At 39.9% G+C, this 144,179-nt stretch overlaps 2 protein-coding genes across 6 annotated transcripts; one reads left to right on the plus strand and one right to left on the minus strand.

The window, feature by feature from the left end:
- Positions 1-32,255: 32,255 nt before the first annotated feature.
- LOC138717699 (arg8-vasotocin receptor-like) lies at positions 32,256-51,230 on the minus strand. 2 transcript variants are annotated; one of them, XM_069851385.1, is made up of 4 exons: positions 51,208-51,230; positions 37,891-39,434; positions 36,619-36,818; positions 32,256-35,317 (listed from the first exon to the last, which is right to left on the minus strand). In XM_069851385.1, exons 2-3 carry the CDS (start codon positions 38,804-38,806, stop codon positions 36,619-36,621), a joined length of 1,116 nt encoding a protein of 371 aa, XP_069707486.1. In that variant the 5' UTR covers positions 38,807-39,434; positions 51,208-51,230; the 3' UTR covers positions 32,256-35,317. The 2 variants fall into 2 exon arrangements, with proteins under 2 accessions (XP_069707486.1, XP_069707475.1); XM_069851374.1 differs by having other exon boundaries at positions 32,256-36,818.
- Positions 51,231-56,621: 5,391 nt separating this feature from the next.
- On the plus strand, positions 56,622-96,896 carry PNPLA8 (patatin like phospholipase domain containing 8). 4 transcript variants are annotated; one of them, XM_069851412.1, is made up of 10 exons: positions 56,622-56,725; positions 57,721-58,937; positions 59,778-59,927; positions 60,908-61,059; positions 62,756-62,850; positions 68,215-68,386; positions 73,859-73,916; positions 75,911-76,105; positions 93,361-93,556; positions 96,047-96,896. In XM_069851412.1, the coding sequence occupies exons 2-10, from the start codon at positions 57,813-57,815 to the stop codon at positions 96,319-96,321; spliced, it is 2,418 nt and encodes an 805-aa protein (XP_069707513.1). In that variant the 5' UTR covers positions 56,622-56,725; positions 57,721-57,812; the 3' UTR covers positions 96,322-96,896. The 4 variants fall into 4 exon arrangements, with proteins under 4 accessions (XP_069707513.1, XP_069707502.1, XP_069707532.1 ...); XM_069851401.1 differs by lacking the exon at positions 56,622-56,725 and adding an exon at positions 56,966-57,001; XM_069851431.1 differs by lacking the exon at positions 56,622-56,725 and having other exon boundaries at positions 57,721-57,793; positions 58,081-58,937.
- Positions 96,897-144,179: the final 47,283 nt, after the last annotated feature.

A 144,179-nucleotide genomic window follows, 5' to 3' on the forward strand; every position in this document is an offset into this window, starting at 1 on the left:
GTCAGGTGATTAAACCAAATTATGCTCTTTGCAGTCTTAGATCTCTAAACCTCTAGAGGCAAATCGAGAACCACATTCAGAGGCCATGTGGATTCTCCCACTGAACAGGGTTTTGACAAGATACTGCTCAAGATACTGTCCTTAGGCAGCACCTATTGAGTGCTAGCACAGGGACAGGACTCTGTGTCAGATAGGAAGTTAAGATAGTAATGCCTCGTGCTCTGACTTTCTGTTTGACAATTTGTCATCAAGCGAATTGCTGCAAATACCGTAAAAGCATGTTATATATAAAAGCATTTGAACAGATCTGTATCCAGGCAACAGCTATAAGCTTCTAGATAAATTGCCTGTTACTCATTGCTTGTAAATTAGCTGCAGCTAATTTCCCTGAGCAAATAAAGTCTGCGTAGGCCTGATAAAGGGAAGTGATTAAAGTGTGTTTTAGGAAAGCCAACAATGTAAGTATTGTTCTACCAGTCTCTGGTCCTACATTTCCTGTGGGTTAGAACTCCGAGAAAGATCTCAATGTGATTCTTAGCAGCGTCACATGCATATGCAAATCTGACAATTGCAAAGTTGCTGACAAGGCTGCGTGTTTCTTTTCTGTAGATGGAAATGCTGCCTATTATTTGAACTCCTATGGATGTTAGTGATAATATAAACAAAGCATAAGCTAGTTGGAAATGCATCCCGATAGAAAGAGGTAAGTGCAGTCTCCTGTGGCTACAGGAAGGTGCACCAGTGACCCCAAAACCAGCCACAGGCAGGTAATGGTATAGTTCATGTTTTTGTCATAAACTGACCGTAGTCTCTGGCTACAAGACCTTATTTGTGGCAAATACATTGAGAAGTAAATATAGCCCACAGCAGTTTAGGAAACACTGCTCTGCTACAGACTAGCTGCTGAACTTTGTGGTCACATCTATATTGGTAAGTAAAATGGAGAGGGAGCTGAACCTTGGTTCCAAAACAAACATAGCATACAGCAGGTGTACAGCTAAAGCCCTTTGACTCCTCTAAACAAAGCTGCTATAGTAGCATTATATAAAGAGTAATATTAATATATCATAATATACACATAAAATTTAATATATTACTGTGGTTATGTGGGAATCATCTCTGGCTTGTGATAACCATCCCAGTCCCAGAGTCTGTTTGGGAAGTACTAACTGATCGAGACAAGAACTGGGCCAAAGTCTGTGCAAACATTTTAGCAGATGGTGAGGACATAGCAGAGCTCAGCCCCAGTCCTGTCAATGTACTAATGCACACAAATCCTATAATGCCTTCAGACTTAGACAAATGCCTCATAAAAGGCAGACCCTCAGTTTAATCCTGTTGGATTGCTGTGGCTTTCAGGACACCAGCGACTGCTAGAGGAAGAGGCATTTCCTGGATGTGTGGGTCTGGAAAGGGAGGAAGTCTTTTCCAAGTCACCCAATATAGCAGCTGGGGGGTACAAATGGCATGAACAGTGCCAGGGGTGAAGCGTGATACCTCTCCTGTGTCTCCTACCTAGGAAAAGCAAAGGTGAGGATGTCCACTGCACAACTAAGTGTGAAATACAATCACTGCCTTATTTGCAGAGAGCAGATCAGCCCACTCAGGCAAACAGCCTGTCTTGAAGACCTGCCACAATTAAGTTTTTTAAAGGAAGGTGCAGAGAGCCACATAGCAGGCAGACAAAAGCTTGAAATCAGAATCCTATCGTCTGGGGCTGGTGAATGTACATTTGATGCTATTAGAATTTCAAAATACCCAAGAAGGAGCAACATAGTGCTTCTGGATGTGTTCAGACTTCTTTTTACTTTGTGTTTAGATGCTTTCAAATATAAGCTCCCTAGAAATGCTTTTTTTAATATTGAAAAAAGGTAATTTGAAGAAACTTTTGATGAAAACAAACTCCATGACACATTAAAATGAACTCACAAAGGATGGCAAGAATAAGAGTCTTTAAAGCACTGAGATTCTATTAATCTCTTTGCTTCCCTCTTGAATTAATATGCATTAATATTCACAATGTAATCTAACAGTGCATAACTTCTCTGTCTGCAAACATTTGCCCATTGCAATTATTCAGGTATAATTCATTTAGATATAATATGAACTTATAAACCCAGATATAAACTGTAACACAAGAACTGTGAAGTTTATAGTAAACTGTTAAGATATGTAAAAAGTATTCACTCACACACGTACAGTGTCCCACAATAGCTCTGAATGTAATTAAGGCCTTTTAGTGGTTAATGAGAGCAATCTGATTTTTAAAAGCCTTCTTTTTCTTTCAGCTTTTCAAGGTTTTACATCTTTCTTTGTTGGCTTCTAGTAGTTTTGTACAGGACTGCAATAGAAAAATGTCCTGACTTTTACAAAGGCCCTTATAAATATATACCAGGTCTTGTTCCTATATGTGTGTTGATTTCTACATTCTCTTCCAAGCCACCCTTGCACCAAGTCCTTCAGTCAGAAGTATTTCCAGTGGCTTTAGTAGGATTTGAATCAAGCTTTGAGTAAGAAAACAGGAATAAATTTTCTATATAACACATGTGAACACATGCCTAACAGAAACAATTCACCTGTCTCCTTCCTTGATAACACTGATGGCTAATATGCACAAGAATGTCATTGAGCCATTGCTCATGGGAAACAAGATTCTAGAGAGGGATACTCTCAACACAAGCCAGAAGGGAGACCTAGATTTCGAAAAACAACATGCATAATTTATCTCCTTAATGGGTGACAAAACAATGTCACATTTCTTGAAGCTTCCAAAAGCCAAAGCAAAACCCTCTTCCTAATTTCTTCCATCAATTTTAACAGGACAAGACTCTTACGCAGCTGCAGACTACTATTTCAAAGCTACTCTGGATATTTTTGTAGTTTGAATTGATAGATTAGAAATAATGCTTCTAATTTTTTTACTTGCTACCTCTCCCAGCCAGTGAAAACTGGTTTCCTGTTACATATTTTAAGGAAGGTAATGCACGTGCGAGGACATCTTTATGAGAAATGTTGAGTCAGTTGATTAACTTACCAGCTATCACTGCTTACTATGAATGTTCAACTTCCTGCATTTGGATATCTATCCTGAGAGACAGATTTGCCAAACAAGAGAGAAAAAGTGAAAATAGATTTGCCAGGCAAGGGAAGAAAAGTGATAATAATTGCTTGGTTAAATAAGCTATAATAGCTGTTTAACAAAATAAGATCTATCATGCTTAGAAAGAAAAACATTTCCTGCTCTAACATTTTTATCTTTCAGTTCTTTCCACTCTGCTTAGATATGCATCTATCAGATGTGTTTTCTTCCTTTGTTATAGGTTATTTCTGTTTACATCATTAGTTTGCCCTTCTATCTTGTAGTGTATCTGTAGGGCTTTTATGGCAGCCATTAGAAAAGCCCCTCCCTTAAGCCTCTTCACAAAAATATGAGAAGTTATATATATGGAACCTGAGATTTCCCCTCAAATTTTATTTGGAAGACAAAAAAGCCACTTTCGTCTTTATCTCAATAGCCAAGGCAAGAAACAAGAGGGGCAATTATAGGTGTAATCTCCACGTATCAAACCACTCACCACAGAACAGTCAAGGCGGTTGCTTTCACTTGCACAAAAGACGTATTTTTGCTACAAAGTTCTTATCCCTGAATCTGTCGATATACATCAAAGGAGCATTTTGTTTGGTTTTGAGACAGATTAAAAGTGGCAGGATTTGAGGAGGAGGTGAGGAAGCTGAGGATGAATGTTAGGATAGTCAACCTTGAAATTCACAGTTCAGGATTTTCAGAGACTCACTCCTCACTTCCACCTATTAAGTGTGACATTCTAACCTCCTTTAGGCATTCTTCTTTTTTTCCCTTCTCTCAGCATACACACAGAGAAACACCTCTACTAAAATGTTATATCCAATCTCTACAGCTTTTATGACAGTCTAGCAATGAATAACATGTTAAAGCCCAGGCTGCTATATTTAAACATCGGATTAGAACCTCAGGTAAGATTCTAGTTCTCATATTTTCAGCAAAAAGCTTGATAAAATGACTCAGTCATGGACTAAATATTTAAAGCAAAGACAGATAAGCCCATCCGCCAACATATATTTGTTTGCTGGCTTAAAATCATTCTTTATTGCCTTAGAAGAACCTGTGATTCTGTTAGTGTTTTAAGCTGGCAGCAATATGACTGCTACACTTCTACAAACAATGAAGTAAATCAGTAGCAAAAAATGACTGAAGCAGCCCCTTCAGCAGTATATAACAATATGTTCTTTTGTAGCTGGCCATAAGCCTTGTGTAGAACTAGCACATTCCCTAGGCTTACAGGGAGAGGCAGAAGGAAATATCAAAGCCAAAGTTTGGCTCTTCATCATGTATGAAGAAAATTCTGGAAGACTTTTGGTCTTATCACAGATTTGGGACATGGTTATGGGTGTGTAAGCAGCTGTTCAACCACATCAAGCTTGGCTTTGAAGTTCTTGGTCATGAAGATATGAAGAAGAAATGAGTACTGGAAGCTAGCTGAATAGGAGGCCTGTTTATTATTATTTTCTTAGCCAGACTACAGCATCTGTCTCCTTAGGGATGGCAGGGAAAATGCATCATGAGTGAGTAGTCCTAATCTTCTGTTTGTGTTGAGTCACAGACAACCTTTTCCTTATGGTTTTGAACGGGCGCTAGACCAAACAGGAAGCCTAGCCAGAAAGGAACTATGGAAGCTATTGCTTAAACAGAGAGGAGTTTCAGTGCATTTTGTAGAAGGAATTTTTCAGCAAGTTCTCACTAGACTGATACCCTTGCAAGTGTCCTGTCCTATCAAATGTGCTGTCCAGCCAACAGAAGAAATTCTTAAATATCTGAACAAATTTGAAACTAAATTTAACAAAACTGTTCTTGAATGCGTTCTTATTAAATTATTAAAATTGCCCAAGACAACATCCTGGGCTAGAGTTAAGTGAGTGATTGATTGTTAAATGTTATTATTTGTAAAGATTTAGCAGCAGCTATGGAGAGTTCATTATCACTACACTAAATTGATTTCACTTGGAAGACATCCTAATAAAACAGTGAACCTCAGTGAGCAGCTGTACCTCTAAAAGGCTCTTGCAGAAGCTATATGGGAGAGTTCAGGACACTAAATGAAGCATACTTCATGTTCAACCTTTGGCTTTTTCCTGATCTCTGAACTGATCTTTAGTGTTGAGTATATGATATAAGAAGAACAAACCCAAGATAATTCCCTAACTGGAAAGCAAGAACAAGTAAACTGCAGAAGTGAAGAATTATAGTACATTGAAAGCATTTAAAGAGGGCTTCAAGATACATTTTTAAAAAGAGACTGGAAAAATGACTGAGAAGCCAGCAACGTTTTAGCCAATCTTCATTCAGTCAGACAGAAGAAACTATACACTAATCCACCTTTATCCAAGTAGTTTGACACATGTAGCATTGTATGCCACAACAGTGGCTGGGTCTAGGCTAGGCTGATGTGGTACGTGGGTGGTCATCAATATTTATGTTAAACTCAGTACTTCACTAAAAACATAAGGCAAGGGACCATAGAGAACAAGATTCAGGATGTGCATTAGAGCACTTCTCCAGCAGCAGTCAAGGTGTTAATACAGCACAGAGTAAATTTGAAAAAGCCCTTATTTAGCCTTGAGTTGTGTTTCATTCCACTTGCCCTAAAGCAGAATCAGAAGACAAGATAAATAAGTTAATCTCTCATTAAATTGCAGAGTAATTCCCTTTTTTTTCCTTCAGTGGAATATTCTTGTGCCTTTAAGAGTGATGACCCACAGTTCTTTCACTGTACAAACATAGTACTGGTAATTGTACCACTTACTACCAGCATTCCTACTGTCACACTTCCCTGATTAAATAATATTAGCGTGCACACACACACACACGTTTGCATTATGAAAGAACCTTTGTGGACCTGCTTCTGACATCACCAGCCACTGCAGGAGAACCTTGAGTAAATTCACTAAAACTTCTGGCTGCAATAAATTGATCCTATTGTGCACATGGTCATTCTTCAATGCCATGTGATTTTTAAGTCTGAAGCCTCGCAGTCTGAACAGAAAACTGAATCTAAGTGTTCCTCTTCCCGGACAAATATTCTCACCATTGGACTGTAATTTCAGACCCAGACATCACTATTGATACATCAGATAAGCCAGCCCTTGGCATATTTAAAAAGGAAACAAACATAGTATTATCTCTGTTCAATTCTCTGGAGGAAAAAAAAAGGAAAAAAAAAAAAAAAGCAGGGAACCGTCTCCAGCAGAAGACTCAGCTTTGGAGATAAAATCACAGCTCAGAATTACTTTAGGTCTACCTCTTTCTTGAGTGTTTGCATGTTGTGTGAGTCTTGCCACCTGTCCTTTGCAGTCTGCTGGGTGTGTAGGCAAATAATATTGGTGCTCTAGGGTCCATGCTTCTTTCAAACACCTAACTCATGGCAAACTCCGCAAGGCCCCTTGATGGATTTTCCTTTTACTTCCTAACACCACCTGTTAAACTGAGTGGTCTTTTTGTGTATTCAGCCCACTATCTCTAGTGCACTTATACAGCCATAAAATAACTAGACAATGAAAATGTCAGTAATCCTTCCTGACATAAAGTACAGAAATGACATATCTGAACTTCCTGGAACCATTTAGTTATATATGAGTTCTTCCAGCAATCTTTCTGTATATTTGTCATGTCTTTCCTTTATTCCATCCACATTAAAACAGCATTTGTAACAGAAATTAATTATACTGTCTAGTCTCGATGATGAAAATCTTTTTAGATAAGAGCATTTGCTGTCTAATGGATACTAAAAGATCTAACTATGAGACAGTTGTTGTCGGAATGGCACCAAAGTTTACAAAGATTTGAAGCAAATGTGAAAACAAAATGATGTATGTTGTGCAGTTCAAATCCTTTGGTACCTGTGAATGAAGTCACATCTTTTTATCCATCCTGAGCAACAAGAGAAACAGGCAAATACAGATGAATTATTATGCCTAGAGTGCACTTCAGCAGGCAGGATCCCTACTGCATTTCTAAAGTTGACTTAAGCTTGTGCCTAGTCCAACTTGCCTCTCACCACAGTTTTTTTTGCCAAAGAGAGACCAGATGTACACTCATACTCACCTGCAGAGGGACAGGGGCAGATGCTACCCTCTTCTGAAATACAAGAAAACAAGTCAGCTCTCAAGGAGTGCTACTGAGGGTACACATTAGATTGAGTCTGCAAGTCCCTACTGAATCTAAACAGATTGTTCCAATAGGAAAGACTACATTTACATCCTTATTCATCACTTGTATTGTAAAAATGTCATCATGTCACTATATCCCTTCTAGAAAGACTCAATATTTCTTCAAGGATTGCGCATGGGATTTCTCAGCAAAGGAGATATATGTAGTTTAAATTTCTGGTAAACAAAGGTGTAAACTAATAAAAGAATATGCTAGTGATGACAAGCAGAATTCCTCTTCTAAAGAAATATATGGCATGATCAGAGATGAATTTTTAGTTGCACATCATGAAAGGAAGATATACCTCAGAAAGAAAAAGTAGCACATTTGAAATGGCACCAGGAGTTAAAAGGGAGACTATTTTAATACATTTCCACTAGTCTCTGCACACACATTATAAAATTGATATGTATCACTGGAAAGTCTCCACTGCCTATACTTGTCAAAATACTGCTCCCATGCTGTTCAATGTGGCATTGTGGAAAGCCACAAGAAGACTCAGTGATCTCATATCCAAGGCAAGAAAGAATTGTTGGTCTGTCCCATAGCCTCCTGTTGCATCCATGGAAAACTTCTCATAAACAGCTCTGATCCGGATTCAATATGGAGCACAACATCATTTTATTGTTGTCAGAGAGCTCTTAGAGTATGTCATTTGCACATATCTATGACAGAAGCTGTGGAGGAAAGTAGCTGGACATAAAAATCAAGCTGTGATATAGGTAATTTATTTTTATATCAGCAGTTTTGTCCTGGTATACCTTTAGCTGCCCTGAAGTACATACACTCTTGACTATTGTTCTGTATATCACTTTGAATATACCTGTTCCTAAGCCAGTATAATTAACTCACTAACAACCCCTCCACCCATTCTGTGTCAGGGTGCCTTTTCTTTTCCTTCCCTCCTTCCCTCTTTCCCTCCTTCCCTCCTTCCTCCCTTTTTCTTTCTTTTTCTTTCTTTCCTTCTTTCATTCCTTCTTTCCTCATTTTTCTTTTTTTCCCCCTCTTTCTTTAAAATCAGCAATTAGATTTTAAAAAAATGAAAAAAAAAGGTAGTTGCTCTGTGCTGACCCCTTGGGAAAACTCAGTTGCTCAATTAGGGGACTAACCAAATACTTGCAGGCTTTAGCTTCAGTATCTTGTTTATCAGAACTCATGTTTTAAGTTACTCCACAGTAACAATATTATCTTGCCACATCTGAGTACACTGTTGGAAATCAGCAAGGCTCTCTGGCTGACGCAAAAAGAACACATCCTACATAAAGTTTTTGCAATTGATGCTGCTGCTGATGGTGATGAGTAAGCAGGAGAGCTTCCAGTTTATTTTTACATTCTCTCTATCTTTAAAGAATTCATTCAGGCACATCTGCGTGTCTCTAAATGCACTATAATGTTGGATGACAAGCCTGTTGCTAGGCTACAAACAGCATAGCCCTTTACATGTCTAAAAATAGATTTCACTTCTGTATTTAATGATGATGCTTCCTCTGTATTCTAAAGCACACATAATTACTGCAGAGCACCTGGAGGCTTCATGAAGATGAATGTTTTATTCCCTGTTACACAGTCCTATTGTTAAGACTCTTAACAGAATCTAGGATGAGGCATGAGTGCTCCTGTTTCCTAATTCATATATGCTGTTCCTTTCTTGGCAATCATAAGAAATAGAGCAGGAAAGGACTTTAAAGGTCATAGTACTTATCTGTCTCTATAAGGCAGGATCAACTAAATAACTCCTGGCAGACGTTTGTTAAACAAGAGTTTGAAAGTTTCTAGTGACAGATATTCTTTGACCTCTCTAGGCAACCTAATCCCATGCCTAAATATACCCACTAGAAGGCATTTCCCCAATATCTAACCTAAATCTCTCTCATTGCTCTTTAAATTCATTGCTGCTTTTATGAAATGCAGTTCACAGGTGTTGCCTGACTAGACAGATTGAAAAAACACAGCCAGCAACAGGAACAGTAGGTACCAGGCCTTTTTCAGACTACAAAAAGACAATTATTTCCAATAAACAGAATAAAGGAAGCTGCTGGTTTGGGCTGACGTGCGAGTCTCTAAAAGATTTGAAAAGGGGAAACTTCTGTACAATCAGAATTCTGTAGCTGGTTTCTTCTTTTCCTGATGGAAAAACACACCATAGAAAAGATCTGATATGAGTCTGAGGGATTACTGGGGGAGGTCAACATGGAAGCTATACTGAAAACTTAGATGCAGCTTTATGTTTGTGCTTGCCCAGATCTCTCCAAATAAGCACAAGCGAGTGGAAGTGAACATACATTTAATTCTTTACAAAGTCAAGGCCTTGGCTGTTATGAACTGGAGAATTGAGTCCTTGATGATGGAAGCAGATGGTGGACAGGGTCGTACAGTCTTGTACGAGCAAAAGAGCAGATTTTCCCTGTCACCATAAGGAACTCTGCAACAACCTGCTTCAAAAGGACACTTGCATAAAAGCCACACACGCACAGTTTGATGATCTAATGATTTAATGCTGTCACTGTGAATAATGTATTTTGAGTAAATAATGGGTATTTTGGTCTAACTGCTGAACCAGAAGAGAAAAAGTTCAGAAAATGAAGCCAAAAATACACACATGGCAGTATCAATGAAGTCTGGTACCCTATTGATTTGTATCTGGAAGGTGATATAAGGCATGGATTCTCTATAGTCTATCCAATAGGTCATCAGGAGAATGTTTCTCCTCTGTCAAACTACTGACTTTCATGAAACATGGAAGACCAAATCATCCTTTCAGGTTTGGCCAATCAAAAGTTATTTCCATGACAGACACAGAGAGTTCACATGCTCTGATCAGGAAGGCCTCCAAAATTAGGTCAATGTTAAAAAAGTTATTGCTCTGAAGTTAACAATAAGCAGCATTTTTAAAATGTCACACTGAAATTGTATGACATTTTAAAAATGAGAATGATAACTACAGCCTCAGAACACACTGAGTCCTTATTTAAAAAAAAATCAAAATAAAAAGGAAATTACCAAGAAAATGGCACTGTCTAGCTCTTGGAAGACTGTCTGCCCTACCCTGAAAAATGATAAAAGAAGGAGAGAGCTTGTAGAGTACAAGAAAACACCAGAAAGAACAAAAAATGCCACAAAATAAACCAATGTGTTCAAAGATTTGAAGAGGTGAGCAGTCCTTTGATGTGACTTACTGGGGATTTTTTCCTTTTTAATAGGGGCTGAATGGAACCTGTGCTAGAAAAGGTTCAGGATTAATTGGGGTTTCTACTCAGAAAAGACAGCTCTTCCCAGGAAAAAAATATAAAAAAATCAAAGCAGTGACCTACTCCCTTTTTGCATAGTACAGATCTCTTCAGCTTCTCAGCACTCACACTCCCCCACAGCTACACTTCCCAGGAAGAATTAGCATAATCTGTAATAAACCAAAACCTCTTCTGTTTATTGCCCTTCATATAGCTATCTAAGCTAGAAAACTGCCTGCATTTTAGTACAAAAGCAGAGCCCTCCTACAAAATAGTGATTACCAGAAGCAGCAGAAATTGGAGCACTGGAAAGAAACAATTTTCTGTGTTTTTTCTGTGTATTCTTCAAGGCATTCATGTCAAAATCCTCTTCCAGGACAACTGATTTAATTCAGTAATAACAACTTCAGTAGCTTTAAAAAAAACTCCTCGCAGGCAGAGATGTGATTATCCCACTTAATATGTCAGGCTGCATCTGGGGTACTGTGCCCAGTTCTAGTCCCCACAATTCAAGAAAGATGCAGACAGGTGGAACAGGGTCCAAAGGAGGGCCGCAAAAATGATCCATGGCCTAGAGAACTTTCCCTGTGAGAAAAGACTGAAAGAGTTGGGTCTCTTCCCTGTAGACAAGAAGGCTCCAAGGGACCTCATTACAGCATTCCAGTACTGACAGGGTGTCTACAAAGAGGACAAAGGCTCCCTCTTCCCAAGGAGCCACATGGAGGCAAGGTGCAATGCATGTAGGTTGCACCAGGAGAGGTTTCATCTCAATACAAGAAGATGACTTTTACAGTGAGAACAATCATTCACCAGAAAACCTCCCAGGGGACATGTTAGAGCCCCCATCAATGGAGCTTTCCAAGATACAGTTGGACAGGGTGCTAGATAATCTCATCTAAGCTCCCTTTCCCATAGAAGGTTGATGATCTTCTGTGGTCTCTTCCAAGCTAGGCTATCCTATGATTCTGTGATTCTAGGAAAATATGTTTATGTTAGAATCCCTCTTATTACTTTGGCTTGAAGACACCAGATATCAATTGCAGCCTTTAGTTGTATGTTTGCATATGCAACAAAAAGGATGGTTTCACCACTCCTCCCCCTTGTGACAGAACTCAGGGAGGAGGGGAGCAGGCTGAGGACCATCAGGGAGTGTGAGAGAGAGATGGACCACTGAAACTACACGTTATGCTCCCTGTCTCAAACCCAACAGGCAGGCATGTCTCGTGCAACAGAAGACTCCCCACTCTCTCTCCATTCAGCTGAAGAGAGAAATTTAGGATACAAAGGAGAATGGCAAGAGCTTCCTGCCCCGGGCAGCAAGCCTGTCTCCCCTGTTTCAACCTCAGCCTCCCAGGTTCCCTTGCACAATAGAATCATAGAATAACCAGGTTGGACGAGACCCACTGGATCATCAAGTCCAACCATTCCTATCAAACACTAAACCATTCCCCTTAGCACCTCGTCCACCTGTCCCTTAAACACCTCCAGGGAAGGTGACTCAACCACCTCCCTGGGCAGCCTGTTCCAGTGCCCAATGACCCTTTCTGTGAAGAATTTTTTCCTAATGTCCAGCCTAAATCTCCCCTGGCGGAGCTTGAGGCCATTCCCTCTTGTCCTGTCCCCTGTCACTTGGGAGAAGAGGCCAGCACCCTCCTCTCTACAACCTCCTTTCAGGTAGTTATGAAGATAGATATAGATATGAAACTCTGCAAGTGAAAACAAATCTTAATGAGGATGATAGGTCTCATAGCCTAAAAATGTTCCCTAGGTTTAGACACCCTAAGCCATCCATCAAAACAGCTTCTGAAAAGAAGAAAAGAGGGGTCATTGTCATAAGGGACACCCTTCTGAAGCGAACAGAAGGCCAGATATGCAGACCAGACCCATTACATAGGGAAGTCTGCCGCCAACCTGGGGCCTCGGTTAGAGATATGAAAAGAAAACTTCCAACTTTTGTCAGGCCCATGGATTATTATCCTCTATTGATTTTCCAATGAAAACCCAACAAGAAATCTGAATGCAAAAGGAACTTCAGGACCTTGGGACAAATGATGAAGGGATTGGGTGCAGAAGTAGCATTTTCCTCTGTCATTCCTATTGCAGATAATGATGAGGGAAGGAGTAAGAAGAGGTGGGAAATAAATACATGTCACCAAACCCGGTGTGAGGAGCAAAACTTTGGGTTTGTTTACCATGAGTTGGCCTACACAACATCAGGCTTGCTGACAAAGGATAGGGTATGCTTGTCCCCAAGGGGCAAAAGGATGCTTACCAAGAAGCTGGCAGGGCACATCAATAGAAATCAAACTAGATGTGAAGGGGAAGGGGGGCAAAACTAGGCTTGATAGAAAAAAGCCTGGGAATGGCAATCCATTGTCTGAGGGATGCTGTGTCAGCAAGGCCCTTTGGTCTGCTACCTCAGGAGAAGAGGGGGATAGAACTTCAAGTGCCAGCAAAGATGAAAAAGTTATTGATGAGTTAGAAACTACAGCGAGTAGTCACTTAGGAATTAAGACTATTCCCCTCAGGAGCATAGTGGGATTAATAGCCCAACTGAAGTGCATCTACATCAATGCACGCAGCATGGGCAACAAACAGAAGGAACTATAAGTTAGTGTAGGGCAAGAAAAACACAATATACTGCTTTAAAATGTGTTGGTGGTGCCCAGTACGATTCTCTCCAAGGAGAAGAAATCATCTATGTGAAAGATATTCTGCATGCACTAAGTAGCACTAGATGCCCCAAAAGGTGCATTCAAAATAACTGTAAAGGCTAAATCTTTGTCACTGGTCCCTTTTATTCAGAGTGATTAAATTATTTTTTCTTGTGAACCAACAAATTTCCTCCTAATTTAATTCATTATCTAAGTTGTCATAATAATAAGTAACAAATTTTAGAAGAATATGGTAATCAGTGGTAATAGACCAGGCTTGTCAAAGCTGTAAATAATCAAGCAATCTAATCTGTTCAGCAATTACCATCATCAGATATGAATTTGAAAAGTATTTTTTTTTATATTTCTTGAACTTTTTTTGCTTTACAGAAATTAGATTAAGATCAGAGGCCTTCACACATAATGGTATTGACATGGATGATTATAGAATGAACTTATCAGAGGCCTGTGGGAATGCAAAATAGTGGTAGCCCAGAATCAAAATCTTGGATAAACTGCTTAAAATTTGGGTAGCTAAAACATTAATGTTAACTTTTCTGTGTCTAATTTTGGGGAGCTAAAATGAAATTGTCTCAGAGCCTGAGCATCAGGAACAGTTGGTGCAAATAAAAGCAGTTCTTATTCATACTGAGTCTGTAAAGTAACAGCAGCATCATTCATCTTTGGCTGTGCCTTCAAAAATCACTTGTGCAGACCACTGTGGCAATAATTTAGCTGAAGACAATGTGAGGCATAAACCTCTGAAGAACAACATCTCATTAGCATTTAATTTTCTTTAACTGCTGCTTTCCACAAATTATGGTCAATGCAGGCATATCTCAAAATACCTGGTCAGAAGTACAAACAACAACAGATTTCAGATGCAACAGAAGATAAGGCTGCATGAAAAAAAAATAAAGAAAAGATCAGAACCTGTGGTCTCTGGGATTAATGTCAACCCAACTTTACATGCATAAGTCTGAACTAGTTGTCCCAGGCTCACATTATAATCCTAGAATAACAGAAACTTCCAAATAGGGTTTTGCATAACCCATTATAGATTCTTACTTAACCATGAGATGAACTGCCTATTGGAGATGCCTATTTACTGGAAAATATAATCTACACATCACAGTGTTAAGCAAAGGAAAGGAGAATGTGTTCCTCCATCCATACTTAAAATAGACCCATTGTTGATGTTGGCTGCTTCTTTGTCTAAATATCGCCTTGTTGCCTGTGGCTGAGGCTCAGCCCTGTGCAAATGTCCAGGACTGCTTTGTTTGAAGACACATAACAGAGCACATTACCTCCATCAAAATCCTAATAGTTTCCAAAAAGAAGTCCTCCAAGGGACCTAGTCTTTTAAAAAAATGAAATAATACTATTTAAAGATAGTGTTTCCCATAACGCTGTCTCTCTCACTGGACAGTGCAAGCAAGTTTCGGAAGAAGGGCAAGAATGTTCCCAGTAGTTACAGCAGTTCACATGTAACCTTGTGTCTAACTGGCTTTTATTAGCAACCTGGAATCAGTTCCTGAAAAAAAGCTTGGATTTTCTGAATTGCTTCCCTAAATCAGATAGTCTTTTAGGACTGTGTAAAAACCCTTGTATTAGTGGGCCTTGTACTACACTCTGGAGGATGAAGTATCTCACATGTAGCAATTGCCACAACTGACTTGCAAGAACTTATGGGTGGGATCACAGGAGTTCTTTCAATTAAATTACAGCAATGTAAGAAGCAGGTGACCCCAGATACCCATTTCAGTCCTTGGACTCGATATTACGGCCTCTGCAGGAGGGTGCTGGGTTGGTGGGTGGATCTACCTTAGTGCACGCTCACTGAAATATATGTTTAGTTTGAATCACTTTCAGCAGTGAACTTAACATCACTGGAATAGATCAGGTATCTGTTGTTGTCTCTAATAAAGTCTTGTGCTAGTTGGGAAATATTTTCCAGCTGAAAAGACCTATTTCTGGAGCCAAAAGCTGCTTCAAGGGGTGCAGGTGAAGCCTGACAGACACGCAGCCTTGTAATACCACTTGGAGTGTGTGAACTACGCTTGGTAGGGCATATGATGAGCAGCACTACCAGATACCCATTGTCTCCAGTACCCCTCAGTAATAAACAGCATGAGTTTGGGAGAAAGATGCAATATTTTCAAATCCTACAGCTATTTCTAAAGTGATCATGCCTTTACTGTTGTAAAGAACATCAGTTTGGGCTTTAAAACTGTGAAGATCTACATTTAAGGAGCAACTTATCATTGAATGGCACAATGGCATAAATGATGTCAAGACAATTTCATATGCACAAAGGTTTATTAGAGTGGTTCATAGCTGGTGGCATTCATCAGTTATAAGAGCGTAAAATACTTCTCAAACTAAATAAAAACTAAAAGACAGAGAGAAAAATGGAAGAGGAGAGATAAAAGGAAAGGATGGAGAGCGGGCGTGGGAGAGAAAGGGAGTGAGGGAGAAATGGAGAGGGAGAGAAGCAAAGAGAGAGAGAGAAGGACGGGGAAAAGGAGGGAAGCCATCTCCCCTATCCAGTCAGGAAGAGCTGCAACAGCCCTCCTCTGGAGGCTATCTCTAGGTAGCAACACTGAAAATGTCAAGGGGGATTACTTCCATTATGCCTCTTCCCTCCCAGTATTTTCCATTGTGATTTGTTCAAAGTCCCTGGTACTTGTTTCAGTTTATGATGATTTCAGCACTGATTGAAATATATTAATTTAGTCTAAGTGCTGCTTATCTAAAGGCTGTTAAGTTCCTGTGCACAGATATCAGTGGGTACTATTTATCCCATATTTAAATGACTGCTATTTACCTTTCTTTGCTCTGTGTTTCCTTTTTCTCTGCTATAAGCTAAAATCTGCAAAACAAGAAGTGAAAGAAAGAGTGAGAAAAGAGTGTGATTCTCAGACTGGTAGTAGTTACCTCACATGAGCATGCACCCTAACAACAACACAGAGGTTTGCAGTCACAAAGTAAAGACGTAAGGCAGCAGAATAACACATGGGGAAAATACTGCCACAATGAATCTGGAGAAATAGTGCCATGGCAGTTAGAGGTGAGGATTGCATCAGTAAGATACAAAGTCACCTAGGGCACTATACAACAGCATTGTGATACTGACCATCTTCAATGCAGCAGAGAAATAATTGCTTTTCAAGTTCTTCTGCGAGAAAGTCTCACCTAATAGCATGAACACAATCCTGGGATACAAATATAAGGGCAGCAAACAGACCTGAACCAAGTTTTTTCTTCTCTGACGGAAAAAAAAACCAAAAACCACAAAAATCCCAAGCAAAAAGTAATAATAAATGAACTCATTGGCATACATCTGTGGAGTGATGCAAATTAAATAGTGTCTATGAGAAGCAATCATTAATATTTATAAAGAATCTCAGCAGCAGCTGCCAAACAATGAAGGGAATCTAAGAAATTTCAGACTTGCAATAAAACAAGTTAGGGTTATAAGAATGACAATTTTGCATATGAAAGCCAAATGCATCAATTTACTGAAGGTCCTATATTTATGTTCCTCCACGGTTCCGGTACTCCTACAATGAGAGACATTTTTTTAAATAAACTATTGCACTGAGATCTGACAGGTTTTGGTGACTTGGGAAATCAGTACCGGGAATCTTTAGTCAGGTCCTGCAAAATATATCAAGAAGTTCAACTAAAATGCAGTCAAAATGAGTACACAGACAAAGCTTTCAAAAGAAAAATCACTCTGGCAGTGAAAAAAAAATCTAAAAATATGTTCCGTCTCTCTTATAGACTGCTTCTTGTTACAGACACCATCACTGAGTGCTCAGCTGAGATTCCCACAAGATAAGCAGCAGAATGAATATGAATTGTTCCATGCAGTAAATTTTATATGTAGAAATTTTATAAACAGAAAGTGCCTGAAAGTTTTGCTGTGTGAAATGCAATGGAAAAAAAAATGTTCTGGTGTAAAAATCTGTTGAAGAGGAACAAAGGAAAACAGTTAACACCAAAGCTGAAGAACAAGTCACTTCTACTGCTAGCAGCAATGTGTATCCATGCTTGAGTCTCAGGGGTCCTTTTATTAAAAAGAAAATAATTTCTGTCTAAAAGGCTATCACTTGTCATATAGAAAACTTTCATTTCCATCTAAACAGGTCATAGTAATAACAAGTCACAAGTCATGCATAGGCTTTTCACCTTGGAAACAGACAACTGTGTATTTTATTTTATTTTAGTTACATATCTGACATTTTTTCTGCCTTACAAATTTGTCTACAACATGCTCATACTGTCTGCTTCAGGCAACCATATTTCTGTCAAAGAACCACAGTTTTCAATTTGCGTTATAGCCGTATTTTGCCCTGAGCATATCACCTCTCCAGATACATTTCTTGGGTTTCCCCCATTATGTGTCTTGGTCCAAAAGGGAGAATACTGCTAAGCATGTCAGAGGAAATTTCTCATTACCTTTCAAATGGTGATGAACACTATTAAAATACATGTCTGAGAGCAATAATACAGGACTCTTCTTAAATCATACTGTATTCAGAGCTGGGGTCAAGCAGAAGCCAAATTAAAGGGATTAACATTAGAAGTACTATTTCAATAATAAGGTGTTATTTCCTTCAGAGAGATTTCGAGCAAAAATAATTTTCATGTTTGGCTAAAATAACTGTTCTGGGCAATACACAGCTTATTTTATTTCTGAGATACCATGAACAATGCCTCAAATATCACAATAATAAACCGAGGCAGAAACAGAACAAATGTGCAGCTAAGAGACAGGAGTATAATTAAGCTATTGCCTACTCAAACAAATAGTAGAAGATAAATATTTTAATTACAGTAGTTTTAGATAGATGGGATTGATTTGTTTCCCTGTAAATGGTACACATTAAATACTTGAAAAAGAAAATATAATACCACTTTAGGTTTTCAAGGTCTTCAGCAAACAGCATTCAATGCACTGGCACCCAGATGGGTAAATGATTGCATTAAGGGCACATTAGTGACAGAAGCAAAGTAACATCTTAGACGTTGGCAGATGTAATGCCAGAAACCCATGGATATGCTGCTCCGTTCTTGACAGGCATGAATGTGGAAAGAAATACAACCAGTGAGGCATATGCCTCCTTCTTTACTGATATTAAGTTGTAATTTCATTCATTTAATTTCCCCCATCAATAGAAGACATTTTCAAATAAGATCCTGTAAACTCAGGTGTCTGTCCTGTCAGTATCAGTGAATATTTTACTGATAAATCCTACTGTGTCATGTGAGAACACATTCTCAGTGGCTTGGAATAGACCACATTTGAACAAAAAGAATATCTCCAAAAGAGGCTACAATAATTAATATGCCTATACACATGATCTGGTGACTTTTAATCTAGTGAGATGGAAACATGCTATGAAAATCTTTGCTACAGCAATAGAAATTGAACTAAATGTAAATAAAAGCTCCAGAGCTGATAAAAGAAAAGATTAAAAAAATAGACAAAATACAAACATTTCTAGAGGTAGACATTCAGGCTGTGAATGTTATCTTTAGAAGACTAAACCACATTTGGCCAGGGATTCTGGTAATGCCGAGGATAATGTTACAGCAAGTTGCAAAAATGCAAAAGATCTCATCTGCATATACTTACTTACGTACAATGACCTAAATTTTATTCCACTCTACAGATATACATACACAGATGAACACCTACAACAGACTACAACAATGTTAGGGCTTCAAAACTAAACTGTTAAATCTACTAGCATCAATCTTATGTTAATTTGGATAATCATTATGCACACCATGTAACATATGTCGATACGCTTGAGGGTAGGGAGGCTCTACAAAGTGCTCAGAATAGGCTGGATCGATGGACTGAGACCAATGGGATGAGATTTAACAAGGCCAAGTGCCAAGTCCGGCATTTAGGGCACAACAACTCCATGCAGCCCTACAGGCTTGGGAAAGAGTGGCTAGAAAGCTGACTGGCAGAGAAGGACCTGGGGGTGTTGGTTGGCAGCAGATGAATATGAGTCAGCAGTGTGCCCAGGTGGCCAAGAAGGTGAATGGTATGTCAGCCTCTGTCATAAACAGTGTGGCCAGCAGGACCAGGGAAGTGATTGTGCCCCTGTACTCAGCATTGGTGAGACTGCACCTCAAATACTGTGTTCAGTTTTGGGCCCCTCACTACAAGAAAGACATTGAGGTCCTGGAGCGTGTCCAGAAAAGAGCAATGAAGCTGGTGAAGGGGGCGGAGAACAAGTCTTGTAGGGTTGTTTAGCCTAGAGAAAAGAAGGCTGAAGGTAGACCTTATCACTGTCTACAACTACCTGAAAGGAGGTTGTAGAGAGGTGGGTGTTGGTCTTTTTGCACAAATGATAGGCAATACAATGAGAGGAAACAACTTCATGTTGCACCAGGGGAGGTTCAGATTGGACATTAGGAAAAATTTGTTTCCCGGAAGTTTTACTCAGCACTGGAACAGGCTTCCCAGGGAGGTGGTTGAGTCACCATCTCTGGAGTTATTTAAAAAATGGGTAGAAGAAGTGCTTCTAGGGATATGATTTAGTAGTGGACAGGTACAGTTGGACTTGATGATCTCAAAGTCTTTTCTAACCAAGTGATTCTATTATTCTATTCTATGATATATTGCTAAACAATGTAGAAGCTTTTATCTTCCCTGTGCCTATAATAGGGATTAAATTTAATGCTTGATTGCTGCTATTTTCCTGAGTTCTGTGTGTCTTTCAGAGTATAGACAGAGTTCAAAAATGTTCTCTTATTCTTTGATGATCAGCTTAAAGCTTTAGGTATCGCATGTCAATCATACTTTGCACTGAATATGGGATTTCCTCTTGGACTTCCTATATCCTATTTCTCTTTCCAATACTTCAATATTGCATGCATAAAAATGTATTTCACAGCATCCGGTAGATACAGTGGGTGTTATGAGCCCTGCTTTACAGATGTGGAACTGTAGCAAAGGAGGACAAGACTAGAAATAGACACTAATTTTCAGAACATGGTTTAGGATGCACATTGCCTGATTTTTTGGAGTATTTCTCATTATACAGAAATCTATACCTGTAAAACACACATCACACTTTTTTTTATGCTATAGCATAAAAAAAGCAAAAGGTATTTTTACCCTCAAGCTTTTGATGATATTTAAGACCATCTGGACTTAGACTTTCAAGTGCAATGAAATAAGAACTGTAAGCCTGAGCTCAGTTCTGGCAAGTTAGCATAAAGAACTGAAATCAGATCAGAACTGTCCGTAGTAGCCTATGTTGCTGAAGAACACATGGTCACAATGTGTACTATTTGAAGTTTCCTAACAGTTGTAACCATCTTGGCTAAATATATCCAAATATACTTTTCTCCTGTGTTTCCCACTGCGTTATTTTCTGGAATTGACTGAAAATAGACATAAGAATTGAAAGACTGCCAGACAGCTGTACTCTACTGCACTGTTTTCCTGCAGAACTTGAGTGAGAGATAAGTCTCATACATGGTATCACTGAGGTCTGGTGAGAAAGCAAGTTACATCTACAATGATGCGTATTCATGTGTTACATGAAGAACTGAAGCCTTGCATTTCACCTGATTTCCTATATCCCAATTAATCAGCTAAACAGAAAATCATCTAAAACAAATTGGAATATATCTGTTCAGTAGGTGGTTTTAATCATGATATTGAATTATTCAGGACAACCTAATAATAATAATGACAGTCAGTAATAGAATTATTTTTATTACTTTGAATGATTGACTGCAGAACTGTTATTATGCATGTAGGCCTCTCCACACTTTTTGAAACCAATCGTCACGGTGTAAAAAAGATTTACACGTGGTATCTTACTTGTACTATCAATGGCTTCTAATGAGATCTTTCTAATAAGGATTCTCAATCCTTTATACAAATAGACTTTAGTGTTCTTCATGTCAACACCTATCACACAAGCACTATCTTCAGATTATAACTGGAGCTGCACACTGATGTTAAATTCTGGAAAACTATATATCATATCCATGTTGGACATGTCAGTGTCATGGGATATTAAATGGTGTAATTTGGGGTGTTAATTGCTTTAGCCATGATAGAAGCATAGTCAAGCTTTAGTAATTTAGTTTCTAGTTAAACATAATAAATGAACCTTTTCAGTCACTCATGCAATAAATATTCATGAAATGCTTAGAGGAGGGCTTTTTCATATGTGCTGTCCATGGGAGCCATTTTGCTGGATATTCTGCTCAAAAACAAGGAAAAGCTGGTTGGGAATGACACAGCTGGGGGCAGATTTGACTACAGTGGCTGCAATGTGGACCCTGAGGGAAGTGAGAAAGCTAAGTAGCTGAGTACCCAGTGCAAGGGTATAGGGAAGATGAAGCCACACTCTTCCTGAAGGTGCTCAGTGATGGGATGAGCAGCAAGGGTCACAAGTTAAGGTAAATTCTGGGCAGAAGACAGATTTTTTCAAAACCTTGAAGGTAGACGAGTTGGCCCATGAATTGTGTGAAACCTCTGTCCTTGGTCCTGAGCAACCTGAGTTAGATTAGACCTACTCTGGGAGTAGGACTGGACCAGATGACCTCCAGAGGTCCCTTCCAACTTATTTTTTTCTAAAAACTATGACTAAAGACCTTGAATTTCAGGAAAGTAAAATTAGGCTTGTTCAACGAATTTAATTTTTAAAAGCATTTAAAGTAGCATATGCATATATACCTGTGTCTGTATTTGTTTCTACAATCTCTGGCTTTCAAAAAGAGCACACCTTTGCCTGAGTTGGACCTACTTGTACTGCTCTGTAGAATATCCCATAATCCATTTACAGAACAGTATGTATATGCAATATAATGTATATAATTTATATAATGTATATAATATATATTATATGTAATATACAAGCTGAACAGTTTATACTTACATATTTATCCAGACATTGGCCCTGTAAACTGCCCGGCTTGCTCGACTGACTAGATTTTCTAAATGTCATGGTCAGCTATTTTAATTTGTAGAACACCATGGGTTAAATTTTCCACACTGCTTTCTATACCAATGGTCCCCAGGAAATTCCCTCTTTTCAGGGTATTAATGTGCAAATTGCAGGCATAGGCACACTCCAGAATACACAGTCACCCATTACACACAGGCTTGGCCACTCCAACCTCTTCTCTGGCCATCCTAGAAACACTGGATGCCAAAGCTGCCCCCAGCCAGCCAGACTGTCCCTCACACATCTATGCATATATAGGAGACTTAAAGTAGACATGCACATAATAGAGTGCTTATCACGTTTTGGCTGTCAAATCACTCATTTCCCCCTTCCCTTCTAGTCAGATTGGTGGCATCTCATTCACAGATTCCATGGACACTCACAATTCCATCCAACAGCAGTTATTATTCAGGCCATCCTGCCAAGGGTGGACTGTGCAGTCACCCCTGGAAGTGCTGCTGACACAGGACCTGAGCTGCCAGATCATACTTGATGAAAGCATGACAACCTCATAATCAGCCTCAGGGAAAGTTCTGTGAAGATGTCAGTAAAATCTGTTGGAAGATACCTCATGTTCCCTGTGAAAACTGAGCCCCTGAGGCAGGCAAAGCAGTGCTCCACAACCTTAGTCCAAACATTGGGATGCTGGGATCCTACCCAGGGTGCCTGGTTGAACTCTTCATCACACAAGAGTTCACAACCCTGAGCAAAGAAGACAGAACTACCTGCTACGGCTGCAGTCACTTCCAACAGCTTCCTCAAGCAATAAACACAAAAGAAATCCACTGGTTTCTGCTTGCCTGTTGTTAAGATACGTGCAAATGTCAGCTGTCAAATTCATTGAGCTGTTTATTTCAAATATATCAAAAAGCTTTTTTTTTATTCCCAGACTTCACTGTAATCAGCCTTTGATGTTCTATGTAGCAGGTACAGTGGAAATTCTGTAAATAAATAGAAAGGCAGTTCAAAATGACTGTTGAAACATTACTGTCGAAATAAGTTCTAAAAGTTTCCTGTGTGTTGGTTGTTTTGGGGTTTTTTTTGAGTCCATAAAGTTATAATCTTCCTTTCCTTTCCTCCAAGCACTAGAAAAAGTAAATGGTGTAAAATGGCAATATCTTAGCACATAAGTCACTAATCCCATTAATATTTAATGCTTAAATCAAATAAAGGCTTAAAATATTTATCACACTTCCTTTGTTCACAAATCTCTCTCAAAGAAACAAGGACAAGGACAAGAAATAATCTGTCACCTCGTTGTCACAGGGATGTTAGCCATCTTACTCTATTTGTAAAAATCTAGCCTACTTGTCAGGCAATTAGAGACAAATGGTTCAGCCTCTGATGCTGTCTTCCCCACATTAAAGAAAAAAACATTCTGTCTATCTACCCAGTCATGACCTCTCTCACTGAATATCTAGTCTTATCCAAACAAGAAGGTCCTCCTATCTAAAGCTCAGTTTTATCACTCACACTTTCCACACCTGACACTTATGTGGACCTCTCAAGGTGCCATGCCTGCTAATCCCTTAACCACCTTGTAATTTCAGACATTTTTTTAGGCCCCTTTTCAAAGAATTATATCACTCTGTGCTTGTGGATCACAAAAGTAATCCAGGATGTAGTGTTAGATAACTAGATTAGTCAGCTAACCTGTGTAGCCTGTCTTGAGTTGTAAATAAAAGAGTAATTTCGCTGGATAAGGTCTCCAAACATTCAGAATAGGCCCCTGCTGTGATCTGCCCTATGTTGTCCCACCAGCTACACAGGAAACCTCCCAGCTAAGGCTCCTATTCTGTCTCTGCACAGGGCTGGTGCAACCTCACCAGCCTGATTCTCCAGCCACCTAGGCTGAGAAAGCACTGAAGGCCGGCATGGTGACTTCTATTTGCGAACATTATGGAGGCTGGAAGGGTGAGGAGAGTATGGTGTCTTCCTCCCACTGCCACATTGACATATGGCTGGGTTTGTACTGAACCAAACATTGAAACCAAAATCAAGCACTCCCAAGAGTAGAGCTATGGCCCAAATTAGATGCTGGCTTCCAAAGTACATACCAAGAGCGAGGCAACATGAACTTGTGCAGGTGAGGTTCAGACAATCAGACACAAAGGGTCACTGCAAGGAGTTGAGTGATCTGCTCACAGGATCCCTGTTCCAGCCGTGTTCTAGTGGCAAGTCAACACTAATGATAACTGGCTCTGAGACCGTATACAGACCAATCCCCCCATCCTGTTAAAATACTAGCTGCCAAAAATTAGAAATAAATAGAAGTAGCATAAATTGCAATCTGAGAACAACAACAAAAAAATCAGTATGTCTGAAGTTCTATAAAAGTTTTTCCACTACGTTGTCAGAACTTTGCAATATTCCAAAAATAGGCCACATAACTAGTTTAGTGCAAAAATCAAAATTAGGTCATGATGAAATACAGAACAGGAGACAACTTCTTGGCTATTTGTATATTGGCATAACCCAAGTATGCTTTGGAAATATAACATACAAGTATTACAGTCTTAGAAAACTGATCTTGAAGAATAGAATAAATGAGCTTCTCATCAGTAGATGAGAATCAGTAGATATTGCCTAGTTAAAACACAGGGCTTTGAGCCAAAAATAGAATTGATGAAGTTTGCAATCTATCCACATTCCCTTCTGGAGAAGCCCCTGTGCAACCTGAAGTGATTAGACCTGTTTTGAGAAGGGAGTTGGACTCCATTTCCTCCAGAGGTCCTTTCTAACCTAAATAATGTTATGACTTTAGGGTAACAATATCTAAACCTTTTTCATTTAGAATTAATCATCAGCACAAATTCTCAGTTTTTGATGGGTATGTTCTTCATGAAGGAACAGTGTAAAATGCTTGAACAAATTTCTGGAGGAAATGATTACATATAGCAATATAGGAGTGTGAGGTGCCTGTGCAATGAACTATACCATCTCTTACAGGATTCATTTCCTGTGGAAAGAACATCAGATCATTTTCTTTATTATACTGTCAAGTACCTGTGTGCTAGAAATTGCCAGAACCCTCAGTTCATATTGAACCCAACTTGAATGAAATTCTCCAGTCGTTTTTATTCTCTCAGGCAAAATCATCCAACAAAACCCATACTCATCTTCCCCTATGTGTCAACATGTCAAATGATTGTCAAATGAGGGATTGCCAGGTACTCCCATAAATTCCTTTATTATGATAGCTACAAACTATAAAAAAAAAAAAAAAGAAATACTTTGTACACATTTCTCTGGCAATGTTAAAGAAAAATTTGAAGCAATTCTTATCGCAAATCTGATGAATAACCCAGTATAGTGGATGGAAGACAGATGCCTTGGCATCACGAACGCTTACTCAAGCCTACCCATTTTCTTCAAGTAATCACGCGCTTGACCATAAATCCACAGCAAATATTCAGCCCTGCTGCGAGTGTTGTTTAGACCTGTCATCCTGACTCCATTTGTAGCCAAGCTCCACTGTGTCCACCTCCACAGTGCCTAGTGCCTGATCTGGCTTCTGATTTCCAGCACTGTTTCTTCTTCCCACTTGCAGTTGTCCTTTGATGGTTGAAGTGGGGCAAAAACCACTAGCAATCTGCTGCATTGCTACCAAACACAATCTAGCACAATCCCAACCACATGCAGGAATAAAACTACTTCTCATGCTTCGCTCTTTTCAAACACAGATCAGAGACATGCCCTCAATATTTAATTGGATCCTTATTAGTTTGAGTTTCTGTTGATTTGACATTCAATAAGATGAGTATGGCATGCTTAATGAAAATAGGGATGATATATTGGTACTTTTATTCAACACCCAGTTTCTTTGATATATGTTGGCTTGTTAGTGTATTAAAATTAGAACTGAGACAACCCTAAAAGCTTCGCACTCCTAAAACTTGCTGCAGTTCTTATTTAAGAGCACTTTATAAAAGAATTTGTGCTGTTGCCATATTACAGATTTCTCAGAATAAGACACCAACATGCTTTTCCAAATAGACATATACAAAAATAATGAGATTGACAAGAAAGCCTGTATCTGAAGCTATTAATTTAGGCTGAACTTCTGGTACTCACTGGTATCCTTGGTACCATTCCTGTTTATTCTCCATGATCATTGTATTCCCATCTTTATTTAAAGTAAACTTTTACTGTTCTAACTTCCTTCCCTCCACTTCATTTCTTACTTTTCTTACCCATTTCATTCCTGTTTCTTTCATATTTACAAAGACAAACTAAAGTAGCTCTAAGAATGAGTATATAGTATAACTGATTTTTACTTAAAATTATACCTGCAATTAATCTCTGTTCTTAAAAAAAAAAAAAGGCTGCTCTTTCAAATGCTTACACTTCAGAGGCTGCTTTTTCCTTAAATTGGGGTATCTTGATGGTTTTCTTTAATCACACAACCATAAGTATCATAAACACACATTGTACATCACACTGCACTGTGACTTAAAGGAAACCTTTGCAGTAGTATTTGTACCATGGGTAACTGATGAAGGCAGAAAGTGATGCACTCTCATTTACTTGCTAGCACTAATTCTTGGTGCCATGTTCCTCATTGTGAGTCATGTTTTGGTATCTGGGCTGAAACTCTTGAATGACAGGACAGGCTGGAAGCCTCTGTGTTCAACAGCTGATGCACAGAGTGAAAATAAAACAAACCATCCAAGGGAAATATTCTCACTTTCAGATTACTGTCTGACTGAAAAGGATCTACAGTTTCTATTCTTTGGCACCTAATATTGCTGCATTTAGTCTGTAATAAATTAGTGAATATTTCACACAAGGAATAGTTTATATAGCACTCAGTATAATCATCTTTAAAACATTGTGTTAAAGGTTTTTTTTTTTAATAGCCTAGATGATAAGGACATAATGAAAAGTATAACTTATTTATATAATATTCTCTCCCTTTCTGACAAAAAAAATCAGTTAAGGACCAGAAATCTGCTTATGTATCTGCATACATCTTGCCTAAGGTGTATAGAAAGAATAAAATCTACATCATCTCTTCCTCCAGATGTCATGTCAGGCATGCCAGAGACCAGGGCAGCCCCCAGGGACAGTTTGCAAAGGTTCTTCCAGATCCTTGTCCTATCTTGAATCTTTATATCTTCAGCTAGAACTAAGACTAGGAGCCCTAAAATCAGATTGTTTTCATCCACTAGATACTCATTGCCTCCAGGATTATGATTCAGTCATTGAAACTTTTGAAAAAAACTCTCTCAAACTTCAGGGAAAAATATAAGGCTTGGGAAGAAAGAGTTGACAGATTGTTTAAACGCAATCAACGTCAAACTGCAGACATTAAAAAAAAAAAAGAAGTCATATAAGCAGCTTAAGATTTGAACTGTTCTTCTGCCAAGGAACAAATCGCAAACTTTAATAGCTATTACTTAGTCTGTGGATGTTCTCAAGAGGATAGACAAAAATAGCACAAATTCTTCTGTAATTGTGTCATACAAATGGCATTGTTCACTGACCCTCAAACCTCTGGTACAATTTGTTGTTCCATCACGTATGTGCTGCAGAAAGCTTGCTTTGTAACTGCCTGTTTCTACTCTCTATGGTTCCTTAAATGTATTTGCTTGGTATTGAGGCAGGCTGCAAATGTGCCACTCAGTTACACAGCAACCCAACAACTGGCACCAAACACGACTACTGGGTTTGCATTGTGTAGCATAGAAACAGGTCATAAACATAGTTTTGTACGTGTCACATTATGGTGTTTGACAATATTGCCTTAAATCCTGCCCAGGGAGAAAAGTCCCATTTCCTCCAGAGGCCACAAAAGAAACCACAGGTTTTCACATGATGCAGCCTTTTGCTGCACTTTACTTTAAACCACATAGATGTAGTAAACTTGTTGACAGGGAGGTTGTAGGATTGGGCAATAATCACAATTGCGCTTCACTGGATTTCAAATGTGTCAGCAAATGGCCTGGTCCTAAATAGATGAGGACATGAAGAAGCTTTGTAAGTACCTTATCATCCAGTTTGCCTTTACATTAAATGCAGAGTGTTCCTGTATGGCTGAAGGTGGATACGTACTTGGTTTCAAACCTTGGTTTAGATAATATTTTGTTTGAACTAAGACATGTGATTCATTAAGCTCCTTCATCTCTGGGTGATCATTCACATTCTGAGTGTTCAGCACGCCTTGGGGAGCACACTGAAGTCTAAAAGTTTGTGCCACTAATGAACACTCATCTAAATGATTTTCATTACCTTATACACCAGAGGATGAGATATTTTGAAAAAAAATTTGAATTAATAAAACTAACTTATTAATTTTCAGAGTTCTGGGACATTCTGTGAAGAACATAATTTAAAGAAGCAGAGTTCAAAAGAATTTTCAGAGTAGAAAGTAGTACTTCCATTTCTATTTTCCTGTTCTCATTATTGCAAAGTCTATCATTATTTGATAAGAATGGGAAATTATACAGTTTTAATATATTAATGTTAAAGATAAAGGATATTCCTACACTACTATATTGTGACATTTTCTAGCTATATCACATACTCACAATATATTCCCCTAATGTTCAATGTTGACATTTCTAGGAAAAATAATGCTGTTTGCATAGTTCTTTCTCTTACAGATGCAGGAAAATGATGAACAAATTAAATGCAGTTCAGTTCTGAGGTTTTTGTCTGAATCAACTGCCCTTGCTTAAATTGCAAGTAAGATGAGCTTAACTGTCTCGTTCTCAGCAGAACAAAACCTCTATGAGAGGGTAACCACCTCCTCTTGCAGAATTATTGCAGAGTTTCTACAAAAGCTATCAGACTAGCATGATGTTGTGGCGAGAAATAAATCAAAATATAAGGACACTTATCCATTCATGTGTTTATTATGTTACAAAGATGCAACCACATGTCATCTCCTCCTTTTCAATCCATGGAATAATGAGGAGGTGGAGGCCGGAGGCGTGTTGAGCACAGCAATTCTGACTTCTGGGCTCCCGAAACAGCCAGTTGCACCATGGTAGGACTTGCCTGCACAGTCATCTCTATGCACTACACAATGATCATAGAATCATTTGGTTGGAAAAGAATTTTGAGATGATCGAGTCAAATCATACCTGTCCATATCTCTGAGCACTTCATCTACCCATCTTTTAAATACCTCCAGGGATGGTGACTCAACCACCTTCCTGGGAAGCCTGTGCCAGTAACTGATAACCCATTCAGTGAAGAAATTTTTACTGATGTCTGGTCTGAATCTCCCCTAGCACAACTTGAGGCCATTCCCTCTCGTCTTATCGCCTATCACTTATGAGAAGAGACCAACTGATCAACACCCACCTTGCTACAGCCTCCTTTCAAGTAGTTGTAGACAGTGATAAGGCCTCCCACCAGGCTCCTCTTCTCCAGACTAAACAACCCCAGTTCCCTCAGCCACTCCTCTTAACACTTGTTCTCCAGCCCCTTCACCAGCTTTGTTGCTCTTCTCTGGATGCACTCGAGCACCTAAATATCTTTCTTGAAGTGAGGGGCCCAAAACTGAACACAGTATTTGAGATGCAATCTCACCAGTGCCGAGTACAGGGGCACAATCACTTCCCTAGATCTACTGGCCACACTGTTTCTGCCAGAGACCGACATGCCATTCGCTTTCTTGGCCACCTGGGCACACTGCTGGCCTCATCCTTTAAGTGGGTCACCTTGTCATAGAAGGCAATCAGGTTAGTTTGGCAGGACCTGCCTTTCATAAACCCATGTTGACTGGGCCTGATCATCTGGTTATCATGTGTGTGCTGTATGATAGCACTCAAGATGACTCCATGACCTTCCCCAGCACTAAGGTCAGGCTGACAGGCCTGTAGTTTTCTGGATCCTCTCTCTGACCCTTCTTGTAAATGGGCATAAGATTTGCCAACCTCCAGTCAGTGGAACTTCCCCAGTGAGGCAGTACAGCTAGTAGATGATGGAAAGGGGTTTGGTGAACACCTCTGCCAGCTCCCTTAATACCCCTGGGTGGATCCCATCCATCCCCATGGACTTATGATTCTCTAGTTGAATAAGCAGGTCTTTAACTATTTCCGCTTGGGTGATTGGAGCTTTGTTCTGCTCTTTCTCACTGCCCTCTGGCTCTTGAGGCTGACTACCAGACGACATCTTACCTTACTATTAAAGACTGGGGTAAAGAAGGCATTAAGTAGTTCAGCCTTATCCTCATCCAGTGCCCTAGTCACTCACTTTATTTTGTTCAGGCCCAGCTGGATATTCAGTGCACTGTTTCATCAAAGAGAAAGCACAAGAAGGATCTAATAATACATTTGTGCTGTGCTAGTCCTCCAATAGGGACATCATCTAAGACACTTCTTGATCACTTTGCCAGTTTGTGTGCCTATGCACAGTGGCAGATAGCCCTGTTAATCATATATGTGGTCCAGTTCTGATCATTTGTTGTCATCACTGTTAGCAAACTAAACACAATATGCTTTAGCCATTCAGTATGCACTTTTCATGCATGTGCACTTTTCACGCATTCTGGGAGAGCTTTTATATGACATCTTACTCCTATTTATCTTCCACAACCTCATCAGGGAGACTTTGGCAGGGATATTTCCCAAAGACTGTGTATATACTGGGCATGCCTCATCCAGGACCTGAAGGAGCAGCAGCAGAGCATCCCTATGGCAACTGTCTGTCATTAACTAGTGTATTAAGCACATGCATACTGACATTCAGGCACTTTTGGAGCTCTAAGTGTCTGACTTTCTATCACATCATTCCTTTAATACAGTCTGCACGTAAGCGTCATACAATCCAGTATTACTCCTCTGTGTGAATGGAAACACAAATCAAGCCCAAATGCTACAGTGGAGTTTTTAATATTTTCTTACACAGCAAATGTGTTAAACTCCAAGATACCCAGGTGCTGAGGAGAAAATAAGAATTTCTCTCATGAAGTTTTGCCCACATATTTTGTGAACAGATAGTTACAGCTGAACACATACCATCTCAGAATATGAGATTGCATCAGTCTAGTCAATAGAGGATCAGGAATATGAATCACATTGCCAGCAGACTGGAATTTACATTAAACATATCAATAAGCAGCGTGTTCACATCATGACTGTTCTTGCCAGAAGGTCTGCATCCTCCTTGATGAAGTACAATTTTTCCTATGAGTAAATCAAAAGCTGGTGCCACTCAGCGTTAAATCATTTGAGGCTAGACATCAATTAACACATTTAGAAACACAGGCAAACATTTCCAATATACTGCGATAGCTACTGGATAATACATTCCCAGAACCTCTCCAAAGGTGGTGATAGAGTTAATAACTGAACTGAAGAATAAGCTAAAGAATACAAGGCCAGCTTCTTAAAGCAACAATTTTGGTTTAATATGTACATGACTAAACATATAAATATGAAACAATTTTTTAATGTTTTGTGCCAAAACTCATCTTTAGGCAGCTTCATGGAATTAAATGCACAGAACAATAATCCTAGAAACAAAGAACATATTTAAATCTTTTTAACTAAATAAAATAGCAACAATAGAGATGAATTTGAAATCATGCCTTTTATATTATTTCAGCTTCAGAACTGGTCTGTACGTGTTGTGCTGTGCCAAATTTATGTTTTGTTGTAAAACTTACTGTAGATTATATGCTGCTTTCATTTAAATAGTAATAACAATGATGATGATGACAATAACATCAAGTGTTTCCTGCATTTGGTTTTGATACCTGTTACTGCATCAATTCTCTTGAAATTGGTGGAAATTCAAGAAGGCTTTGGTTAGAATGTCATTACCTTCAAAGCTCATTATGGAGCTGTATGATGAAATAGGTTCATTACATTAGTTGCTATGACCTGCTGGTGAGCAACATATGCTTCGGTCTGATGTGTCAGCAAGAAAAGAAAGCAAGAGGGAATAGGTATGGCCTACTTAGTTTCACTCAAAGACTATTCTTTTTCGTTCTTGAAAAACACAAAGTAATGGAAATTTTATGAAGAGCTTGTAGAGATGCCCGGAATTTGCCTTCTTAATGACACTCAGAAAGTCCTTGAGTGGCAATAGCAGGAACATAATAGAATCATAGAATCACCAGGTTGGAAGAGACCCACTGGATCATCGAGTCCAACCGTTCCTATCAAACAGTAAACCATGCCCCTCAGTGCCTCGTCCACCCGTGCCTTAAACACCTCCAGGGAAGGTGACTCAACCACCTCCCTGGGCAGCCTGTTCCAGTGCCCAAGAAAAAGATACAGCTTCTATCCTTTAGTTTCAGAGAGGCAAAGTGAAGACAGCCTGGGGTATCTTCACAAGAGATTAGGATGGGTAGAGTTTGGGAACTGTATTGCAGATCATGAGGCTCTAACTGGGACTGTGAGAGCACAGAGGGTCCTGAGATTGGCACACATAGGACTGAAGAGGTTGTTTGGGGGATGGTAGTTGGAGGTTTGGTGTGGTAACATAAATTACATAAGGTTTTATTTCCAATTTTCTAACTGTGAGTTTCTTTCAGTTCAAATCTATATGGAACAGCTAATATAGCAGAAAATAAATAATTTGTGACTGCCTTACTGCAGTGCAATCCCCATGTGAATTGTTTTCCTTTGCAATCCTGTTTTGCTGCATGTATGAACCACCTGCTTCACAATCATGGATGTTTCTTATAGATACCCAGGGCATTCAGGGCCAAACACCTGCCTTATATGAAGACAACAGAAAGCTTGTTTGTTTTGGGGGCAAGGTTACGGGCCCGGGGGAATGTTGTGTTTCTCTTCAGGAAGCCAACCAAAATGGATTTGACTGAAAAAAACTGAGTAGCTGGATCATCTTAATTTGCCTTTGTCTGCTCATGATACTCTTCAGCCAAGAATAGCTAACATTTGCAAGCTCTTGAGGTGACTTTTATCCCAGCCATGTGTTTGGGAACTAGACAATACAGCCATGTCTGCATGCCATGTCTGCCTCACATAATAACTCTGTCAGTTCCAACTTGGGTCTCCACATTACTCTGCCAGTCTTCCTGCAACAATGCATTTCATTTCACATGATAACTTGTTGCTATTGTCAGAACTAAGGGACAAAAGTGGAATTGGCAAGACATTAGTTTGGCACCGTCTTTAAAATTTGTCAGTATCACTTCATTGGAAGATTAAAGAGAAGTACTATCACTCGAAACCTCTGGCTTCAGTATTTACCATTTAAAAGGTCCTGAAGTAGCACCAGCTATGAAAATACAGCAGCAGTCTGTAGAATAACAGAATTATCAATATCTGCTGTAAAGAATGCAAAACACATGTTGGATTTTCCTTTCATTCTTCTAGAGTTTGGGCTTTTTTTCCTGTAATAAATCTATGCAGAACTGATAGATCACAGTGCCTTTGATTCTTCTTATCTGTACTGCAAAAATAAACCAACAATTTTTAGGCAATAACCTAATTCCTCTTACTGCACTGTGCCTTTCTTAAGTGGTAATAAACCCCTGGAAAGGCAAAATAACCCCAAATCTAGATAACCAGAAACTATACTGCAGAGCCAGTATGAACAACATCACCATTCACTTCAAGAGTGCAAATTTGTATGCTATGTATTTTTCCTTTAAAAAATGATTTGTGTAAAAAAAGAATCATAATCTAGGCTTAGATGAGGAAGGCTTTCATTTCATAACTGGATTTTTTCATTTTCACGTGCTTTCACGGTGCTTCCAGGGACTTGTACATTCAGGCTTCTGATTCTCCCATAGAGATTAAATACCTCAGCCAGACTACAGTGATGTCTCACAGTCATCCCTCTAAATGAGACACTATAATGCCTACTGGAAATCAAAGTGACAGTGAAGGGGAAAAGATATAGTCCAGATAAAGAATTAAAATATAGAAGAAAACAGGGGCACAAGATGTTCAAACTACAACTCTCAAGAAAACTTACAGCCAAATCTACAGTGACAAATTTTATTATATACTTAAATGTCTTTTTCCTTTAAGAAATAAAAAGAAAATCCGTAAAGGACACTTTATTAGAAAAAAAAAAGAGTTATCAAAATGAATTCTCCATCATTTGAAAATGAGTTTTGATGGAAAATTGTGGAACAGAACAAATGCCCCATTTAACATATTTGTCAGGAGTCAGTACAGCCCACTGGGCAGGCAGGGCAGGCCATGTGAAATAGTGACTTGCATGTGGCAAATGCAGCCCAAGCCACTTCACTAGGAGAAAAACACAGGAACATCTGCATTTAAATACTTCCTGATGGAATGAAACTAAGCGTCCACAGCTTGTAGATTGACACCATAGTACAGTAACTTTTATTTTTCTTCTTTACAGCAGGACTGATCTCAGGGGAAAGAAAATGAGAAAATCAAAAAGCAAGCACTTGAGAGACAAAAATATAATTGTTTTGATCATTACAGACAGTGAGCATTCATTATTTCACTTACGAATCTCTAGGACTTCACTCATTATATGATCAAAAATATCTGAAATATGGACAGTTAATAATGCTCTCAGATTTTTATAGAACACAACAAGCCACTGTTATGTGAGAAATCAAGCTCTATCAGATTATTTGTAGAGCCAACAACAAATATATAAGCAATGCAAAAATGTAAGTATTAGAAATTATACTCCTAAAATACCAGAGACCAAATCACGTGGCATAAAATGGCACAACTCCACTGCGGTCTCTGAGCAGTACTTTACATCAGTTACTTAAATCAGTTCTGGATCTGAGTGACTATCTGCACTTAATTTGAATGCCTGTTTCCCTTATAAATGTACACCTTCAGACACTTTCAGTGTGCAAATTCAGTAGTAAAATGACACAGGTAATTCCTTGAAGCATTTCTATTTACAGTTCCTTCAACTCTGCATTCTTTATTATCATACTAACTGCAATCAAAGGAAGTAGAAAAACAAAAACATCCCCCATAAAGCATTGGATTAAGTCATAAGTGAGAGACTAACTGAGACTAATTTCAAAGTCTTAGAAAGCCAGTGGTTGAATACAACAAACGTCAACAGTATAGAGTATCAATTGCAATTATATAACAACAAGAGACTTCATACTAACTCTTCTCATTCCTGTCTGGCTCTGGTACTATCTTCATTCACCTTTCTCCTCTTCTTACTTGCTGGAGACTCATTATTCTTTTCAGCTGGACTGTGACACTAGCTTTTCTCATCACAAAGAATAGCAATATTGGCTCATACTCCTACTGGGTCTAACTATACAGGGAATAGAAATGACAGAATATTTAGTCATATCAGCACACATTAACCTGAAGTGCAACTATTCAGTGTACAGCAGCACTTCTCACAATTCAATCAGCATTTAGTTTAAATCAACATTTCTTTGCGTATAATTTAAAGACTATTAAAAAAACCACTTTTATAGCTTTTCCATTGAAATTCGAGATTGCTAGCAATCATAAAAATGAAATGTGAATAGCATTGATGAAACACAGTATAATGAAGGCAGATGATATGGAAGCATCACCAAGAATCTCTGTGAATGCAGCCTTGTTCTCAACTGGGCCTTGCTGATGTTCCTGCCATACTCCTCTGATTAGATAGCAGACACTGAAAGGGGAATAAATGGCTATCTGCATAAAATACCCACAAACTAGCTAGCAAATGCCATTTTGAGAGAAAGATATGCAGATTTATTTTTACCACTAAGGAGAAATAATTGAATTTGAACTTGAAGGGGTTTTAAGCACACTCTGACAATAAACTGCATGCCAGAAAAAAAAGAGGTGAATACAAAATCAAAGTGCATTCCTAGCATCCATTTTAATTTAAAGTATATATATGTATGCATGTGTTTCATTTAACTGCTTGTACCTCAGAAAATGCATGGAAAATGAAATCCCATGGTGTGAAGCTACAAATCTGGACTGCTACTATGCTGCTGATCTGCAACCCACAATAGCATTTGAAGTAGGTGTTCAGTGTCACAAGGACACAGAATTCTTTTTTTGAGAAATTATATTAAGCTGCTAGGTATTTTATAAAAGGTATATAAGGAGTTCATTTAAAACAGGTTTTAATAATAGCTGGCAATGGATTTTTCTGACTTTCTGCTGCTTTCTGAAGATTTATCTCTCTGTCCCCCAAACACACCAAAATGATGAACAATTTGTGGCTCAGTTTGAACACATATTCAAGTCTGTCAGATTCCTTTCCAGTTTTGTTGGACCAGTTACTTTTAAAATTTTATTACTTAGAAATCCAGAATCACAGACGAGAAAATACTGTAGGACACAAAATATCTAGTACATTTATATGTATCTTTGTCAGTCTTTACAAGAACTCATTCTGAAAACACAATGGTGATGGAAGGACTGAGTCACGCTTGTGCAACAGAGAAAATTCCTGTATATGCCACAGAACTGTGGAGAAATATATTTACACAACAAAAGACTGTTTTCCAGCTTCCTTATTCACAAAACAAGGGATGGTGGTAAAATACCAGTATGTCTTGCAAATATAGCAAACGTAACAAAATAACAAAAAGCATTCAGTACTTATGCAGATGTACTGTTTTCCTCAGGGTCTCTGTCTACAAGATGAACGCTCCCCGTGATCACCGATTCCTCTTGGGCTGAGGTGTCCTCCAGTTGCTTATTTGTACAATATGGAATGTGGCCACAAAAATACATGTAAATCCAAGGGTTGGTACAACTATTTAAATTTCCAAGGAGCATGATAATGGTGAAAGCTGAACCTAGAATGAAATAGTTAAAGGAATAACAGAGTAAATGAAGCACTCAAACAAATGAGTAAGATTTTCAGTCTGCTGCTTTCTAGTGTACCTGCTCAGATATTAAAGTTAATCTAATATTAGGAAACTTCTGTTTATTCAGTGCAATTTGTAATTGTTGAAGGTGTGAAGCACACTGTATTGCATCCATTTCAGAGTTAAATAATTCCATATAGTTCTTTTTTGATATACCTGCATTAAACTGAAAAGCAATTACTAACTTGCTATACAGATACAGATAAATACAGGTACAGATATTGATATAAACGTATGTAGAATATGCCTCAAATTCACACTAACAGGAAGAATTCTTAAAACAAAGACCAGAAGGCTTGGGGCTTTTTTATAAGGCAGAGTTATTATCCTTTCTTTCCGTCTGGTTTATGTCTTTGAGTTTAGAACAGATGAACTTACATAAGGCCATATATACAGTCTGCCTTTCACAAAGAGCCAATAGTATAAGTTTGATAAGATTAATTTTTTTCATATGGTGCTCTTTTATAATGCTCTCAGGCTTGTACTTTTTGCTCTATAAACAGCTGTTTCACAACTTTTAATTGCTTCACAGTGTACTACAGAGATTTCAATACAATTTCAATACTCAAAATCAGATGTCTTATAACACTACTGTTGTATCCAGTAAATAAGAAAGATTTATTTTATTACTTTGAATAGTTAATTACTCCTTTTCACCTCAAGAACCTGAAATACTGCTGCTAGTATATTTAAAAGCTCTAAATGTCTGAACCCTTGCTGGAGCAGATGATACTTTTCACCGTGCTGTTCACTAACCTTTAAACCATTCACCATGCAAAACATACACACAAGACACATTTATATGACATTTTGATCACATAACACATGAAGTTCTCTGTACCTAAATAAATGCAGTAGATAATCGAACCAGGAATTTCTTCTTAATCATACTCAAACTATCACATGTAACTTTTCCACAAAAGCTAAGTGCAACTATAAAGCAATATAGCAATGTATTAGCCTGGTATGAAGTTATGAATGAGAATGGAAAGTATCTTACCTTCGGTCACGACACTGGGGAACCATACAGACCACAGCTGTGCAATGAAGAAAGGTGACCAACAGAGAACGTATGCCACAACTGTCACCACTGTCATTTTTACAGTCTTGATCATAGCCTTTGAAATACAGTTCACACTGCTTGCTCGAGATGGCAGGACTTGTTTCTGATTCGTTATTTCATATTCGTTCTGTTTTTTCAAGTATATATTTCTTTTGATTATTTTGCAAATCTTAACCTGGCATGTGATAAGGATGGCTGAGGGAACGAAGAATATGACTACAAAAATCCAAGTCACATATGCCCTTGGGCCCCATGGCTGAATAAATTCACCCCAGCATTCAAAGATACCAGGAGATATTTCAGTCTTAGAAAAGATAAATACCTGTGGTAGGCTAAGAAGCAGTGATATAGACCAGCTGCTGCAAATGGGGATGTTCCAGAGAGCTCTCTTCTTCTGGAAAGTGACCATAGGGTAGCAAACCGCTTGATATCTGTCCACTGTCATGACCACTATCATATAAGTAGAGGCAAACATGCCCAGCAATTGTAGATACTTGATAATTCTGCACAAGAAATCTGGCCCTATGAAAACATCTGTAATATCCCATATGAGTTGAGGCAGCACTTGAAAAAAGGCTACCACTAAGTCAGCAATGCTGAGGTGAAGCATGAACACATACATCCTAGAGAGCTTCTTTCTTCTTCGCCACAGCACCAGTATGAGAACAAAATTGCCCACAGATGCTGTTAGAAATATGACCCCCAGTACAGCGATCTCTACTTGAGCTAATTGCTCATCTCTCTCTGGTCTTCCGACAGGATCTGACTGATTTGTCAAACTCAGGAATCTGTGAGGAGAAGGACTGTCGGTCTGATGTGTGTTATCCTGCACAGTAAATGAAAAATTCTTCATAGTGCACAGAAGCTACTTACAGTAGCTGCTACTAGCGACTCAGGTTGACAGCTGTGAAGTACTGGCTAGCAAACAAACCAGCCTGGGTTCAGGTTTCAGTATATCTTCAAGCAAATCTCTTCCTGCTTGTATGAACTAAAGCAGTGGGACCTGGATCTTGATAAAATTCTCTCTTGCTGGCGTGCAAAAAGGCTTTATATAGGCTCGAGGCAGACAGAGCCTTATGTAACTGCAGAGCCCTCGGGTAGGCTGCAGGGACCGCAGCCAATGGCAAATCGAGCTACACAATTGGGGGAAATATATAAATAAAAGGCAAACTTCAGAGGCTCAGTGTAATTCAATTACTCTCTTCAATCAAAACCTGAACTTGTAAATAGCTGTGGTCAAAATCATACTTAAAAGATCTTACTCAGGAGAGTTCTTGCAAACATTTGTTTACGCAAACCAGAAGTGCATGCTTAGGCTGAAGCAGGAGGAATGTTTATACGTGGATGGAAAGTTGGGCCCCTGCACTCATGAGCATCATAACTGCAATCCTCTAGGCTCCTGGGGCACGACCACATCCTAAATGCAGCAGAGACATTTTTCCACAGCGTTTTTTTCCTTCTCTTTTTTGAGTCACCTGATTCTAAAAAAAAAGAAAGAAAGAAAGAAAAAGAAAATATTTGAACTGCACTAAAACTAATTTTTTATTTCAAGACAGGGTCAAGACTTACAGGATTTTTCTCAGCAAAATGAAAAATAACACATGCGAAATAAATTACTTTTAATGGGACTGGGAGTCTACTGAGAATTTCACAGAAAAATAAGTGAAAATTCAGTGGGATATCCAACTGAGGAAAAGGTCTCTGCAATGAAGTAATTGCAAAGGGTTTTTATTCTACTATAGTGCTAAAGGCTGGGAGGCCATTTTTCAGCACCTAATCCTTTTTATTTTTGTAAATCAAGTTGTATCACGATCACAAGAATTTTATTGTACTTCAAACTTCTAACATGACTTGTCCACATTGTTAGGGGCAGCTAAGAATAGCAGTTTTGATTTAATGTCATTTGTTCTCCTTCGGTCTGCCCTATTAATCATAAAAGAGAAATGCAATACAATTAATTCATTTAATATGAAAGATTAGACATTTTTATGCAATCTTGTCTAAAGCTAGAGAACTTGTATCTTTATGCTTAGAGTTGGGGACTGGTAATTTGAGGTCTTTCTGAAAAGGAAACCAACCAGGTTCAAAGTATACCCATGCTGGGTGTATGGTACATAATACTGCACCTACACTGATTAATCACTTGACTATGCTATAAAACCAGCTCAGGAATCTCACATATTCTTTAGCACTAAATGTTTTCATGTATCAACAGACAGGGGAAGAATAAAATTCATAAACAGGATGCTGAGGTAGACTACAATGTTTTGTAGAAACAGTGCGATCCCCTTTCTCTCCCTCTTTTCCCCTTCCATTCCACCATGGGACTAATGCTAATACCTCAACTGAAGGTAAGACTATAAGAACAGACAACAGACAAGCTAAACATTCTCAGGAAAATCTGGCATTGACAGTAGCTCAGTATCCATAATCCAGATTTGGCTGAACACTGATGTAGTTGCCCGAGTCTACAATGGCTTTTCTCTAAGATCATGCGGCAAACAGTTTGAATCACAACACTTAATCTATTATACCTGATATTTTTTTCCCTAAATGGAAGTCTGTCTGTAGGAAATTTGGATTTCTGAGGCTATTTACTTCCAGTTCTACCTCAGTTAGCAGGAAACAGCATGGCAAGACTGTAAGAGATCAAATGGGTTTGCCTTTACCCTCACCCTCCCTTCTCCCAGAAACTTATGGAAAAGCAAATGAATTGGCCACAGATCATGAACCCCTGGCAATTCTGCTGATAGCAAACACTGCACCATAGAGCAGGCTGGTGCAGTTCTGCTTTTGGATGGAAACAAAATTTCAGGTGTGTGTTCAAAAATCATTTACCTTGACCATCCTCACTCCATGCATTAATAAAAAGCCAGGTGGGATCTTTATTCTTCTAGCAGGATACGCAGTAAACATGTCCATCTAGGCAGAGCTAGTACTAACTGGGTTGAAACAGGAATATGTTGAATAGAGAACTAAGCCCTGAGACGGGCGTACAAGGTAAAAATAAATCTACATTTCATGATCTGAAAGATGATCAAGGAATTATATGTAAAAAGACCAGGAAATGCAACACAAGTCGCTTCTGGGATACTATTGAAAGACTAACCAGAATATAATACCAGAAGCCTACATTTGTACAATTTTCTCAATGCATAATGTATGAGTAGACATGAATTTCAGTCATGTTTTATCACCTACACCTAGAACAGTTCAACAAGATCCTTGGGAACACACAAGTCCTCCTAGACTTACACACGTACACAGCACGCAGGGGTCAGTGCCAGCATGTGGACATACGTGAAAGGGCAAGAACACCATGCAATGAGTAGCCTTTGCCATCTTTATGAAAAGGGAGGTGGCTGTCCTTGTACATCATCCTTGTGATGCAAGAATATACTCCATCTTGCATATAATCAGTTCAATATATGTTCATGGTTTCATAAATTTATAATTGTGGCCTTTCCATCTTTTTCATACACACTAGCAAACATTCAGGATAATGTTATATTGAACTTGAATCCACTCTGGGAATATAACTTGCTGAGAAAAGAAAAACAGGATAACAGATGAAAATGTTTAAGCAGCCTTAGCTGTTCTTTTACTCCAATATTGTGCTTCTCCTGTTGTCCATCAGCTTTGCTTCATTCTGGTTTGTAGCTGTCCAAGTTAAATTCCTTTCCTAAATTATTTACATTCAGTAAGAAGTTAAGAATCTTTAACTTCTTATTCAGCAGAAGTTAATTCTTCATTAACTTCTGCTGAATTTCTCACTGTGAATTTCTCTGTGAATTTCTCATGTTAGATAGCAGGGAGGGATTCACAGATACTTAAATTTAGATGTCTGCTTAAAATTACAGAATCACACAGCTGTTCAAGGTAGGGACAATAGTGAATTCAGACCACTTGAGTTAGGGTTTGTCCACTCAGGTCTTGAAAACCTCCAAGAGCTTAGACCTCAAAACCTCCCTGAGTAACTGGTTGCAAACAATTATTTTCATTGTGAAAAAGCTTTCCTTCTGTGCTACCAGACCCTCCCTTGATTTTGACCACCTTCTCTTTTCTTGTTCTTCTGCCATGATCTCAGTAACACCCCTAGCTCAGACCTCTTGTCAGTCTCTCCATAGGTGCCAGCAGCACTGTTAAGCTCCTTGAAGCTGCCTCTTCTTAAGGCTGAACAAGCTGTATTAGGAGCCTTGTGGAAAATATTGTATTTGAGGAGTTAGTGACCTTGAACAGGACATGTCTGCTTCTACTCAGCCTTGTACGTAAAGCCTGTGTTGGTGCCGATGAATGTTATGACAGAGCTGACATCCCAGCCTGTCAGGCAAAGACATAAGATTGTTTGCTGCACAATATAAAAGGCTCCACAGCGTGGGAGGGTGGAGGAACCCCTCCACAGATGGCATCTGTGCAGTGTGCTGAGGAAAGATCCATCTGATCTCTATGCAATGCTGCACAAAACCAGGTTTCCAGTGTTGGAACGGACTGAAGATTGACTCACTATCTATATTTTGGGGTTTACTCTGTATTAGGAAAACAGCTATTTTACCACATCTTTTGTTGTTGTACCTGCCTCCCTGGTGCCGAGCACAAGACCAGCTCACTCAGCCTCCCAACCAGATTACATCTTCCAGCCCTCCAATCACCACCACAGCCCTATGCTGAGCTCAATGAACCATATCAACACCTTTCCTGCGCAGGGTATCCACAATCAGAGGCAGTATTCCAGATGTAGTCTAAGGAGGGCTGAGTAGAGAGGAATAACTGCTTCTTTTACCTGTGGATTACATGTGAGCTCTGCATGTCAAATCCCATCATATCCAAACAGAACCAAGATTTCAGTGCCTAAGCGTAGGTACAGAGTACTCTATGTTGTTGTGGGGTATGCTAAGATAGCCCAAGACTGATTTAGCATAGGCTTTATCCTACTATAGTGTTAGGACAGTGGAATAATTTAAACTTTCTAAAATCTTTCCTCAACATATTTTTTTTAATGTTATCTTGGAAGACAAGATATTGCCTGATTTGTTGTTATTGTTGCAATTTATAAAATTCCAATATTATCCACATAATAATTCCTTCCTCCTTCCTCTGGCATTAATACTTTAAATTTGTGGTACTGCCAAGCGGTCCATCTAAATTTACTGCGGCTATATATGATATAAATCAAGTAATCACTTTTTCTTTATTCATAGCTGGGTTATCGTTTCAAGTCACTTTGTTATTTAAGGAGGTATTTTCAAAGCTAGGACTTAGGCAAATCTCAGCCATAATTTCTCCTGTGGCAATAATACTGACTATTATAATACTGAGTAGCCGGAGCACCTTAGTCATAGAATCACTAAATCATAGATCTTGGCTGGAAGGGACATCTTAAGATCTACCGACCTGTCACCCTCACCCTGAAGCCAGCACGGCTTCACCAGGGGCAGGTCCTGTATGACCAACTTAGTGGCTTTCTATGGTGAGGCAACCACAGCAGTGGACAAGGGAAAACCAAAGGATGTGATCTATTGGGATTTCTGTAAAGCTTTTGACACGGTCCCCTACAACATCCTTCTCTCTAAATTGGAGAGAGATGGATTTGATGGGTGGACTGTTCGGTAGAAAGGAAACTGGTTGGATGGTCATATACAGAGTAGTGGTCAATGGCTCAAAGTTCAGATGGAGATCTGTGACTAGTGGCGTCCCTCAGGGGCCTGTACTGGGACCAATGCTGTTTAATATCTTCATCAATTATATAGACAGTAAGATCGAGTGCATCCTCAGCAAGTTTGCAGATGACACCAAGCTGAGTGGTGCAGTTGTCACACCAGAAGGATGGGATGTCATCCAGAGGGACCTGGACAGGGTGGAGAAGTGGGCCTGTAAGAACCTCAGGAGGTTCAACAAGGCCAAGTGCAAGGTCCTACACTGGGGTCAGGGCAATCCCCTATTTCAGTACAGGATGGAGGATGATGTGATTGAGAGCAGCCCTGCAGAGAAGGACTTGAGGGTGCTGATTGATGAGAAGCTCAACACAAGCCGGCAATGTGCGCTCACAGCCCATCCATATCCTGGGCTGCATCAAGAGAAGCGTGGCCAGCAGGTCGAGGGAGGTGATTCTGCCCCTCTATTTCTCTCTTGTGAGACCTCATCTAGAGTACTTTGTCCAGTTCTGGAATCCTCAACATAAGAAAGATACGGAACTGTTGGAACAGGTCCAGAGGAGGGCTACACAGATGATCAGAGGGCTGGAGCACCTCCCATATGAGGACAGGCTGAGAGAGTTGGGCTTGTTCAGCCTGGAGAAGAGAAGGCTCCGAGGAGATCTTATCGCAACCTTTGAGTACCTGATGAGGGCTTACAAGAAAGCGGGGGAGGGAGACTGTTTACAAAGACTTCTAGTGATAGGACTAGGGGCAACAGGTATAAACTGGAGAGGGGCAGATTTAGACTAGACATATGGAAGAATTTCTTAACTATGAGAGTGGTGAGGCACTGACACAGGTTGCTCAGCGAAGTTGTGGCTGCCCCACCCCTGGAGGTGTTCAAGGCCAGGCTGGATGGGGCCTTGGGCAGCCTGACCTGGTGGGAGGCATCCCTGCCCATGGCAGGGGAGTTGTAACTGGATGATCTTTAAGGTCCCTTCCAACCATAACTGTTCTATGATTCTATGATCTTCCTCCAAAGTGTAACTGCCCATTGAACTGGGACTATCACCATCACTAGATCAGGTCAGACTTAGCTTTGTCCAGCTGGGTCTTGAAATCCTTTAAATATGGGAATTCCATCTCTCTGGGCAGCCTGTTCCGGTGTTCTTTGTGAAGAATCGCTTCCTAATTCACCTTCAGAACCTCCCACAGTTGTCATTGCCTCCTATTAGATCACCTGCCACCACTGAGGATTTGGTTCCATCATCAACTCTGCAGCTGCCCTTAAAGTATTTATAGCCTGGTATTAGATTACTCCTTTGCCAAATGTTTGACAGACTAAACAATCTTGTCTTCCAACAACTGCATGAATCTCAGTGCATTGCACTTTTTCAGAAGTCAGGCAAGCAATATATGCTGAAACAGAAATATTTGCATTTTAATGTTAAAAGCCCTCCACCAACTTCTAAAAACCAGCAATTGTTTCATCTCATGAAAGCTATTATTAAATACAAATTGTGAAGATAAGAGGTTTGCACTCCTTTACTTTGGAACACATAAACAAGTTCTAAGATGTTCTTGTTTAAGAAAAGATCAAGTGGGAAATACTGCTGTCTGTTTCTGATTTTAGAAACCCAGGTCTGCCTCTTTCCTCTGTGAGATTCTGCAGATCTGAAGAGCTACTAGATTGTTGCTACTGCACTTGTTAAGCCATGAAAACCAATTAATTAAGGAAAGCAAATTTTCGTATGGTTGGCTGCATCTCTAGAGGATTTTAGAGAAATTAAAAGTTATTTCTTTATTAATGTGATTCTATCTCTTTTCAAACCTTAAAATTTAAAAACCAGCTACCATAGACCCTACAGGGTGGAAAGTAAAACATTCAGATATCAAGAAGATGGTAGAAACATTTACTTCTTAATGTATTTTTATATAAAGGATTTACCTATTAATATATTCTCAGGTAGATAAAAAGAGTTAACATAATATTGCACTGAAATTGCCCTAGAGATGGAGAAAACGTTCAAGAAGATGTAGTAAGTAATGTAAATACATACCAATAGCATGAAATGTAATGAGAACTCCTTTTTGAAGTAGTGTAATGGCTAGCACATGGATTCTTTCACATAGGAGATTAGCCAAAGTTATACCAAAGTACTGTTCAAAGACTTAGCCCACAGCATAGATGCGTTTACTTCTATTACAGAATCACAGAATAACCAGGTTGGAAGAGACCCACCGGATCATCGAGTCCAACGGTTCCCATCAAACACTAAACCATATCCCTCAGCACCTCATCCACCCGTGCCTTAAACACCTCCAGGGAAGGTGACTCAACCACCTCCCTGGGCAGCCTGTTCCAGTGCCCAGTGACCCTTTCTGTAAAGAATTTTTTCTTAACGTCTAGCCTAAACCTCCCCTGGCGGAGCTTGAGGCCATTCCCTCTTGTCCTGTCCCCTGTCACTTGGGAGAAGAGGCCAGCACCCTCCTCTCTACAATGTCCTTTCAGGTAGTTGTAGAGAGCAATGAGGTCTCCCCTCAGCCTCCTCTTCTCCAGGCTAAACAACCCCAGCTCTCTCAGCCGCTCCTCATAAGGCCTGTTATTAACACATAAGATTCTTTGGATCAGGCCCAATGATTCACTCCAAACCTATATAGTTAGAACATTACGAGACAGGGTCTGTGGAACTCAAGCAGCCTCAAGTGCAACAGCTAAAGCCAATGTGCCAACAAGAGATTGAGAAAAATGTACTGCAGACAGTATTGTAGATGGCATATATGCAATCATGCAATGTAGGCAGTTGTCGTCATGACATGGGAAGACACGAAATGATGAACAGTATCAAAAAACTCCATTCCTCGGAAAGAGTTAAGCTTTGATTTGGGCAAGAACACTTTTGGGAAGGAAGGAGAACTTAGGCAAGCCAAAAGGCCATTAGAAAATGTCAGGACCATCCCAAATCCCATCTATTTCCAGCCCAGATGCACTACAAACTACTCTTAACTTTTCAAATTAACATTATAATGAACAAGAGACAACGTTCTGTCCTGCTACCACTGTTTATATATCGAAAGTGAAATTTCAACACTTCAAAGTGAATCTACCTCTTAGTTGTGCACGTGCCAATTTTTTGTGTACATGTGTATGCGAGTGCAAATGCTGCTCCCCTGCACGCACGCACAATCTGTGTGCCTTTCACTTTCCATACAGCTATGTGCACTTCCCAGATATGTAAGTTAACTGTTTATTTAATAAAGATAGCTACTTTAGAAAGATTAAAAGCTACACAACAACAAATTCAGCTTCACAGCCTTAAAACGTAGGACTGCAACACATCAAACTACTATAATTACTGTTAGGCAACTTTTTGGACAAGACTTTCCTAAATTAAGCACATTCTTCAGAAGAATTAGCCACAGGCATTAAAGCCAGTGAAAAAACAACGGCTGTGGACCCCCTGGGACTTGTAACTAGGCAAGTCCCAGCTACTCACTGTAAAGCAGCACCACTAACTGCGTACATTACTACGTGCCTCTTTTTAATCCCTAAGGAGATTACGTCTATTGAATAAATTTTTAACCTATTTCAGTAAAAGGTTGATTATTCACCAGTCCTGACCTCATTCTTTGGGCATGTTTCTGATTTCACAGATGTTACTGACAGCACTGAGTGAGAGTCCCACTCAGCCCAAAGCCTGGAAACTGGTTTGCTTAATTTGTCTGTTTGAATTATGATGGTAGAATTATCTTCCACAGCTTGTAAATCATTCTCTAAATAACACCTCTTTCCCATTGCTGCTATAATATTTTGTGCAACTTTAATAAATAGTGTTTACCCGTACCAAACTGAGCCCTTAGTCATACTTCTACAACTTTCATCAGGCTACTTTAAGTTAAGACAGAAATAAATCATTACAAATCAGGTATACATGCTTCTGCCAAAACATGTATTTTTTCATTTGCAGCATTCCAGACAGTCTGGATTCTCTATTAGGACACTAAATAGCCTGCTAGCTTACCTGCCACCACAGCCATGGAAAACAACTGAGGAGCCTAACCAAGGCTGGTCAGAGCAAAGAAAAAGGAAGAAGTAATTTGTAGCTTCAGGAGAAGAAACTAAGATGGACTGGTTTTGAAGAAGGATAACAAAGTGCTTTTTGCACATATGAGAAGTTATAAACAGAGTTTTTTAATAAAGAGAAAAATGCTAAGATGGAATTTAGTATAATACGTTGAGATCTGGTGAAAGGCCAGACATATTTCAGTGTTTTAATTAAAAGACAAAGTAAATAGCAATGACTCAGTTTCTCTGACAATGCTGAATGAGCAACTGCAAACAATGTGGACAGTGAATTAATTCCAGTGGACCTAGAGAGACTGTGTGTTTTGATCTTCTTCCATTCATGCTAAGAACTTTTTCTGGCACTTCCACAATCACACTGTCAACCAGATGCTGCAGTAACAAAATTCACATCTATCAGTCCTTGAGTGCTGAAAGATAACACAATGACTACTATAGGTAATCATAGGGAGCTGAAAAGGAATTGTAATATGACCTCTAGTGTGAGTCTGAATTTCAAATTCAGTAATTAACTGCATTATTCATGACTACTATATAATTATTTGATTAGTACACTCTTGGGTTTAGCAGTTAGATTGCTAGAATGCACAAAAGTGCTGATCAAGGCCAGAGACCATTGACTATGAGCTGTGGAGGCACAGGAAATCAAGGCTAGCTGCATAAAGGACTTCAAGCACCAATTCACCAAGCAGAATCCAGAATCCTGATTTAGAGATCCAGGCTCCTCTACATTGTGTGGGAAGCAGGAAACTTCTTGAATTTAGCAAAGCAGAAAAAATTAACAGAGGGGGGCACAGCTATTATAAAGCCCAGATCCACTTTCTAATTGAGAGTTTTGACTGGAACAAGAGCCAGTTAGCTTTATCCATTCAAAATGCAGAGCCTATAATCCCAAAAGCATTTTACAACTATTCCTTCAAGAAAAATGTGGAGGCTTGCCCATTTCTTTCAAATGGAGTGAGAAAACAGAGATCTCTAGGCAGGGAGAGGAGGAACAGCAGGAATAGGAGGAAAGAGGAACAAAGAGAAGGTAATTGACAATATCTAGTATAACACCATTCTGAACAGAATATTTGCCTAGGTGATGAAAGAAAATAGGTTCACTGCTATTTTCAGCCTGAAAAAGTATAAATACACATTTCTGATTCCCTAAGAGATTTCCAATTTATTTTTAAGGCAGAGTGGAAAATGCTTTTTCCTTTTGTTGAAACTAGATGACTATGCAGAAATGAAAAGAAGATTCATGGAACCAAGACGAAAGCCCAGAAAAGGGACATAATGTTGTACCCTTATGACTGATGCACTCCCACAGGACAGGGAATGCCACAGTATGGTGTTTGCTCCTATTTATTCATTTTATACGAAAAGTTATTGCATAATAAGAATAATCTGAGGAACCAAGACCAAAAAGTATGGCCATCTTTATAGATGCCATAGCCATGAAGCAGAAAAGTCATATTTTGCACTTATCCTTCTTTTTGAGTACACTTACTTTTCCCATTTGGAATAACCCCAACAGGAAAGACACCATGAGAAAAACTTGGCTCTTTCTGATTATGGTTCATAAGGCCACCCACACTGCCCAATGTGGCACCGAAGACAGCCAGGCTGGCTTGGAGTCTGTACAGCCACAGTAGCAGCATACAGAGGAAAAGATCAGGTAGGATTTGATGGGCTAAAATATGGTTCTAGTACTGTATATGCACATCATGGTTTAATAGCAATGAAGTCTCTCACAATTATCAGACCCATAAATGCCTTACACATCTACACATAATAAGCAATGCAAAGCAGATTTTAGTACAGCAGTTCAAGGCTTTCTTGTTACCTAATAGCACCTTGTGCATGTGCAGAGAGCAAGTGCCTTGTCCCCAGTGCAGTCAGTTGTTCTAATCCTGCAAGCAGTCACAATAGTGTGGTGCTACAGCTTGATGAACTCCCATTTTAATGTGCAATTCAGAGTGGATGTACCCCTGAGGATTCTGACCCTCCTGCTATACTTCTTTTGGAAGATGCATCTGGGAGAGGAATGGGGTAACAACCCAAAATATTCACTAGCTGCTAAGTCAACTGATTACATAGTATTTAGTAAAACAATTTATGACATTCTATGAAAGTGAGTTGCCTTCTTAGCAAACAAGTTACTTCCATATTATTTTCTAAGATTTAATAACAATGAGGAGCAAACAGGACTAATTACTTTTGATAACTGATAAAAGACAAAGATACTTAGCAGTTGCAATACAAGTCTTGTACCACCTGCTTTTCGGATCTACAGAAGGCAATTTCACAACCATGCAACTACCAGGCGAGAACAGTTTCCTCTGAAAGTTTCTCTTCTATTTGAGTTGTTTATGCCTTTCTGAGGCCTTGAGAATTTTTAGTTATTCTTTAACAAAAGCAAAATATTGAAGGGAAGTAACAGAGATAAAAAAGCAATAAGAAAATAAGGTAGAAATGTTTTACTTGATTATTTGCAGTACTTGCGCCAAAACTACAACTAAATGAAATGCTGAAGAAACTATCCATGCTATCCTAACCATGATATTTTCTGCCTGTGTCCAATGCTCTTCATTCTTATTATTTTGAGAACTTTCAGCGAATTTCCATTCAAGTTGCAAACAAATTTCTCAATATTCTGCCTCTGCAAAGAAGGAAATGTTTTCCCACTTTTGTCTGCCATCTAGTGTTAAGAGGCAGAATACATGTGTTCTCCGTTTACAAAGCTTAAAATACTTGGGAGCACTACAGGGCTTCTGCCTACGTCATACTATGTTGAAAATAGAAAACAACATTTTCCCTGAAGTTTAACTTAAGATGTTAGATTTAAGCAATTATTACAGATATCATTATTAGCAGATTACTACCCTACCAATGCATGTTAATTTGCCATAATCCTTTGAAATATTTGGGGGCTTTAAATATGTTTGGGTCTCTTAGGGTGACAGTTCTGTGTTTCCAGGATACCATCCACAATCAATATGGCAAGTGAAAACAAAACCCCTGCCTGTATATACTCAACTGCTATTCATATAATATACTTGTATCAAACATACAGTGAAAGTATATGCAAAATTATTTTCTCAGAATTAATATCTCACCCCTGAAAGTTGCGGTATTTGGGTTTAATTCATGTAAGCTGATGTCACTGAACTCTGTAACTGGAATAGCAATAAAGAGTAAGACTTAATTTTATAAGGAGTTCCAGAATTAATTAATTTCAATGGGTTTGTGTCACTTTTTATAGTGAGGGAGAATGTAAGAAAATAGATCAAGACACAGAACTGTCATGACCCAGCCAGGACAGTCCAGGGCTTTCTAGGGTAAGACCGTGGATCTCCTGTAAAATTTATGGGTTCAGAACCCACAGGGCTAAATGAAGGCAAAATGATGCCAAACAATTGGTACAAAAAGGAATTTATTTGTACAGGCATTCTTAGGGATAAGATTAGCATCGGCTTGCTAAATCTGTGTTAAAGGAAAAGAAAGAAAGAGAGAAAGGGGGGAAAGGGAGAGAGAAAAGTGCAAGGACACCACCTGAACTCTGGTCCCTCTCTTCTCTCTCCCAGGACGGCAGGTGCACTGCTGCAAATGGCCCGTCTTCCAGAGCACTGTTTATAGTTTCTGGGGGACCTGCACAGCACTTCTAGGTAAGTGCTAGAACTGAGCTTGGGGGAGCTTAGGGGTCCGAAGAGAGTTCAAGGTATCATTCTGCCCCTGCTCTCCCTACTGGCAAGACTGCATTATGACCTCTCTGGGCAGCAAGCGCAGCTGGGCTGCTTGCAAGAGTAAGATAAGGTTGAAAGGCACTGCCTTTTCTGCAGTCGAAAACAAGTGGTTTAAGACAGTCAGAAAGAATCAGTCTCTTATAAGAACCCTAGAAAGACAAACTTTGGAGCAATTATTTCTAGTAAATGTCTAGTTTTCATCAAGCTGCCTCATAATGCATTATGTCTTTTTCTCCAAGAAGCAATACAACACAAATGTACAAATGTGAATGTTAGACATAATTAATGGCACTTAAAAGTATAGAATATATATAAATGAGCATAGTTAACTCACTTGTAGTATGAACATCACAATACTTTGCATATAACATGGCAAAAATCACGAACACCAAAAAACTCCCTCTCATTAAAGTAGTGCGATTTACCACAATTTCTGATACGCAACTTGATTTCCAAAATTTTGTACTTACTTACAAAAACATATAAACACGTACATTGAGAATACATTCTGAAAGTACTTGCTTTTTAAAATTAAGTTACAGGAACAGCTCTCATTAAAATCAAACTACCGTTAGTGTTGTCTTAAACTGGAAACGTATGTTTTAAGGGCCCAGTCTGACAGAGCCTGAGTGCTGGGTATACAATCTAACAGAGATCAGCAAAAACCCCATCAATAAGCACAAAGAATTCTTGCTGAAGACTTCCCATGGAAAGCACTGAAATGAAAGTATTTTTAAAACAATTCATTCCTATTGAAATTAAAATGTATCTCAAAATGTGATAAATGGGATCATTTTGATACTATGTGAAAACTACTGGAAATGGAGTTAGCCCCCTTCTGAATACTGCAGATGGATTGATATCTCTTACCTAAAAAGTAGGTGTTCAGTCAAATGCGAGGAATCAGCTCACCTTTGACTATTAAGAGAGCTTACAAAATAAACTTAGTTGAAGTGTCTATTTTTTAAATAAATAAATAAATTTGAGATAATTTCTTCTTAATGTCACAACCACAGTAAAGAGAAGACTAAATTGGCAAAATGTTTGAGAATGTGCAGATACAGAATTTGTGCCTGGGAATATATAAAAAAATCTTTTTTTCATCCAGTGCTTTTCAGTTCTTTTGGAGAGTTGCGTTGGTGTTTTGAGAAGCTTATGAATCATGGGCCTCTTAACATGTCAGATCAGATAGGTCTGTTTGTCCTCGGGGAGAGCCACACGGCAAGAACACACAGCCTTGGGATTAGACCTGAAATGTCAAATCCTTAATCTTTTCCTTAGCAAAGGTACGAATCAACATATGATTGCACATATCCCAGTGGTGAGACAAACACCTCAGCAGGCACAGAAGAGAATTTTACAATCAGATTATGGGAGAAAGAGTGACTGTTTAAGATGGAGCTATGTGCAGCAAGAAGGGATCAGCTGCTTCATTTGCCAGTCAAAAAGGCAGGATGTGCCCTGCCAGCATGAAGCTTAACACGGACAGACTTCCTTCTTTTTGAAGTTGTAGGTCTGGTTTTGCCTTAGTGTATGGTGCTGTAAGAATGCATGTTAGCCTGTTTAAAGCTAGCTCAGACTGTGACTTCAGATGGGCCACTGTTTCTTAAATCATCTGATGAGATCCAATTCAGTTCACCCTGTTGGCAATCAAACAATGATCCTGGGGCTTGCACAAAGGCAGACACAGCTGGGAAAGCTGCTTAAGTTAACACTGCTACCACAGTCTAAAACGTATCATTACTGTGTGGCTCTCATAACAGTAAGTGGAAGAAAGTACCTCAAGAAACTGATACAACAACGGGCAGCAAAACCTCCCTGCTTAGCTTCCTCTGGAACCTGGGGCAGACACCACTACTGCTTGAGTTATTTTGTTTAAAAATGAGCTTAACCATACATTATGAAATCTCAGTATAAATTAAAAAATAGCACAGAAATCATAAAAAACAGTTGCCAGGATTGTATTACCAGTAGATAATACAACTAGATGTGTAGTCATCTACAGACAAGGCAACCAGACTATACCTGCAGAACAGGCCATGCAGAAGGCAGCAACTGCAATAGCATCTAGATGGGAACAGAGGAGCACCTGGGTGTGAACCACCACTGTTGTGTGCAAAAAGGCCCAGAGATAACAGCTCATGAGCTATTTGTGGCCATTTAGTACTTAATTGAGGAATGAAATACTTCATTTATGCTATACTGGAATAAGGCCTTTATGTCTTGCCTTAATACTCCCTTAAGAGCATAAAAATGTCATTGCAGTGGGTTTACGTGACAAGGTTTTGATAGTGGGGCAGGTAGAGGGGTGGCTTCTTTCAGAAGATACCAAGATATTACCCCTATGTTGGAAGGAGGCAGTTCCAACCAGCTCCAAGATGGACACACCACTGGCCAAAACTGAGCCCATCAGTGACGGCTAGTAACGCATTTGTGATAACATATCTAAGAAGGGGAAGAAATTCTGAGCCACAGAAGCTGGAAGAGAGTAATGAGAATATGTGATTCTGCAGACAGCAAGGTCAGTGAAGAAGGAGGGGGAAGAGGTGCTCCCAGTGCTGGAACAGAGATTCCCCTGCAGCCTGGGAGGAAGACCACAGTGAGGCAGGCCATCCACTTGCAGTTCATGAAGGTCCACAGTGGAACAGACATCCACCTGCAGCCCATGGAGCACCCCATGCTGAAGCAGGTGGATGCCCAAAGTAGGCTGCAACCCCAAGGGCAGCCTAAGCTGGAGCAGGCTCCTGGCAGGACCTGTGGACCCATGGAGAGAGGAGCTCATGCTGTCTGCTCCTGAAGGACTGCATCCCATGGAAGGGATCCATGCTAGAGCAGTTCATGAAGAACTGCAGGCTACGGGAAGGACTCACATTGGAGAAGTTCATGGAAGACTGTCTCCCATGGGAGGGACCCCACACTGGAGGAGGGGAGGTGTGTGATGAGGAGGAAGGAGTGGTAGAGACAGCAGATGATGAACTGAACTGACCACAACCACCACTTCTTATCCTCCTGGGCTGCTGGTGGGTGGAGGGAGAGGTGTTGGGAGTGAAGTTGAGCTTTGGAAGAAGGCAGGGGTACGGGGGGAAGGTGGTTTTCAATTTGTTTTTATTTCTCACTGTCCTATTCTGTTATTAATTGACAATACATTTTAATCTCCCAAAGTTGAGTCTGTTTTGCCCATGACAGTCATTGGTAAGTGACCTCCCTGTCCCTGTTGTGATCCGTGAACTTTTCATTGTTGTTTGCTCCTATTGACAGAGGGGGAGTGATAGAGCAACTTGCCTGGCAACCAGCCAAGGTCAAGTCACCACATTGACAGGTGGCATAAAATGAACTTCAAATTATTCAGTTAATAATCATAAAATATTCAAGAGCTGAAGAATGTCTTGTAGGAAGTTCAATCTGTTCAGTTTCTAAAAAATACGTGATAATAATTACAACATGCACTGGATGTACATTTTTCTTTGGGGAAGAAACTACCAGGTAAGAAAATTAATTTTACTTTTTAATTTGTGAGACAGAACAGCAGCAGATGACAGGAATCACAGAATGGTTTCGGCAAGGACACCTGCCACTAGGTTATCCAACCTGACCTTGATAACCCCCAGGGAGGGCATCCACAACATCTCTGGGCAACCTGTTCCAGTGCCTCACCACTCTCACAGTAAAATACTTCTTCCTAATATCTAATCTAAATCTACCACCTTTCAGCTCAAAACTATTACTCCTTGTCCTATCACTGCACTTCCTCATAAAGAGTCCCTGCCTATCTTTCCTGTAGCTGCCTTTAAGTGCTGGAAGGCTGCAACAGGTTCTCCCCAAAGCTCTCTCTTCTCTAGCTAACAGTCTGAAACAACAAACAACACAGTGCCCTCCTAATACTCCGGGCAGGAAACTGCTGTTTAATATCTTCATCAATGATATAGACAGTGAGATCGAGTGCACCCTCAGCAAGTTTGCAGATGACACCAAGCTGAGTGGTGCAGTTGTCACACCAGAAGGATGGCATGTCATCCAGAGGGACCTGGACAGGGTGGAGAAATGGACCTGTAGGAACCTCATGAGGTTCAACAAGGCCAAGAGCAAGGTCCTACACTGGGGTCAGGGCAACCCCCGATTTCACTACAGGATGGGGGATGATGTGATTGAGAGCAGCCCTGCAGAGAAGGACTTGGGGGTGCTGATTGATGAGAAGCTCAACATGAGTTGGCAAAGTGCACTCGCAGCCCAGGCAGCCAACCGTATCCTGGGCTGCATCAAGAGAAGTGTGGCTGGCAGGTTGAGGGAGGTGATTCTGCCCCTCTATTCCTCTCTTGTGAGACCTCATCTAGAGTGCTTTGTCCAGTTCTGGAGTCCTCAATGTAAAAAGGATATGGAGTTGTTGAAATGGGTCCAGAGGAGGGCTACAAAGATGATCAGAGGGCTGGAGCACCTCCCATACGAGGACTGGCTGAGAGCTGTGCTTGTTCAGCCTGGAGAAGGCTCTGAGGAGACCTTATAGCCACCTTCCCATATGTGAAGGGGATACAACAAAGCTGGAGAGGGACTGTTTACAAAGGCTTGTAGTGATAGGATTAGGGGGAATGGGTATAAGCTCCACCAGGGGAGGTTCAGGCTTGACATCAGGAGAAAACTTTTCCACAGAAAGGGTCATCAGGCACTGGAACAGGCTGCCCACGGAGGTGGTTGAGTCACCATCCCTGGAGGTGTTTAAAAGACAGGTGGATGAGGTGCTGAGGGGCATGGTTTAGCGATTGATAAGAATGGTTGGACTCGATGATCGAGTGGGACTTTTCCAACCTAGTGATCCTCTGATTCTGTAAACTGAAGAGGAGCAGATTTAGGCTAGGCATCAGGAGGAATTCCTTCACCATGAGGGCGGTGAGGCGCCGGCACAGGTTGCCCAGGGAAGCTGTGGCCGCCCCATCCCTGGAGGTGCTCAAGGCCGGGTTGGACGGGGCCCTGGGTAGCCTGAGCCGGTGGGACGGGTTCCTGCCCATGGAAGGGGGTTGGAACTAGACGATCTTTACTACTCTCCGATTCTACGCTCCCTCCCCCGCAGAGGCCTCCCTCCCCCCTGCCCCGCCTCACGCCGCCCCGCCCGCAGCCGGCGCGCGGCTCAGCTGTTTCCGGCGCGCGGCGCAGGCGCAGTAGCGCGAGTCTCGCCGCTGCCGCTGTTGTCGGTGCCGCCGTCCCCCTGCCGCCCCCTCCGCCGCGGCGGCCCCGCGGCCCCTGCCGCCGTCCTTGCTCGCGGGGGGCGGGGGGAAAGGCCCTGCCTGGCGGCCTGGGGAGCGGGGGTAGGCGGGAGCCGTTGCCCGGCGAGGCAGGTACCCGCCGTCACCGGGGTGGGCCTGGCGGTGGGGGGCGGTGAGCGCGTGCCAGGCACGCGGGGCGCGCGACGCGGGGGCGGGACGGGACAGGACGGGACGAGACTGGACAGACGGGTGTTTACGCGGCCGCTTTCGAAACCGTTTCTGCGAAATGGCGCAAGGTAGAAGTAGAGCCAGCTCCCCCTCCCGGGGCAGGAGGCGCCCCCGTCCCTGTATATCTGCCCGTCCCCCGCCGTGGCCCGCAGCCCGGGCGCGCCGGCCACTGAGGGAACTGTGAGTAACGAGGCTGCTGTCGCCTCTGCTGTTACCTTGGCGCGGGCCCGCACGGGTGTCAGCCTGCCTGACTCCCTCTGGCACTTGCCCCAAGAGCTAGAGAAGCCTGAGCCTGCTCTAATGATGGAGCTGCCCCTGCGGTTTCAGCGCGACTCTTGCATAATGAGTAAAACTCTGTTCTGCCCCAGACACGTCTGTATTTTCCCTCGTAGAGCAGGGTTTCCGTACCACCCTTGGCTCGTGGGAGAGGAATGTTTTCTTGAGCTTGTGTTTTACGCTTAAACTTTGCTCAAAGAACTGGTGTCCTTTCTCCCCCTGGAGAAATTCGGCAAAGGAAGGGTAATATAATGACAGTTCAGTTTGAAACTTGATCTTTGTACAAGATTACTGAGTAAAGAGACACACGTTTCTCTTTGTTTGAAACACTGATGGGCAGTTTTACCTGTGGCAATTAATCCTTTCAACATGTGTTATATATTGCTCCAGATGGGTTTAAACTGATCTTTAAGGAATAACTTCTTGTAATTAAAATGTTGAAATGGTAGTACCAAATGTCCTAAGCAGTAGATATTCCCATGAGGTTATTTGATTTGAATGTTTATCTGTCTTTATTGAAAGAATAAAGAAACCGCATCTGCTTTAAGTAACTCTGTGATTTTAGTTTAACTTTTTCTGGTTTGGGGTTTTCATTGTTGGTTGTGTTTGTGTTTCTTTTTCAGGTTATACTGTGATATCGGACTTACTTATTGAAGTGTATTTTCTGGAATGAAGTAGACGAGCAACATAGAAAAGGTGTAATTATTTATAAGTAATGGTAGTTCATTTGTCTTTAGACGCATGTTTGTTCTTTGTGGTTAACCCAAAGAGTCTTTGGTGGAAGCAAAGAAGCAAATACCTGTGTTTGTGTAGACCTAAAGTCTGCTGGAGGATAAATCACACCATTCATCTGAGAGTTTTTCATACAAGTGAGCCTTGGTGTAAGTGGGCCAGAAGCAGAACGTTTTGGTATAACAAATATTCTTACAGCCATGATTTTTTATACTACAGAGTTTCTAAACTTTTAACTTCTTCTTCCAAAGGACTTACAAAAGTGAACAATCGCATGTCACGAATTAAGAACACTATAGAATCTGTTTCAAAGGCAGTGTCTGGCACTCACAGTGAACTGGTTTCACGGATAGCTCGATTGAAATCACACTCTGGTACCCTGGGAAAAGCAAATAAAAGTAATGCAAATGGAAATAACATCAATGCAAATCCAGAAAATGATAAACAAATCACAGATGGCAGCACTGAGGAGGATTGCAACAGAGGCCCAGCTGCGAAGAAATCCACTTGTGCAACTGAAAACTCAGCGTCTATGTTAGTAAGTTTAAGTGGCACTAGTCAAGATACTCCAGAAGATTCAGCACCTGCTAAAAACCACCTTTTTCATATAAGCTACTTTTCTACAAGTTTTGGAGAGACTTACAACTTTGTAGCTGATCATATCAACTGGTACTTTAACAATAATTCTGTAATGGATCAAGAGAAAAAAAAGAATGATTTATTACAGGACTCTAAAACTGAAGAAAGGAATAAGCTTGATTCATCAGAAAGTACTGTAACAAGTGAAGAAACGACAGTGGATTCAGCAGGTGCTGTAAGTCTTGAAGCAGAGGCTCTGGGTGCTGAAAAGACAAATACTGCTCTTCCAGTTTCCACTAAAAAAAGTATTGCAAACTTTCTTTCATACCCCAGTAACAGTGTACAAGCTTTTGTAGACAGTTACATTGGTGGGTTGGTTCCCAAGTTAAGATCCGATACAAAAGTTGTTTCACAAGAAAAGAGTAAACATCCAGAACAAGAAGTCTCTGAGAAAGATGAGGAGGACAAAGCAAAAGAGGCTAAGACTGCAGAAGAGAGGGAAAAACATCTGTCTCTTCAGAGAGAAAAGGCAAGTCATTCTGTAGTGTTGTTTCTTAAGATATTATTTCTATATATGTTTTATACAATTGTATGTGCACATTATGCACATGAATCTTCATATATATATATATACACACATCTACTCTTATATAAATAAATATGTACCCATGTAATTACATATAAATACCTCTATGGAATGTTTGAACTCGATGATCCGGTGGGTCTCTTCCAACCTGGTTATTCTATGATTCTACATGTATACATGTGTATTTATGGGTATGAACATAGAAGTTCAAATGTGCTTATATAAATAAGTATATATGTTTATAGTTTTTACATATGTGTATATGCATACGTGTGAGTTAAACTTACGTGTATGTACTTACAAATAATTATATGTATGTTTATAAAAATCTCTATATTTTATATAAGTGTATCTAAATCTGTATAAGCTTGTATGTAAGGTGTATAGTAAGTCTGTGTATGGTATATGCATGTATTTATTTATGTGCTCTCTCTACATATATATATATATGTATGCTTAGATCTAGGTTTTTTTTTGGTGTAGTTTATAATAGTCTTAGTGTGTTTTATGGTCCCAGTACTATGATTTCAGAGTTGCCTTGAAAATCCATGTGACTACATGCTGACAGGTTTGGTTGGTGTACTGTCTAAACAAAGTATCAAAAGGTTACCTATTTATGTTTAAGCAATGCTTACTTGGAACCCATAGCAGGTCTCTAGTAAAACATGCTGTCCATTACTTCAGAGAAATCTTAAAATAATGGTTTGGTATTAGTCTTTGCAAATCTTGCATGTTTCTTAGAGTAGTTCTGTGTTATTGGTATAACTTTATCTTTTTTTTTAGATTATTGCAAGAGTGAGTATTGATAACAGGACTCGAGCTTTAGTTCAGGCCCTACGAAGAACCTCTAATCGAAGAGTGTGTATCAGCAGGGTTGAAGAACTGACCTATCATCTTCTAGAATTTCCGGAGAGCAGAGGAGTTGCAATTAAGGTGCAAATAGTCTTTATGCTTAGGCAAAAAATAAATATCTGAAAGATGATTGACATATAATAACATTAAAGTTACTTTTGTGCTTTTTTTCCATTGATCATATTTTGTGTTTGTAAAGATTACAATGTGAATGTCTCTCTTTATAGCTATTTTTTTAGCTGGTTCAAGCAGATATGTATGATAACTATCAGTAGTTCAGCTGAAGGCTTTTAAGGTTGTGATGTTTAATTTAGAAGCATACAGCACTGTCATGTGGATAGATAGTAAAGCTTATTCCCATAGTAGATGAAGGTTGTACACTGTGTCCTCTGTTGCAGTTGTCCAGATGGGAATGTACAGAACAGTTGATCTGTATATGTACAACAGTTTTTATGCTTGTTTGCATGCTTCCTTCGAAGAGAGATGACAAGAGTGGAGTAGAACCGTCCAATAAGTTCATGTAATCTAGTCCTACTCATTCTCTTTCCTGCAGTGAGAGGACAGGAGGTGGGTGGTAGTCTGTTTTAGCAGTACTAGCCAAATCACAGCATTTGTCAGTCCCATATCTTTTCCCACAAGATGTAACAGATGCATTGCATAGATTGTAGAATGGCTGGAAAAAGTATCTTTGGGAATGGAGTGCAGGCCAGATGAATCATTGAGACAGGGTACATGTTGGGCATCCATATGAGTAGATGTGAATTACTTTATTATGAGTACATATACTACTCCCATTTTAATTATAATACTCTATGTCTTTGTGATTGTAATTGTAAATTTAAATTTAAAAATTACTCAATGTGAGGAAGAATTGTAATATTGGAGTCCCTTCTTTCCCTTGTTAGAAAGTAATATAGGTAAATACAGATTTAAAGATGTTTTCCACTAAGTTTACCTAATATATTTCTTTTGTAATTAAATGCCAAACTAGTGCATTTAAGCATGGATTATTTTGGAGTAAGCATATAGTTAGAATCAAATATCCTTGTATTTATCAATAGGAAAAAATAATCCCGTGCCTACTGCGACTGAGACAGGCAAATGATGAAAGTCTACAGGCTGCTGTTAGAGAGACTTTAGCTATAATTGGATATACAGACCCTGTGAAGGGATGGGGAATTCGAGTCCTTGCTATTGATGGAGGAGGAACAAGGTAAAACCTCTTTTTTGGTTTTTTTTTTTAATGTACTTTTAGCCTTTTTCTTACAGTAACTGGAAATAAAATTTCTGTTTCTCTTTGATAAGTTTGTGCCCAAAAATGCAGTTTATCATTTATAGTTGTTACATTTGTCTGTTCTAATGATGGATATTATTTTTATATGTATTTGTGCTTGAATTTCCTTGTATTAGTAGTCCTATGACACTGAAAGTACTTAACCATCTAAAGTTGACTACACGCTTGAGTTTTTTTTCTCCTTTTGGAAATAAATGGTTATTTGAGGTTGTCTGCTCACAAATCTAATCTCAGAAATACAGAGTTGTGAAATGCTAGAAGTGGTTTATACTCATGTGATTGTGTTGACTTAGCAGTACAAAAAAATGTTCATGTACGTGTCTGGAGGGTGACCTGCCTTAGCATTGCTTGCTTCATATGAAAGAACAAATAGGGTAGTGGTAAAAGCTATTCTAGCTGTGATGTTGATTTATACTTTCTTTATAATAGAAAGAACGCTTTTTTTTTTTAAAAAAAAAAAGTGTACTGCATGTTCTTAGCTACATGTGCCTTAGTTCTGTGTGAATTTATGCACCTACCACAATTTAAAGAGTAGTATCAGAAACATGTTCATTAAATTTAAAGTCTCATGTTTATTGAAAGCTATGCTTTTGGGCATATTTGAAGAAATGTTGTTGGCAAATATTATTTAAAAATTAAAAAATCTTTATTGGTAGAAAGTAACATATGAAGTCATTGCAGAAATACAGTTTCACAGAGTTTTTATTTCCCCATAGTATTTCTTTAATTTCGTCAAAAACTTTAACATTTGTGTTTTCAAAATTTCATCGTAAACCATAAGAACTTTACAGAGTAGAGGGGTGCTATATGTATGAATAAAGTGTGTTCATTTTCCTGTTAGATTTCTGGCATATTTCTTGTCTTTAGAAAGCAGAAGCTACATCTATAACACTAAATGAAACAGATGAGAGAGTGAGCCTGAGTACTGACTCCTGCTGTTGTGCTACTTAATTGGTGGTGGTCATCTGGTTATAGTTTTAGTCTGGCTTGATGACTGCTCTTCGGCACAAGCTGGGACAGATTTGAGGGCAGCATGCAGGAGAGTGTTTTGGCATGATAGTGCTTGGTTTGGTACTTCTTTTGCTGTTCACAGTTCTCTAGCTATATCCCAGCAGAGTTAGCACCTTTGCATGACAGGTGTTCTGTTTCATGCCATAAAAAGCACAAGTCTTGTGGGCTGGAATGCATCTCTCCTATTATTTCAGATGCATTGAATTGTAGGCAAAAGAGAAGCAGAGAGAAAAATACTACATGCTGAGGACCATTGTATAGCCCTGTTAAAACCAAAACTTAAGTACTGTATGTTGTGAATGCAGCTGAAGTCTGTCCTGAGTTTACATCCACAGAACATGACCAACCCCAATCCTACAAACCAGTATGGCTAGAAAACAATATGACTGTAGCTGTTGAGTACTATTTTTGGTATGCCTGCGTAGGTAACTTATATTTAGTATTCATCATTCCATTTTAATTGCGTTCTGCTACTCTTTCATTCCCTGGAATATTAATTCTTGCTGTTGTAGTTATTCAGTAATAGTTATCATTAAGTAAAGGTGGGCTTAGATCTATGTAAGATAAAACTACCATTGTATGAAATGGGTTTTTTGTGTTTCAGGGGTTTAGTTGCACTTCAGACACTACGGAAACTAGAAGAACTAACTGGAAAGCCGGTTCATCAACTTTTCGACTATATCTGTGGTGTAAGCACAGGTAATTAAGCCACACGCTGGAATTTTGCTCTGAATGTAGTAAAAGAAAATCTGAGAATAAACAGATTTTGCAGAACATGCCGGTTGGTAACTTTCAGTGCAAGTTGGGAAAGTACAGGTGTGATTTTAAAGTCTTTCTTTTTTCTTGTGAGTGAAAAGTTTGGGTGACTTGTAACTTCAAACTGATTTCTCATTCTTTTCAACAAACATGAATCCTTCATATTATGCACAGATACAAATATCTTGGTTGTTCATAGGGTTTTGCAGACAAATAAGGCAACATTCTTCAGGGACTGGTATGGGCCAATCGTGTTTTCTGTCGTTATTAATCACCTGCACAGTGGGACAAGGTGCACATGTAGCAAGATCTTGGATGACACTAAATTAGAGGAAGTGGTCAGTTGAGTGATGTTCTCTGTTCAGATCAGCCTGTGCAAGCTGAAGAAATCACTTGACAGTTACCACCTCAGGTTGAATAAAGCCAAGTACCAGCCCTCGGTCTGAGGTGGACTGACTGGCTAGAAACCAGCTTTTCTGAAAAAGGGCCTGGTCCTGTTGGAATGAATTGAATATGAATCAGTGTACCCTTGCAGCAGAGGAAGCTGACCACTTCCTGGCTTGTATGCACAAGAAGGCACCCAACAGACGAAGGATGTCTGCTGGCCACAGTCTGTAGTTTCAGGCTTCTCAGTAAAACCTTAATCTCTTTGGTACGTTAGTTTATGTACTGGGTGAGTCTGGCAGAGGGCCAAGTAGGTCAGGGGATTGGAAGTCAGAGCTGTGAGAGAGTGCAAGAACTGGGTTTATTCAGCCTTGAGAAGAGAAGGCTAAGGGGGGAGGCCTTATTGCTGTTTAAAGTAATGGAAAAATACGGAGAAGATGGAGTTAGTCTTTTCTTCAAGGTGCATGGTGATAGAAGAACCAACAGACAAGTTGGAGTGTGGTAAATTAGGTATAAAGAATCGTGTTTGCCTTGCAGTAATGGTCAGACACTGGAAGGAGGAGCCTATATAGGGTGTGAAATCTCTATCCTGATGAACAAGTCCTGAATAACATGTTATAATTAAACGTGTTTGAACAGCAGGTTGGACTAGATGACCTCTAGAGGTCCCTCTCAGCACTAATTGGTCTGTGACTCATTGGTAAATTACTCCTCCCCAGGAAGCAGGAAACTACAGCATAAGTTTCTTTTTAAAAGGCAGTCATCTCTTTTGGAAATTATGCTAGACGAGTAGCAGCATAATACTGGTTTGGGACATAAGAGGTATGCTGTAGTTCAGTAGCTCAGTTTCCTTTAGAAACCCACATTCTTCAGTTAACTTAAGCTATGTTTAATCTTCTATACAGTTTAATTCAGAAATAAGATTGAATGCAGATCACTAGGAGCATACATAGTGTACATGTTTCCAGAGATTTGCTTGGTAGGTTCAAAAGAGTACAAAAGAGTGTTTAGGTCTGCTAGACAGAATTTCTTTTCAGACACAGTATAATTCCCTGCTTTACATTTTTAATAGTATTTGGAAGAAGTCTTTTGTTAGTTAATTTAGCAGTAAGTGATTGTGTCTTTGGAAGATAGTGTCACTACAAAACACTTCTGCAATGTCTCCTTCAATCACGACAAAGACATTTTATCTTTGACAGAGATGCCTGGTGTTCTTAATTTGATTTTACTACTCTGATTAGAACTAACTTTATTCTTAATTCTTCACCAGATTTTATGTTTTGTAACTGCTAGTAAGTCCTTAATGTGTTCTTTAAGCTTTGTTCACACTATCAAGCTTTTGTCTGCCATAGTCCAGCTTGTAGTAGGCAATGAGACATGATTGGAAGAAATAGCACATGCTGACAAATATGTACAAGCAGTGCGCTTCACCTTTTGAGTTTGTGTTGTTGGTATGTATGCCAATAGGATTTGCAGACAGTTGCGGCTGAATGAATTGTGGTTTATAAGAGTGATGTATAAAATGATAGGAAGGATGCCTCTTGCGCATTGCATACATTTTTCTGCTGTGCTTTTCATATCTCTTAATATCATCTAGCTGCTTTTCCTTTGATGCTTCAAAATAATCACTGTGCTGTGAATTCCACATTGCAAAGTCTGTCTTTGTAGGTAGCTTCCCTGTACTTCTCTCCACTGGTGGTTGAAATGTGCAAGTGCAGGCAGTCACAGAGAAAGATGACTTTAATGGTGCTGTAATGGGCCATGTGTAATTCAGGTTACCTGCCTATTTCTAGGCGCAATATCTGGGCCTGAAGCACCAGAAAATCTGCAAGCACACACAACACAGTGGTAGCCACTGAAGTTTTTTTGTGGGGAGCCAAGTTAAAGTAAACTGAGTTTCTGCCTGTGCAAAAATCCAAAGATGAAAACAGGGCAGTTGAGAGGAAGAAGTGCTATTGCCATGTGAGCTGAGCTGCTGGGATTCGTGTAAGTGAGGCTGATTATCACTGTTCTGCAGAGTATTACATGCTTTTATTGATGCACTTAACCCATTGAGGACAATTTATCTGCAGGTATGCTCTGGGTGTGGCTTGTGTGTCCTTTTCAACGCTTGTGCTGTCCCCTGGTATATGAAAGATGCTTCTCAATAGTGATGCACTTAGAATTCAGTCACAGGGAGCAGTTTATCACATCAAGAGTATGTGATTACGCGAAGAGTGTATTAGCACATTTCCAAATGTGCTAGTCTGCTCCAAGAATTTAAAAAATACAAGTTTTTCCTATATTTCTATTTCAGTCTATAATTAGTGGCATTCAGATGCATTGTATGAGGGATTCAGTCATTGATGTAGTGTGATCAAAGGTTCTCTAGGTATATTGCTTTCCAGTGTGTTTTACTACAAAGATATCTGACTTGCGCAGGTGTCTCTGATCATCAGTTTTGGATGTATATGAAGTTTTCTTGATGACTTCATGTAAGGATATTCTCCCAAAATATTCCTCCCAAGTTGTAAAGATCAACGTGGGGCTGGTGCCGTCATGTATTCTTCTAACCTTCAGGGATGAGCAGATGAAAAGCCTCATTAAACAAAGCCAGCATCTCTCTGTTTTTTTTGGCCCATGACTTCTTTCAACCTTGCTGTTGGAAGAAGTGTATGTTTTTTTAGAACTCATAAGTAAGTCAAGTCATGGTATTATGGATATGGAAACATACTTGGGAGGCTATCTCATTTCTCAAGGGTGTGTTTCACTGCTGACAATTGTCTTAAGATTTTGAATCATGTCAGGTCTCTTAAGCAAAATCTGTGTTAGTGATCTGCTGTTTTTACAGTTAGGGAAAAAGAAGTCCAAATGTGGATCTTCCCATTGCAGTGCAAATTTGTTTCCTCTTCTCCCGAGTCCCCAAGAACATGGATAACATGATCTTTTTCCTTTTTCTTTGCAGCAGCCTTCTGTGCATTTGAAGACTTTTGTCACAGACCATTTACTCAGGCTTTCCTTAGACTGATTTCCTTTACACATTACTGTTTCTGGGGATTTTTCTTTGTTTTTTTTTTTTCCTTTTTTTTTTTTCAATTGTCTGTATGTTTTTTTGAAGATACAGCACTTACGCTGAAGTCTTACTAATACTGAAAAAGGAAGGAATACATTTGTTTTTCAAGTTATATTCCTGCCCCTCTCATGCCTCTAGCCAGCTCTATCCTTAGATTATTGAAGATACCCCCTTGGTCACCCAGATTTTATTTAGATATATTTTTTTCTCCATTAAATGTTTGCCATCAAGACTGGTGGTGACTGCAGTGTAGGAATCGCAGAGCAGGATGTGGTGGAAGTGACAGGCACTTTTTTTCACTGCACCATCTGATAGAGCCTGCACTGTATCTTTGATTTTGACCTTACTCGCCTGTGAGTGTCTTATTACTATCCAGCAAGTTTCAGCAAAGCCTTGTGTATAAGGTGTGTACCTTGTCTCTGGTATTATCTACTGCGCTGTGCTGGAGCAGATTGGAGTTTTTAGTGCTGTTTCTCAGGAGATGAAGTGAAAATTAGTTTGCATTTGGTATGAATCTTTTTCTCTTTGGCTTTGAAACTGTTCACCAAGATAGCAAATGCATGAGATTATAGATGGATGCTGGAGAGTTGAGAGGAAGAGAAAGCAGCAGAGGATTTGCATGATTCAGGAAAATGGTGTTTCTCTGTTGCTAGATGTTTGGTCTGTGTTGAATACAGGCATTTGGTCATTTGGCAGTTGAGTAAGTTTCTGTTGATGAAACTTTGATGTGTCAAGTAGGCCTAGGTTATATTAAGCACATCTGCTGCATTTTATTATAAAAAAATTGAGATCATCAATCCACTGACAGTCAGCTGTTAATGGCAGTGGGATTTGAGAGCAAAAGAAGCTTGGAAGTCATGTTTCTTTTAAAGCCGTTTGTAACTTACTTTATGTAGTTCTTTCTGCATATGTATTTTATTCTTACTCTATTTCAAGAATTTACTCCTTTTGAAATTAATTTTATCCAAACCTATTGTATTCATTTCCAAATAGGAAAAACAATCTGTCCTGATTATTTATGATGCCTAATTACAGGTCACCAGTATTGTACAATTAGATCTAAAGATTGTATATATCCCTTTAAGTTCAATCTATCAAAGACTTTTAGTGATGTGTTAATTGTATTTTTCCAGTGTTTTTAATGGTGTTCTGCAACCATGCTTTTTGGATAGCGTTGTTTCATTCCTACAAGGGTAGATCAGAATTTTTTGTAGGCACGCACTAGATGGCAGTATATATGGAACAGGCTGCCCAGGGAAGTGGTTGAATCACCATCCCTGGAGGTATTTAAAAGACGGTGGATGAGGTGCTCAGGGACATGGTTTAGTGGTTGATAGGAATGGTTGGACTCGGTGATCCTGGAGGTCATTTCCAATCTAATGAATCTGTGATTTTGTGAATGACTAATTATAAATGGTAGCATCCAAATGCATTCCAAACTGGTCAAAATTCCCTTCTCACAGAATTTTCGTAGTTTTTCTTTACTGACTCAGAGTTTCCAGATAGCGAGTAATGTTCCAAATATATTTTTAACACCATGGCATAGATTTCTCTTACTCGTTCCTCTTTCCAAATAAAGCAATGGATATAATTTGCTTTCTGCCGTATACTTGTTTGTAGGGATGAAATCTACAAAATGAAATAACATGTGTTTTCAGCTTCTCGTAGTTATGTTTCTGAAAGCAGACTCTTCCTATCTTGTATGTGTCTTTTTAAAATGGTGATTCTGAACAGGAAATCAGTGATGCAAATGTCAATTGATCTTCCTTTTTCAAGACAGATAGTCTGCTAACCTATGAACTACATTAAATTGTAATCCATCTTTATAATTTTCAGGCCATATTTTACATTTCAAAATACTTCTTTTTCAGGAGCTATATTAGCTTTTATGTTGGGGTTGTTCCACATCCCTCTGGATGATTGTGAAGAGCTGTATCGCAAGTTAGGATCAGATGTTTTTAAGCAGAATGTCATTGTTGGAACAGTCAAAATGGGTTGGAGCCACGCCTTTTATGACAGTGATATATGGGAAAAAATGCTCAAGTAAGTAAAAAATGATCAAGTGAAAAATAATATAACATCCATGAGCCTTTGGTTTTGTTATTGTTTCATTGGTAAGCAAATTCTTAAAACAACTAGAAAAGATTAGCATATACTCTCGTTCCTTTGAAATATCTGGTTTTGTGTTTACTAAAACGTTGAAAGCCTTTAATGTAATGATTTCTGGGGAATAAAGTAAGCTTTAGTGTGCTGATTTCTGATTATATTTCTGTATGCTTGCCAGCTCTGCTTGATCTGACTCATTATGGATCTGCTACAAATCTTACTAGCCACCTGCTGTGCCTTTTTTCTTATAGGGGGCATGGTGAGAAATGAAATTATGTGCCGTAGTAGGGAATTTTAATCTTAGCTGTTGTGTTGAGGGGGTTTTCCATTGTCCCTTTCGTTGAAAAGTGTAATGAGCTGTAAAGATTCCAATGAAAAAATATCCTCTGTGTCAGAGTTGCCAGTGAAATGGCATTTATTCATAGCTATGCATACAAATTCATTAATGGCTATTCAGGGAGAAATTATTATATTACAAGTTGTATTGCTTAGTTTTATTCATCTGTGTTTGTATTGATAGTTCCATTGTTTATAATTTTTAGCAAACTAATGTCATAGTTTCCCAAACAGTGTAAGTTGGCATGGCTACCGAAAACAGAAACAACCTTCTCTGAGCGCAAATGTGAAATGGTAAAAAGTAATGATGTGTTCCTTGAGTAACGCGGTTAATGTGTTTTATGGGATTGAAGGAGTTTTTCTAGATGTTAGAGTGGGAATAGCTGGGCGTCTTGAGATTTAAGCATCTCATTTCTTTGCTGAAATGGAGATAGAGGATTGCAAGCACAATGTCACTGTGCTTTTGCAAATTTTTTTGAATAAATGTGGTTATCAAATGAATATCATGAGTTTGCCTTCTAAGGTATTTGGAGTTTCTCTCATTTTTGGGTTGTTATTAGAAAAGAATTTTTTTTTCTTCCTTCCCTCTTCTCCTTCTCTGCCTAACAAGAGGGCTTGTGAAAATCAGAAGTACCACACAGGGTATTTTACATGCCTTTAATTAAAGTGATATTACTGTTTGCAGCTACATGTAACACAGGAGGGAGGTAAAGCACTCTTCTCCAATACAGTGGTCAGAAGCCAGGCAGTTATTACATTATCCATAGATTAAATTAAATAAATTTACTGATCAAAAAATGGCATTTTTGTTGACCTAATTCTGCAATGTTGAAGGGAGATGCTATGCCTACACAACATTTTACACAATAAGGATCGCTGCAGGCTTCTTTGTGGAGTGGAAGTGTAGAACTAAGAAGGGAATTGAAAGGTTATATAGCAGCTCTTTATGGCAATAAGAAGGTCAGGTCTAACTTTCAGTCATTCTGTGGAAAAACTGCTTTGTTTTGTTTTAAATTGAAAAGCCTTACTTGCTCTGGGTGGGATTTTGTTATTTAAATGTCAATAGACTTGTCATCCTTGCTTGAAATGGATTATTTGTTTACAATACACAGACATGCAATCTGCATTTAGCTCTACCACAATATTGATACTATTTTCTGTCAGAAAGTATTTTTCCTGAAAATAATTAAGCTAATATTTCCTTAGGCTAATGGTTCGTGCATTCATGAGGCATATTATAAATGCCATTTCAGAAAATGACAACTAATTTTGTTTAACTTTTCCTGTGTGCTCTAGGAAATTTTGTCTTATGTTTATTTTGACTTTTCTTATATATTCCTTGAATTGCAATTTGAGGATTTGTTTTTATCACTTTTATTACTTTGTGCAGAAAATTCTATTTACTGTGTATCATTCTCTGTAATACTATATTGAATTGCATCTGTGAGAAGAACCTACCTTCTTGTTCCAAGTTTTCAGTTTTCTTCCGCCTGTTGTTTACATGTACAATTTTCTTCTTTCATATTGTCTTGAGAAACTGTGGGAGAAATTTGATGAGCAGTTAGGGGTTTCCACAAGCTAGCTGCAATTCCACACTGGGAATTTGTGTTCTTGAGAAGCAATCAAACATTGTATAGAGAGTAGGGTAAAAACTACATTTTCCCTGTTGGTTAGAAACTGGATAATGCATGTCTTTATGATTATAAGTAAGAATACTTTAAACCTGTATTTGTTAGGCAAATTGAAGTATAAATTGGGACTACTCTCCAGTGACTAGGTGGGCAACATATTCTGTACCAGTTAGTCACTCTAGACTTACTTAAGAGGGAGCAGCCCTGCACAGAAGAACAAGGGGATGCCGATTGATGAGAAGCTCAACGTGAGCCAGAAATGTGTGCTCACAGCCCAGAAGGCCAACTGTATCCTGGGCTGCATCAAAAAAAGCATTGCCGACAGGTCAAGGGAGGTGATACTTCCCTTCTATTCCACACTCGTGAGACCCCGCCTGGTGTGCTCTGACCAGTTCTGGAATCCCCAATATAAGAAGGATATGGAACTGTTGGAACAGGTCCAGAGGAGGGCCACAAAGATGATGGACAAGCTGGAGCACCTCTGCTATGAGGACAAGCTGAGAGAGTTGGGATTGTTCAGCCTGGAGAAGAGAAGGCTTCAGGAAGACGTTATAGCAGCCTTCTGGTATCTGAAGGGGGCATGCAAGAAAGCTGGGGAGGGACTGTTACAAGGGCATGCAGGGATAGGACAAGGGGGAATGGCTTTAAATTGGAAGGGGAAAGATTTAGATTAGACGTTAGGAAATTCTTCACAATGAGAGTGGTGAAGCATTGGAAATGGTTGCCCAGGCAAGTTGTGGATGCTCTATCCCTGGAAGTGTCCAAGGTCAGGTTGGGTGGGGCCTTGAGCAGCCTGGTCTTGTTTCCATGGCAGGAAGGTTGGAACTGAGTGATCTTTAAGGTCCCTTCCAACTTAAGCCCATTCTATGATATAGCAGCGTTATCAGTGAGATGTTATGTATCCTTATGGAACATGCAATATAAGTCTTTCCTATAGGTTTGGTAAAGAAGTCATAGTTTCCTGGTGCTTTTGTTGTTGCTGCTGCTAGAAGGGGATAAAAGCTATAATTTGCTCTTTGAATTGAATGCTCTTTCTCCAGGCTATTTGATTGCACCCTGGCTGTAGCCCATTAGAATGTGCCTTTGAGCATATGGTTGGCAATATGTTCTCACGGCATTATTGAAATAAGTGTTGCAATGTTAGCGCCTTGAAGCAGTGAAAGAGCAACATTTGTAAAGGATACTTGTTTAGGTAGGTGAGGAGGTAGATCACAAGCAGACACAAACAAAGGAAATAAGTGGAAAAACAAGATGGCAAATGAAATCATGTGTAAAGTAATAACCCCTGAGTGGAAAGATGTGAAATGCTTGCAGGATTTAACTTTAATATCAAAAGTGATTTGGGTGTTTCACTGGACAGTTTAATGAAACATCTGTATGTTTATGGTTGAAGAAGATGATTCAATGCGTGGTGGCTGGGATTGAAAATACACAAAATGTGAAAAATGCTGTTATATTAATTCATAATGCAGTTTCATTTAAAATACTATTTACAGTTCCTATTACTCCATTTTAGGGAGTGTTTCGGTTGCAAAAAGTAGCTGTTGATCAAAGACAGTTCACAGAAAGACATCAGGACTCGATGATCTGATGGGTCTTTTCCAACCTGGTGATTTTATGATTCTATGTTTCTGTGATCTTTTCATCAAGAACAAGGGACTATTCAATTATATTAAAATTAGGAGACTTTCTCTTTTAATACAGTATGTGAATAAACTGTGGAATTAATTGTGGTGTGACTTCGGTAAAGAAAATAATTGAACAGTGAGGCTTGACATAGATTTATATAATATACAGTTACAGTATTAATGCTTGCAACAGAACTAAAATAAATTTGAAGGTGGTATTAAACTTTTCTCTTTAGACCTTAATGTCTGAAGTTGCATAGTAGTTTGAAGGAGTTCTTGTACATACTCTGAACCATTAGTTCCTGGCCTTAATAAGAAAAAAAGATGTGAGAAGTAATTATTCAGTTTGGTGCTTCCTATAATTAAGCAGTGGAAATTCTTTTGCAGTTTTGTAATCTTTGCATTGAGGATTTTGGGGAAAAAATAACTAATACAGATATTTAGGAAGAAGTAGATAAAACTAATGCAAATCAGTAGATATCTTTAATATTTCAGTTCTATCAGTCTTATCTTTTATTTCTGTATATTCCTGTTTCATTGTTCTGTGTGCCTTTGTCTCCTTCTGTAATTAATTAGTGAGTGAAGATGGCATTCTTCCTTTTCTAGTTGATGGCAGAGACAGGAATTTATGTACCTAATAGAAAAAATAAAATAGTGGTATTGACGTAAGAATTGTCAGCAGAAGCCTTTGATCACAGGACTAGAAGCTATCTCCCTTCCTTCCTTGCTCTCACAGCCATCCTTCAAGCACGGATATCCACTGGTAGAACAGTAAATTGTCCTACCTGCAAAATAGTTTACTGTCTACATTGAGGACTACTACTATTGTAGCATTAAAAACTTCTTTTATTTTCTGACCTGACTAGATTGATAAAGGTCTTGTTTTTAACAGTGGAAGTGCTACTACCTACTGTAATGTAAGCTATAAATGGATGGTCTCTTAACAACAACACATGGAATCACCTTACTTAGTGTGGCAACGCTGAAAAACATCTTTGCAGAATAAGGTAGATACATCACCTGTGTTTGTGTGGACTGTGTTCAAGGAGAGGAAGAAGATGTGATTATTTAAATGAAATTTTATGAGTAAGCACCCACTCTGTAGAGTTTTATACCTTTACTATAAGGCTATTGAAGTTGAAATAGAGGCTAGTATGCTGGTATCTTACAGTCTTCTGTACTATGCAGGGGAGCGACTTTCTAGTTAGGAATTAGAATACTGAACGTAGTGCTGATTTGATGATAAATTACAGTGCGGACCATTTGTGCAGTTTCACGTCAGATTTATGGAAATGTATGCATATGAAAAAATTCCACCTCAAAAAGGAATGTTAAATGCATATTGAATTACTGTTATGCAACATTGCGTGTAGATGTTTTATATTTTCTTCTGCATCTTGTAGAATGGCATCTTTCTCTCCTTAGCTTTTTTTTCATGAAACTTCAGAAGAGTAATTTTCATTACTATAAAACTGCTTAGTAAAGATGTTGATTTTTTTTTTTTTTTCCTTAAAAGTAGCAAAGTACTTTGTTTTCCTCTGACAAACTAGTTGGGTAATCCTCATGATTTAAGATTAAATATGTGCTGAAGCAGGTAACTGAATCAAGACCTCAGTCACTCTTCAGATGATTTCCAACAGCCTAGAAGGTTTCAAGTATTGGTCAGTTGAATTCAGCTGTGGAAATCTGATTATTGAAGTGAAATCCAAGCATTGCTTCTTTTAAATGTAAATTTCTCAGGAGTAAGGGTGATAAGAATTTGTTGTGTTCATGCCAAACTGATCTAGCATTTTCAATTTTTTTCACCCTTACAGAGAAAAAATGGGCTCAAATCTTATGATTGAAACTGCAAGAAATTCCAGATGTCCAAAGGTAAGTACAGCTTCCAAAAGTAAATACTAAATGTGTATTCCACAGGTACTTTTAAGAGTTCTGAGTAAGGGTGCTGTTCCTAGGAGAATATTGATTAAACAGCATGAGAGTTGATATGCTCTCCAGGCCCTCTGTATGAGGTAACCCATGCTTTTAAAGGAAAAAAAATCATTAGATTCTTAAACCTCCAGCAATTTCTCCTATTTTTGTTTAATATTTTAGGTTAGGATTTGAGGTTAGGATACGTTTCAGAGATGTTAAAAGGCTTATTAGCAGAAAAATACTAGGTCAGCTTCTCGAAGTTATGCAAAGTTTGTTTTTTGATGTAAGAGAATTCTGGTATCAGAAATCCTGTTGTGTTGGCTGTGATCTCTGTTATTGTGAGTGAGAGTACAGGATTTCTCCTCGCTTTGTCTGAACTACCAGGTTCTTCTGGTCACATTTGTAAGCCCCAAGATCTCTGCTCTTCCTCTATGATATGAAGGGCACCGATTAGTTGAAGGGGTGTTATATACAGCTGCAGCTTGAAAGATGAGAAAGCATGGATATTTTATTTTTGGTGAAGGATAGTGTGTGAAGAAAGAGGAGAAATATAATAGCACGTATTTCAGAACAGTCTGTATTTAACAGGTGGTTTGATGTCACAGCACTATATTCAAAGCTTTACTGTTAAATGGAAGATATTCACATTTTTCTAAACTTAGAAACGTGCTTTACTGACTGTGTCCCGAGTCCATGTCTAAAACAAGGACGTGAAAAGGCTGGAGTGGTATGTTGCTTTCTGAGAGAGAAGCTATCCTACGTTGACTTGCACGTTATCTTTGTACCAGGGTTTTTGGCTTCCTTCCATGTTCTTCAGCAATAAAATGTGAATATAAATAGAGTTGAAACTAGCTGTTCCCAGTAATCACTTTGTAGTGCTGGAAGTGATAGCACTCTTTACAAGGCACAACAGAATCAAAGTAAAACATGCAGTTGTATGCTCTGCTGCTGTTAAATTCATGGTGAAATAGATTTTTCCAGAAGGTGCTCAGCACTTTACAGCGTAGACTGCATCATGAAGTGGTAGTACATATGGATATTACAAAACATAAATTCAAGTTTTGGTTTGATAAGTTTTCTGTTAAGTTTTCCAGTGCATTTTCTTATGGCTTCTGGTAGTGCTTAGAACCAAACCTTCCTTTTGACAAAACCAGGAAACTTTTCTTCCATCAAATGATGGAGTACAAATCATGCATGTGTTTTGTTTCTGCCTTGTCATATAGACGTTATAGTTGGGTGCATCATCAGTAAAAGGTCTTGTATATTCTGACACTCACCCATGACAATAGGTACTCTCACATTAAGTGATTGTATCCACAAGGTGTAATTTTTTGTAGTCATATATTTTGTTTAATAGAAATGGCAATTTGGCTTTTCACTTAGATTTACCTGGGTGATTTTTGTTATTGGCATTTCTGTACTCTTAGAAAAAAACTTGAAAGATTTATGTTTGTTTCTTTTGTTATTTTTTTTTTCTTTGGGGGATATTCTTCCTGCAATCCTTTACCTCACATTATTGCAATCATTTTCTTGAATTAACTGATTGGTTTAATGGAATTGTTGCGTTGCTGGTTACACGCTTCTGAGAATGAAGTACTATTCATAAAGGCAAAACATTTTAAAATTGCATAGATGACACCAGATTTTTGTTTAAATATCAATGAATAGATATTGGTAGAAACAGAGTAGCCAGTGGAAACAATTAATTTCAGGTTAGAAATAGTGTTTTGTTTAGGGAATTTGGGTTTGTGTAGTGTTTGGTGGGTCTGTTTTTTTTTTTTTTTTCTTCTTTTAAAAATGTAGATAGACATTACTAAAAGTAAATAATGAACTACATTGGATTCCAGAAATGTATTTTATTTCTAAATTGAATTTTATATTGTGAGAAGCTGCCATTATTGTATTATTATTACAATCATGTGTAATTGTCTTTGTTCCTCCTAACTCACTAGGTAGCTGCAGTAAGCACCATTGTAAACAGAGGAACACCACTGAAAGCATTTGTTTTTAGAAACTACAATCACTTTCCTGGTGTTAAGTCTCATTATATTGGAGGCTGTCAGTATAAACTGTGGCAGGCCATTAGAGCATCATCTGCGGCACCAGGTTACTTCCAGGAGTATGTTTTGGGCAACGATCTTCATCAGGTAAGTTGAAATCTTCTCCTTTAGTAAATATTTTCCAATATTATACCTGAGAAAAAAAGTTTTCTGAATTTCTGATTCAGAGCTAAGCAAATAAGTTGGTAGCAGAAAGGAAAACTAGGAGGTGCAGGGGTGAGAAAGGAATTTTTTAGCTTGTATAGCCCTTGTACAACCTTAAAGGGTAGGAGTTTTATCTTAGTCTTCTTGATGCAATGCAAACTCTTCTGCTGTTCCATTCTTCTGTGCCTAGAAGGAAACCTTATGAGTTGTAAATTGCCTTTGAGTTCCTGCTTACAAGTGGTATTTCATTGAGCATTACTTCACTAAACAGATGGTGTCACTTAAAATCTAACAATACTGTAAAGTGTGGAAAAAAAAAAGTTATGCATTTTAGTGTTCCTTTTATTAGTGCATAACTTCAGTTTATATTCTGCTTTTAATGCCTTCCACTGATGGCTTATTAAGCTCTACCCTGGTTCTGAGCTAGTAAAAAGAATAAGAGATGCCATGGCATTAAACTCAGAGGACAACTGCAAAAGAAATTTCCTTGAGAATAAAGCAATGTCTCCTATCAACAGTGTATGCAATTTTGTTGTATTACAGCTTCTGTTGGTGACCCTGAGTAGTAAAGAGCAAGACAAATTAATTTCTGCAGTAGTTTTCTAACCATTGTGTTCTTGTCCTCCAGTACCCCTTTATTTTACAGTTCTGAGTTTTAAAAGAATCCATTTTACAGTACGTATTAATTTAAAACTATTAGTGTTTATTTTTAAAAATTTTATGCATGTCTGTGGTAGAAACGTCTACAAAGACTGACTGAACCAGAGACGCCTAACAAGGACAGCGTAGGATTCTATCAGTTTAAATTTAAAGAAAGCATCTATTACATTCCCATCATATTTATTCATATGATGGCATTAGTGTTAAACTACTAGAAAGCAATAATAGCATACTTTCAGTAATAGGGCGTACCTCAATCACATACAGAATTTCTTATGGTGTTCAATAAAAAGCTGTGTAATTGTAATGTGCGTAAGTAATACTGAAGTTTAAAGACTAACAGATAAATGAGGTGTACAAGATTAAATATAGGAAAATTCATTAGAATAAGAGGTAATGGACAGAAGCATTGATACAGAGCTAGAATTTAATCTGAAAACACCCAGAATATTTCCACGTTTTGAATTAATATTTATGAGGAGATGGAATCATTATATTCAGCTATATAAAAGCTTTACATAAATCAGGAGGCTGAAGGGGAGGGGCTCCCATGGAAGACAAGATGGTGCTACTACATCAACCAAACTGAGAGTTCTTCCATTTTATTCTGTTTCTCGTCGTTAAGGGTCTTCTGCCCTCCTTTCTCCCCATCTCCCTGAGCTTCCCCCATATGGTAAATCTTGCTACCCTGAAAGCATTTTAATCAAATACTACTTTGCTTGTTTTGGAGCTAAAAAATAGAGTAATGCATCAGATATTCCAAGCCTGAGCACTGCTTGAAATCCTGAAACGTGCTTATCTTCCATCTGGCCAAGCGAAACTGGAAAGGGAGCTGCTTTAGTCTTTGGAGCTGTTCCAAGCTGTTCCTTAACTGCTTGAATGGGTCAGTGTTAAGCTATGTGAAGCACTTTTCTTCCTCCTCTCACCTTCCCACCCCCTTTCCTTGAATTGAGAGTACAGCAAAATCTGTCTTTGCTTCTGTATGAAGGATAGCTAAATAGACAACATGATTTTTAACTCCTAGACAACTATTTGTCTTAAAATCATTTCTGAATTGCCAGACTTGTTTTAAATGCAGTAAGGTGGGTATTCTTTTTGTCTATATTCACTTCTAAATCCAATTTACTGGACGAGAAAATGCATGGTTAGTGTTACTAGAGATCAAATCCATTATTCTTGGACACAGAGCTACAACGAAGCCTAGTTAATTTTTCCTTACTCCAGAGTCTTTGGACAAAGCCCTTCCATATGAACTTACCAATACTGTCACAAACTCACCAACCTTTTCTAATTGACATATGTTAATTACTAGGAAGCAAGGGCTTATGTTATAGTTCACCTTTATAAACCGTAAAGAACTAATGTGTTTCCAGTACTGAAACTGTTTATTGTAGTAGAACTAGATGCTAGATTTTTGACTTAAACTTTCTAATAATTCAAGAATCTCTCTTTTACACCGACGTAGTATTTAAATACTTCTTCTTTTAGAAAAGGTTGTCATCCTCCATGTCGTTCATGCTTTTATTTCCTCGGATTACGCTTTTCTTACTACATCTCCAGTTCCATAATTATATATTTTGTGGGGGATGTGCTGTTTTTTTATGGACGGACGGCTAGCAAGGTGTTACCTGGCAAATGCTGCATAACTGTCGTCTTATAGATTTCTGTCTTGGATTATAAATCCACCACTGCACACTGAAGCTACTTTGAATTACCTTGTTTTAACCCTGGGGTAAGAGCCTCTGTGCATGTAACAGACAGTTACCTTTATTCTTGGCAATGATACCTCAGTGGAAAATGCAAGGCAATCAAGAGTTTTATCTCTATTAAAGTAAGATGAATTGAAAAGAATACATATACATAAAGATGTTTTTAAATAAATAGAATGCTAAATGCAATCATCTCTGTTTAAAATAGTTTTGTGAATGTTTTTAAAGTATGTTAATAACTTAATCCCAAGTTATAGCTCATATCATCAGTATGAGTGGGTTTTTGTTCAGTATTTTTATTCTAGAAGTGCACTGCAATTGTCATGTTGGATTCCTTGGCCAGGATGATAGTAACAATTGTAGTTTATATGGAAATATTTGCTCTTTTCTGTCTTACCACTTTAAGCCTGTACACTGTCCTACAGGCTTTGAGCTACAGAAATAAATGAAGCATAACATTATTCAGACATTCGGACAGTACCATGATTTTTGACAAGTGCTTCAGCGCAGTACACATTAATTGTAAATAATAATATGCCAAAGGCTTCAATATTTTGTGCAGTATCAGAAAGATGGTGTCTTGCGAATTTTTTAAATGAATTGGAAACTTCCATTAATTAATCATCTTAATACCTTTTCTGAACATAAACTATGCTAGCTTCTTATTAACTTATATGTAATCTACTTATAATCTACTTCTGTAGTGTTGATATTTCTAAATAAGTCAAAGAACAGAAACAGTCAAAATGTGAAAAGATTGTAAAATGTCTGAAAATTCAGAATAGTAAATGTAATAAGATTTGTTTTCTGGCTTTGAAGTTTAGGACTCTAAAGAATTATGTGTCTAGACCAGGTTTTGCATTACCTTATCAGTCAGTTTTACATTTGCATCTGAATGAAAAGTACTTAGTTGACCTGACTCAAGAGTCTTCAAATGTGTGAAAATATTTATTTTGATAATGGCAATTTAGTGGATTTGCTTTATGGTCAACCTGCATTTTCTTCTCTTATGCTGCCTAGCTTCTGTTGAAATTGGAGTCTTCTCACAAACTGTGTGAAGTAGTTGAATAAGAGTTATGGGTAGGGTTGAGATTAATTTGTAGATTTTATGTATGACTCTAATCATATATGCTGGAATCATGCCTGAACCGAACTGTAGCTGCTCATTTTAACACTCACTTTTCCATAATCTATATATTTATATATGCATGTGTATTTGTGTACGCACATGCATCCCTTTCTCTGAGAACATTCTGGTCTGACTTCCCGTGCCAGTCACTGTGAATGTTTGAGGGGATTTTAAATTGCTATTTCTATGTAATTGCTTCGAAAATGGTTCCTAGGTGCCTGAGCACCTGTATTTATTTATGCTGCAGATAACCTGATGCCAGGCTTGTTAAATTTCTGCAAAACATAAAGCAGTTCAAAACCAAATAGCAATATTTACAATCAGGTCAATCGTGCAGTGCTATCTGGTTCCACCCTGTCAAGTAGGAAAAAACCAGCACAGCTGTTCATAGATGAGGGGAAGAGGATTAATATTCTTTGTGGTTCAAAAGAGGAACACATTAACATTCAAAGGGATTTAATCCCTGTAACATGCTTCTCCAGAAAGGGTGCAAGTCAAGAGAACCAAGTCATAATGTTACAATATAGAAGCTGTATTGCCACATGTCAGCCTTTTTTTATTTTAAAATGAAGCACAGAGGGTTCTTAACCTCTCCCCAGTCCTGTTACAAGTCACTTATTTTTTTTTTTCTACTTCCTATGAAGGCTGCTGTTTCTTATATCTATTCCTCTGCTTCTTTCTTCTTTTTATGTGGTGTGAAGAGCATGTGGGGTACTCAATAATTATGTCGCTTTAGTAGACAATACAGTAGGCTGAGGAAATTACCAATTAATTAAAAGAGCAATTTAAGATTTAACAAAATCATTATGCACACTTCATTTTCTCGGTTTTATAGTAAAAACTCTGTCCCGTAGGATTAATTAAAAGGGCAGCAGGGATTGTGTGTGTCTGTGTGGTGGTGGTGGTGATGGTAGTGAGTTTAACAAAGCCACAGATTTTTTTTTCCTCAAAATAGAATGTACTCAATTTAATACAAAGGACTTGATTGCCTTTTGTGATAGCTTCCCATGATTTCATTGCTGTATTACAATTCCATTTATTAAAATGCTATTGTTGACTTACAGTAGCGTTGAGATAATCATATTTTCTTTGAGCAGGAACGGATAGAAAGCTGGTTAAACAGGCAGCTAATCTGATAGTGGACTATTAATAATGCAGGTGTAACAGTAGTTACAACCTGAAAAATAAAATAAATATATAGCACAATAATTGGACATAACTAAGAGTTCAAGTCTCACCTTCATTAAGAAAAGATAATACACGCGTTCTTCATATTTTCTGAGCTTTTCCTTTCCTTTTATTAGGCAGTAAATCTGCAAAGCCATTTCATCTTTGTAGCTTGTTACAGGAGAGGCCTTCAAAAGTGGTTCACATAGTGGATCCTACCCTAATTGGTTTTACACGGTAGCTTTTAAAATTAGATTCAAGGGTGCTTCCCAGGCTCTAAGAAGACATAGAATATAGGTCACATTGAAGTTCTTTTCATTCTTAGGATATGCCACAGTGATCAGTATGCACCAGAGCTTATACAGACTGTGGTTTAATAGGTGTATCTTGTTCTCACAATGATAGAAACAAATATTTCTTTGTTTCTCTGCCTACTTGTTGCCATACACAGTTTCCTACAGCCTTGGAGGCAATGTCACCTACTGTTTAAGGAAGAGGAAATTTATTGTGACATGTTAGCTACATGGATATGTGTGTTTCTTTTTCTCTTACAGATTCTAGAGTTTTGGTTAGCAGCTCTTAAGGTGGACGTGCATGGTGCAATTCATTAGCCTTCGCGAAGTTGCTGTAGTTACTGCACGAGAAGTCTTCTGCAGAGCAGCCCGCTTGCAAGATTCTCTACAGGGACTTGCTAAGTGAGGTGTTATTGGAAGATTTGTTTAGTGAAATGAAATTGAGAGTATGTTTTATTTAGGCATTTAAAAATTATAGAGCATCCAAGTTATCTCCAGTGATTCAGTGATGCTTTGCTAATGTAATTTTCAGAGTGTTTATTTGAAAAAATCCAAACATTACTCTCAAATGAGCTGTATTACATTTAACTCCTTTTTTGCTTAGACTTCTGAGTCCATAGATCTTTAGCGACGCTGTTTACTAGCTTATTCTTGCTATCAAACAAATCTTGCAAAATCAGAGGAAGCTGGTATAGTGAAAAGTTAAGAACCAAGTCAATTCAGTAATTTCTGTACAATCTAGGTTGCTGCTCTGAAGTTCTGATGTTAGTGACCACATTTTCTTAGATTAAAAAGAACAACAGTTCTTGATAGCTTGTAATTTGTATTTTCCCATGTTGCGTATCTGTCTAATACTGACTTGAATGACACCGTATTTTCCTGTGCTATAGCATTGTGACCTTCATTGCAAGTAAAAGCCTAAGAATGTAATGGGACTGTTGATATACTGTTACCTCTTCCCTTAAGAAAAGCTTGTTTGTGATATAGAGTGCTCTGGTGCTTGATGTGAACAATCACTTCATGCTTTGTTGGCTACCATCCAGCCTCTAATTTGCCTTGTGTATTGTAGTTTAGGAAACTGCCCTCTTCTCGTCATGGATACAGGCCTTATTACTGCGTGATAGGAATAATTTTTACAATGTATACAAAATGTGCATAAGGTCAATTAGTTCAATACCCAGTGCATTTCCGTTAGTCAAATAGGGCACAATGTCTAAACCCTGTACAGAGCTGAGCTTCTTTTCCAATAGATAGTGATAACTTTGCAAATCTCAAATCAGTTGGCAGTCTTTTCAAAGATTCTTCACCTAGCAATGTTTATTTTACTGGTGGTATATTTACATTGCTGCTTTTAGTAGTAGATATAGTTTTTATTTTTGGCTATGTAATTTGGAATTATTTCAGCTGGCATTTCCTTAGAGGAAAAAGATAAGGAAGTACAGAAATGAAGCAGTTTCCTTCAGGTCAAATTCAGGCTTCTGTCATGGTCAACAACCACATCATACACTGTAGTTCGTAGACACGTAAAGCTGTCTTTGCTGTTGCTGCTATTGTAGAAGGTTATTTTAAGAAGACAATTCTTCATTTTTCTCCTGGCCACGAAATTTCTCATTTTCACTCTTAAGTTTAGCTAATGGATACAAATTGTCCCTCTGCCAGTGCTGTTCTCTAGTTTAATTAGCTTTTCTTCTGTAGTATTTACCCTTCTGATGTGTATATAGAAAGCACTTACATCCTTTTTTAATTTTGCTAGTCTAAATATGCCAGTCAGACTTAATCTTGCAAAATAGGCTCTGTGTTCTCTTGATCATCCTAATGATCTTTCATTGCACCTGCTGCAGTTGGAGTAATTTTTGATGAAACTGGACTATTCAGTGTTTTTTGGCATGACCTGAGACATATTGTGCAAAGTTGAATGATATACCAGGCTGAAAATTAGCATTTCTAAATTAGAAGTAAAATTCAGAGGAGTTAATGTGATCAGGCTGGCACTACCCTAGATGATGTCTTAACTGTTAATGTATTTCCTTTTTCAGAGGAACGTACAGCTTGAAGTTAGTTGTCTTTTCAACAGCTGCTTCATATATAGGTGGCTTAAATAAGTCTGTAATAGTGCTCTACCCAGATCTTTTCCATGGTTGGTCAGATTCTGTGGTGGGTTGATCTTGCCTGGATGCTAGGTGTCTACCAAAGCTGCTCTGTCATTTTCCTCCTCAGTTAAATAAGGGAGAGAAAATAAAACAAAAGGCTTATGGGTTGAGATAAGGATAGGGAGAGATTACCCAGCAATTACCATTGTGGGCAAACCAAATTTGACTTTGGTAATAACTTGAATCAGTTTTTCTGCATCAAATCAGAGTTGTACAATGAGAAATAAAAAATAAACAATAAACCTTAAAACACATTTCCCTACCCCTCCCTTCTTTCTGGGCTTAACTTTACTCCTGATTTTTTTATGCCTCCTTCCACCAGCAGCACAGGGGGATGGGGCATGGGGAGTGTGGTTAGTTCATCACAAGTTGTCTCTGCTGTTCATTCATCCTCAGGGAAAGGACTCCTCACACTCCTCCCCTGTTCCAGTGTGGGGTCCACCGTATGGGAGACAGTCCTCCATGAGCTTCTCCAATGTGAGTCCTTCCCATAGACTGCAGTTCTTCATGAACTGTTCCAGCATGGGTCCCTTCCATGGAATGCAGTCCTACAGGAGCAGACTTCTCCAGTGTGGGTCCCCCATAGTGTCACAAGTCCTGCCAGCAAACCTGCTGCAATGTGGACTGTTTCTCATATTCTCACTCCTCTCTCCAGCTCCAATTGGTGTGGTGCGCAGTAACTTTCCACTTCTTAAATCTCTTATCCCAGTGGCACTACCACTGTTGCCAATGGACTGAGCCTTGACTAGTGCTGGGTCCATCTTGGAGCCAGCTGACATTGTCTCTGTCAGACATGGGGGAATCTTTCTAGTAGCTTTTCACAGAACCCACCCCTGTAGTTCCCCTGCCACCAAAACCTTGACATGCAAACCCAAGACAGATTCCAACTTAGTTCTGAAAAGCATGGTTTTGGCTTATGAGCACTTCGATTGGCTGTATGTCATCTCCTTTAGGTTTCCTTAGACCTTAGAATCGTTCTGTATTTACAGTAAGGCCTTTGTATTTGCAAAGCCTCTAACTTTGTAGTAACAGATTTCATTAGCAGTTGCATTCTTTTGAGAAAATAATAGAAATGATTAACCCCAAACCAGCTGCTATCAGAGTTTTCTATCAGAGTAGCTCTGATAGAAAACAGTCCCTGCCAAAGAGTTCCCTGTTCAGTGTAGACTGTTGTCCCATCCAATTAGCTAGTTCTTTGTGATCTGTAGTCTCTTTCATCACTTCTAGTGGTCTGGTAGTTAAGGTGCTTTGTAAATCCAGATTTTCTTCATCTAAAAACTTCCATTTCAATTTTTATCTGCCATTGGAATATGGAATACTACTCAATATAGAGGATTTATGAAAGTACTGAACTATGGATAACTGCTAAGTCTTCTTACTCTCTCATATTTTTTTTCAAAAAGCGTATTGATTTTCCTGTTATTTTGCTATTACTTTGTAAACTGACACCTAAAAGCATAGACCAATTAGTTAGCAAAATTAATATAAGTAACATAAATAACAATCGGGGGGTTATGTAAAAATATATTGAGTATTAAGAATATTTACATTGTTAGCTTAGGAAACAATGTGAAGAATTTTGAAATTCTGAAAATCTAACATGGTCAGCTTTCACAAGTCTTACCATTTCTCTGTAACTGGGATTTCTTGCTCACTTGTGGAGGTTTATAGTATTGTCATTCTTTTGTGTAATTACTAGAGCTTTCTCAGTAGTCTGATGCATCTTGTCATAGCAAATAGGGATTTTACATCCTTACTAAGTTTAATGTTGCCAGAGAGGACAAACCTTCCAGACTTGAGCCCCCTAGTGTCACCTGAATCCAGAGCATTTTATTCAAATCTGTTGAGGGCTTTCTGGTTGGTTTTTGGTTGGTTGATTTGGGTTTGTTTGGGTTTTTTATGTGCTCTTGAACATTGCTTGTGCTCCACAAACATCCTATGGGAAACCCAAGCTCGGGCCAGTCTGGATTCAGCCGCAGGCCAGCTTTCTCTCTTAGGTTGTGTGCTATGATCTTTGCAGGTAGTGTTACAGGCAATTTATCATTTGGGAATGACAATAAAAATGCCGTTTTGATGATGTGGCCTGTTGTTCATTACAGAATTCATGTAACTAAATCTGCAGTGCACAGCTTGTGCTTTTAATGACAATATATTTTATTGCTCAATAGTTCTTTCTTTCCTGATGTTTGTTAATATTTAGCAAATCTTCCCCTGTACATTTTCTGTATCTGACATAAAAACATTAATTCAGTAATGTCTTCAGAGCAACTAGTCAATTTCTGTGAATGAATGACTTGTCTGGATAGGTTAATAATTTAAGATAATCACCTAGCAGTCTCCCTCAGCCAGCCATTCATTCCAAAGAAATGTCAAGAGTGAACATGGCTAACGTAGGGTAAAGTAATGTAAAATGTTTTATGAAATGTTTAGCTTTTAATATCAATAGTATTGATAGCTCTTGGAAGCATCTAACATATCATCTGTGCGTATGCAAACAGTGTATTATGGTGTTGCTAATTTTTAGGAAAAAATCATAAATACTGTATGGGAGAACAGTGGTACCAAAAAGGAAGCTTTTCAGTAAGCTTTTTTTTTACTTTACATAATGTGATCTCGGTGTAAAATGTTCACTTTTTGCAGCTGATGTCCAAATGTAGCTTGTATAACTTTTAAACTGTCGAAGACAGCAGTAATGGAAATGTTAATAATTGCATCATTCAGAAATATAAACACAAATGTGTTTAATTTTCATTTTCTGTACAAAAATTTTCTAAAGAATTTTTTCATTAGCCAGTTAAAGGGGAGTCCCTTTTTTAGTGCACACGTGTCACAGTTCTAGAGTGTTTGTTAATAGTGTCTGAAGGAAGGTGCTAATTTGGAGAAAGTAATGAGCAGATGTTCCTTTGAGGAATTCAAAGGAGCATCTTTGCCTCTCCTTAAGTAACAGCATCAGTTCATTCTGAAATCGTTAGAAATTTGGTGTATAGGAGGATTGCATTAATATCTGTCACCAATTAAGGCCTCTGGGAATCAGGATAGTGCAAAATACATTATAAATTGTAAGTAGCTGACCCAATAACATCCCTATTAGCATTATTATGAAGGAAGTGTGAATCTCCCTAAATACATCGCATGAAATTTTTGTATAAAGAAATAAATGAAAGTATTGTATGCTTTATAAAAAAATATATAATTCATTTAATTATTCCTTATTCATCTTTCATGCAGATAAGTGGATCAGGCCCACCACTGGAATGAAACTAAAACGTATTATTCTAATGCAGCATATATTTGAGAGCTTTGTTAGAAATATTGGCAGCGGCACCCATTGCCATCACCAAGATGGAGGAAACAGTTCTCATTCTGTACTGTTTCATGTGCATAAAACATTATATTTTTTATGGGATCAAAATAGTTTGTGCAGGGACAGAAAGATTTCCTGTGCTTGCTGAGAGCCCCTCTTCAGCAATTTCATCCTCACTAGTACTTTGACCAGACTGATTACTTGCAAGAGGAGAGTCATAGTTAGTGTACATATTTACATATATATTTAAAAGAACTGGATAACTATGTAACCTTTGTATTGAGAATAGTATGTTTGTACTGAGCACCATAGGGGCTACTTTATCGCACAGTTAAGTCTGAACATATATACTCCTTTTTCAAAAGCATGTATTAAAAATGGTAATTTGGTAGCCCAGTGATGTTTGAGCAAGCTTTAAAGCTTTATATGTGGATATGCTAACATTCTGATAATGGCAGCGTGTGTCCTGTGCAATGAGAGGACTAGGTCAGGATGTGAATCTTGGTTATCTGTATTAGATCATCAAGAACTCTTTTGTTTCTCATTCCTGACTTCTAGTCTGAGGAGATTTTTTGCTAAAATACTTAAATAAATTTATTTAGCTGATTTTACAGTGGTTATTCAAGGCGTACCCATTTTACATATAGAAACTACAGTAAATATTTTTAGAGTAGTTATTTTAATTTTTCAAAGACATAACTACTTGTAGTAGTGCAACTATTCTTCAAACTCCTCATTTGAAGCAAGAAGCCCTATCCTTAATCTGTATATTTACTATCTTTATGTTGACTTTAAACATATAATTTGAAAAATCCTTTTCAGAAGGCCTTTCAGAATCTCAGCTTGTCTTGTCCCAGCCTGTGACAGCTTTGTACTGATTCTGTCTCTACTTTTTTCACAAAGACAATGAAAGTAAACAACAGAGAAAGTCTGTAAAAGTGAACTAGAATGCAAAGCATGTCTGCATAGGCAGTGAGGTGAAATGGTTACTATGGAGCCAACAAACTCAGCTTCCAAATATCAGATCCTTCACCCAGTGCTACATTATTTTCTTCACAAAACTTAGCATCATTTAAGTGGAACACAGGATGTTACACAGAACAATTACAAGGCAACAACGTGAGTATGACAAAATTAGGAAATGCAGTGATAGCCTACACATGAACAGCATGTTCTGAACCTGTTAGAAACAACTGCCCATGGCAAAGTAGGGTTCAAACTAATTTTTTTCAACGTCTGAGTGGTGACTTAACACTCATTCACCATAATTATTTAAATGGGGCAAGATTTTTCAGAAGGTTCTGTACTACCAGGTTCCCAAGTAGTCTGGAGCATTTGCTTTTGTTGAGACTTCCCAATGTGTTTTCCTTTTGATTGTAGAATTTGCCCCCATCCATTTCATAATGTTTAACCAGTCCTTTCTTTATCCCTAGAACTGGGCAAGCAGGGTGTTTTCACTAGAGAGTTTTCATTAGAGCATATGCCTACAAAAGTTGGATTTTTTCTGCTTTAAGTAATTTTTCATCTGATAGTTAAATAATGAGTGAGCCTTCCCAGACTATTTTGCAACCATCAGAATACTTACAGAAAATATTTGCTACAGCTTTAGATTTCTGGCTGATCAACAGTAGGACCTGCAAATATGGTTACAATTGCATTAGGAATTTTTTTGAAAAATCCATATGAAAAAAAAACATTTCCTTTAGTTCACTTGGGAATTCGATGGTAAAATATTAAACGAAACAACAATTGAGCTGATTGCCTGGAAACCCTGTGGCAGAAGACTGAAAGTAATGTCCCAGTCCCCGAGTTAACTGCTTTACTATTGCTAACAAGCTTGGGTTTATATGTATTAAGCTCTATTTTGAGATTAATATATATGATTACTTGCATTATTTTTTTTTAAAATGTTTTAAAAAAACCTTCTTCCCTACTTTTACCTACATGATGACATGAAAAAGTGTTTGCAACTTTGCTAAACGCTTACTTGCATTGACATTCCTACTGTAGCACTTTGTGTTTAGTGTACTGCCAGCAAATTAAGTTGACTCAAGTGTGCAGTGGCTTTGCAAAGTTCAGAATATACAGAAGCATGTAGCAATTACCACTGCACTGACCATAGCAGCACAGAAGAATGCAGAAGGGAAGGGGTGACTCATGTATATTTGGGAAGTGGAAAAGAGAGGTTGCAGTTGATTTTTTAGATCTAGCTAGCGGAGAAGAGATGGTGAAATGTAGGGGAGACCAGGCAATCTAACAGTGGGAGAACAAAGGGAATAAGGAGTCTACTCTGCCTTTTTGCACAACACAGAGTCCTGAGTCAGAACTTGGGACAATTGCACATTTTTATGGATGCCTGTCAGCAGTTCAGTCATTTGAAGAGTTCCTGCAAGTTACCTTTTCGGTTACAGATTCCAATGTCTGAGGTGCGTATGGAAAAATGGCAGGTTTGCATTTTCCAAAAGACTTGTGATTGGAATGGCAATGTTCAGTTTCTATAAAGAATGGCTTTTAAAATGTATTTCATTTCACAGCAAAAATAACATGTGTCTGTGATTCGTATGGTGTTCCTTTAAATACAATAGAATCTTAAGAAAATTGGAGTCCAACAGGGCCTCAGGAGGTGATCTGGTCTAGCCAGGATAAACCTCAAAGTTGGGTCAGGTTGCTCAAGCCCTTGGCGAGCTGAGTTTTGAAAATATCCAAGGATGGAGACTGTACGGCTTCTCTGCTCTTGTTGTTCACTTTATGAAAGAGTCTGGCTGTGTCTTCTTCCCCTTTAGGTAGTGGAAGACTCTGGCTGGATTCCTCCTTGGCTTTCTCTTTTTCCAGATTAAGCAAACCCTGCATCTCTTTTCTAGTATGATGTGCTTCATCTGCAAAACCATCTTTGTGGTTTGTTACATATTCCAGTCTTTCAGTGCCTCATTACTAGACATTCAAAATTGTACACAATATTCCAAAATTGACTTCATAAGTACTGAATAAATGGGGATGATACATCAGTTGTCCTACTGGTTGTGCTTCTAGCCCAAGTGTGCGTTTATAATCTACCAGTTCATCGAATATACTGTCCATATTGTCTCTCTTTTTCTTTGTGCACACATACAGCACCATACCACAGCAATACATGTAATATAGACGAAAGGGGGAGGCAAAGTATTTGAAGGCATTCCAGTCTGTCAAGAAAAAACTTTTAAATTTGTTAGGAAATGAAAAGGACCATGCAAAAAGTCAGCATTAGTTTATAGAATTCAGGTTGCACTTGAGGCATTTTTACAGGATTTTTACAGTATTGTATGTGTATAAGGATCCTTTTTTGTTTACGTTATTTTGCTGATGTGAAGGCTTTAGGAGATCAGAATTGTGCTATGCTAATATGGGTCCGTGAAATTTATGCTTTTCAGTTACAAATTAAGTTCTGAAAATATATTCCATAAAATAAATAATGGGCACAAGGAATGCAACATTCTTCATGTACTTTGAAGGTTACAATCTATCCGTGCATTTTGCATATCTTGCTAACGTTGATATTTGCTGATTACTGTAATCATTCTAAAACGCATTTTTGTATAAATACAGTTTTGTTCATGGAAGGTCAAACACCTGGAATTCCCCACAATCATTTTGTAGAGTATGCAGTGCAGCTAGTCACTTGTATTCCTAATTTCTCTAATCTTTTCGGTGATTTTCATTTTCCTTGTAGCATATCACAACTAGAAACTTTGCTCTGTTTCTAAAGAAAAAAAGTGTAAGTGTAAGTTTTTTGTTTGTGCCCCAGCCATGAATGTCTTTCAGTCCATGGCTTGAATCAAAAAGTTTAACCCAAACAAATTTATTGCTTCTGGATTACTATTCTTGTCTTTTTTTCTCTTGTATGCAAATATTCTGGTAAGATCTAATTCTGCCTTCCTGGTAACTGAAACATTTTGGTTTAAGATGAGAGATAGGTGGGTCAAAGAGAAGAGCGAGTATCAAGAAAATCAAACATTTGAAATGAAATGCATCATAAAACGAATTCCTTCAGAAAACAGAGACAAGCAAGAATTCAGATGGCATCAGTGGGCATCTCTCTACCCATAGTTCAGATAAATTGGCCTTGTTTACTTTCAGATGCTTAATTGCATGAAGTTTAGTGGCAAGAAAGCTTATAGAAGCTATTCTGGAAGTGGATGCTATTGTGTGAGTCACCATGACATTGCATACTGTTAGCAATCATTCAGTCTTTTGGTTATATTGTCTTTTGGCTAATGTATTTTTATAACTATCTTTTAAAAGCTGATTGCTTGTCATAAATATTTTAATTGATAACTTATAAATTATTTTGATAGTATTATATGAGTATAGAAGAACTTCAACCGAATCAGATAGGAAACCCAAGCAAACAAAAAGAAAACCACCCCAAAAAAAACCTAGAAGGCAAATATAGCAGTTCTCTAAACCACATTGACAGGTTAAATACATAGGAATTCAGATCAAAGATCAGTGAACTTTCTTGTGATATCAGTATATGATATGTACAAAATTGCTGAGGTAGTCATCTGGAATTGTATTCCAGTGTCTCAAGGACAAGCATGAAGGGTATGTCCTCATTTCTTAAAACTACTTGTTTAAAAATTGAGATTTGGCTTTCATATTTCTGTATTGTTAGCTTAATGTATTTCTTGGGAAGGACTGCTTGTCCAATTTTATGAAGATAGAAGAATTATGTAGAATCACAAAGTTTAGTTTCTGTTTTTTAATCTTAGAACTGAACAATCTTTGTTTACAGTTTTCTTAAAACTCACATGTGAAATCACTGTGACTTATTTTAAACTTGTAAAATATTTTTCCACAAGAATTTCAGTCATTGACATAATTAGCTCTAAGGTTATTTGAGCTGCAGAATTAAGTAAAATTATTGCACTCTTTCCTTCATTGCATCTTTAACAGTCTGATTTAACTAATAACATTATTTACTCCTTCAACAATTGATCCCTGCAAGCATAAGAGCAGTATGATGAACATCTTTTTTTAACAGAGTAAGATGCCCTGAATGACAATATTGATCGAGATGCAGTCGTTATGAACCTTAGTCTGTTTGGAAGGGAAGGAAAAAATGAATTGCCTTCCTTACTGAGTCCTACTTCTAACTTTCCAAAAATGACACTGATCTGTACAAATGCTAGAAGTTGCAAGTGTCTAAAGTGAAAATTGGGAATGGGTACTTGCTGTCATTTCAGTAAACCTAAATTGGAGAACATTTAAATATGGAAATCCTTGCACAAAGCTGTTGGTTATCATTACAATATACTTTTGGTATCTGTAGGTTTGTATGCTTTACCTTCCTTTGATGTTTTATTTGTCAGTATTGCAAAACTACTGTAGTATTCCACTATTATGTACCCCCTCATTTTGTTATAGCACTAATTTTCCCATGGCGAAGCAATCATGTTTAAGTAAATTATACTAACAAATTAGTGGAAATTATTTGTTAGGCATGTTTTTGGTCTAGGATTTAAAGAAAAAAGTAAGCACCCCAAAGATAGCTATAAAGATTTCAGATTAAGATTCATGGGGAATCATATAGAGGACAAAACCATCCTTGTGTTTAGTTTTCTGTGTAGAAGCTAATTAAAGCATAAGCAAAGTATAAACACACTGAAGAAACCATTCCTTTTTAGCAATGTTTTGAGCAAAGCGGACAGTATCCAGAAGGAGTTCAAAGAGCTTTTTGTAGGTTGAATTGAAAGCTTAATTAAAAAAACCTCAGTAATCCTGCTTTTACTTATTTCTCTAGCACAGCTGTAGTTAAAATGATTTTCTGTAAAATGTTTATCAAGTCGAAAACATACATTTTCTAAGCTATTCCTGAGTAGAATTGGTTCCCTGTATTGCTCTTGTAACGTGATGGGTCAGGTATGGGATATAGGGAGTTCAGGGAGGTCTAGGATGTAGAGAGCTTTTGCAAAATGTTTTTGCAGCTGAGGATGCATCTGGAGAAGTTTGTCTTGTGTCCCAGTATGAGAGACATCAGCATACTGGAGGAAGTCCAGCACAGGGCAACAAAGATGATTAAGGCACTGTACTGTCTCTTGTATGAGGAAAGCCTGAGAGAGCAGGAACTGTTCAGCCTGGTAAAGAGAAGGCTCAGAGGGGATTTTATCCATGTGTATAAAGAAAGCATGTGATGGAAAGAAGATGACTGGCAGTACCTGCTGGCAGGGCAAAAGACAATGGTACAAATGAAAACACATGAAATTCCATCTGAACACAAGAAAATTTTTTACCGTGAGAGTGGTCAAACACCGTGATACGTTGCCCAGAGAGATTTTAGAGTCTCCATTTGTGGAGATATTCTACAGCCTGACTGGACATGCCAATGTGCTTTAGTTGACCCTGTTGAGCAGGGAGGCTGGAGCAGATGAGCTTAATAGGTCCCTTCCAACATGAGTGATTCTGTGATTTTCCAAGTCTTAAATGCAGTCTATAACATCCTATATAATGACTATGCTTATAAAGTAGCATTGGCTAAGCTTAGCTATTGCCACGTTTTTTTTTTATTTTAGAAGCTGCAGGTAGTGAGGGGATATTGTTACAGAATGTATGCTTGTAATACCAGTAATAAATGTTTCAAGATGCAGACTTTCTGACTGTGTGAAAAGTTGTTCATATGCGTATCTGTCTTACCTAAAAAAAATCTTCAGAAGGTGAAGTCATAACTTCTTCAAACATTCCAGTGAATGCTACTGTTTCAGCCTATTTCTTCGATACAATACTAACATTTGTACTTATTTTAATTTACAGGATGGAGGTCTGCTTCTAAATAACCCTTCTGCACTAGCAGTTCATGAATGCAAGTGTCTTTGGCCAAATGTTCCATTGCAGTGTCTGGTATCGCTGGGGACTGGTCGATACGAAAGTGAGGGAAAGGCAAATGTCACATACACCAGTCTGAAGGCCAAACTCACGAATGTTATCAGCAGCGCAACTGATACAGAAGGTTGGTATCTTAAGATACATTTGTACTCTGACTTTTCAAGTTTTTTTGTTTCTTAGAATTATGGTTCCAATGCAGAGAGCAATCTGCAGCCTTTTGTCTTTCCCCTTCTCCTTTCTGCCCACCCCTACTTGAAACAAGCCTCTTCATAACTCATTTATAGTTGATGCTTTAGTAAGAGTGCGGCAGGTATTCTGGAGGTGATAACATGAGTGTGTTTCTTATCCTTATTTCCATGAGTCTTCATCTTCACTGTATTGATGAAAAGCTCTCAATGTATGAGGTCTCAACTGTTGATGACATAGGTATACCAGAGGTAAAAGATATCTTAAAATTTATCAGAATGACAATGATAATCCAACAGGATTTATATGAAGTCATATATTTTTACTTGTGTGATGTAAAAACTTGTGTGATGGCCGGACTTTGCTGTTGGGCCCACAACATCCTCCAAGTATGTGCTCTTAGGCTGCAGCCATAACTACATTTTTAGCAGACAGTCTTTCTTGTGATAAGAAAAAAAAAAAAAAGTCAAGCAGACAGATTTGGGTTTCTGTTTATTTTTAAAAAGCTACAAAAATATGTTTCTATAGAAGCCATATGAATTTTATGCTTACATGGTCCCCTCCCCAGCATTACTTGGGCTATAGACAAAGCACTGTGTTGCTTAGCAACTCCCCTCAAGCCCGTCAACACGGTCTCAGTATTAATATTTATCCCTCCCCCTTAAAAAAAGCCTTATTCTGAAATTTGAAATGGGATCCGTCCTCCCTCTCCTTTGTGCAATTGAAGTAATACTGCTCACTCTTTCCAGTTAATGTGCTTCAGAATAAAGGCGTACTTGGCAATTTATTTAATTAGAAAAATTATATTTTTTTTATATTTGGTTTGGTTGTTTCCATAATCAGAAATGTTTAATAGTTATTGTAGATCATCTGTTGGCTTTCCACAGCTTTGGAAAAAGTATTGTAGTCTGTTCTTTTCTGTGTCTTTAACATGCAGTTTTCCAAGGACAAGAATGCATCTACTGATGATCATGACTCCCATTGCTGTCAGGAGCCAAGCATGCGTTTTCTAAAATTAACTGTTCCTAGGATGGGGGTGCACTGGAACTCACTAGCATTTTACATCTGCTTTGTTTTTATAAGCAGGAAATAGTGATATGTAGATGCTTTTTTTTTTTCCTCTTACAAAGGGAACTGATACTGTAAAAAGCTGGATATCAAGAAATACTCATTGGGTCTAGATCCCTTGCTGCAAGATCTCTGTCAACTGTCATTAGGAAGAAAAAGCTAGATTTTGGGCTGCCTTTTTTTTTTTTTTTTTGCACAGTCTTGGAAAGGCAGTGGGAATTGCAGGAAGGAGAGACATGCTGTTCACTTTGTCAAGGGAAGAAAAAGTTTCATTGCAGCTGAAAAATCAGACAAGAAATTTGATTGGGGAAAAGGAGAAAAGGAAAGTTTATTGTGGAGACCAAGGGAGAGGAAATGGAAAGAAGGGAGAGTAGATATGAGCAAATAGGAGGTTATATTCTGATGGAAAAAGGAAGAGTATTAAATAGAGCAAGAAAGATGAGATATGGTGAGCCAAGAACAGAAAAACAGCTAAGTAATTTTCATAGGAGGGGACCAAGCAGAGAATATTTCAGGTTAACAAGAGGCTTTTGTTGTAGCATTGCACATGATGGATTTTTCACTTGAATTTTTTTATGTAACAGTGGAAGAATGGCAAAGTGTGTAAGGAATGCAAAGAAGATGGAAATAAAAGAGAATGAAAGATGAAAGAAGTAATCAAAATGGAATTTTAAGGAAGCTAATGAATAGAAAAGACATCTAAAAGGAGTGGGGAAGTAGATTATAGAAAAATGGAAGAGAGGAACATATAAATACATAACACCCTCAGTTTATTGTACTACTTAACTGTTCTAATTTAACATGAAGATTTTAAATTAAATGAAGGTTAAATTTAACCTCGAAATCCATCACAATATATGTAAAAATAATTAATTGCAAACAAAAGAAAACTTCTGGGTTTTTATGGCTGTTTTAGCTAGGCATTCTTCTTTAATTTCAATCAGTTTCATGATACCTACTTCCATTAGTATAGAGTGTAACAAATCATGGGTGTTCTGAATGGGAGTACATCAAGTTACATTCCTGCTCTTCAGAATGCACTCTCATTTACAAGGAAATGGAATGTACATGTAATTAAAAATCTGGATAGCTGCAAAGCCTTCTTAATTGTTGTACTACTGAAATTCGTCTTAGAATAAAAGATGAAGCTTTGCCAGAGTAAACAGAGCTACAGGGTCATTTGCTAACCTCCTAATGAGAAAGGGGTTTTGATAAGGCAGTGGTGGAATAATGTTTACTCAGCAAAGCAGCACATATTTGCACTTACTATGTCACTCTAGAGCACTTGTTCAGAGAGTGCTGGACTATTTGTCTGTCTCATGTAACTATAACTGTTTCCTTCATTTTGTTTTCAATACAGAAGTTCACACCATGCTGGATGCGCTGTTACCTCCAGATACTTACTTCAGATTTAACCCTCTTATGAATGAAGACATAGCTCTGGATGAAAGCCGTAAAGAGAAACTCAATCAGCTGCAGACAGATGGAATTCGTTATTTAGAACGAAATGAAGAAAAACTGAGAAAAGCTGCAAAAATATTAACACAGGAAAAAACAACTTTACAGAGACTTCAGGACTGGATAAGATTAAAGGCTGACATGTATGAAGGCCTTCCATTTATTTCCAAATTGTGAAAATATAATGCATGAAAAATCTTAAATGTAAATCTTGTACCAGAAATCTATTCAGTACTGTTAAGAGAGAATGTTTATTAGGGGTAAATAGCATCTATGGGAAGCTGTCAGAATTCTGAAGAAAGCCATTCAGGTTGACTGGTGTGTGCACACTTACTTGATACAAGATTTTATGGTGTTAATTATTTTTTGAACTTTATGGATCTTACTGTTGCTCTACTTCAGTTTCTTAAAGTTAGTAAAACTGAAAATTATGAAAACAACTGTGCTATACGTTTTTGGGTGTATGTACCATAATTATGGTAGCAGAAAAAATTTACCAACTACTAGACCTATTCGAAATTAACTGAAAATAAAATCCTTATTCACTTCAGTGTAGGCGATGTACTTGTTAGGCTCTTATGCAGCCAGTGAATTTAACAGAAATGTTACATTCTTACAAAAACTTTGCCTGTGTTAATTGCACTTTTACATTTGAAAGATAAATTTAATTTTTTTTTCCAGTGGATTTTGTATATAACAGTATTAAGATGTTTGGATCACTATAAATATTAAATTATCAAAATTAACTGATACATTGAGGACTCACTGCTTATTATTTTTATCAGGATGACTTCAGATAGGTTCATTCATTATTTGAAAAGAATCCCAAGCCCCAAAACTTCACTTGAGCAGCTATTCCTGACATAGGATAAGGACATAAATCTTGAAGTAGTTCATGTGAGTGAGAGGCTTAATATAGAAGCCTCAGTTTTGGATGCCAAACTTCAGGTGTCTCTAATCAAGAAGGAAGTTAGCAGTTGAAATGATTAATTGCACATTTCCTTTTGTCTTCTAACTTTCATATATGCATCCTCTAAGGTAATTTTAAGAGTTGTGAAGTTAACTATTAGAGCTTACAATGATCCTACTGCTTATTCCTTTACAACTTTATGCTGATGTCCAGAGGGGTGGTGTAGTAAGCTATGATGATAGAGTACAGCAATGAAACAGCGCATTCAACAACAGGAAGGTGTACACCCCAGTTCCTCCAAGAGGTATGACTGCAGTGAAGTTTGACTTGGACACAGCTGCAATCACCCATTAATAAGATCACTTGGCAGGTTTCTGGGTGAGTTCTTGCTTCTAAGTAGACAGCTACAGTATATGAAAATATTTACAAGGTAAAATATATGTTTTATGCAGTAGATGAAATGTCCAGTTTTACCAAAAAACAGTGCTTTTGTCACTTTGCCTTTTGAGACAAATCACCTGCCATTGCATGATCTAAAAAATATGAGAAGTTCTCCAAGTACTCTATACTCTTCTCATGGATAAATTTAATATTACACTGATTAGGGAATGTAAACTAGGAAAGCCACCTGGTTTTTGAATGTGTAAAAGAATATCTCAAATTAGTTTTACTTACATATCAGGTTATTTTTAGTTCTTTACAAGCTGCCTACAACGTTTCCACTACAGCTCTGTTGAAAACAGTAATTTTCTATGGAGCTTTGGTTTTTCTATTCTGCCTTCCAGAAGACTGCATTAGACTTATTTTAGGCTGCCAAGACATGTATTTTGTCTCCATGTTACTAGACGTGGCTTTTCCAATAATTTGGATTTACATAATTGCATTTAATCAGCTTGCAGGAGTGAAAGCAAGTACCATTTTGCCTTCAAAAGTACTATTTGCAAAATGGTACTTTCAGCTGGTTGCTTTCCTAGTTTGTAGGTTCAACCCGCAAACTAGGACATGCGAAGCGCTTGGTCTTCATGTTAGACCTCTGTAAAGATTTTAATCTTTGATTTGTATGAAAGGAAGTCTGGTTCTGAGTTGCATAAATATTAGTATTTGAGATAGAGCTCATGCATTTAAAGATATGTGATAGCCACACCACCAGGTTCGCTCTTACACACCTAGAGAGGGTAAAAGAATCATAGCTTTTAAACAAGTGAGGTCAGGGTTACGTACAAAGAGCAAGATCAAAAGGCTGTATTTAAATCAGATTCATTCCATGAAAATATTCTGATTCAGTTTGAATGCATTGCTGATATTTTTACATTGCTGTTTTTAGAAGAGGAAGGGAGGAGTTAATATTTCAGTTGATGCAAGATCTGGATCTGTGATTACACTTTTTGCTGAAAGCTACTGTCTTATCTTTGTTCACCCTTTTTCCTCTTTAGTGCTGTAACTATTTTTTTCTTATATGTGGCTTTCTAAAGTACACATGGAATTGAGTTGCACTGTAAAGTAATTAATTCAGACTGGTTTAGGCTGCATGTATTGAATCCTTTCGAACTAAACTCTTTGATCCTCATTCTTGCAAGTGCTGCACTGTCTATCAGGCGATAATTAGGAGTTTGCTCTCCCCTCTGAACCACTTTAAAATGTGCAGGCGCAACAGTTTTATCACTCTAGCTGTAATTAGCTTATAGTTACTTCAAAAAAAATAGTGGTAGTTTGCAAGGAATCTTAACTATCGTGGATGTGTTCCTACGCCACTGTATGTAAAGTAAAACCATGTTCAGAGCATTTATTGAGACATTACATGTGTAAGCCCACCTGATACTTTAATAGAAGAAAATGGAATAAGGAGAACTTGCAGAGGAATCAGGACTGGCTAAATAAGGAAAAAGAATTTTAAACTAAGGGGGTATATAGATAGGGAGCAGAGGGATTACTGCTGGGCCAAATGCTAATATACTTGAATAATCATTTGGATGAGTTGAAGAACATGATAATTATCATCACGGGTAAATCTAGGAGGGATCATGAATATTTTGAACAACAGGATTTCAGTGCAGCATGGTTTTGAGAAGAATGAAAAAAGTGCCTCTGAAGAATAAAAATATAAAATGAACAGTGGGAGAAGGAATACTGTAATGCAGAATATCATGTAAAGGAATCCTGCTTTGAAGTAGTGCCCTTGGGAATGCTGTGCAGTTATCCAGTTAACAAACTGAAATCGAGTCAGCAGTCACACTACAAAAATAACTGAGTGTATCAATATACCAGAGAATTTCTTGACCAGGAAATTGTGAACAAACCTGCAAAAAAAAGAGATACCAATGGGAATTTTTTATCTAGACTAAGAAATCACAAGAAGACAGCAGGTAAGCATTACAGGTCACTCATGAAGACAAGATTTGTCTGCCCAGATGAGTGTTCCCATTTCATGTGCCAGGTTTGGATCCTGGAAAGAAAAGAAGTTCTTGCTTTAGTGTTAGAGTGATATTGTTGAATTTTTGGTAAATTGCTAGTATCCTTACTCTGATTTTAAAAGGCAAGAAAAGCGTCCAGACCAAGAAATTATAGATTCACAGAATCATAGAATAGTTTGGGTTGGAAGGGATCTTAAAGATCATCTAATTCCAACCCCTGTGCCATGGGCAGGGACCCCTCCCACTAGATCAGGCTGCCCAAGTCACCATCCAACCTGGCCTTGAACACCTCCAGGGATGGGGCAGCCACAACTTCTCTTGGCAACCTGTGCCAGTGCCTCACCACTCTTGCAGTGAAGAAATTCTTCCTTATATCAAGCCTAAATCTGCCCCTCTCAAGTTTATACCCATCGCCCCTCATCCTATCACCATAAGTGTTTATGAATAGTCCCTCTCCAACTTTCCTGTAGGCCCCTTTCAGGTAGTGGAGGGTCGCATTAAAAGGTATAGCCATAAAATAGTTTCCCTTTCTGCAAAGTCAGAAAGAGAAAAAGCCTGTAAGTCTTCTCTTATTTTCTCATCTGTGCAGAAGGAAATCTTAATTGAAGGAGGTTTCATTACCAAAGTAAAGAAAACTTATAAATGTTGAGGTGCAATCACTGATGTAAAGGATATTTCCTGTCAGTGTCTGTTCCAGCAGTGATAAGAAGATGCTGATTCTAATGCACGGGGTGCAAGCGGCAGCAGTTGAATATAATTATAATTTTGGTCACCACTATTAGAGAAAGAGATATTCAGACTAAAACAGATGCAAAGAAGGGCTGCCAAAGGGAAGATGAAGAGAGCATGGTTTGTTTCATCTAAGTAAAAAAGGGCTGGAAGGAGGGTACATGCTGTACATGCTGCTGTTTAAAAATACTTCAGGAAGGAAAAGACAGTAAGCTAAAGGGCAACACTTGCATAAAACCAAATGTGCTCAAACTGACCAGAAATAAATTTAGCCCAAAAGTAAAAAGGTGCTAAAGTTCTGAGGAGCAAGATTACAGAATAGTTATGTAGAGAACTAACAGAGCAGAAGATGGGGGCCCTCGCTACAAGAAGGATGTTGAGGCTCTGGAGCGAGTCCAGAGAAGAGCAATAAAGCTGGTGAAGGGGCTGGAGAGCAAGTCTTACAAGGAGCGGCTGAGGGAACTGGAGTTGTTTAGCCTGGAGAAGAGAAGGCTGAGGGGAGACCTCATTGCTCTCTACAACTACCTGAAAGGTAGCTGGCCTCTTCTCCCAAGCGTCAGGGAACAGGACAAGAGGGAATGGCTTCAAGCTCTGTCAGAGGAGGTTCAGGCTGGACATCAGAAAAAAATTTTTTCATATAAAGGGTCATCAGGCACTGGGACAGGCTGCCCGGGGAGGTGGTTGAGTCCCCATCCCTGGAGGTATTTAAAAGACGGGTAGACAAGGTGCTCAGGGACATGGTTTAGTGACAGATAGGAATGGTTAGACTCAATGATCCTGGAGGTCTTTCCAACCTAGGATTCTGTGATTCTATGCTATTTTAGTAAAACTGAGCTTATTAATGGGGTTCTATAATGCACTGTGAGAACAGCTACTAGTCTCCATGGCCAACTGAATCCCTTCTAACCTATGCAGCAGGGAAGAACTTGTTAACCCCTTATATATAACAGAATCCATAGGCTTATGGGAACTTCTAACAGCTCCTTCTCATTAGGTCTAATAGATAAGGATTATGTCTTGTCTTTGATCCATCACTTGCAGAGCATTTCATTTATTTTGCTTTCCTTGTCCAGCTGGTGAAGGGTGCTGATAGGCGTTGAAGTAACACAGGACACATGACAGGAAGAAAGGTAAAATCAGATGTGTGTTTACTACTCATTGACACCATTCATTTTTCATCAGAAATTAAAATACTTGTATGCTGCTGGGTCAACAAATGGTGCTGGTTTTCTTCCATTAAAAGACTTCTCAAAATGACACTTATTAAATAAAAACATAACGTGTTGCAGGAGAGGCTGTGTTAATGCTTCCTCTTTCTACTTAAGGATGGCACTCCTAGCTGTAGCTGGGATATATACGCATTGTCTTTTATGCTCAACTACACAAGGCAAGAAGGCAAAACCACTTCTCTTTTTTTGACATAGTTCTCTAGAAAGTGAGTCAGATTTTTACATCTTGCAGAACTGAGGGACAGTTTGCTTCTAGAAATAAGGGGTATTCTTAGTGTAATCGTATTGATTTACAAATTAAAATAAGCATACCAAATGCCTTTTCCTCAAAATCTGTAAGAAGATGAGTAGTTTCTTTCCTTCCTCCAGCCACACATCACTGAGGTGTGAATTAAAGCAGTGCTGCCTCCTGATTCCTGTTTGCTGCTCATTGCCACACCTGGAGTCATGTATGCTGGTACGTGTGGGTTAATTCCAGTGTGCCACCTGGTCCAATACTTTGCTGATGGCCTTCACTGCTTGCACCTACTTACATAATAAGAATAGAATTCTTTTAAATTGTTCTTCCTGTAAGATTTAACAAGGACATTTATGTTGTTTATTTTAACAAAAATGACAGACTTGAGTCAAGGGGAACAGTTAGCAACTTTCAGCATAGTATAAAAATTAAACAAGCACTGAAACACTTCAGTACTTATATCCCTGGTAATGCATGCTTAATCTTCATTAGCAATGCTGTTTTTTTTTTATTCACTATTTCATTTAATTTATCAGTTTCTCGTAGCAAATAATCAATAGCTATTTCACTATATAGTTGCAATAGCATAGAAAATACACAGTATCATTTTGAAATCTTTATCTTTCAGGAAGAAGATGTATTCAGCATTTTCACATAAAAACACAGAGACAACCTGGAAAGATCACTAGTACTATTGAAGTGTAGTGCTGAGTTCAGCAAACTTATGATTTTTAGCATGTAAAAGCTTTATTTATTATTTTCAATACTTTGCAAACTAGAAAAGGAACAGCTTTTTGTGCTCATACCATTATTTTGTAATCGAAGAAGATAATAATCAACACAATGGTATCACAGGGAAACAGTCTTCCAGAATGTCTTAAAATTTTGATAGCAACACCCAAAAAGTTATTTCTTAAAAACCTGGTCTATGTCCACTCTTGGGCATAACTTCAGCAAAGCTGCTGTTCCCTGCTTCCTCACTGGCTCTCTGTAAAAATCACAAATATGGTCCTCTCCTGCCCTTTCGTACACCTCATTTGAATGTATTTTCAGACAGGTAAATCTGGCAGTCATGGAATGCTACTAACAATGAAACAACAAGGCCTATATTGCAAAGAAAAAAAAAGCAGAAATGCTGGAGACTTTAAAAGCCGAGGAGGAACACTTCTATCCTCCTACAAGGAAAGGCAGATATCCCAGATATTGCCTAAAACATGGAGTTAAAGGACAAACTCTTTGACACTGCTAAATCTGACTTCAAAGCATTGCTTTACAGAGTCTACTAAGACATAAGCATGTCATAACTTAAAAACTTGAGCATTGTGTCCATTCTGATTTATTTCTAGCTAAACATCAGATTTAAAACCATCACTAAGCAGGCCTGAACAATACTTAGACAAATCTGGACAGCAGGAAAGACGATAATATTTCTATAGCAGACTGAGTTTTAAATAATTTGCACTAGATATGTCATAAATCCTTGGGAGGAGCTACAGATAAGTAAGGAAAGCTCAGATGAGATTGTCAGGAAGCAAGTAAGCTCTGGGCAGCTGTTAATGTATGGGTTCATGTATATACAAATGGTTGTATAGGTTAAAGAGAGTAAAGAAAAAAGAAAAAATATTTCCAGCATGATGCTGTTCTACATATATTGTGTCTGGCCTGTAGAGTGCATCGTCTTTGAGAAAATGAAAGCTTTTCCTCATCAGTTAAATGTCACCTCTTTAAAAACTAATCTATTTACAGCAGGTGCATCATAATTCAACTTCAAATACTGTTAAAAAAAAATATTTCCAGAAAGTACAAAAAAAAAAGGTTTCCAGACCCAAATATATCCAGCATGTGTTAGATCAAACAGAGAGGTTGCTACTGCCTTTTGTCAGTAACTGGTGCGAGGTGGCTGGAAGGCACCGTCATGGTAGCGCACCCAGAAAGCAGCACTACTTGCCACGTGGCAATCGGTTACCCAGCAGACATCCTCTTCCCCCACATCAGAGCTGTAGAAACTTCATCTCAGCAGTCACTCCAACCAGTCAGGCCCTTACATAATCAAACCACACAGAAAAAGATACTTCTCTTTCCTTCTGGAGATCATAAGGAAGAAGACTCAGATCATTATTAGTGTCCGGGACACAATGCCTTTGCTTTCCTCCCTCACAATAGCAATTTGTAAAGAAGAAGCTCTTGCAGCCAGGCCTCAGAAAACAATACTGAATGGTCACAATGGCCCACAGTCAGCTCAAATGCACTAGAAGCATTTGAAAGGACTACTTTCAGGTCTCCAAAACACACTGAAATGTCTAATTTCCAGCTGAGCTTAGACTGCCAAACCCTAACGGCATTGTGAAAGACTGGCAGTGTCAAGCAGTCCCTCTGCCACATGGTAAGTTCCCTGTGGCAAAAGCATTTCAGAGATGTGGAGTCCCTAGAACAAATAAACTCCAGCTGACAGTAGGTACCTCTTTCTGAAAACCTTTTCTATCAAAAGCATCTCTGACAGAGCTAGTATCAAGTGCCCAGCTGACACTCAGGGAAGTTCATGAAATGAGCCGAGCATCAGTTTTAGCTTGGAGCTGGTGCAAATCCTACTCCTTTCTGTCCAGGACAGTTCCTCAAAAGAAGACTCCCATGCCAAGCTTCTGTCCCAAAGAAATCTACTGTACAATGTGACAACAAACTTCCCAAGCTAGATTCAGTGTTGGGCTGCTGAGGGGGTCTTAGAGCAGGTTTTCAGGTGTGTGAAGAAGGAAGCATGTTTCCTGAGCAAACCAGAGGACAGGCATGGATGCCGCTTTGCTAACCGTATGAGCCACTTTTGTGACTTTTGGTTACATCATGGGGTGACATGGACACAGGTGGCCTGTTATTCCAGATGTCAAGTTCTCTGTCATGAGATGGCACTCTCCTGTTGGTTGTGGAAAAAAATAATCGGCCTCAGCCTATGCTACCATGCTTTTGCAGAGATGTGCTATATATGCAGGCAAAAGCATACACCGTGGAGGTGGCATGGAATATGTGCCAGCAGTCTCAAATCACTGCTGACCACAAGAGGAGGTGATCTGAACAGTAGTGTAGGAGTGCTGTTCATTGAGGGACGTGGCCCTTGGACATCGATTGGGTCTTTCTCCAAAGCCCCAGACATTATGGGTGCTGCCAGAGGCACGCTAAAGGGAGACAAGGATGGAACCTGAAACTGCACAAAGCACACCCAAAGCCTGTACAAAGTAGCAAACAGCATTTCTAATTAGGTGCTCAGAAGCATGTACTTTATCATGACAGTTCCTGGACAGATTTTCTTCCTTAGTTACCTAAAAAGAAACAAGAATAAAGAGCTTTTTCAAAAGGTAAGTCACCCTGTCAGACAGTATTTGTGAAAACAAACACACCGCATCTCATAAACCCTTTCTCCACAACAGTAAACAGCAGATTAGAAAATGATTGAATGTAGTTGATTTTCTAATCTGATGGAGACATGCTCGGATAGCTTTATAGAGATACAGCACTGCAGCCTTCATCTAGCTTGAATTAAATGATACCTTCTACAGCTAGACTGTATTTTAGTGTTAGTCTCTTGTCTGTATTCACTTCCGGTGAAGGTCAACAAATCAGCTCACAAAAGTTTCAATGTTATTGTCTTGCATCCTTGAGCTTTTATTCAGGAACTGTATCAGAGCTGTGTATCTCTAACCTACACACACATCTCTACTGTTATAAAAACAAGATGCCACGTTATATGCTGGCAAGTAGTCAGCTGTGCACTCAGTTGTATATTGTCTTCCACGTCTCTGCAAAGATGTCCAGGATTTTATAGTTTTGCTCAGACAACTCATTGTGCTTATTATCATCTTGCTTTCAAAATCTAGATTAATAGCTGTTGTTAATTAAGGTCTAGATTTACCTCCCTAGGGACAAAAGATACGATAGCATTTCTAGATGTGTCCCTACCTGAGTATTGCTTCAAGATATCCTCCTTCTCTTTCCTAAAAAAGGTAAGTTGTTCCATATTCTAAAGAAGAATTTTTTTTTTTCACTCCATCTTGTGGATTCATCTAAACCTGGTTTTACTTCTGATATCCCTGTACCTCTGATGCTGCATTTTAAAGTACTGTCTTTAATGATCACATGCCTAATTTTGAAACTTAATACTGCTCTTACAAACAATTGTTAAATGGCTTACACAGCATTCTTTTTGCTCATCTATTTCTCTGTTTGTTTCTGGACAAGTGTATAATTGCTTAAGACAGCTCTCTTCATGTAACTTCTTGAATTTGTGCCATAGAACAAGGGATGATAAAAGTATTACAGCAAAAAAAGGCAGTAGCCTTGACTCTCCTGCTCAAAAATGTCAGCATTACAGCATTTCTAAACCTTTGAGAACACAAATGTTTCTCAGAACAACAGATAACAGGAGAAATGAGAAAGTCATTGTTACATAGTTAAAATAACAGAATCTCATAGACAGTGCCAAGGCATTAATTTTAGGTATAGTAGAGGGCTCCTCCCTAATCACAACAACAAAAACTGTGACTTCAAAACACAAGCAGAAGTTAGCAGAAAAAATAAAGTTTGATGTTAAAGGTAATATATACTGTGTTTTTGAAGAGAAATTAGGATGACAGGTGAATCTATTTGGATTGAAGGCCCATATTGAAACAGTAATCCATAACTTCATTTGTGTATCAGTTACAGATATTCGTATATCAAATATGCAAAATACTATTTAATACTAAATAAAATGGTTGTTTACCATATTTAAACACATGAGAGAACTCAGCCTTAAAGCCATTTCTGTGATCCATGGTAGTGGAAAATAGTGAACAGGTGCATGCACGCATATAGAAAAAAAATGGATGTATCCACTCCCAGTTACAAGTTTATTATTAAAGGTATAGGCATTCTCCTAGCTCCATTTTAGGGTCTGCTTTAGATTAAAAAGTCAGGTGATCCATTCCATACATCCTCAGGTTGCCACCACATCTCCCGTGGCTGGTTGACCCACATTGCCTCCAGCTCTGGGCATTGGAGTTTCCAGCTACACTTGAGGGCTAGCGCCAGCCTATGGACCACATTGCTTCTCAGCAGTTGTGATTTACAGCGCCAAAGTGCAACAAGACCGCATGCTTTACCTTTTTAGGCTTGCTTGCACCTTGCCTTTATTATTAAAGAAATTAAAATTTCAATTGGTATTAGTCAGTTTGAGTAAACTGGGAAAACTTCTTTGCACCATCGTTGGTGACAAAATATCACACAGTCTGGGCTCTGCCACTTCAGCTGCCTGATTTAAGGGCACGTATCTGGTAACTACACTAATTTGCTCCTGCAAGTTTTCAAAATATTCATGGGAACTCCTGAGATGAAAAAACTGCTATATTCTAGTAGAAGTCAGCACCACAGCAAGCAGGGAAGCAGGTTATAGCACCAGAGGAGGTGAGTGATTATCCTTTAAAAGTGAACCCTACCTAAACACTTTGGAAGGAGCAAGGTCAGTTAAGGAATAAGACTGACAATCTTAGGAACACAAACTGGAAAAGGGTTCATTTCCAGCGAAAGGAAAGTGTGCACACCAGGGACAATACATCTTTAACTAAGGCTTTTAATGCATTTCAGTGGCATATAGCACATAGATGGAAGATACCCAAACTCCACCGTAACTGCTGCATGTGATACTGGCTCTTCCAGCAAAGTGTAAATAGTGAGACATAGAAGATTCATTTCCAGTATTCTTCTCAGAAACTGTGTCACTTCTGTCCAGTTTGTGAAAATAAAATTATATACTCTTGCCAGAAAAGAAAGGAAAATTAATGAAGCTCAAGGACTATGTGGCAAAGAGCAGAGGGTTACGGGAGATCAAGCAGAAGAGGACACAGTGAAGCATTCGGTTGCTTTACTGAGGAGTGCTCTGCCAGTATATCATGAATTGAAATGATCAAGCAAAAGACAAAAACACAGACAGAAGCTCATCTGCTAGAGACAGAAAGGTAAACCTAAACAGATCTGCTTGCTGTTTATGTATCTGTGAAATTTTCTGTAAGGAATGAGGGGATAAAAGAAAGCTATTCATTCTGTTTATTCTGAGGATCCCACCTGCACATGCAACAAGGCCTTTGCAAATTCGCTGCACCTCAATTTAATCTGAAAAGCACGGGGAAATTCATTTCCAACAGGATGCCACCTGTCAGTATTTGGAACAACTCAGCATGTTTTCACTTTAAACTTCCTTTCTCTTCTTAAATGTGTATATATTACATTCCTTGTGATGCATGACTGCTTTGGCTTTAATTAATTTGCTCAGTTCCATGTTAATGTTTTTTTTCCCTGAGTCTTTCGAAGTATTTGATTTATCTGAGGTACATTTCTTGATTTATCTGAGGTACATTCAATTCTTGAATTGAATTCTCAATTCATACCTAGAGGTCATCAGAACTGGAATGTTCCCAGAGTATTACAGCTCCTCTTCTAAGCTTCCCAAAGGGATTAGCTATTGCAGTGATCATCAACAACATCAGGTACTGCTTTTCCTCCCATCCTGGGTGTTTTGCCCATGTGAATTTTTCATTTTCAGGGTTAGAAACCTTACATTTAGAGTAATTACAGTTTTCTGTAGCTTTAAAAATACATTATTATTCTGATATGGTGACCAACACAAGAGAATCTTGGAAATACGTTTTGCTCTGCAGAAAAAAATAAAGCTGATTGTCCACTTAAAAGGACCATGAACTGATGTCTCTCCTCTGCGAACCTGGTAGAGCCAGTCAATTTATCCAGAGATTTTCTCACTTAAACTGCTTCAAGAAATCCAAACACAAGCCATAAGGGCAATGGTATGTTTGTAATTTAAAACTAGTCTCACCCTTAGAAGGTCCAACAGACTTAGAGAACAAAGTATATGCTAATCAAGCAGACTAGCAAAGCCCTTTGGGTTTTTTTCTAGTTCAAGACTAAAGGATAACTTCAAAAGGACTTAATTGATGCATTTTTTTCACCAAAGTTTTCCTCTCCTCCTTCTCAGTTTCCCAGGCAAAGCCTTTCCTTCATTCTAAAACTTACTACATGTCAAAATTCATATTCAAGTGTTGGGAAAGGGAGCAGACCTTACTCTTTCATCAACTTTGCTCTTCTTCTCTGTCATCTGAAAAGACTTAAATACATGTTTAATTTTTTTGGTGTGTGAATCATTAAGTTCATTCACATGATGTATATGCACAACAAATAAGTGCAAGAACATTTGGTGGATTGGAATGAAGTTTCTCTAAAGGAAGAGGTAATAGCTCTAATAGCTATTATAAGGTATTTTCCAGAATCTTGGAGTTGTTCCCTAGCACATTTCCGTAATGGAAAACTCCCCACTGAAGACAAACTCTCTTAACCTGTGAGACACTTAGCTGAAAGATGTAACAGGTTAAATCATAAGGTCAAGCTTGACTTTAAGCTCCTGCTTTTGAAAATGGAGCTGCTCAGTACTCATGCCTTTAGAAGCCCCTTGGAAAAACTGCCTGCAGTCAGTAGTCTCTTGATCTTTGTGGAACAGCTTTTCAAGAACCTTGAACCATGAATTAACCTCGTAAGAGATTTGTAACCATCTCAGTCAATCTCTTCGACTATAGAAATGTGAACTCTAATCATGCACACAAAATGTGTTTGGTATTTGCAGACAGTTTAATCTGCTGTGTGTGAAGGGCTTCCTTCATATTCCTATACCAGACAAAACACTGGTCCTTTCAAAATCAATATCAAATTTCCACTGACTTGAGCCATTTCACCCTGTTGAATACAGCTGTCAAAAATAGATGTAGTTTCTGTAATATGCCATGGATCACATTAAATACATATTTTATATATTCCTTTCTCTCTCAAGTTTCTGACAAGTTCCAGCAGGTCCTTTATGTTCCTTCAGATCACCTTCTGAACATAGCCAAAAGTACTGCGGTCTGCATACTTCAGTATCTGTTTTAAAAAGTTGACCTCTCTCTTTTACCTATAAAAAAATGTGATCTCTTAAGCATTCTCAGATCACAACCATCTGATTGATTGATTAAACTTGACATAAACCCAAGCTAATGGCAATATCTTCCTGTGATTAGAAGTGTCCAGGGTGTGTGAGATGTATGCTTAACTCCTTTTTTAGCCTTTGTTAACTAGCAGCTAAGAAATGGAGTATTCAAAAAATAAATAAATAAAATGATGCTGCCATCTCTACTTCTGAAGGTATTTCACTTTGCATAGAATTATTGAATACTCACAGACAAAGAATGCTCTAATCATTAGTCCACCTAGTCAAGTGACTGGGGAGAAGGGAGACCATTTACAAATCTAATTACAAGAAGATACAAAAAAGCAGTGATATACGTGCAGATATAGGGGTAGAACTCAAATTTCCCCATACACAGGCAAATACAGCAATTACAGACTTTCTGCTTGATGGTGTGAGATATATTTTATGTTTATAATCTTACTTTCTTTCAGTATTTAACTATCCTGTACAATGCAGAAGAGCCTCAGCAGGGTGGATTGGAAACTATCTTCATCCTCAGATTCTCCTAAGAGCTATTGTAAGTTTTGTGATGACTGACTGCAGACCTACAACTTCCTCTCTCCGCATTCCAACAATCAAGCTAAAGGGAGATGGGACAGGTGACAGCACTGGCAGCTCCTCCTCTCCATCTGCTCCCTGAAGAACAGGATCCTCTCCTTTCACTTTGCATTCAAGCATCAAGTTCCTGAAGGAAGTTTCAGCTCTGTGAATCTCTCCCAGCAGCTTGGAATATCTTAAGTCCTAAAACCACAAGATTAAACCCACAGCATTACCACATGGCTGTCACTAACTGGCTCTTCGCCAGTTAGCCTTCTTAGGTATTTAAACACTGATTTCTTGTACGGGAAGCTTAGGTGATAGCTTATATATCGTATATGGCAGTACCTAATTGTAGTCACATTTGTCTTTTGAGAAAAATGTTCTGAAGACTTAAATTAAGTATCATTTTTCAATTCTCAGCAGCACTTCAGAACATTTCCGTGCAGTGTCTTTCCTATATGATTCTCTGGCTAGCCTAGTTCTCAGCATATTTTACATCAAAACACATGCTCTGACTGGTTGTTTGTGAAAGCTGATTTTGCTACTCTGCACCAAGCAGTGCAGCTTTCAACATCAGACATTATCACCCAAGCTTTTGATCTTGTCTTTGGTCTCTTTTCTACTTAGAAATAGCCACATTTTATGCTGCTATAGTAAGCACTATCTTCCAAAAAGTATTAGTCCAGAAGTAAGGGTGTTTGCTACTGTGGTATCAGAAGATCCTCCAAAAGAAACTTGAAATGCCCATAAATAAATTAGATTAAAATTTATCTCAAAAGTTGTTCTGTTTTTGATTGGGAGGGCCCTGTAATACACTGAATAAAATTAGTCTTAATTTTTTTTTACTTTCAAAAAATAGGGTATTCCTCACCATTTTACTCTGTGTAAAGTTCTCTGCGTGGTACCCTGTGCTCCATTCACCCCTCTCAGACTTCAAAACAAGTGGAACAGGGGGACAGTGGGATAACTCATGTTAAAATCACATGGGTGGCATTTGGCTGAGTAAATGCAGACTTATAAAATGTAGACATTTACAGCTGAATGACACACCCGCTGGTCCTGTTACAGTCAATGGACAGAAACAGGCATTTCTAGGATGCAAGTCAGCTTATCCTAACATAGACATCTAAAATAGGTTAGATGAATCACATACTTAAAAGCGCCTATTTCTGGTTCCCTTTATACTCAGTGAAGAGAGTGACTAGCTCAGATGCAGACATTCACATCGCAGACATCTAAAGTTAGGTGAGATGAACAATCCGAGATGTCTTTCCATATCCTTTAAAAACGCCTGGCCTAGGAATAAAATGTCAAAGAATTATTTTCAGCTAACTAGCCTCTACCAATATATCAGCCCTCCAAATATTTTATTTGTTAACCTCCTCCTAAAACACTTTGCAGATGTTCAGATCATGACTGCTAGCCATCACAGAAAAGATTTTGATAGCTTTTCCTGTGTCACAATACTGCAATTATGTGTATTCATTTTGTGTATCAATTAAATGAATGTGTCATGTACCTGCTCAATGCTTCCCTAAACAAAGACTAAAACAAACCCCAAGAGATTAATAGAGAAGAAGCTGATATATTTAGTGAATCAAGGTTGATATTAAAGCAACACGAAGATTAGAATACTACACGTGGAACTGCCCATCTGCAGATATAATTGCAGCAGGCAAAGTGAGGAAAAGTGCTACAAAATTCATTATAATAACTACAGAAATGTTGCAAGGCACCACTCTCCTGCCACTATGGATGATATTCATCCACAACAGCGGATGCCGTCACCAGCTCCCAGCTCTATAATAGGCTGTATAAACCTTTGAATTTACTTGTTTACTGATAATTGTATGTATGACACTGGTGAGACTGCACCTCAAACACTGTGTTCAGTTCTGGGCCCCTCACCACAAGAAGGATGTTGAGGCTCTACAGTGAGTCCAGAGAAGAGCAACAAAGCTGGTGAGGGGGCTGGAGAATGGGTCTTACGAGGAACGGCTGAGAGAGCTGGGGTTGTTTAGCCTGGAGAAGAGGAGGCTGAGGGGAGACCTCATTGCTCTCTACAACTACCTGAAAGGAGGTTGTGGAGAGGAGGGAGCTGACCTCTTCTCCCAAGTGACAGGTGACAGGACAAGAGGGAATGGCCTCAAGCTCCACCAGGGGAGGTTCAGGCTTGATATCAGGAAAAAATATTTCATGGAAAGGGTCATTGGGCACTGGAACAGGCTGCCCAGGGTGGTGGTTGAGTCACTTTCACTGGAGGCATTTAAAAGACTGGTGGATGAGATGCTGAGGGACATGGTTTACTGATTGATGGGAATGGTTGGACTCAATGATTCAGTGGGTCCTTTCCAACCTAGTGATTCCATGATTCGGAAAACTCTGCTTTGTGCTATTGAATGTGTAAATTTGTTTATCTCAGTGATACAAAAGATATGAAGTTTAAATTCTTAGGTGAATTGTAAGGCTATAATCATACCAGCTGCAACATTTCAGCCTAATCTTACATTAATACAGAGTTGTTTATTACATCCTCCTTGCAATAGTGAAATCCATTCATTTGGTTTCTGTGGTCTAACTTGCACCAAGTGGGTTGCCACATCACATTGTTTTGTGCTTATAAAATTTGGTACACTTGCCATCCAAATAATAATGAGATCTTTGCTCTTGCTTTCAACCCAAGTCTTTCCTCTGAAGTGTGCTGACATTCTAAGTGCACCTCCTAAAGGTTTGGCTCACCATGTTCCCCTGGGAATCTGGTAAGGATGCAAAAAGAAAGCTTGCTGCGAAATCATGCTTCTCTCGGCATTTTGTACCCGTATTTTCTCAAAGACAGAAGTGGCTACATATTCTCCTTATGGAACACAGTATCTTGGAAGCAAAGTTAGGCAATATTCTAATGTTTTAGACTTCCTGTTTACATATTGCTGAAAGTCTACTTAGACCATATTTAAGATTAAACAAATTTGTGGGAAAGATGGGAGTTTCATTGCAAGAAAAAATGTAAGCAAACAAACAAAAGTAAACCATGTATAGGGGTACATAGTAAATACAAGCACTCACTTCTTTCTCTTTATAAAAAGGATTTTCTTCACATCCATCTAATCTTCTTTGCATAGTCAGCTCTAAGACAATAATACCCTGGCATGAGATTGATAGGAGCTTGAACATCTCCACAGTCTAAAGCAACAGCATCTGACTTATTGTTTGACCCTTGGATATTTATATGCATGTGTTACATCATTTATAGGATATGTTATTAATCTAGAGTGTTGTTTTTCAGCAGGTCAGCTGCTCAGATTCAACTTGCCAGTCACAATGGGGTTTCTTCAGAGATGCAGGGTGAGGGCTTCCTGCTCATCTTGGGCATTGCGTTTCACACTATGAAGTTATCAGCATAGACTTCTTGAATGCAGAATAAAGAGTTGACCACTAAGAAAGTTGCTACCTTGCAATGTACGAAAGGCTATTCCTAAAACAGCTGATCCAAAAGCAAATTCAGCATCAGCAGATGATCACATTTGCTATGCAATTACATGGACTTTGAATAATTACGAACAACATTAAGTACAGTGCATAGAAGGCTCAAAATGATATTAAAGTGAGTGAGAGGGCTGGAGAACAAGTCTTATGAGGAGCTGCTGAGGGAGCTGGGGTTGTTTAGCCTGGAGAAGAGAAGGCTGAGGGGAGACCTCATTGCTCTCTACAACTACCTGAAAGGAGGTTGTGGAGAGGAGGATGCTGGCCTCTTCTCCCAAGTGACAGGTGACAGGACAAGAGGGAATGGCCTCAAGCTCCGCCAGGGGACATTTAGCCTGGACATTAGGAAAAAATTTTTCACGGAAAGGGTCATTGGGCACTGGAACAGGCTGCCCAGGGAGGCGGTTGAATCACCATCCCTGAAGGTGTTTAAGGCACGCGTGGATGAGATGCTGAGGGACATGGTTTACTGATTGATGGGAATAGTTGGACTCAATGATCCAGTGGGTCTTTTCCAACCTAGTGATTCTATGATTCTATGAAAGTGGCTTCTGACCTTGCACATTAAATAAACTGCTAGATGCAAAAGGCAAGGCCAATTAAGTCTTCTACAAGTCAGAGTTTCCAGGAGTTCTGTCAAGTTTTCTACCACTCGGTGCCTGCACCTTGCAGGGTGGCATTTAAAGCGCTCTGCACCTGAGGACGTCTCAGCCTCACACATCCCCTCCATAGAGCAAGGAGGAGTTTGTGCAGTCACGGCCAGCGCCTCAGCCACCTGGGAGACTCTGCACCACGAGTCTTCCAAACAACCTCATCCACAGCCTCCATCGAAGCGAATTCGATTTGGCCCCAGTGAGTGGAGAAGGCGCCCCGCGAGGATTCCACCGCCCCCAGGAGCACCCGGCAACGCGAGCCTCTGCCTTTCCCAGCCAGGTTAACATGCAGTATTGTTGTGCGGCCGGACGCATCGGCTCCCATCCCGCCAGCACCAACTACACACACGAGCCACTCTGCCGAATTCAATAGGACCATTCTCGAGGGTAAAATAATATCCTTGTCTCCAGCTCGGGAATGAGCTGAAACCAGCTATTTAGAGTGGAGAATCGTCGGGCTAAAATAACACGGCTATTTAAAACGCCGGCTCGGTGGGGGCGGCAGTGGGGGAGCGCTCGGTTCTCCCAGCCGGGGGCGGGCAGGGCAGGGAGCGGCTTGGTTGTCATTCCAGGGACTCGGCTTGGGCTCTGATTTCATGGAATCATAGAATCACCAGGTTGGAAGAGACCCACTGGATCATCGAGTCCAACCATTCCTATCAAACACTAAACCATGCCCCTTAGCACCTCATCCACCCGTGCCTTAAACACCTCCAGGGACGGTGAATCAACAACCTCCCTGGGAAGCTTGTTCCAGTGCCCAATGACCCTTTCTGTGAAATATGTTTTCCTAATGTCCAGCCTGAACCTCCCCTGGTGGAGCTTGAGGCCATTCCCTCTTGTCCTGTCCCCTGCCACTTGGGAAAAGAGGCCAGCACCCTCCTCTCCACAACCTCCTTTCAGGTAGTTGTAGAGAGCAATGAGGTCTCCCCTCAGCCTCCTCTTCTCCAGGCTAAACAAACCCAGCTCTCTCAGCCGTTCCTCATAAGACTTGTTCTCCAGCCCCTTCACCAGCTTTGTTGCTCTTCTCTGGACTCGCTCTAGGGCCTCAACATCCTTCTTGTGGCGAGGGGCCCAGAACTGAACACAGTATTCGAGGAGCAGTCTCACCAGTGCCGAGTACAGACGCAGAATAACCTCCCTGGACCTGCTGGTCTCACCATTTCTGATCCAAGCCAAGATGTCACTGGCCTTCTTGGCCACCTGGGCCACAGCTGGCTCATGTTCAACCGCTATCAACCAACACCCCCAGGTCCTTCTCCTCCAGGCACGTTTCCAGCCAGACTTCTCCTAGTCTGTAGCACTGCACAGGGTTGTTGTGCCCCAAGTGCAGGACCCGGCATTTGGCCTTGTTAAACCTCATGCCATTGGACTCTGCCCAGCGGTCCAGCCTGTTCAGATCCCTTTGCAGAGCCTCCCTACCCTCCAGCAGATCGACACTTCCACTCAGCTTAGTGTCTTCCACAAACTTGCTAAGGGTGCATTCAATGCCTTAATCCAGGTCATTGATAAAGATGATGAACAGGGCAGGAAGCAATTTAGCATTAGGTTTAGGGTTAGGCTGAGGGTTAGGACTAAGGCTTGGATTAGGGAATATGTTACGGCTAGGGTTAGGGTTAGGGTTTTGGTTAGGCTTTGTTTAGTGGTTGGGGTTAGGTTTGGCTTTAGGCTTAGGCTTAGTGTTAGTGTTAGGATTAGTTTTGGGGTTAGGCTTATGATTTGGGCTAAGGCTTCGGTTAGGGTTAGGGTTAAGGTTACTGTAAAGGTTAGGGTTAGGTTTAGCATTTGGGTTAGGCTTGTTTAGTGGTTGGGGTGAGGGTTAGCTATAGGACAAGGTTAGTGTTAGTGTTAGTGTTAGTGTTAGGGTAAGTTTTGGGGTTAGGCTAATGGTTAAGGCTAAGGCTTAGATAAGGGTATAGTTTAGGGCTATGGCTAGGGCTAGGGCAAGGGCTAGTGCTAGGGCAAGGGCAAGGGCAAGGGCTAGGGTTAGGGTTAGGGTTAGGACTTGGCCTTGTTTAGTGATTTGGGTTAGATTTATCATTAGGTTTAAGCTTAGTGTTAGTTTTTGGGTTAGGCTAATGTTAAAGTCAAAGGCTTAGATAAGGGTATAGTTTAGGGCTAGAGCTAGGGTTAGGGTTAGGGTTAGGGTAGGGTTAGGGTTAGGGTTAGGGTTAGGGTTAGGGTTAGGGTTAGGGTTAGGGTTAGGGTTAGGGTTTGGCTTAGGGTAAGGGTTAGGCTTTGTTTAGTGGTTGGGTTTAGGTTTAGCCACAGGTTTAGGGTTAGTGTTAGGGTTAGTTCACGAGTTATGCTAATGGTTAAGGCTAAGGCTTAGATATGTTGCAGGTTAGGGCTAGGGCTTAGGGCTAGGGCTAGGGCTAGGGCTAGGGTTAGGGTTAGGGTTAGGGTTGGGATTTGGCCTTGTTTAGTGATTTGGTTAAGGTTTAGTATTAGGTTTAAGGTTAGGGTTAGTGTTAGGTTTTGGGTTAGGCTAATGGTTAAGGCTAAGGCTTAGATAAGGGTGTACTTTAGGGCTAGGGCAAGGGCTAGGGCTAGGGTTAGGGTTAAAGTTAGGGTCTCGGTTAGACTTTGTTTAGTGTTTGGGGTTAGATTTAGCTTTAGGCGAAGGCTTAGTGTTAGTGTTAGTGTTAGTTTTGGGCTTAGGCTTGTGGTTCGGCCAAGGCTTAGGGCTAGGGCTAGGGTTAGGGTTAGGGTTAGGGTTAGGGTTAGGGTTAGGGTTAGGGTTAGGGTTAGGGTTAGGGTTAGGCTTGGCTTAAAGCTTCTGGTTAGGTTTAGCCTCAGGATTAGGGTAAGTGTTAGGGTTGGTTTTTGGATTAGGCTAATGCTTGATGCGAAGTCTTAGATAAGGGTGTAGGTTAAGGTTAGGGTTAGGATTAGGATTAGGGTTAGGTTTAGGGTTAGGGTTAGGGTTTGGGTAGAGTTTAGGCTTTTTTTAGTCATTTGGTTTGAGATTACCAGCAGGTTTAAGGTTAGTGTTAGTGTCAGTTCTCGGGTTAAGCTAATGATTAAGGTTAAGGCTTGGATAAGGGTGTAGGTTAGGGCTAGGGCTAGGGCTAGGTCTAGGGTTAGATTTAGGATTAGGGTTAGGGTTAGAGTTTGGGTAAGGTTTAGGCTTTGTTTAGTGATTTGGTTTGGGTTTAGCAGTAGGTTTAATGTTAGTGTTAGTTCTCGGGTTACGCTAATGGTTAAAGCTAACGCTTAGATAAGGGTGTATGTAAGGGCTAGGGCTAGGTCTAGGGTTAGGGTCAGGGTCAGTGTTAGGGTGAGGGTTAGAGTTAGGATTTGGCCTTGTTTAGTGATTTAGTTAATGTTTAGCATTAGGTTTAAGGTTAGTGTTAGGTTTTGGGTTAGGCTAATGGTTATGGTTAAGGCTTAGATAAGAGTATAGTTTAGGCGTAGGGCAAGGGCTAGGGTTAGGGTTAGGGTTAAAGTTAGGGTCTCGGTTAGACTTTGTTTAGTGTTTGGGTTTAGATTTAGCTTTAGGTGAAGGCTCAGTGTTAGTGTTTGTTTTGGGGTTATGCTTATGGTTCAGCTAAGGCTTAGGGCTAGGGCTAGGGCTAGGGCTAGGGTAAGGGTTAGGGTTAGGCCTGGTTTCGTTGTTCGGGTTAGGTTTAGCCTCAGGTTTATGGTTAGTGTTAGGGTTAGTTTTCGAGTTAGACTAATGGTTACGGCTAAGGTTTATATAAGGGTGTAGGTAAGGGCTAGGGCTAGGGCTAGGGCTACGGCTAGGGCTAGGGTTAGGTTTTGGTTTAGGGCTAGGAATTGGGTTAGGGTTTGGGTAAGGTTTAGGCTTTGATTAGTGATTTGGTTTAGGTTTAGCATTAGGTTTAAGCTTAGCGTTAGTGTTAATTCTGGGGTTGCGCTAATGGTTAAGGCTAATGCTTAGATATGTTGTATGTTAGCGCTAGGCCTAGGCCTAGTCCTAGGGTTAGGGTTAGGTTTAGGGTTATGGTTAGGGTCTAAGTTAGACTTGGTTTAGTGTTTGGGGTTAGATTTAGCTTTAGGTGAAGCCTTAGTGTTACTGTTATTGTTAGTTTTGGGGTAAGGTTTATGGTTTGGCTAAGGCTTAGGGCTAGAGCAAGGGTAAGGGTTGGGATGTAGGTTAGGGTTAGGGCTAGGCTTAGGGCTAGGGCTAGGGTAAGGTTTAGCATTCGGTTTAAAGATAGTATTAGAGTTAGTTCTCGGGTTAACCTAATGGTTAAATCTAAGGCTTAGATAAGGGTGTAGGTAAGGGCTAGGGCACGAGCAAGGGATAGAGCTAGGGCTAGGGTTAGGGTTAGGGTCAGGGTTAGGGTTAGGGTAAGGGCCAGGGTTAGGGTTAGGTTTGGGGTTAGGATTTTGCCTTGTTTAGTAATTTGGTTAAGTTTTAGCATTAGGTTTAAGGTTCGTGTTAGTGTTAGTTTTTGAGTTAGGTTAATGGTTATGCATAAGGCTTCGATAAGGGTATAGGTTAGGGCTAGGGCAAGTGCTAGGGCAAGGGCTAGGGTTAGGGTTAGGGTTTTGGTAACGTTTCAGTTTTGATTAGTGATTTGGTTTAGGTTTAGTATTAGGTTTAAGGTTAGTGTTGGTGTTAATTCTTGGGATAGGCTACTGGTTAAAGCTAAGGCATAGATAAGGGTGTAGGTTAGGGCTAGGGCTACGGCTAGGGCGAGGGTTAGGGTTAGGGTTAGGGTTAGGGTTAGGTTTGGGGTTAGGATTTGGCCTTGTTTAGTCATTTGGTTAAGGTTTAGCATTAGGTTTAAGGTTCATGTTAGTGTTAGTTTTTGGCTTAGGTTAATGGTTATGGATAAGGCTTAGATAAGGGTATAGGTTAGGGCTAGGGCAAGTGCTAGGGCTAGGGCTAGGGCTAGGGTTAGGGCTAGGGTTAGGGTTAGGGTCTTTGTTAGACTATGTTTAGTGTTTGGGGTTAGATTTAGCTTTAGGTGAAGGCTTAGTGTTAGTGTCAGTGTTAGTTTTGGGGTTAGGCTTATGGTTCGGCTAAGGCTTAGGTCTAGGGCTAGGTTAAGGGTTAGGGTTAGGGTTAGGGTTAGGGTTAGGGTTAGGGTTAGAGTTTGGGTAAGGTTTAGGCTTTGTGTAGTTATTTGGTTTGGGTTTAGCAGTAGGTTTAAGGTTATTGTTAGTGTTAGTTCTCGTGTCACGCTAATGGTTAAAGCTAAGGCATAGATAAAGTTTTAGATAAGGGCTAGGGCTAGGACTAGGGCTACGGCTAGGGCTAGGGTTAGGGTTAGGGTTAGGTTTAGGGTTAGGGTTAGGGTTAGTGTTTGGGTAAGGATTAGGCTTTGTATAGTGATGTGGTTTGGGTATAGCAGTAGGTTTAAAGTTAGTGTTAGTGTTAGTTCTCGGGTTACGCTAATGGTTAAAGCTAAGGCATAGATAAGGTTGTAGGTTAGGGCTAAGGCTAGGGCTACGGCTAGGGCTAGGGTTAGGGTTAGGGTTAGGGTTAGGGTTAGGTTTGGGGTTAGGATTTGGCCTTGTTTAGTGATTTCGTTAAGGTTTAGCATTAGGTTTAAGGTTAGTGTTAGTGTTAATTCTCGGGTTGCACTAATGGTTAAGTCTAAGACTTAGATAAGGGTGTAGGTAAGGGGTAGGGCAAGGGCTAGGGCTACGGCTAGGGTTAGGGTTAGGGTAAGGGTTAGGCTTGCTTTCGTGGTACGGGTTAGGATTAGCCTCAGGTTTAGGGATAGTGATGGAATAATTTTTCGGGTTACGCTAATGGTTATGGCTAAGGTTTAGATAAGGGTGTAGGTTACGGCTATGGCTAGGGTTAGGGTTAGGGCTACGGCTAGGGTTAGGGTTAGGGTTAGGGTTAGAGTTTGGGTAAGGTTTAGTCTTTGTGTAGAGATTTGGTTTGGGTTTAGCAGTAGGTTTAAGGTTAGTGTTAGTGTTAGTTCTCGGGTTACGCTAATGGTTAAAGCTAAGGCATAGATAAGGGTGTAGGTTAGGGCTAGGGCTACGGCTACGGCTAGGGCTAGGATTAGGGTTAGGGTTAGGGTTCTGATTTGGGTTAGGTTTGGGGTTAGGATTTGGCCTTGTTTAGTGATTTGGTTAACGGTTAGCATTAGGTTTAAGATTCGTGTTAGTCTTAGTTATTGGGTTAGGTTAATGGTTATGGATAAGGGTTAGATAAGGGTATAGGTTAGGGCTAGGTCTAGGGCTAGGGCAAGTGCTAGGGCTAGGGCTAGGGTTAGCGTTAGGGTTAGGGTTAGAGTTAGGGTCTTGCTTAGACTATGATTAGTGTTTGGGCTTAGATTAAGGTTTAGGTGAAGGCTTAGTGTTAGTGTCAGTGTTAGTTTTGGGGTTAGGCTTATGGTTCGGCTAAGGCTTAGGTCTAGGGCTAGGGTAAGGGTATAGGTTAGGGTTAGGGTTAGATTTTGGGTAAGGTTTAGGCTTTGTGTAGTGATTTGGTTTGGGTTTAGCAGTAGGTTTAATTTTATTGTTAGTGTTACTTCTCGTGTAACGCTAACGGTTAAAGCTAAGGCATAGATAAAGTTTTAGATAAGGGCTAGGGCTAGGACCAGGGCTAAGGCTAGGTCTAGGGTTAGGGTTAGGGTTAGGGTTAGGGTTAGAGCTTGGGTAAGGATTAGGCTTTTTATAGTGATGTGGTTTGGGTTTAGCGGTAGGTTTAAAGTTAGTGTTAGTGTTAGTTCTCGGGTTACGCTAATGGTTAAATCTAAGGCATGGATAAGGTTGTAGGTTAGGGCTAAGGCTAGGGCTAAGGCTAGGGCTAGGGTTAGGGTTAGGGTTAGGGTTAGGTTTGGGGTTAGGATTTGGCCTTGTTTAGTGATTTGGTTAAGGTTTAGCATTAGGTTTAAGGTTCGTGTTAGTGTTAGTTTTTGGGTTAGGTTAATGGTTATGGATAAGGGTTAGATAAGGGTATAGGCTATGGCTAGGGCAAGTGCTAGGGCTAGGGCTAGGGTTAGGGCTAGGGTTAGGGTTAGGGTCTTTGTTAGACTATGTTTAGTGTTTGGGGTTAGATTTAGCTTTAGGTGAAGGCTTAGTGTTAGTGTCAGTGTTAGTTTTGGGGTTAGGCTTATGGTTCGGCTAAGGCTTAGGTCTAGGGCTAGGTTAAGAGTTAGGGTTACGTTTAGGGTTAGGGTTAGGGTTAGGGTTAGATTTTGGGTAAGGTTTAGGCTTTGTGTAGTGATTTGGTTTGGGTTTAGCAGTAGGTTTAAGGTTATTGTTAGTGTTACTTCTCATGTTACGCTAAAGGTTAAAGCCAAGGCATAGATAAAGTTTTAGATAAGGGCTAGGGCTAGGACTAGGACTAGGGCTACGGCTAGGGCTAGGGTTAGGGTTAGGGTTAGTGTTAGAGTTTGGGTAAGGATTAGGCTTTGTATAGTGATGTGGTTTGGGTTTAGCAGTAGGTTTAAAGTTAGTGTTAGTGTTAGTTCTCGGGTTACGCTAATGGTTAAATCTAAGGCATAGATAAGGGTGTAGGTTAGGGCTAGGGCTAGGGCTACAGCTAGGTCTAGGGTTAGGGTTAGTGTTAGAGTTAGGTTTGGGGTTAGGATTTGGCCTTGTTTAGTGATTTGGTTAAGGTTTAGCATTAGGTTTAAGGTTCGTGTTAGTGTTAGTTTTTGTGTTAGGTTAATGGTTATGGATAAGGGTTAGATAAGGGTATAGGTTAGGGCTAGGTCTAGGGCAAGTGCTATGGCTAGGGCTAGGGTTAGCGTTAGGGTTAGGGTTAGATTTAGGGTCTTGGTTAGACTATGTTTAGTGTTTGGGGTTAGATTTAGCTTTAGGTGAAGTCTTAGTGTCAGTGTCAGTGTTAGTTTTGGGATTAGGCTTATGGTTCGGCTAAGGCTTAGGTCTAGGGCTAGGGTAAGGGTTAGGGTTAGGGATAGAGTTTGGGTAAGGTTTAGGCTTTTTGTAGTGATTTGGTTTGGGTTTAGCAGTAGGTTTAAGTTTATTGTTAGTGTTACTTCTCGTGTTACGCTAATGGTTAAAGCTAAGGCATAGAAAAAGTTTTAGATAAGGGCTAGGGCTAGGACTAGGGCTACGGCTAGGGCTAGGGTTAGGGTTAGTGTTAGGGTTAGGGTTAGAGTTTGGGTAAGGATTAGGCTTTGTATAGTGATGTGGTTTGGGTTTAGCGGTAGGTTTAAAGTTAGTGTTAGTGTTAGTTCTCGGGTTACGCTAATGGTTAAAGCTAAGACATAGATAAGGTTGTAGGTTAGGGCTAAGGCTAGGGCTACGGCTAGGGCTAGGGTTAGGGTTAGGGTTAGGTTTGGGGTTAGGATTTGGCCTTTTTTAGTGATTTGGTTAAGGTTTAGCATTAGGTTTACGGTTAGTGTTAGTGTTAATTCTCGGGTTGCACTAATGGTTAAGTCTAAGGCTTAGATAAGGGTGTAGGTAAGGGGTAGGGCAAGGGCTAGGGCTACGGCTAGGGTTAGGGTTAGGGTAAGGGTTAGGCTTGCTTTCGTGGTACGCGTTAGGTTTAGCCTCAGGTTTAGGGTTAGTGATGGAATAATTTTTCGGGTTACGCTAATGGTTATGGCTAAGTTTTAGATAAGGGTGTAGGTTACGGCTATGGCTAGGGTTAGGGCTACGGCTAGGGTTAGGGTTAGCGTTAGGGTTAGAGTTTTGTTAAGGTTTAGGCTTTGTGTAGAGATTTGGTTTGGATTTAGCAGTAGGTTTAAGGTTAGTGTTAGTGTTAGTTCTCGGGTTACGCTAATGGTTAAAGCTAAGGCATAGATAAGGGTGTAGGTTAGGGCAAGGGCTAGGGCTACGGCTAGGGCTAGGGTTAGGGTTAGGGTTAGGTTTGGGGTTAGGATTTGGCCTTGTTTAGTGATTTCGTTAAGGTTTAGCATTAGGTTTAAGGTTCGTGTTAGTGTTAGTTTTTGGGTTAGGTTAATGGTTATGGATAAGGGTTAGATAAGGGTATAGGTTAGGGCTAGGGCTAGGGCAAGTGCTAGGGCTATGGCTAGGGTTAGCGTTAGGGTTAGGGTTAGAGTTAGGGTCTTGGTTAGACTATGTTTAGTGTTTGGGGTTAGATTTAGCTTTAGGTGAAGGCTTAGTGTTAGTGTCAGTGTTAGTTTTGGGGTTAGGCTTATGGTTCGGCTAAGGCTTAGGTCTAGGGCTAGGGTAAGGGTGTAGGTTAGGGTTAGGGTTAGGGTTAGGGTTATGGTTAGGGTTAGGGTTAGGGTTATGGTTAGGGTTAGAGTTAGGGTTAGAGTTTGGGTAAGGTTTAGGCTTTGTGTAGTGATTTGGTTTGGGTTTAGCAGTAGGTTTAAGGTTATTGTTAGTGTTACTTCTCGTTTTACGCTAAAGGTTAAAGCCAAGGCATAGATAAAGTTTTAGATAAGGGCTAGGGCTAGGACTAGGGCTACGGCTAGGGCTATGGTTATGGTTAGAGTTAGGGTTAGGGTTAGGGTAAGAGTTTTGGTAAGGATTAGGCTTTGTATAGTGATGTGGTTTGGGTTTAGCAGTAGGTTTAAAGTTAGTGTTAGTGTTAGTTCTCGGGTTACGCTAATGGTTAAAGCTAAGGCATAGATAAGGGTGTAGGTTTGGGGTAGGGCTAGGGTTACAGCTAGGGCTAGGGTTAGGGTTAGTGTTAGAGTTAGGTTTGGGGTTAGGATTTGGCCTTGTTTAGTGATTTGGTTAAGGTTTAGCATTAGGTTTAAGGTTCGTGTTAGTGTTAGTTTTTGGGTTAGGTTAATGGTTATGGATAAGGGTTAGATAAGGGTATAGGTTAGGGCTAGGGCTAGGGCTAGGGCAAGTGCTATGGCTAGGGCTAGGGTTAGCGTTAGGATTAGGGTTAGAGTTAGGGTCTTGGTTAGACTATGTTTAGTGTTTGGGTTTAGATTTAGCTTTAGGTGAAGGCTTAGTGTTAGTGTCAGTGTTAGTTTAGGGGTTAGGCTTATGTTTCGGCTAAGGCTTAGGTCTAGGGCTAGGGTAAGGGTATAGGTTAGGGTTAGGGTTAGGGTTAGATTTTGGGTAAGGTTTAGGCTTTATGTAGTGATTTGGTTTGGGTTTAGCAGTAGGTTTAAGTTTATTGTTAGTGTTACTTCTCGTGTAACGCTAACGGTTAAAGCTAAGGCATAGATAAAGTTTTAGATAAGGGCTAGGGCTAGGGCTAGGACTAGGGCTACGGCTAGGTCTAGGGTTAGGGTTAGGGTTAGGGTTAGGGTTAGGGTTAGGGTTAGGGTTAGGGTTAGGGTTAGAGTTTGGGTAAGGATTAGGCTTTGTATAGTGATGTGGTTTGGGTTTAGCAGTAGGTTTAAAGTTAGTGTTAGTGTTAGTTCTCGGGTTACGCTAATGGTTAAATCTAAGGCATGGATAAGGTTGTAGGTTAGGGCTAAGGCTAGGGCTACGGCTAGGGCTAGGGTTAGGGTTAGGGTTAGGGTTAGGTTTGGGGTTAGGATTTGGCCTTGTTTAGTGATTTGGTTAAGGTTTAGCATGAGGTTTAAGGTTAGTGTTAGTGTTAATTCTCGGGTTGCACTAATGGTTAAGTCTAAGGCTTAGATAAGGGTGTAGGTAAGGGGTAGGGCAAGGTCTAGGGCTACGGCTAGGGTTAGGGTTAGGGTTAGGATAAGGGTTAGGCTTGCTTTCGTGGTACCGATTAAGTTTAGCCTCAGGTTTAGAGTTAGTTATGGAATAATTTTTCGGGTTGCGCTAATGGTTATGGCTAAGCTTTAGATAAGGGTGTAGGTTACGGCTATGGCTAGGGTTAGGGTTAGGGCTAAGGCTTGGGTTAGGGTTAGGGTTAGAGTTTGGGTAAGGATTAGGCTTTGTGTAGTGATTTGGTTTGGGTTTAGCAGTAGGTTTAAAGTTAGTGTTAGTGTTAGTTCTCGGGTTACGCTAATGGTTAAAGCTAAGGCATAGATAAGGGTGTAGGTTAGGGCTAGGGCTAGGGCTACAGCTAGGGCTAGGTTTAGGGTTAGGGTTAGGGTTAGGTTTGGGGTTAGGATTTGGCCTTGTTTAGTGATTTGGTTAAGGTTTAGCATTAGGTTTAAGGTTCGTGTTAGTGTTAGTTTTTGGGTTAGGTTAATGGTTATGGATAAGGGTTAGATAAGGATATAGGTTAGGGCTAGGGCAAGTGCTAGGGCTAGGGCTAGGGTTAGGGCTAGGGTTAGGGTTAGGGTCTTTGTTAGACTATATTTAGTGTTTGGGGTTAGATTTAGCTTTAGGTGAAGGCTTAGTGTTAGTGTCAGTGTTAGTTTTGGGATTAGGCTTATGGTTCGGCTAAGGCTTAGGTCTAGGGCTAGGTTAAGGGTGTAGGTTAGGGTTAGGGTTAGGGTTAGGGTTAGGGTTTGCGTAAGGTTTAGGCTTTGTGTAGTGATTTGGTTTGGGTTTAGCAGTAGGTTTAAGGTTATTGTTAGTGTTACTCCTCGTGTTACCCTAATGGTTAAAGCTAAGGCATAGATAAAGTTTTAGATAAGGGCTAGGGCTAGGACTAGGGCTACGGCTAGGGCTAGGGTTAGGGTTAGGGTTAGAGTTTGGGTAAGGATTAGGCTTTGTATAGTGATGTGGTTTGGGTTTAGCAGTAGGTTTAATGTTAGTGTTAGTGTTAGTTCTCGGGTTACGCTAATGGTTAAAGCTAAGGCATAGATAAGGTTGTAGGTTAGGGCTAAGGCTAGGGCTACGGCTAGGGCTAGGGTTAGGATTAGGGTTAGGTTTGGGGTTAGGATTTGGCCTTGTTTAGTGATTTGGTTAAGGTTTAGCATTAGGTTTAAGGTTAGTGTTAGTGTTAATTCTCGGGTTGCACTAATGGTTAAGTCTAAGGCTTAGATAAGGGTGTAGGTAAGGGGTAGGGCAAGGGCTAGGGGTACGGCTAGGGTTAGGGTTAGGGTAAGGGTTAGGCTTGCTTTCGTGGTACGGGTTAGGTTTAGCCTCAGGTTTAGGGTTAGTGACGGAATAATTTTTCGGGTTACGCTAATGGTTATGGCTAAGGTTTAGATAAGGGTGTAGGTTACGGCTATGGCTAGGGTTAGGGTTAGAGCTACGGCTAGGGTTAGGGTTAGGGTTAGGGTTAGAGTTTGGGTAAGGATTAGGCATTGTATAGTGATGTGGTTTGGGTTTAGCAGTAGGTTTAAAGTTAGTGTTAGTGTTAGTTCTCGGGTTACGCTAATGGTTAAAGCTAAGGCATAGATAAGGGTGTAGGTTAGGGCTAGGGCTAGGGCTACAGCTAGGGCTAGGGCTAGGGTTAGGGTTAGGGTTAGGTTTGGGGTTAGGATTTGGCCTTGTTTAGTGATTTGGTTAAGGTTTAGCATTAGGTTTAAGGTTCGTGTTAGTGTTAGTTTTTGGGTTATGTTAATGGTTATGGATAAGGGTTAGATAAGGGTATAGGTTAGGGCTAGGGCAAGTGCTAGGGCTAGGGCTAGGGTTAGGGCTAGGGTTAGGGTTAGGGTCTTTGTTAGACTATGTTTAGTGTTTGGGGTTAGATTTAGCTTTAGGTGAAGGCTTAGTGTTAGTGTCAGTGTTAGTTTTGGGGTTAGGCTTATGGTTCAGCTAAGGCTTAGGTCTAGGGCTAGGTTAAGGGTGTAGGTTAGGGTTAGGGTTAGGGTTAGGGTTAGAGTTTGGGTAAGGTTTAGGCTTTGTGTAGTGATTTGGTTTGGGTTTAGCAGTAGGTTTAAGGTTATTGTTAGTGTTACTCCTCGTGTTACGCTAATGGTTAAAGGTAAGGCATAGATAAAGTTTTAGATAAGGGCTAGGGCTAGGACTAGGGCTACGGCTAGGGCTAGGGTTAGGGTTAGGGTTAGGGTTAGGGTTAGAGTTTGGGTAAGGATTAGGCTTTGTGTAGTGATTTGGTTTGGGTTTAGCAGTTGGTTTAAATTAGTGTTAGTGTTAGTTCTCGGGTTACGCTAATGGTTAAAGCTAAGGCATATATAAGGTTCTAGGTCACGGCTAAGGCAAGGGCTACGGCTAGGTCTATGGTTAGGGTTAGGGTTAGGGTTGGAGTTTGGGTAAGGATTAGGCATTGTATAGTGTTGTGGTTTGGGTTTAGCAGTAGGTTTAAAGTTAGTGTTAGTGTTTGTTCTCGGGTTACGCTAATGGTTAAAGCTAAGCCATAGATAAGGTTGTAGGTTAGGGCTAAGGCTAGGGCTACGGCTAGGGCTAGGGTTAGGGTTAGGGTTAGGTTTAGGTTTGGGGTTAGGATTTGGCCTTGTTTAGTGATTTGGTTAAGGTTTAGCCTGAGGTTTAATGTTAGTGTTCGTGTTAATTCTCGGGTTGCACTAATGGTTAAGTCTAAGGCTTAGATAAGGATGTAGGTAAGGGGTATGGCAAGGGCTAGGGCTACGGCTAGGGTTAGGGTTAGGGTTAGGGTAAGGGTTAGGCTTGCTTTCGTGGTACGGGTTAGGTTTAGCCTCAGGTTTAGGGTTAGTGATGGAATAATTTTTCGGGTTACGCTAATGGTTATGGCTAAGGTTTAGATAAGGGTGTAGGTTACGGCAATGGCTAGGGTTAGGGCTAAGGCGAGGGTTAGGGTTAGGGTTAGGGTTAGAGTTTGGGTAAGGATTAGGCTTTGTGTAGTGATTTGGTTTGGGTTTAGCAGAAGGTTTAAAGTTAGTGTTAGTGTTAGTTCTCGGGTTACGCTAATGGTTAAAGCTAGGGCATAGATAAGGGTGTAGGTTAGGGCTAGGGCTAGGGCTAGGGCTAGGGCTAGGGCTAGGGCTAGGGCTAGGGCTACGGCTAGAGCTAGGGTTAGGGTTTTGGTTAGGTTTGGGGTTAGGATTTCGCCTTGTTTAGTGATTTGGTTAACGTTTAGCATTAGGTTTAAGGTTCATGTTAGTGTTAGTTTTTGGGTTAGGTTAATGGTTATGGTTAAGGCTTAGATAAGGGTATAGTTTAGGGCTAGGGCAAGTGCTAGGGCTAGGGCTAGGGTTAGGGCTAGGGTTATTGTTAGGGTTAGGGTCTTTGTTAGACTATGTTTAGTGTTTGGGGTTAGATTTAGCTTTAGGTGAAGGCTTAGTGTTAGTGTCAGTGTTAGTTTTGGGGTTAGGCTTATGGTTCGGCTAAGGCTTAGGTCTAGGGCTAGGGTAAGGGTTAGGGTTAGGGTTAGAGTTTGGGTAAGGTTTAGGCTTTGTGTAGTGATTTGGTTTGGTTTTAGCAGTAGGTTTAAGGTTATTGTTAGTGTTAGTTCTCGTGTTACCCTAATGGTTAAAGCTAAGGCATAGATAAAGTTTTAGATAAGGGCTAGGGCTAGGACTAGGGCTACGGCTAGGGCTAGGGTTAGGGTTAGGGTTAGCGTTAGGGTTAGAGTTTGGGTAAGGATTAGGCTTTGTATAGTGATGTGGTTTGGGTTTAGCGGTAGGTTTAAAGTTAGTGTTAGTGTTAGTTCTCGGGTTACGCTAATGGTTAAAGCTAAGGCATAGATAAGGTTGTAGGTTAGGGCTAAGGCTAGGGCTACGGCTAGGGCTAGGGTTAGGATTAGGGTTAGGTTTGGGGTTAGGATTTGGCCTTGTTTAGTGATTTGGTTAAGGTTTAGCATTAGGTTTAACTTAGTGTTAGTGTTAATTCTCGGGTTGCACTAATGGTTAAGTCTAAGGTTACATAAGGGTGTAGGTAAGGGGTAGGGCAAGGGCTGGGGCTACGGCTAGGGTTAGGGTTAGGGTAAGGGTTAGGCTTGCTTTCGTGATACGGGTTAGGTTTAGCCTCAGGTTTTGGGTTAGTGACGGAATAATTTTTCGGGTTACGCTAATGGTTATGGCTAAGGTTTAGATAAGGGTGTAGGTTACGGCTATGGCTAGGGTTAGGGTTAGAGCTACGGCTAGGGTTAGGGTTAGGGTTAGGGTTAGAGTTTGGGTAAGGATTAGGCTTTGTATAGTGATGTGGTTTGGGTTTAGCAGTAGGTTTAAAGTTAGTGTTAGTGTTAGTTCTCGGGTTACGCTAATGGTTAAAGCTAAGGCATTGATAAGGTTGTAGGTTAGGGCTAGGGCTAGGGCTACAGCTAGGGCTAGGGCTAGGGTTAGGGTTAGGGTTAGGTTTGGGGTTAGGATTTGGCCTTGTTTAGTGATTTGGTTAAGGTTTAGCATTAGGTTTAAGGTTCGTGTTAGTGTTAGTTTTTGGGTTAGGTTAATGGTTATGGATAAGGGTTAAATAAGGATATAGGTTAGGGCTAGGGCAAGTGCTAGGGCTAGGGCTAGGGTTAGGGCTAGGGTTAGGGTTAGGGTCTTTGTTAGACTATATTTAGTGTTTGGGGTTAGATTTAGCTTTAGGTGAAGGCTTAGTGTTAGTGTCAGTGTTTTGGGATTAGGCTTATGGTTCGGCTAAGGCTTAGGTCTAGGGCTAGGTTAAGGGTGTAGGTCAGGGTTAGGGTTAGGGTTAGGGTTAGGGTTAGGGTTAGAGTTTGGGTAAGGTTTAGGCTTTGTGTAGTGATTTGGTTTGGGTTTAGCAGTAGGTTTAAGGTTATTGTTAGTGTTAGTTCTCGTGTTACCCTAATGGTTAAAGCTAAGGCATAGATAAAGTTTTAGATAAGGGCTAGGGCTAGGACTAGGGCTACGGCTAGGGCTAGGGTTAGGGTTAGGGTTAGCGTTAGAGTTTGGGTAAGGATTAGGCTTTGTATAGTGATGTGGTTTGGGTTTAGCAGTAGGTTTAAAGTTAGTGTTAGTGTTAGTTCTCGGGTTACGCTAATGGTTAAAGCTAAGGCATAGATAAGGTTGTAGGTTAGGGCTAAGGCTAGGGCTACGGCTAGGGCTAGGGTTAGGGTTAGAGTTAGGTTTGGGGTTAGGATTTGGCCTTGTTTAGTGATTTGGTTAAGGTTTAGCATTAGGTTTAAGGTTAATGTTAGTGTTAATTCTCGGGTTGCACTAATGGTTAAGTCTAAGACTTAGATAAGGGTGTAGGTAAGGGGTAGGGCAAGGGCTAGGGCTACGGCTAGGGTTAGGGTTAGGGTAAGGGTTAGGCTTGCTTTCGTGGTACGCGTTAGTTTTAGCCTCAGGTTTAGTGTTAGTGATGGAATAATTTTTCGGGTTACGCTAATGGTTATGGCTAAGGTTTAGATAAGGGTGTAGGTTACGGCTATGGCTAGGGTTAGGGTTAGAGCTACGGCTAGGGTTAGGGTTAGGGTTAGGGTTAGAGTTTGGGTAAGGATTAGGCATTGTATAGTGATGTGGTTTGGGTTTAGCAGTAGGTTTAAAGTTAGTGTTAGTGTTAGTTCTCGGGTTACGCTAATGGTTAAAGCTAAGGCATTGATAAGGTTGTAGGTTGGGGCTAAGGCTAGGGCTACGGCTAGGGCTAGGGTTAGGATTAGTGTTAGGGTTAGGGTTAGGTTTGGGGTTAGGATTTGGCCTTGTTTAGTGATTTGGTTAAGGTTTAGCATGAGGTTTAAGGTTAGTGTTAGTGTTAATTCTCGGGTTGCACTAATGGTTAAGTCTAAGGCTTAGATAAGGGTGTAGGTAAGGGGTAGGGCAAGGGCTAGGGCTACGGCTAGGGTTAGGGTTAGGGTTAGAGTTAGGATAAGGGTTAGGCTTGCTTTCGTGGTACGGGTTAGGTTTAGCCTCAGGTTTAGGGTTAGTGATGGAATAATTTTTCGGGTTACGCTAATGGTTATGGCTCAGGTTTAGATAAGGGTGTAGGTTACGGCTATGGCTAGGGTTAGGGTTAGGGCTAAGGCTAGGGTTAGGGTTAGGGTTAGGGTTAGAGTTTGGGTAAGGTTTAGGCTTTGTGTGGTGATTTGGTTTGGGTTTAGCAGTAGGTTTAAAGTTAGTGTTAGTGTTAGTTCTCGGGTTACGCTAATGGTTAAAGCTAAGGCATAGATAAGGGTGTAGGTTAGGGCTAGGGCTAGGGCTACAGCTAGGGCTAGGTTTAGGGTTAGGGTTAGGGTTAGGTTTGGGGTTAGGATTTGGCCTTGTTTAGTGATTTGGTTAAGGTTTAGCATTAGGTTTAAGGTTCGTGTTAGTGTTAGTTTTTGGGTTAGGTTAATGGTTATGGATAAGGGTTAGATAAGGATATAGGTTAGGGCTAGGGCAAGTGCTAGGGCTTGGGCTAGGGCTAGGGCTAGGGTTAGGGCTAGGGTTAGGGTTAGGGTCTTTGTTAGACTATATTTAGTGTTTGGGGTTAGATTTAGCTTTAGGTGAAGGCTTAGTGTTAGTGTCAGTGTTAGTTTTGGGGTTAGGCTTATGGTTCGGCTAAGGCTTAGGTCTAGGGCTAGGTTAAGGGTGTAGGTTAGGGTTAGGGTTAGGGTTAGGGTTAGGGTTAGGGTTAGAGTTTGGGTAAGGTTTAGGCTTTGTGTAGTGATTTGGTTTGGGTTTAGCAGTAGGTTTAAGGTTATTGTTAGTGTTACTTCTCGTGTTACCCTAATGGTTAAAGCTAAGGCATAGATAAAGTTTTAGATAAGGGCTAGGGCTAGGACTAGGGCTACGGCTAGGGCTAGGGTTAGGGTTAGGGTTAGCGTTAGGGTTAGAGTTTGGGTAAGGATTAGGCTTTGTATAGTGATGTGGTTTGGGTTTAGCAGTAGGTTTAAAGTTAGTGTTAGTGTTAGTTCTCGGGTTACGCTAATGGTTAAAGCTAAGGCATAGGTAAGGTTGTAGGTTAGGGCTAAGGCAAGGGCTACGGCTAGGGCTAGGGTTAGGGTTAGGGTTAGGTTTGGGGTTAGGATTTGGCCTTGTTTAGTGATTTGGTTAAGGTTTAGCATTAGGTTTAAGGTTAGTGTTAGTGTTAATTCTCGGGTTGCACTAATGGTTAAGTCTAAGGCTTACATAAGGGTGTAGGTAAGGGGTAGGGCAAGGGCTAGGGCTACGGCTAGGGTTAGGGTTAGGGTAAGGGTTAGGCTTGCTTTCGTGGTACGCGTTAGGTTTAGCCTCAGGTTTAGGGTTAGTGATGGAATAATTTTTCGGGTTACGCTAATGGTTATGGCTAAGGTTTAGATAAGGGTGTAGGTTACGGCTATGGCTAGGGTTAGGGCTAGAGCTACGGCTAGGGTTAGGGTTAGGGTTAGGGTTAGAGTTTGGGTAAGGATTAGGCATTGTATAGTGATGTGGTTTGGGTTTAGCAGTAGGTTTAAAGTTAGTGTTAGTGTTAGTTCTCGGGTTACGCTAATGGTTAAAGCTAAGGCATTGATAAGGTTGTAGGTTGGGGCTAAGGCTAGGGCTACGGCTAGGGCTAGGGTTAGGGTTAGGGTTAGGGTTAGGGTTAGGTTTGGGGTTAGGATTTGGCCTTGTTTAGTGATTTGGTTAAGGTTTAGCATGAGGTTTAAGGTTAGTGTTAGTGTTAATTCTCGGGTTGCACTAATGGTTAAGTCTAAGGCTTAGATAAGGGTGTAGGTAAGGGGTAGGGCAAGGGCTAGGGCTACGGCTAGGGTTAGGGTTAGGGTTAGGATAAGGGTTAGGCTTGCTTTCGTGGTACGGGTTAGGTTTAGCCTCAGGTTTAGGGTTAGTGATGGAATAATTTTTCGGGTTACGCTAATGGTTATGGCTCAGGTTTAGATAAGGGTGTAGGTTACGGCTATGGCTAGGGTTAGGGTTAGGTCTAAGGCTAGGGTTAGGGTTAGGGTTAGGGTTAGGGTTAGAGTTTGGGTAAGGTTTAGGCTTTGTGTGGTGATTTGGTTTGGGTTTAGCAGTAGGTTTAAAGTTAGTGTTAGTGTCAGTTCTCGGGTTACGCTAATGGTTAAAGCTAAGGCATAGATAAGGGTGTAGGTTAGGGCTAGGGCTAGGGCTACAGCTAGGGCTAGGTTTAGGGTTAGGGTTAGGGTTAGGTTTGGGGTTAGGATTTGGCCTTGTTTAGTGATTTGGTTAAGGTTTAGCATTAGGTTTAAGGTTCGTGTTAGTGTTAGTTTTTGGGTTAGGTTAATGGTTATGGATAAGGGTTAGATAAGGATATAGGTTAGGGCTAGGGCAAGTGCTAGGGCTAGGGCTAGGGCTAGGGCTAGGGTTAGGGCTAGGGTTAGGGTTAGGGTCTTTGTTAGACTATATTTAGTGTTTGGGGTTAGATTTAGCTTTAGGTGAAGGCTTAGTGTTAGTGTCAGTGTTAGTTTTGGGGTTAGGCTTATGGTTCGGCTAAGGCTTAGGTCTAGGGCTAGGTTAAGGGTGTAGGTTAGGGTTAGGGTTAGGGTTAGGGTTAGGGTTAGGGTTAGAGTTTGGGTAAGGTTTAGGCTTTGTGTAGTGATTTGGTTTGGGTTTAGCAGTAGGTTTAAGGTTATTGTTAGTGTTACTTCTCGTGTTACCCTAATGGTTAAAGCTAAGGCATAGATAAAGTTTTAGATAAGGGCTAGGGCTAGGACTAGGGCTACGGCTAGGGCTAGGGTTAGGGTTAGGGTTAGCGTTAGGGTTAGAGTTTGGGTAAGGATTAGGCTTTGTATAGTGATGTGGTTTGGGTTTAGCAGTAGGTTTAAAGTTAGTGTTAGTGTTAGTTCTCGGGTTACGCTAATGGTTAAAGCTAAGGCATAGATAAGGTTGTAGGTTAGGGCTAAGGCAAGGGCTACGGCTAGGGCTAGGGTTAGGGTTAGGGTTAGGGTTAGGGTTAGGGTTAGGGTTAGGGTTAGAGTTTGGGTAAGGATTAGGCTTTGTATAGTGATGTGGTTTGGGTTTAGCAGTAGGTTTAAAGTTAGTGTTAGTGTCAGTTCTCGGGTTACGCTAATGGTTAAAGCTAAGGCATAGATAAGGGTGTAGGTTAGGGCTAGGGCTAGGGCTACAGCTAGGGCTAGGTTTAGGGTTAGGGTTAGGGTTAGGTTTGGGGTTAGGATTTGGCCTTGTTTAGTGATTTGGTTAAGGTTTAGCATTAGGTTTAAGGTTCGTGTTAGTGTTAGTTCTTGGGTTAGTTTAATGGTTATGGATAAGGGCTAGATAAGGATATAGGTTAGGGCTAGGGCAAGTGCTAGGGCTAGGGCTAGGGCTAGGGGTAGGGTTAGGGCTAGGGTTAGGGTTAGGGTCTTTGTTAGACTATATTTAGTGTTTGGGGTTAGATTTAGCTTTAGGTGAAGGCTTAGTGTTAGTGTCAGTGTTAGTTTTGGAGTTAGGCTTATGGTTCGGCTAAGGCTTAGGTCTAGGGCTAGGTTAAGGGTGTAGGTTAGGGTTAGGGTTAGGGTTAGGGTTAGGGTTAGGGTTAGGGTTAGGGTTAGGGTTAGGGTTTGGGAAAGGGTTAGGGTTAGAGTTTGGGTAAGGTTTAGGCTTTGTGTAGTGATTTGGTTTGGGTTTAGCAGTAGGTTTAAGGTTATTGTTAGTGTTACTTCTCGTGTTACCCTAATGGTTAAAGCTAAGGCATAGATAAAGTTTTAGATAAGGGCTAGGGCTAGGACTAGGGCTACGGCTAGGGCTAGGGTTAGGGTTAGGGTTAGGGTTAGAGTTTGGGTAAGTATTAGGCTTTGTATAGTGATGTGGTTTGGGTTTAGCAGTAGGTTTAAAGTTAGTGTTAGTGTTAGTTCTCGGGTTACGCTAATGGTTAAAGCTAAGGCATAGATAAGGTTGTAGGTTAGGGCTAAGGCAAGGGCTACGGCTAGGGCTAGGGTTAGGGTTAGGGTTAGGTTTGGGGTTAGGATTTGGCCTTGTTTAGTGATTTGGTTAAGGTTTAGCATTAGGTTTAAGGTTAGTGTTAGTGTTAATTCTCGGGTTGCACTAATGGTTAAGTCTAAGGCTTACATAAGGGTGTAGGTAAGGGGTAGGGCAAGGGCTAGGGCTACGGCTAGGGTTAGGGTTAGGGTAAGGGTTAGGCTTGCTTTCGTGGCACGCGTTAGGTTTAGCCTCAGGTTTAGGGTTAGTGATGGAATAATTTTTCGGGTTACGCTAATGGTTATGGCTAAGGTTTAGATAAGGGTGTAGGTTACGGCTATGGCTAGGGTTAGGGCTAGAGCTACGGCTAGGGTTAGGGTTAGGGTTAGGGTTAGAGTTTGGGTAAGGATTAGGCATTGTATAGTGATGTGGTTTGGGTTTAGCAGTAGGTTTAAAGTTAGTGTTAGTGTTAGTTCTCGGGTTACGCTAATGGTTAAAGCTAAGGCATTGATAAGGTTGTAGGTTGGGGCTAAGGCTAGGGCTACGGCTAGGGCTAGGGTTAGGGTTAGGGTTAGGGTTAGGGTTAGGTTTGGGGTTAGGATTTGGCCTTGTTTAGTGATTTGGTTAAGGTTTAGCATGAGGTTTAAGGTTAGTGTTAGTGTTAATTCTCGGGTTGCACTAATGGTTAAGTCTAAGGCTTAGATAAGGGTGTAGGTAAGGGGTAGGGCAAGGGCTAGGGCTACGGCTAGGGTTAGGGTTAGGGTTAGGATAAGGGTTAGGCTTGCTTTCGTGGTACGGGTTAGGTTTAGCCTCAGGTTTAGGGTTAGTGATGGAATAATTTTTCGGGTTACGCTAATGGTTATGGCTCAGGTTTAGATAAGGGTGTAGGTTACGGCTATGGCTAGGGTTAGGGTTAGGTCTAAGGCTAGGGTTAGGGTTAGGGTTAGGGTTAGGGTTAGAGTTTGGGTAAGGTTTAGGCTTTGTGTGGTGATTTGGTTTGGGTTTAGCAGTAGGTTTAAAGTTAGTGTTAGTGTCAGTTCTCGGGTTACGCTAATGGTTAAAGCTAAGGCATAGATAAGGGTGTAGGTTAGGGCTAGGGCTAGGGCTACAGCTAGCGCTAGGTTTAGGGTTAGGGTTAGGGTTAGGTTTGGGGTTAGGATTTGGCCTTGTTTAGTGATTTGGTTAAGGTTTAGCATTAGGTTTAAGGTTCGTGTTAGTGTTAGTTTTTGGGTTAGGTTAATGGTTATGGATAAGGGTTAGATAAGGATATAGGTTAGGGCTAGGGCAAGTGCTAGGGCTAGGGCTAGGGCTAGGGCTAGGGTTAGGGCTAGGGTTAGGGTTAGGGTCTTTGTTAGACTATATTTAGTGTTTGGGGTTAGATTTAGCTTTAGGTGAAGGCTTAGTGTTAGTGTCAGTGTTAGTTTTGGGGTTAGGCTTATGGTTCGGCTAAGGCTTAGGTCTAGGGCTAGGTTAAGGGTGTAGGTTAGGGTTAGGGTTAGGGTTAGGGTTAGGGTTAGGGTTAGGGTTAGGGTTAGAGTTTGGGTAAGGTTTAGGCTTTGTGTAGTGATTTGGTTTGGGTTTAGCAGTAGGTTTAAGGTTATTGTTAGTGTTACTCCTCGTGTTACCCTAATGGTTAAAGCTAAGGCATAGATAAAGTTTTAGATAAGGGCTAGGGCTAGGACTAGGGCTACGGCTAGGGCTAGGGTTAGGGTTAGGGTTAGCGTTAGAGTTTGGGTAAGGATTAGGCTTTGTATAGTGATGTGGTTTGGGTTTAGCAGTAGGTTTAAAGTTAGTGTTAGTGTTAGTTCTCGGGTTACGCTAATGGTTAAAGCTAAGGCATAGATAAGGTTGTAGGTTAGGGCTAAGGCTAGGGCTACGGCTAGGGCTAGGGTTAGGGTTAGGGTTAGGTTTGGGGTTAGGATTTGGCCTTGTTTAGTGATTTGGTTAAGGTTTAGCATTAGGTTTAAGGTTAATGTTAGTGTTAATTCTCGGGTTGCACTAATGGTTAAGTCTAAGGCTTACATAAGGGTGTAGGTAAGGGGTAGGGCAAGGGCTAGGGCTACGGCTAGGGTTAGGGTTAGGGTTAGGATAAGGGTTAGGCTTGCTTTCGTGGTACGGGTTAGGTTTAGCCTCAGGTTTAGGGTTAGTGATGGAATAATTTTTCGGGTTACGCTAATGGTTATGGCTCAGGTTTAGATAAGGGTGTAGGTTACGGCTGTGGCTAGGGTTAGGGTTAGGGCTAAGGCTAGGGTTAGGGTTAGGGTTAGGGTTAGAGTTTGGGTAAGGTTTAGGCTTTGTGTGGTGATTTGGTTTGGGTTTAGCTGTAGGTTTAAAGTTAGTGTTAGTGTCAGTTCTCGGGTTACGCTAATGGTTAAAGCTAAGGCATAGATAAGGGTGTAGGTTAGGGCTAGGGCTAGGGCTACAGCTAGGGCTAGGTTTAGGGTTAGGGTTAGGGTTAGGTTTGGGGTTAGGATTTGGCCTTGTTTAGTGATTTGGTTAAGGTTTAGCATTAGGTTTAAGGTTCGTGTTAGTGTTAGTTTTTGGGTTAGGTTAATGGTTATGGATAAGGGTTAGATAAGGATATAGGTTAGGGCTAGGGCAAGTGCTAGGGCTAGGGCTAGGGCTAGGGTTAGGGCTAGGGTTAGGGTTAGGGTCTTTGTTAGACTATATTTAGTGTTTGGGGTTAGATTTAGCTTTAGGTGAAGGCTTAGTGTTAGTGTCAGTGTTAGTTTTGGGGTTAGGCTTATGGTTCGGCTAAGGCTTAGGTCTAGGGCTAGGTTAAGGGTGTAGGTTAGGGTTAGGGTTAGGGTTAGGGTTAGGGTTAGGGTTAGGGTTAGGGTTAGGGTTAGAGTTTGGGTAAGGATTAGGCTTTGTATAGTGATGTGGTTTGGGTTTAGCAGTAGGTTTAAAGTTAGTGTTAGTGTTAGTTCTCGGGTTACGCTAATGGTTAAAGCTAAGGCATAGATAAGGTTGTAGGTTAGGGCTAAGGCTAGGGCTACGGCTAGGGCTAGGGTTAGGGTTAGGGTTAGGTTTGGGGTTAGGATTTGGCCTTGTTTAGTGATTTGGTTAAGGTTTAGCATTAGGTTTAAGGTTAATGTTAGTGTTAATTCTCGGGTTGCACTAATGGTTAAGTCTAAGGCTTAGATAAGGGTGTAGGTAAGGGGTAGGGCAAGGGCTAGGGCTACGGCTAGGGTTAGGGTTAGGGTTAGGATAAGGGTTAGGCTTGCTTTCGTGGTACGGGTTAGGTTTAGCCTCAGGTTTAGGGTTAGTGATGGAATAATTTTTCGGGTTACGCTAATGGTTATGGCTCAGGTTTAGATAAGGGTGTAGGTTACGGCTGTGGCTAGGGTTAGGGTTAGGGCTAAGGCTAGGGTTAGGGTTAGGGTTAGGGTTAGAGTTTGGGTAAGGTTTAGGCTTTGTGTGGTGATTTGGTTTGGGTTTAGCAGTAGGTTTAAAGTTAGTGTTAGTGTCAGTTCTCGGGTTACGCTAATGGTTAAAGCTAAGGCATAGATAAGGGTGTAGGTTAGGGCTAGGGCTAGGGCTACAGCTAGGGCTAGGTTTAGGGTTAGGGTTAGGGTTAGGTTTGGGGTTAGGATTTGGCCTTGTTTAGTGATTTGGTTAAGGTTTAGCATTAGGTTTAAGGTTCGTGTTAGTGTTAGTTTTTGGGTTAGGTTAATGGTTATGGATAAGGGTTAGATAAGGATATAGGTTAGGGCTAGGGCAAGTGCTAGGGCTAGGGCTAGGGCTAGGGTTAGGGCTAGGGTTAGGGTTAGGGTCTTTGTTAGACTATATTTAGTGTTTGGGGTTAGATTTAGCTTTAGGTGAAGGCTTAGTGTTAGTGTCAGTGTTAGTTTTGGGGTTAGGCTTATGGTTCGGCTAAGGCTTAGGTCTAGGGCTAGGTTAAGGGTGTAGGTTAGGGTTAGGGTTAGGGTTAGGGTTAGGGTTAGGGTTAGGGTTAGAGTTTGGGTAAGGATTAGGCTTTGTATAGTGATGTGGTTTGGGTTTAGCAGTAGGTTTAAAGTTAGTGTTAGTGTTAGTTCTCGGGTTACGCTAATGGTTAAAGCTAAGGCATAGATAAGGTTGTAGGTTAGGGCTAAGGCTAGGGCTACGGCTAGGGCTAGGGTTAGGGTTAGGGTTAGGTTTGGGGTTAGGATTTGGCCTTGTTTAGTGATTTGGTTAAGGTTTAGCATTAGGTTTAAGGTTCGTGTTAGTGTTAGTTTTTGGGTTAGGTTAATGGTTATGGATAAGGGTTAGATAAGGATATAGGTTAGGGCTAGGGCAAGTGCTAGGGCTAGGGCTAGGGCTAGGGTTAGGGCTAGGGTTAGGGTTAGGGTCTTTGTTAGACTATATTTAGTGTTTGGGGTTAGATTTAGCTTTAGGTGAAGGCTTAGTGTTAGTGTCAGTGTTAGTTTTGGAGTTAGGCTTATGGTTCGGCTAAGGCTTAGGTCTAGGGCTAGGTTAAGGGTGTAGGTTAGGGTTAGGGTTAGGGTTAGGGTTAGGGTTAGGGTTAGGGTTAGGGTTAGGGTTAGGGTTAGAGTTTGGGTAAGGGTTAGGGTTAGAGTTTGGGTAAGGTTTAGGCTTTGTGTAGTGATTTGGTTTGGGTTTAGCAGTAGGTTTAAGGTTATTGTTAGTGTTACTTCTCGTGTTACCCTAATGGTTAAAGCTAAGGCATAGATAAAGTTTTAGATAAGGGCTAGGGCTAGGACTAGGGCTACGGCTAGGGCTAGGGTTAGGGTTAGGGTTAGGGTTAGAGTTTGGGTAAGTATTAGGCTTTGTATAGTGATGTGGTTTGGGTTTAGCAGTAGGTTTAAAGTTAGTGTTAGTGTTAGTTCTCGGGTTACGCTAATGGTTAAAGCTAAGGCATAGATAAGGTTGTAGGTTAGGGCTAAGGCAAGGGCTACGGCTAGGGCTAGGGTTAGGGTTAGGGTTAGGTTTGGGGTTAGGATTTGGCCTTGTTTAGTGATTTGGTTAAGGTTTAGCATTAGGTTTAAGGTTAGTGTTAGTGTTAATTCTCGGGTTGCACTAATGGTTAAGTCTAAGGCTTACATAAGGGTGTAGGTAAGGGGTAGGGCAAGGGCTAGGGCTACGGCTAGGGTTAGGGTAAGGGTTAGGCTTGCTTTCGTGGTACGCGTTAGGTTTAGCCTCAGGTTTAGGGTTAGTGATGGAATAATTTTTCGGGTTACGCTAATGGTTATGGCTAAGGTTTAGATAAGGGTGTAGGTTACGGCTATGGCTAGGGTTAGGGCTAGAGCTACGGCTAGGGTTAGGGTTAGGGTTAGGGTTAGAGTTTGGGTAAGGATTAGGCATTGTATAGTGATGTGGTTTGGGTTTAGCAGTAGGTTTAAAGTTAGTGTTAGTGTTAGTTCTCGGGTTACGCTAATGGTTAAAGCTAAGGCATTGATAAGGTTGTAGGTTGGGGCTAAGGCTAGGGCTACGGCTAGGGCTAGGGTTAGGGTTAGGGTTAGGGTTAGGGTTAGGTTTGGGGTTAGGATTTGGCCTTGTTTAGTGATTTGGTTAAGGTTTAGCATGAGGTTTAAGGTTAGTGTTAGTGTTAATTCTCGGGTTGCACTAATGGTTAAGTCTAAGGCTTAGATAAGGGTGTAGGTAAGGGGTAGGGCAAGGGCTAGGGCTACGGCTAGGGTTAGGGTTAGGGTTAGGATAAGGGTTAGGCTTGCTTTCGTGGTACGGGTTAGGTTTAGCCTCAGGTTTAGGGTTAGTGATGGAATAATTTTTCGGGTTACGCTAATGGTTATGGCTCAGGTTTAGATAAGGCTGTAGGTTACGGCTATGGCTAGGGTTAGGGTTAGGTCTAAGGCTAGGGTTAGGGTTAGGGTTAGGGTTAGGGTTAGAGTTTGGGTAAGGTTTAGGCTTTGTGTGGTGATTTGGTTTGGGTTTAGCAGTAGGTTTAAAGTTAGTGTTAGTGTCAGTTCTCGGGTTACGCTAATGGTTAAAGCTAAGGCATAGATAAGGGTGTAGGTTAGGGCTAGGGCTAGGGCTACAGCTAGGGCTAGGTTTAGGGTTAGGGTTAGGGTTAGGTTTGGGGTTAGGATTTGGCCTTGTTTAGTGATTTGGTTAAGGTTTAGCATTAGGTTTAAGGTTCGTGTTAGTGTTAGTTTTTGGGTTAGGTTAATGGTTATGGATAAGGGTTAGATAAGGATATAGGTTAGGGCTAGGGCAAGTGCTAGGGCTAGGGCTAGGGCTAGGGCTAGGGTTAGGGCTAGGGTTAGGGTTAGGGTCTTTGTTAGACTATATTTAGTGTTTGGGGTTAGATTTAGCTTTAGGTGAAGGCTTAGTGTTAGTGTCAGTGTTAGTTTTGGGGTTAGGCTTATGGTTCGGCTAAGGCTTAGGTCTAGGGCTAGGTTAAGGGTGTAGGTTAGGGTTAGGGTTAGGGTTAGGGTTAGGGTTAGGGTTAGGGTTAGAGTTTGGGTAAGGTTTAGGCTTTGTGTAGTGATTTGGTTTGGGTTTAGCAGTAGGTTTAAGGTTATTGTTAGTGTTACTCCTCGTGTTACCCTAATGGTTAAAGCTAAGGCATAGATAAAGTTTTAGATAAGGGCTAGGGCTAGGACTAGGGCTACGGCTAGGGCTAGGGTTAGGGTTAGGGTTAGCGTTAGAGTTTGGGTAAGGATTAGGCTTTGTATAGTGATGTGGTTTGGGTTTAGCAGTAGGTTTAAAGTTAGTGTTAGTGTTAGTTCTCGGGTTACGCTAATGGTTAAAGCTAAGGCATAGATAAGGTTGTAGGTTAGGGCTAAGGCTAGGGCTACGGCTAGGGCTAGGGTTAGGGTTAGGGTTAGGTTTGGGGTTAGGATTTGGCCTTGTTTAGTGATTTGGTTAAGGTTTAGCATTAGGTTTAAGGTTAATGTTAGTGTTAATTCTCGGGTTGCACTAATGGTTAAGTCTAAGGCTTACATAAGGGTGTAGGTAAGGGGTAGGGCAAGGGCTAGGGCTACGGCTAGGGTTAGGGTTAGGGTAAGGGTTAGGCTTGCTTTCGTGGTACGCGTTAGGTTTAGCCTCAGGTTTAGGGTTAGTGATGGAATAATTTTTCGGGTTACGCTAATGGTTATGGCTAAGGTTTAGATAAGGGTGTAGGTTACGGCTATGGCTAGGGTTAGGGTTAGAGCTACGGCTAGGGTTAGGGTTAGGGTTAGGGTTAGAGTTTGGGTAAGGATTAGGCATTGTATAGTGATGTGGTTTGGGTTTAGCAGTAGGTTTAAAGTTAGTGTTAGTGTTAGTTCTCGGGTTACGCTAATGGTTAAAGCTAAGGCATTGATAAGGTTGTAGGTTGGGGCTAAGGCTAGGGCTACGGCTAGGGCTAGGTTTAGGGTTAGGGTTAGGGTTAGGGTTAGGTTTGGGGTTAGGATTTGGCCTTGTTTAGTGATTTGGTTAAGGTTTAGCATGAGGTTTAAGGTTAGTGTTAGTGTTAATTCTCGGGTTGCACTAATGGTTAAGTCTAAGGCTTAGATAAGGGTGTAGGTAAGGGGTAGGGCAAGGGCTAGGGCTACGGCTAGGGTTAGTGTTAGGGTTAGGATAAGGGTTAGGCTTGCTTTCGTGGTACGGGTTAGGTTTAGCCTCAGGTTTAGGGTTAGTGATGGAATAATTTTTCGGGTTACGCTAATGGTTATGGCTCAGGTTTAGATAAGGGTGTAGGTTACGGCTGTGGCTAGGGTTAGGGTTAGGGCTAAGGCTAGGGTTAGGGTTAGGGTCAGGGTTAGAGTTTGGGTAAGGTTTAGGCTTTGTGTGGTGATTTGGTTTGGGTTTAGCAGTAGGTTTAAAGTTAGTGTTAGTGTCAGTTCTCGGGTTACGCTAATGGTTAAAGCTAAGGCATAGATAAGGGTGTAGGTTAGGGCTAGGGCTAGGGCTACAGCTAGGGCTAGGTTTAGGGTTAGGGTTAGGGTTAGGTTTGGGGTTAGGATTTGGCCTTGTTTAGTGATTTGGTTAAGGTTTAGCATTAGGTTTAAGGTTCGTGTTAGTGTTAGTTTTTGGGTTAGGTTAATGGTTATGTATAAGGGTTAGATAAGGATATAGGTTAGGGCTAGGGCAAGTGCTAGGGCTAGGGCTAGGGCTAGGGTTAGGGCTAGGGTTAGGGTTAGGGTCTTTGTTAGACTATATTTAGTGTTTGGGGTTAGATTTAGCTTTAGGTGAAGGCTTAGTGTTAGTGTCAGTGTTAGTTTTGGGGTTAGGCTTATGGTTCGGCTAAGGCTTAGGTCTAGGGCTAGGTTAAGGGTGTAGGTTAGGGTTAGGGTTAGGGTTAGGGTTAGGGTTAGGGTTAGAGTTTGGGTAAGGATTAGGCTTTGTATAGTGATGTGGTTTGGGTTTAGCAGTAGGTTTAAAGTTAGTGTTAGTGTTAGTTCTCGGGTTACGCTAATGGTTAAAGCTAAGGCATAGATAAGGTTGTAGGTTAGGGCTAAGGCTAGGGCTACGGCTAGGGCTAGGGTTAGGGTTAGGGTTAGGTTTGGGGTTAGGATTTGGCCTTGTTTAGTGATTTGGTTAAGGTTTAGCAATAGGTTTAAGGTTAGTGTTAGTGTTAATTCTCGGGTTGCACTAATGGTTAAGTCTAAGGCTTACATAAGGGTGTAGGTAAGGGGTAGGGCAAGGGCTAGGGCTACGGCTAGGGTTAGGGTTAGGGTAAGGGTTAGGCTTGCTTTCGTGGTACGCGTTAGGTTTAGCCTCAGGTTTAGGGTTAGTGATGGAATAATTTTTCGGGTTACGCTAATGGTTATGGCTAAGGTTTAGATAAGGGTGTAGGTTACGGCTATGGCTAGGGTTAGGGCTAGAGCTACGGCTAGGGTTAGGGTTAGGGTTAGGGTTAGAGTTTGGGTAAGGATTAGGCATTGTATAGTGATGTGGTTTGGGTTTAGCAGTAGGTTTAAAGTTAGTGTTAGTGTTAGTTCTCGGGTTACGCTAATGGTTAAAGCTAAGGCATTGATAAGGTTGTAGGTTGGGGCTAAGGCTAGGGCTACGGCTAGGGCTAGGGTTAGGGTTAGGGTTAGGGTTAGGGTTAGGTTTGGGGTTAGGATTTGGCCTTGTTTAGTGATTTGGTTAAGGTTTAGCATGAGGTTTAAGGTTAGTGTTAGTGTTAATTCTCGGGTTGCACTAATGGTTAAGTCTAAGGCTTAGATAAGGGTGTAGGTAAGGGGTAGGGCAAGGGCTAGGGCTACGGCTAGGGTTAGGGTTAGGGTTAGGATAAGGGTTAGGCTTGCTTTCGTGGTACGGGTTAGGTTTAGCCTCAGGTTTAGGGTTAGTGATGGAATAATTTTTCGGGTTACGCTAATGGTTATGGCTCAGGTTTAGATAAGGGTGTAGGTTACGGCTATGGCTAGGGTTAGGGTTAGGTCTAAGGCTAGGGTTAGGGTTAGGGTTAGGGTTAGGGTTAGAGTTTGGGTAAGGTTTAGGCTTTGTGTGGTGATTTGGTTTGGGTTTAGCAGTAGGTTTAAAGTT

Source organism: Phaenicophaeus curvirostris, chromosome 1, assembly GCF_032191515.1.
Source record: "Phaenicophaeus curvirostris isolate KB17595 chromosome 1, BPBGC_Pcur_1.0, whole genome shotgun sequence".
NCBI classification, from domain to species: domain Eukaryota; kingdom Metazoa; phylum Chordata; class Aves; order Cuculiformes; family Cuculidae; genus Phaenicophaeus; species Phaenicophaeus curvirostris.

What these genes read in the sequence shown, in the direction of transcription:
- PNPLA8 (XM_069851412.1), top strand. Translation starts at nt 57,813, where the DNA reads ATGGTAGTTCATTTGTCTTTAGACGCATGTTTGTTCTTTGTGGTTAAC. An exon ending in TGTCTCTTCAGAGAGAAAAG is followed by an intron (nt 58,938 to 59,777) that starts GCAAGTCATTCT and finishes CTTTTTTTTTAG; the next exon opens with ATTATTGCAAGAGTGAGTAT. An exon ending in TGGGCAACGATCTTCATCAG is followed by an intron (nt 76,106 to 93,360) that starts GTAAGTTGAAAT and finishes TTTAATTTACAG; the next exon opens with GATGGAGGTCTGCTTCTAAA.
- LOC138717699 (XM_069851385.1), bottom strand. Translation starts at nt 38,806, where the DNA reads ATGAAGAATTTTTCATTTACTGTGCAGGATAACACACATCAGACCGAC. An exon ending in CCCCAGTGTCGTGACCGAAG is followed by an intron (nt 36,819 to 37,890) that starts GTAAGATACTTT and finishes ATTTCATTCTAG; the next exon opens with GTTCAGCTTTCACCATTATC.